We start from the raw sequence: 130,830 nt of genomic DNA, 5'->3' as shown, positions 1-130,830 counted from the left end.
AGCAAACCCAAAGGAAAGTCAGTGACTTCCAAAGTTGACAGCAAAATAAGAAACGGTTGGTATTCAAAAGACCAAGCAGCTGAGGACAGCAAAGACCTCCATGACCTGTCCCCTGCTGCCTCATCCCGTTTTGTGATCCACATGGATGTCCTCTGTTCACATGACGGCAAGACCCCAGTACTTCCCACAGAGCACGATTGCTGTTTCAAGCCCCTGGGTTGTGCTGTCAACCTGAAAACACTCTTCCACACCATGGCTTTGCTAAATATTGCCCTTCCGGTTTCATCTCAAATGTATGCACTAAGATCCCTTTCCCAATTACTAACAGTGGGTTAGTGACCTCCTCACTGTGCTCTCATAGCGTCCTAAAAATAATGTCTACCAAGACACTTAACAGCCAACATCGAAACTGACAGTCTATCAATCAAGGTATTACTTAACATTAATATGTAATCTATTGGTCAATGTATTCTCTCCTATTTCTTGTGTGACTGAGATAATTCTTACAAATCTGTGCTTACGCTCAATATCACAGGATGTCCCCAAGTGGAATATAATCTTTGTAATAATTCTAAATACCCAGCGGGGATAGGGAATTTATGGAAGGAATCTACGAAAATGTCATTAGTCTTTCTGTAATACCTTTCTGTGGTCATAGCAGCGTTTCATCTTTTCTCCTTCTCTCTTTGCTTTCTCACACTCTCCCCTTTTCTTCTTCCCTGCCTAACATCAGCCAGTAGCATTCACTGAATTCAACATTAAACATTAAAACCATGACTGATCACAGCTAAGTCTGCCTCCAAAGCCAGGGAATCCAAGATGGAGGACCTGTCCAGAAGGTGAGTTCTACTCAAGCCACATGTGCATTCTGAGCAACATATGTGTTTTACATAAAAACACAATCTTAAAATGTGGATGGGACCCCTCCCTTTTTTTGTCTTTAATTTTTCTTACTGAGGCAAAGTATACAGAAGATTAAAACTGGTTTGCATAATATTTTGCATTCCCATTCATCTGAGGGGGAAAAAAACTTCAAAAGTCTTCTCAAATTTGTGTATCTGAACCTGTTGCCTGTGAATCCAATGCCTCGATCACTCTTTTCTTAAAATTTCAGTAGTTTTCTGAGAGAAATGATTCCTAGACTCATAGACCAAAGTCCACACTATGATTGTTGCTGAGTCTGAGCAACTCCTCGTAAGAACGCATGGCTTCATGTTATCTATTTTCATGCCTATAAGTGAATCCAGTCATTTTCATCACCCGTGTTTTTATCATCTAAAAAAAAAAATCCTGAAAGCTTCACAAAGTCTTTGTTCAACAAGTAAGCCCAGTATCCAGCCCGGCAGTGTTTACCTAAAAAGTCTCAGGAGCTGCATGGAGACCCTGAGGCACAGGTGCACAAGTCAAACGCAGACCTGGCTGACTGGGGCAGGGGGCTGGGGCGCCACATCCTTTGGCATGGGTCCAGCTAAGGCAGGTCTGCTTATGGTCATGACACTGTGCACTCAGATTTCTAGGTGACTGATGTTAAAGATGCTGTTGAACACCTTTAACTTTTAGTCTTGATGTGCTTTTAACTTTTGATCTTCTAATTCTCCTTAGGATTAGTGTAACTGCTCCTGAGTATAAACAAGAGTCTGGTCAACTTCTTGAGAATGTGGGCCATTGTGGGTAACCTCGCTGTGACACTCGCTCTGTCTACACAGCCAGGGAAATGTGATTTTGACATTTATCCTATTAGATAAATTACTCATCAACACTACTGGATTATTTCACTGAAAAATTTAACCATTTTAGTAGGCTGTAGCCACTAATTTCACAAAATAATTGTCATTATTCCTATTCACTCTGTCCTATGCACAGTCATAATTTAGCAGGAAAAGGAAAAGTTTATTATAATTATTCATTATTACAGACTAATTTTAACTATAGTTAGCATTTGTTGAGCACAGGCTAGGCACAGGATTCCTTGTATGTATTATCTCAATTCAAAAAAATAAAAGGTAGATATTATTACTCCCATTTAAAACAGAACAAAAACCCTACAGCTCAGAAAGGTAAAGCTGTGTATCTCAGATCACACAGCTTGTAAACTAGGGTATAAGGATTAGATAAGAACGTTAAACATTTAATAATTTCCAAATTTCTAATGCCTTTTGCAGAACAATCTTCAACAAAATGGGTTGGTCAAAAAGAGTCTCGGTGTTGCATATTGCCCTGGAAATACTCACGTCAACTTTTAGCATTTAAATAAAATGCTGTATTTCCAAATTCCATATGCTACAGACATTATCCTAGTCCAAAAGGAATGACTGATAAAAGACTACCACCAATACATTTCACACCCTTGTGGGAATTGTGTCTTTTGGTGAAGAAGAGGTTTGTGTATGATCTCCCTTCTCGATGCGTCCCCTCTCCAGTCTCCCTTCACTATCCTAGGGAGCCACGGATGGCCCATTCCGTTCTCATGGTCCCTGGGACGTCTCTCTCACACAGCACTCTCACTGTACGTGTGAACTTGCTGTCTGAGTGTAGCATGAACTATCTTTTCATCAGTGATTCCAGAGTTTTACCTCAGGGCCAGGCACATAGTAGACACATTCAGTACTGAGCAAGGCAGATCACAGGTCCAAAGTCTTATTTTCTATACATCGGTAATTTGAGGACAAATTGTAGGTAGGGATATTACCATATCATAGAAAATCTGCAGCACTGTCACACCATTACAAATTCCTGTGGATTTTTCTATTTCCTTTAGCAAATTTATTTATTCTCCCTTTCCTCCTCTCTACTCCCCTCTCTCTACCTCCCCCTTCTTTCTCTCTCTCCCTCTTTCTCCCTCTCTCTCTTTTTCTCTCCACCCCTCCCCCCCAGGACGCAGCTCACAGCAATGTCTTTTTAAACTCTTACATTCTCTTTATTTACAGTCAAAATTGTTTGCAATACTCCACACCTTCTGGCTTCCAGCTGGTACTTGTATTCAGGTGCAAACAAAAGCAAGACAAACACATATTGCATCTGTACCTTGAACCAGCCTCCATTCCAGGTGGTTGAAAGGACTCCCCGGGGCACCTGAAAATTCAGGTGGGGTGTCAGCAGTGTTTCAAGTCCAGCCCGCCTGTAATTCCCCTTTCGTCTTTGCTGCGGGGCAGTAAAGAGCTAGGTGCCCAGAACTGATCGCTCGGGTTCTGTCAGGTGTGCAGCGACGAGGGGCAGGCTGATTTCCCGAAATACGTTCAGCCTTGGCTTCACCGAGGTCACAGCCAGAGGACTTCATGTGTCTAACACCGGTTCCCAAAGGGTAGTTTCCTTCGGGACTGAAAGGGAAAATCCAACCTCCTATGGCTTTTCTCGTGAACTGTGCCATGGACAATCCATGGGGCCAGCCCTTTGGGAACCAGGGCACTCATCCACTCTCGGCCAGGTTGGGGGTGCCTGCTCGTTGGGTTCCGATTCTCCCTGCCACTCGCTGCTCGTGGTTAGTTACCGTGTAGCCCCCATGGATCTCAGGGTGCGTCCACACTTCCATTACAACTTTCTGACCATGGGTTCGTAACGTTAGCACCAATAATCACCTGGCAGGAAGAAAAAGATGCGGATGGCACAGTTAACAAGAAGGTAACGTGTGCAAGTAGTTATGTATTAGCTAATTATTTTGTGACTAGGAGAACCAGACACACCGTGGCAACACTTTTTCTAACCCCACAGCTTTAAAAGTTTCCTAAGTGGAAAATGGATGTGAATCAGCAAGGAGGGTCAGTGAACTACCTACAACGTGAAGTGGGCTTAAAAAAGAAAGCTGTCCACTTTGGGTGTTTTAGTTGAGTTCCTTTCTGCCAAGAGATGAAGAAACTCCATAACACCTTACACAACACTTCCCGTTTTCTTAATTCTTCTAAAATTCTTTTATTTAAAGTTCAGTTTTAAAAATTGGCAAATCAAATAAGAAGGAAGTCCGTTTCCTTATGGCACAGCTTAATAAGAGACCCAGGATAAAGACTCGGGCTCTTCATTCCCAGCACGATGGGGGGGAAAACTTTACAAGATTTATGCAAAACTTCAAAGGAAGCCCCTCCCTACACACCCCTCCCCTTTGCGTGGGTGTTTCCTTCATCCCACTACCACCAGTGTTGGTTTTTATGTGAGCATAATTGTGCTTTTGTCTCAGAGTTGGCTCACCTCACCACACTCCAGCCTGAGATCCCCTGGCCCAAAGCCCAGGGTGGGGCTTTGCCCTCAGAACTGTAAATAATGGTAATTACCTTTACAAACTTAAAAAAAAAAAAAAAAATCATTTTCCCAAGGCCAAGAATATCCAAAGTCTAGAGCATTCTATATAACCCCTGGTTCGAAAATCTGTTAGAATGAGTATGGTGATTAAAGAGTATCTCCCTCATGGAGAGACCAAAACCACAAGAAAATCCTGGGCGCTCAGCTGCCCCATGGGTCGATCCGGGCCTGTGAGTTTTCTGCTTCCACTCTCGTGGTGACATAAGTCCAAATACAAGGGGTAAATATTGAAGCAGAATTTAGGATTTGTTCTCACCACTCCCACAGAAGATTTTGTGAATTGGGCTGAAGGAAAAACATATTCCAGACGCCTGCTAGAAACTCCCAGGGAGAAGAGTTTTGCCGCCGAACTCCAGACCGTGTTATTTCTGAGACATTACTTCCTACAGTATCTCTGTCTGGTTGACAGCACCTATTGTTCTGATTAAGTTGACATACATCCAAGCTTTTGCCTCATTAGATTATCACCATGGTGCTGAGGCTGTAATTTCTGCATAATCTTGGTATTTTATTTCATGCACAATCACTAGCAGCTGCTATCCATGTTTAAGATCAAAACAATTATTGGAAATTCAGAATTTTACAATTCAATAGCTTTTGGCCACATGGCCATACCAAGACTCATACAAAAGTTTTGATATATGAATGAGGGAGATTGGTTTCCAGGCCACAGAGTTCCTTTGATTATTTTACTTCCAGATTAACTGGTTTGAGTGTGGAGACCTGAACATCTGGACAGATGCCCTGAACCTAGCATGGACTCATTTCCAAGCCCATGTCGAGGCCAAAGACCCAGACTAGGAAGCCTCTTGGGCATGTGTGACAGCTGGAAATTTGCTAAAACTCTTGAAGTGTCAGAGTTATCTGCATGTCATTTTTTCCATTCAGAAGTTAAACCATCGCTCCATGGCTGTGAGGGTTAAGGAGGTCATGCTCTGTGCTCATACTATGGTGCATTCCGGGCATTTAAATTATTTAAAAATGTTCATCTGTGACGTCTCTGGTGCTGAGAGGAACTGATTTATAATACACCTACCAGAACGTGAAGCCCTCTGACCCACAATACTGTCTCTTCATTAACATCCTTGGCTCAGGACTCTGCTCCGGGGTGGGAGTTCAGGAGAACTTGTAATCAGCAGTAACAAACTTTTCTTCTCACTAGGAGGGTTCACGATTTAGGAGATAATTCCTCCGTTGCACTTGGCCTTGTTCCAAATGTTCAACTCTTGTGGAGGTTCTGAGAGCTATTCATGCCACCCTCACAATGTTTGTTCATGCGTTTGTTAAAAATTGCCCTCGTCCCTCTGTGATCCCTCAGTTCATCCCCCACGAAAGCTCCGAAGACTGCCATTATGCAGATGACCTATCTGTCTGGACTCTACACAAATTCAGCTCCTCCAAGGGGACTCCCCAAATGGCTAACGTCCTTGTGCACAACTATGAAAAGTAACCCCATGTGAGATGCGGTGGGAGTTGTCATGGGGGAAAGAAACAAACCAGCTCAACACCAGCGAGGCAAGGCTGTCCCGTTCGCCATCTTGGGAAGTTTGAAAACTAGGCTGCATGCCCGTGTCTCCTCTCTGCCGCTTACCCTCTAAGACAGCTCGTTTGATGGTGAAGGAAAAAAGTTGAGGGCAAACAGGAATTGGTTCTCTAGGTCAGGCACAAGACATAGGACACACCTAGAGAATCCGGCGCATGACATCACTCCCATTCCGGAAAAGCATCCACCTCTATCTGGGTGTCTGTCAGCACAAAAGGAGTACCTCAGCCCTGGCAACAAAGCTGGAGAGGCCTAGCGATAGTTTTCCGAAACTTTTGTCTAAAAGTGTTTAGTTCCTTCTTTCCCTGAAGGGAACACTGGTTTGAAGTAACGTTGCCATCCATTTCGGTTGGATTTCTTTCGAATGGACGGCGGGGTAGGAGTTATTTTCTAAACCACGGTCCTTGACTCTGGTTCATGTAGGAGAAAAAAGGGTTAAGTCCTCTGAGTAAAACATTGTCAATCACTAGTGACTGCCACCGAGATGAAAAACAAGCTGCACCTGTACATGGGCAATTTAAGAGATTCTGGTCAGCTATTTTTCTCTGGTGCTTTGTTCTGCCAGCTGCCTCTGTGCTTTGGATGCAGGTGGAAGCATGGACTTTGCTATCTATAAAAAAATTTAATGGTGAAGATCAACTTCCGCTTCGCCTCCCCAGGGATCAAAGTTTTGGGGCTTTTTTTTTTTTCCTCCCTTGCCCTGAAAGACTAGTCGAGCAAAGCGCAGCTCAGACAATGGGTATGTTGTCGAGATGCCCATTCTCCCCCAGAAAAGTAGCAGGAGATCTCTTCGTGGGTTAGGACTTCTCTTCCCAGTGTGAAGGAAATAACAGAAACTGGGAGATGCATGCCTCCACAGGGTGAGGTCAAGCATCTGTTGAAAGGAGGGCTAGAGTTGACAGACAGCTGGGGAACCTCATTATTGCCACTGCATTTCCCGCCAGCCGCCATCAGGAGCCTGATGGGGAGCCGGTGGAGACGCCGTGGAAGTGACAGGCTCTGTGCCTGGGGGCGGGAAGGATGCTCCGACATACATGCGGCCTAATCTCTGTGGAAGCAGGGTGTCCAAATCTAATATCCTGTCAGATTACTTGCTGTCACACAATCAATGGCAAATAACATGTGTCGGTAGAAAAGCTTAAAAATCACACACTCTGGATGAGCTACTGCAAGAAACTCAGTGGCTTGTCTCACCAATGACGTTATCAAAGTTTTTGTATTCAGCATTTATTGCGTACCAGGTGCCAGGCACAGAATTAGTTATTGGACAGTGGTTCTTATGGGCTGAACTGTGTCTCCCCAAAATTCATGTGTTTAATTCCTAATCCCTAATACATTGGAATGTGACTGTATTTGGAGATAGGACCTTCAAAGAGGTAATGCAATTAAAATGAGGCTATTCGGGTGAGTGCTCATCCAGTCTGACTAGTGTCTTCATAAGAAGAAGAAATCTGAACTCACAAAGAAGCACCAAGGTCCATGCACGGAGGAAAGACCAACGGGGCCACAGCAAGAAGGCAGCTGTCTATATGCCAAGGAGAAAGGCCTCAGAAGAAACCAAATCTGAATATCCCGTCTCCAGAACTGTGAGAAAATAAATACCTGTTGTTTAAGCCACCGCTGTCCCCATCAGTGGTGTTTTGTTATGGCAGCCTGAGTCGGCCATGACAGCAGCGAACAAGACAGGCTTCCAACCTGTTGAAGAACGCACAGTCTCATGCCCACATAAGCAAAGGAAAAAGGGAGGTGACTACAGGCACTTTTAAACATTGCCTAGATAGCCAGGGTCAGTAAAAGGACCAGGACTAGGAATTCCAGCTAATATTTAGACAGATATTGTTATGGCTCATGTGGCCATTACACTTTATGTTTGAATTAAGAGTTAAACAGTATTACCACTCTGCTTCAACCTGAGGAGGCAAGAGGTCTCACACTAATCGTGCAGTGGGGGAGGGAGAAAGTCTAACACATCTGATCTAAAAGGTTCAGTGCAAAAGAACCACGCGGCTAAGTGCACGTTACGTGCAGACAACCTAAGTACGTGGACTTCGGCATTACCAGTAGAAGCAAAGGAAATCTGTATATTTTTATGTTCGCTACACAGTTGGCTTATTTTAGATTGTTTTCTTGAAAGTTGTTAGTTATTTCTTTCTAACCTGACTGCCCCATACTTATTGCCTCAAAGGAAGCATAACATAAGATAAAAATACACAAGTTGCTATCCGGAGTTCAACAGGTTAAAACAGAGCTGAAAATAGCTCCTAGGCATGTCATATGGTTGGCTGACTATTTTAATCCTCTGATATGTAAGAGCAATGGAAATGCTCTAGACTGAATATCTACCAACTGTCCAAGAAGCTTTACTGTCCTCAAGATTTTCGAGCACGGTCACTAGGGGACTGAGTTTAGTTATTCCCAAAGGAAAACACAAAGTTGTTGTGTACTGACTGCATAAAACGATGACAGATGCATACTTTCTGTTGTGTGGATAATATGCTCGTTTTATGTTCAGATATTATGATTCTGTCCAAACAGGCAAGAACCCCTGTTGTATAGAAATGGAAGTAGGTAGGGTCTTAAATAAAGGAAGAAGTCACAACTTACAACTGGGACAGCTGTAATAGCTCTACCCACCCCTGAGGGAGGTGTGGAGACCCAGCACTGGAACCCAGAATGAGGATTAGGTGAAAAGGCCAGGTGCAGGTGACAAGTTAAAATCTCTTTCTTGAGCTTAAGTACAACTGCCAGGTAAAATTGGAGCCTCCCAGCCAAATCTGAATTTTAGATAAACAACAGACTGGTTTTAGTTATAAATATACCTCATGCAACATTTGGAACATGCGATGTTTGGGATATACTTATACTAAAAAAGTCTTTGTTATGTATCTGAAATCCAAATTTAACTGGGTGTCCTGTATTTTTATTTGCTAGATCTGGCCATGAGATCTTAATGGCAGACACAAGCTTCGTTGTAGAAAGGAAGATTTGTTCCCTGTTCGTGGTGATGGGCCTAGAGCTGAGTCATGTCATCTGTGAAACTGCACCCATCTTTTGGGGTTAGACCTGAACAATTTCTCTACATGGAATGTGGTACCAGAGCCTGCAGGTCTAAAAAGATCAGAAAACCATACAACGTAAATCTGATAGATTACCCTTCTTGAGTTCTTTGGCATACTAGTCTTTTTTACTTCCTTAGCATTTAATGAAGTCTTCTAGAATTCCAGGCTGTCTCAGCTGCTAAGGGGACAAACCTAAGGAAAGGATTTGGAGCCACACTATGGCAGAAGTGTTAAAAGCAAATCCTAGTCCCCCCCAAGAGGACAGCAACTGCTGCTATCAAGGAAACAGAATTGGAGCCATAGGGCCAGCTCCCCATCCCCACCTGGAAAGCTGTGGGGGCTTGTTTCATAGAGGGAAGCAAATGCTTCCCCAAGTGTGAAGAAATCACACAGAATGCAAAGGCTCCCTGGTTCTGTTGTGGCTGCTCCTTCCATCTTCAGGCAGGGGATTTCTTAATTTGTCAACTGACATTTCGAGAGAAACCAGCGTGTGCCAAGCACTGTGTCAGTCTGGAGATTTAACAGCCCCAGGCATCGCCTGCACCTCAGAGAGCCTCCATCGCACCGGGATCCCCACGCTGCTCTTAGACTCAGCCCTGGGCCAGGGCCTTGCTGTACAGTTTGCCGTCTGCATTGCCCCATGGAGGCCCATTCAATTCCCACCTACTCGCCTTCAGTATGGGGAACCAAGGGGTGCATTACAAGTGCTCCTATTGTGCTTGGGTTCCCTTTCATAATTCACATAAGCCTGGATTTCATTACTTTGATTCCAGCTTGTTCACACACACAGCAACTCAGCCGGCCCCTCACCCCATGGCCATCCGGTCGGTTCCCACATTCTCATGGGTTCTAGGTATATTTGAGTTGAAGAACCATGTCCAGGGTAGCCCCCACTACCTGTCACTCTTTATCACGTTGCCCAATTTCATGGTCCTCACTGCACATATTACTATCTGGAATTATTTTATCTGTGTGTGTATGCATGTGTGTGTGTTTGTTATATCTTCCTAAATAAGAATAAAAACATGGAGGAAGTGAATTGATCTTTCATTCACCATTGGACGTCCAAAGCCATTGAACAGTATGTGACTCATAGGCACTTAACAACCATTTATTTAATGGATGAGTGAGGGAACAAGCAAATTGCCTATTCTAGGCAACCTGTGACACATATAGGGTGGCTTTCATGCACTGAAACATGGCTGCACTTGAGAGATGTTAGCTGTCTTCTAAGGATGATGAACGTGTGCTCTGTTTTCTCATGGGCATATCTGGCACTGTATTTGTCTTCCTTATTGAGACCAGAGGCACCAGCTGGATATCCACACTAGGAGCCTGGGAATCAGCCTAGTCCCCTCCTTTTCTTCTTGCCTCCCTCTACCTTGAAACTATAAACCAATACTGTTTCTTCTACTCAGTCAATAGACCCTGGCAAACTGCCTCTCTATTGTCATCCCTTTGGATAAGGTTAACCTTAGCCAAGGTTCTCCAGAGAAACAAAACTAATAAGGTCAATAGGATGTATGTGTATATAAGTGAGCCTGCTTCTCTTGCCCGCCCAAGAAGTTTGAGAGAACCCAATTCCCTACATTATGTCCCTTTCTAGTTGAAATACCTAAAGAGGTCACCACCACCACCACCCCCAGTTTTATTGACATATAACTGGCATGTAGCACTGTGTAAGTTTAAGGTATACAGCATAATTAATCGACTTACATACATTGTGAAATGATCACCACAATAAGTTTAGTTAACATATATCGCTTCATATAGATAAGAAAGTGAAAGAAAGAAAGAAAAAGAAAGAAAGAAAACAAGAAAAGAAAAGAAAAGGAAAGAAAAGAAGAAAGAAAAGAAAAGGAAGGAAAAGTGTTTTCCTTAAGAACTTTGGGGATTTACTTTCACAGCCACTTACAAATATATCACACAGCAATGTTAACTGTAATGATTGTGTTGTGTGCCTTACATTCCCAGGACTTACTTATCTTATAACTGGAAGTTTGTAATTTTGACCCCCTTCACTGGGGACCTCAGTCTTTTCTCTTAAAGCCTCCTACTGATTGAATGAGGCCATCCTCCACATCATGGAGGGTAATCTGCTTTAGTCAAAGATTTAAATGTCAATCACATCTAAAAAGTACCTCCACAGCAACATCTAAACTGGTGTTTGACCAAACATTGGCTCCATAGCCCAGCCAAGCCCAAGCATAGCCCAGACATAAAATGAACTGTCACGGATGCCTCTCTACCTCCATGCTAACATCCTCCAGTGTGCCCTCATTACTGCAATGGATGGAAAGCTATAAAATATATTTCTAAGACTCCCTTGCAACTAGAGTTCCTAACAGGGCTTGGGCTAGGAGGAGGGAGGTAAGGGCACCTAAGGCACAAAATTTAAGGGGACATCAAAAACTCAAGAATCCAGACAATGAATGCTAATGCAATATTTTTAAAAAATTAAAATGTAATGCAGTATTGCATTATGTATTACAACATTTTAATGTTCCTTTTTTCTTTGGCTCCAATATAGCTTGGCATGTCACTAGCTTCTTAATGTAATTCGGTGCCACCAATAAGATGCACTGATATGAAATCTGGAGAGCAGAAATGAGATGGAAGAGATCTTTCTATGCTGGTTTCTGTTGGCAAGCACAATTGTGCTCTAACACCCAGGCACCTGCTGCAATAAAGTCTGCAAGGTGTGGACTGAGGCATGAATGTTTTGCTGTTGCAGATGGAGTGGGCACAGCGTAGCTCTAGAGCCCCTACTTGTGATGGCAACTCCTCTTATAGCGAGGGTAGGCTCTTCCTGAAATTGACAGTGCTGAACATGCCCTCCTAATTACCCCCTTTTCTTATCAAGAGGGGGGGTCCAATTCCCAGGTGGGCCGTTTTGCAATGTTGTTCATCCCAAGCCTGGAGTCTACTTCTTCTGCCTTTCCAGAAATATTAGAAAGAACCCAATTCCCTACATCATGATCCTTTCTGGTTAAAATACCTAGAAAGGCTGCTGTTTCCTGTGCCTGGAACCCAACTGGTGCCATCACCTCTCTGAGATTCATCCCATCCTTTCCAGCCCCACCATTCTGCCCTTATTCAGGTCCCCTTCTTAATCACCCCACACTCTCTAATATGGTTTTCATTTGACCTTCAATTTACCCTCTTTATATATTTCTTTTTCTGCATTCTCTACTCCCTACCCACATAGAATTGTTCTTCTCCCTGTGGGCTCACACTTTACCATGTAGATTCACCCTGTTGCTAAAGATTTAGGTAACATCAGCATATCTTGTGGGAAGTCCAATGTCAAAAATCCAATATGGAAAGTCTATAGAATTTCTTTAGATTCTCAGGGAACTTACATTAATTTCTTACTTTCTGTCTCCATTGAATTCTTCATTTCTTGATTTCATACATTCATATATTCTCACAAAGCTTTTTATGCATAGAAGATATTACTGAACACTTACATGCAAAGCAAACTCTTTTTTTAAGTTTATTTATTTTGGTGAGAGAAAGCAAATCGGGGGGTGGGGGCAGAGAGAGGGAGAATCCCAATGTGGGGCTCCAACTCAGGAACCATGAGACCATGGCCTGAGCTGAAGTCGAACACTTAACTGATTGAGCTACCCAAGTGCCCCACAAAGCAAAGTCTTAAAAAAAAGTCCTATATCTTCTCTGCCATGCTGCTCAGTAATCACTGATTTCATCCTTTCTTGTCTATTTGCTGCATCCCCCCAAGAAAGAAAGGGAAATTCTTCATTTTTCTAATGTTGTAAAACACTTTATTTCTTCCATCCTCTCCATATAGATTTTGTCCTATCATTCTACATTCACCTGGCCAATCAAGGTTTTATTCCTATAATATGACATTATTTCTCAAAGAACACTTCTTGTAGAGCTTAGTTTGGGAATATGAGCTGATAAGAGCTAAATTACTCTGGATAATTGTATCAAGGTACTAGGAGTTCATGGGAGCAATCTGGGAGAAGTAAGAAAGACACAGGTGAGGAGAGCACCAGGAAAATAGTGAGAAGCCAGGACACTTTGGAAGGTGGTCTGGCCAGTGAGAATGGGAAAGGAAGGTGGGAAAGGACTTTCAAAAACAAAAAAGTCTAGTGTTCAATTAAAGCACCACAGATGGAGATTGGGTGGTTTTTAGGAGCACCGGCTTCTTGGGTTGCTGACAGTTCTCCAAATTCAACTCGACCACCAACTAGCTCTGTGACTGGAAAATTCCTCAATCTCTTTCATTTCATTTCTTTTTTTTTTTTTTTTGTAATATAAAATGTGGTAACAATTTTTTAAATCTATTTCCAATGACTACTAAAAGATTAAATAAGATAATATATGAAAAGCATCTGACAAAACAAACCAGTTGTCTGGAAATGTTGGCTATGGTGATGACATAAACAATGGTGAGCAAATGCCATTACTGCTGCCATGTAAATTGACATCATCTCCCTAAATCTTCAATTGCAAGTCTGTGAGTTGGTTAAAAAATACTAAAACAACCAACTTCCCCCATTCTGGTTGAAGCAATCATGAAAACAAGGACAGGTGAATTTATAAACTGACCTAATGCAGCAGAAACAATTGCTCCTGGACACAAGCAGGCAAGCTCCTTGGGAAATAACTGAAACCTTGGAGTCTGACTTTCTAAGGCTGGGGATGGAGGCTCAGCCAGTTGCACCAGATCTGAAAGGGCAGGTACAACCCAGTTGTCATCTGAGTTGACTGTCCTTTGAGTAGTCCCTACAGAGATGCCACACATCGCAGGCCAGGCTGTCCTTTGTCGCTTCTTATGGTTGTCACTGGCAGCGCTCCTGTGTTGAGAAGAATTCTCAAGTGATGGCCAACCTCAGCTTGAGCTGGTAGGGCCTTGACTGATCAAGGACATTTGTCTTGACCTGGAAATGTTCTATCCACGTCCAGAGTCAGCAAACTAAAGCCCATGGGTCAAGTCCAGCACACCACCTGTTTTTGTACGACCCATGAACTGAGAACACTTTTTACATTTCCAAATGGTTGAGAAACTTCATAAAAGAAATTTCATTGCTCATGAAAATGACATGAAATTCAAATTTTACTCCGAAGTGTTGAACTTGGTTAATTTAAAAAGTTGTAGAAAAATATTCCTTCTCTTTTGTTATGAGAGAGCCTACGTCATATTCTAGATTTTATCGCTTGGCTCAGAAAAACGAGTAAAATATTTACTGTCTGACCCTTTACAGAAAAAGTCTGTCACCCCTGTTTTACATAATCCAGAGGATTCCAAGACACTGCCACACTGTGCCTTCTTCCTCTCCGCCTCAAGGCAATGCTTGTTGTTTTTCACTCGATTTTATCACATACAAGTTGTGGGTGGGAACCCAAGAGGCCTATGGATTGATTTCCTTTCTTTTGGTAGAAAATTTCTTCCTTAAATTATCCCCTAGTGACAAGCACATGGTACGTCAAATAATGCAAGCCTGAGTGATTTTTCTTCCTTTCATCAAATACTAAAAATGAGTTAGTAGTTCTCATCATCCTCTGCTTTAATGACTAAAATATAAGGTAGGCCCATGTCGTTGCCATGATGCAAGGTTCTTAGTATTTCTTCTGTTTTCAAGGTGACTGCCAAATCTGCTCTCCCTAACTTTTATTCTTTTCTTTCAAAAAATAAACACACAAAAAAAGAGATTTCTTATCTACTCACTACCACCCACCTCTCCACTTTACTTTCAGACACCTGAAAAGGATTTGCTTTCTCAGTAAGATCTAGGACCTGGGTACAGTATCTTCCCGGTGGGTGCAGTGTTCTCAGGTTGATGGCCTGGCACCTCTTCCCCAAACCCCAGGAAGGCAGGCACCTTCCCCTTCTCCCGGAAATACCGGGTGCCCTTTCTCCAGAAAAACTGTGTGAACTTTGAATTTTTTCAGTGCAATAATTTCCCTGATAATTACATTATAATATTAATGGAGCTTATCTTTGTTTCTGATAGCTCTTCAATTGGCATGGACTCCTGAAACTTTCTCTCTCTTGGCCCTGCCTACCCCCCATCAAATACGTAGTTAATCATCTGTTAACAAATACATAAGAGCTTGAATGGAGTTGCCTTTTTAAAAAGAAGCCTGTGGAGATTCTTTCAGAGGAGAGAAAAATCCTTTACAAAGTGAATAATAATACCCTAATTATATGTTCTGGGGATTTTGACTTTCTTCTTCAGATTTTCTTAGGGTTTGCACCACGGTAACAATATTCCTTCTTTCTGAGCACTTCTTTGCTGAAGCCTATTTACTCATTCACCAACCACTTACTTCATTTTTCTTAATTGATTTTACAAAAACAACAGAAGCTCTTTTTGACAAGTCCAACAATAGAGTTATATAAGTTATAAGTTTTAAAGAAAATCACTCTTCCCTCCTTCCTCCAATCTTGCTCACGGCTTAACAGAAGATTGAATTTAGGATCTCTTCCATCCACTTGGCTATATTTAGACAAAAACAAATGTAAAGAGTTATTTTCTCTACCTTTTTCAAAAAAATAGATACATATCACTCTGAGGTTATAATCGTGTGGGTCTAACTGATTCTTCTTAGTAGTTGACGTTATTCCATTGGAGAGCTGTTGATGTTTTTGTGGAAAGACTTTCAATTCAACATTTACCTTGCACAAAATAAATGCCAGACCCTTCAATAAATTCTGGAGAGAGAAAAATGAACAACACCTCACATTCGATGTGAAAGCCAAGGACCTATAGGGGAAATTAAACAAATGACTGTATGTCAACATGATGTGCCACAACAGAGGAGTGGACAGTCATACAGAAAATGAACAGAGAACTTGGAGGGGGATTCAGAATATTCTGGAGATAAAAGTGACAGATAAGGGGGGAAGGCCCAGGCTTAGGGAAGAGCATGTGCAAAGTCAAGGAAGCTTGAAGGGGCATGGCACTCTCAGGAAACAGGCTAATGCACAGTGTGGAGCAGCTGGAAAAGGGCAGAATGGTAGGTTGGCACCAAAGTGAACGGACTTGTATACCAAGCTAGTGTGGACTCAGCCAATGGGCTGAGAGTAAAGGGGGAATGTTGTAAGGGTTTTAAGCAGGAGACTGGATCCTGTCTTTAGAAAGATGTCTGGAGAGCATCTGGAGGATGAATTTGTGAGGGAAGACCAACTGTAATAGGAAGTCACAGGAAGCAGTTGACATGGGGCACCTGGGTGGCTCAGCTGATTAAGCGTCTGACTCTTGATCTCAGCTCAGGTCATGATCTCGTGGGTCATGAGATGAAGTCCTCCGACTCGGGTTCTGGGCTGACAGAAGGAGCCTGCTTGGGATTCTCTCTCTGCATCTCTGCATCTCTCTCCCTCTTTATCTCTCTCTCTCTCTCTCTCAAAACAAATAAATTAACTTACATTTTTTTTAAAAAAGCAATTGACATAATCTAGTCAGAAGGGGTGATGGTCTGAGGCAGGGCGGTGGCCAGAGAACAGAAGGGAGAGGATGGGAATTAGCTCTTTGAGGTGAACCCAGTAGGACCTGTGGGTAGACTGAAGGCATGACAGGGCAGGAGGGCTTTTAGCTGGGCAGTCAGATGTACCCATGGAAAGAAACACAGGGAGGCAGGCCTGCCCAGGAGAGGTGATGGCTTCAGTTTTGCACAGTTGAGTTTGAGGGGCCTGTGGAAACATCTTGGGCTTTTTGAACATTTTTCAAATACGTGGCAATGATGGCCCTCCTGAAGTACTTCATTTAACTCTGTGATAGGTTTTCCCCTTTCACAGAGAGAAACGAATGAAATGACTCAGTAGGGTTCCAAGCAAGACTCCAGTCCAGGAGGTGGGAGCTATACAGCAGCAGGGACTCTTCTAGCACACTCAGTGCCTCTGAGGTAATTCACAAAGGGCCTCTTCTAGCTGACACACTGAAAACATGTGGCCCTCTGGGTAGATCAGTAAGTACATGGTATCCTTCCACTAGGCTGAGGTACACATGCCAGAAGGCATGGCCAGGATGATGGACTGTGGGTAAGATCCCACTGTGCCACCCTCATCAGTCAAGCACTTGTGTGCAGGTCCCAGTCTGCCCATTTATAGGAGAAGCCCCAAAGGCAGCCTGTCCCTAATGAGTATTTCCTCTGGAGTGCCATGATCACCAATTACCTCCTAATTGCCAAATCCAACCAATGTTTGTCATTCCACATCTTACCTCACTCGGTAAGCACACAACACTCCACAAAATGACAAGTACATTGGATGTCAAAGACACCATAATGAGCAAGACTTGCTCTCAAGATACTCTTGGACCAGGGGCACCCGGGTGGCTCAATCAGTTAAGCGGCCGACTTCAGGTCAGGTCATGATCTCGTGGTCCGTGAGTTCGAGCCCCGCATTGGGCTCTGTGCTGACAGCTCAGAGCCTGGAGCCTGCTTTGGATTCTGTGTCTCCCTCTCTTTCGGCCCCTCCCCTACTCATGCTCTGTCTCTCTCTCTGTGTCAAAAATAAACATTAAAAATTAAAAAACAAAAAACTCTTGGACCACTATGGAAGTCTGAAGTGACAACCCCCAAATCCCATTTACCACAAGGTGAATGCTTCCATGCCGATAGGTACAAAGTATAGCAGTGTGACAAAAACAAAAGCTCCTTTGGGTGGGGTTACAGAAAGCTTCAGGGGGCAAACTGCAGAGACTTTTCTGGGGTAAGCAGGAATCTCCAAGAGGGACAGGCTTCCTAGAAGGATCTTCCACTGAAGGGGAAGCCTACGGTTGCCAGATACAGCCAGGAAATTGGCTCCATCAGAACCATCTGTGAAGCTTTTTAGGGTCCCAACAAGGTGAATCTTTGCAACTTAAAACATCTGACGGCGTCAGGAAAATTACAGAATTTATCCTGGGGGAAGAGCACTCTTTCTTTTGGGGACATTCACTAATATTGTTTTTGAAGTATAAGGCCCGGGAGCTTAGCTGGAGGAAGAGACTAATGCAAAAGGGCTAAGCTGCCCTGCAAGATGAGAGGGGGTGCAGAGGAAGACACCTTCAATTTTTGCACCTTCTGGATTGTGCCCAGAGGAAGATCTTCAATAGAAGATGATTTTGGAGAGTTGGAGAGGAGGGAAATGTCTTATCAGCTTGGGCTGCTATAACAAATCAGCACAGAGTGGGGGGCTTAAACAACAAACATTTCTCTCTCACAGTTCTGGAGGTTGGTAAGTCTAAGATTAAGGTGCTGGTGGATTCAGTTCCTGGCAAGGGCCTGCTTCCTGTGTGTAGATAGCAGCCTTCTTGCTGTGTCCTCACATGGCACTTGTAAGGGACGAATCCCACCATGAGGCTTCATTCTCCTGACCTCATCTAAACCTAATCAGCTCCCAAGACTCTACCTCCAAATATATATTCGCCATATTAGGGGTTAGGGCTTCAACGCAAGAATTTGAGGGAAAACACAAACATCCCATTGATAACAGGAAGGAGCTTGAAACCGAGGAAGAGAAAGCCAGAGAAGACGGGAAGAAGGCCCTCTGGGGCAGGACATGGGTAAGGTCAGGGAATAAAGACAGTGATAACCATCCAGTTACTTCTCTAATAATAAGAAAGGCCACGTCATTTGGGGAGCAATGCTGTCTGATATTAAACACTACTTCGTTTCGTATTTTGCACTGTCATTAGTCTTGCTGTTAGTTAAGATTTATTAACCGCTAATGAAGCATCAGCTGGTGGCGGTGAGGCCCTGGGAAAAGGAGGAGGAGGAGGGTCAGTCGGAACAAAGAAGGGATAGGGAGACACCAAACAGTTGGAGGGAAAGGTTGAAGGCAGGAGCTCTGAGTTGAGGTAATGAGAAAAGGAAAAAAAAAAAAAAAAAAGTAAAATCTCAGAATCTCCTTCCCTTCAACCCAGGAACCCTCAGAGGCATTTGGGAGGGAAATTAAATTCCTATTATTATATCAAATAATAATATATTATTTGGAAATAATATATAATAATATATCATGAAGGTTGGAGTCCTTTCACGTGGTTGTAGTTCTTTCTCTGAATCCAAAAAGCTGGAGGACTTGAAAAGTGAAATATAGGGGCACCTGGGTGGCTCAGTTGGTTGAGCGGCCGACTTCAGCTCGGGTCATGATCCCACGGTCCGTGAGTTCGAGCCCCATGTCGGGCTCTGTGCTGACAGCTCAGAGCCTGGAGCCTGTTTCGGATTCTGCGTCTCCCTCTCTCTCTGACCCTCCCCCGTTCATGCTCTGTCTCTCTCTGTCTCAAAAATAAACATTAAAAAAATTAAAAAAAAAAATAAAAGTGAAACATAAATACCGATTTCCTTTCTGTGTCTGTCTGCTCTAGAGAATTCTGATTCCCAAGGTTTGTGGTAGGGTTAGGTGCCCGGATGGCTCTGATGGGTCACTAAGGCCCCCGGGGCCACTGCCATTGGCTGTGGAGGCCAGCAGAGTTTCAAGGAGGTGGGTTTGCTTTAGAAAACTCATCTTGGTTGCCCGGGTGATGGTGGGAAGGTGGGGCAAAGCTTGGTTCTATCAGGAGAACTGCGATCACCTGACTCTGGACCTTCCCCAGGCCTCCTGTGGCACACAGGCTCTCAGGGCACCTGTCATGCGTCCTGTCATTCTGTGTTACCACTTTCTTAGAGGGAGCCCTCTCCTTGACAGCAGAGTGTCTTTCATTTGTAATTCCCGTTGATTGTTGTCGAAGGAAAACAAAAACCAGCATGTTTGTCTTTCATTAGCCTGCGCGCCCCACCCCCCACCACCCCGGAAGACAGGGACAGAGCCAAGGCCACGTGGACCTAGTATTTGACTACCGTCTTTGGAATCCTGCTAGCTTCTAGCTTTTATATCTTATCAGAAAGCCAGGAAATTGCTAAAGCAAACACCCCCTTTTTGCATTAGGCTAGGCCCAGCTCGAGTTTCAAAAGCAGAGCCTGGCTCCTTCCCCAGGAATGTGCTCCAGTGTTTCCCCACTTTCCAGTAAAATGCAGAAAACAATTGGGGATGCTGCTGTGCTAACACAATGGCATTAGAAATGTGTACTTAGTTAAAGCTGAGAATACTAGGTACCCTCCTTTAGGGGGTTTTCTCCCCTTAAAAATGTGTCTTGTGCTCTAAATTTAAGGGACAGAACGTAACAATTAATGAGCACAATACAAGGAACCGTCTTCTAGAGCCATGCAGCCCCCACCCCGTGCACCTCCCTTTTGAATGTAAATGTGGGCAATACCAGGAACCCAGCCGGGCACTGTGTTTGTGCTGTCTGGGTATCTCCACTCTGTCTGTTTGGAGTCTTAGGTAAACACGCCCCCAGCCACAGAGCGTGGCCACGTGTCAGCGCTGCGGCCTCTTCCACCAAAGCGCCTCCTCTGTAAATTCTGATTAGCATCTCTCGAACCCACTGTAAGCTTGCAGAGTCCAAGAACAAAAGACGCTGTACCGGAACTCAAAACAGTAAGTGCGTTTACCCAGGAGCAGCTTTTGGTACATCATTCTTTTCCAAACATCAGCAGAAAACCTGTACGGGGGCGCCTGGGTGGCGCAGTCGGTTGAGCGTCCGACTTCAGCCAGGTCACGATCTCGCCGTCTGTGAGTTCGAGCCCCGCGTCGGGCTCTGGGCTGATGGCTCAGAGCCTGGAGCCTGTTTCCGATTCTGTGTCTCCCTCTCTCTCTGCCCCTCCCCCGTTCATGCTCTGTCTCTCTCTGTCCCAAAAATAAATAAAAAACGTTGAAAAAAAAATCAAAAAAAAAAAAAAAGAAAAGAAAACCTGTACGTAAAGGTCCATCTCACTTCATGATATGAAACTCTGTACAGGATAGGTTGGGCGTCTGTAAATGGGGTGTTGTCAATCGTATCTCATCCTTCTGCCCCAGTGGGAAGTAATACACGTATTACACATAAACACACGCCTCGTTATACGAGTGTGACACAACATGCTAACATTTGTACTATTAATAACGAGCACTCAAAATGCTAATTGTCATTTTTCAGGGTCCGGAGCATTTGTTTCAGGAGAACAAGGCCACAGCTCACATTGTTCTCACAGTATGGCCAGCAGCTGGCTTCACCACAATGGGGCCCATTGTTGGGTAAATGGAGTCCCTCAGGTGAATGTAATTATGCAAATCCTTCCAGAACCACCAGCACTCTCTTGGCCCTCTCCCCGGTGGCCTCCCACCACTGGGAACACTGTCACTTTTCATTACGGGAGGCCTCGGAGGCCTCGCTTGTGTGCTGGGAGTGTCCACCCCACCGGGCCCACTAAGGAGCTCCCCAGAAGACCAAATCCTTTCCACTGACACATTTCTCCACATGTGTCAAACATTAAAAAACATACCTTTAATTCCCTAAAGTGCACACAGGTAATTCTAATGCCAGAGGCGAGAAAGGTAGGATAACGTCCTTTGCGAAATGTGATGCAAGTTATATAGACCCATGGTCAAGTGCTATACACGCCGTGCGCGCGCGTGCGCACACGCACGCACGCACACACACACACTCTTCATTCGCTCTAGGACACTAGCATCCCCAATCCACAGACATAAGAAAACTGAGCTATCTTTTGTAATTGTCTTAACATTTATTAATTTTTGAGAGACAGAGACAGAGGTGAGCGGGGGAGAGGCAGAGAGAGAGAGGGAGACACAGAATCCGAAGCGGGCTCCAGGCTCTAGGCTGTCAGTGCAGAGCCCCACGCAGGGCTGGAACCCTGAGATCATGACCTGAGCCAAAGTCAGACAGTTAACCCACTGAGCCACCCAGGTGCCCCTATTATTGCTTATTTATTAACACAACTATACACATACCTAGAAATAGGGAACCTGGACAAAAAGATCTCTTGAAAGTCCCCACCCGTTTAAATTTACATGAGTCACTTCGTGTGCAGGGGTCAGTTTTTCCACATTTTTGGTGATTTCCCACAGTCACCAAAATAGAACTCTGCCTGCAAGTGGGTCCCACACAAATGTTGAGGGAACACAAACTCAAAGTAACCTCTGTTTACTTTTGAGAACTAGCTCAATGAAATAAGAACATTAGTTTAATTATCATATATTATTAATGAATAACTCTTTATTTCTCAACAAGGAAATACATCCATCAGAGACGGGCCCTAATGTGGAGCAGATCCAGGGGACTCCTGTCGTTCATGACCTCTTCTCTGATTCTCCCTCGTGGAGAGAGCTTGGCCACAGTGACTACAGGCCCAGGAGTTTGGAGCCGGTGAAGCCGGAATATCAATCATCAGATTCTAATGAAGAATCCTTGGCTGAAAAAGCCACCGGTAAAAGCTACCAACACATCATGTCACGGCACATCCTGTAGTCACCCCTAGAAGTACCTGGTGTGTTGTGAAATGTTTACATGTGAGATAGGAAAACAACTAAACTAGTGAAAAAAACTACTTTTACCCAGGAGACAGCCTCCGTGATGCAGACAAGGAATTAGATCCAATATTCTACATATAAAACACAATTTCTCATCTTTGTGACTAATTATATACATGGATTTTAAACAATCGTGGCCACAAAACTGTCCTGACAGTCAGGATTCTTGCCCTGTTCTGGTCTATTGTTCCTATCAGTGTCTGTAAGATAGTGAATTCTTGACCAAGAACCAAATCACATCAGCTATACAACATAGAATAGCTATACAATATACAATATAGAATAGCAAATGAGCCAGATCTGCACTAAAAGTATTTAAAAAAATTTTTTTTAAGGTTTACTCATTTTTCAGAGACAGAGCATGAGTGGGGGAGGGGCAGAGAGAGAGGGAGACAGAATCTGAAACAGGCTCTATCTAGGCTCAGAGCTGTCAGCACAGAGCCTGATGCGGGGCCAAAACTCACGGGGTGGGGGGCCTGAACTCACAGAGGACGAGATCATGACCTGAGCGGAAGCTGGACGCTTAACCGACTGAGCCACCCAGGCGCCCCTGCACTAGAAGTATTTTTAAGGCCCATATTTAGTTATGTATATAACATTCTTATTGTAGTAACGCCTTGCTAACCAACAACCACTGCTTTCTCCAGGGCTCCTTTCCAGGGCCGGTGGCATTGCGTTCTGGGAGACCAAGGCTGAGCTAAGGCAATCGAATGCTGACCCCAGAAAGCTAAATCACACCTCGCCTTTCAAGATACTCTAAAACCATCAACGTGAGTGCTTAAAAAAAAACCCAGCTCCCCCCATCTCAACGTTAAAAATTTTAATAACCTGTCAAAAAGACAGTTTTGTAACTATAGGAGTAGGAGGCAGGAAATAGAAATCTTTTTCTTTTGTTGTAGTTTGAGGCTTAAGTATTGAAAGGAAACAGGCACTTGTAGCTTTTCACAGCTGAGGAGGCCAAAGCGGGCATGGTTGTAAATCTGACATCTCTTCCGCCTGAAGGTGTCAGCTCAGAAACACTGCTGCCCATTGATCCCAGGGCAGAGCAGTGGTTTCTTGGGTTGTTGGAGGGGTTTTTTTGGCTGCCAGGATGACAGCAATAGAAAGCCTACAAATGACAACCGAACAATAGAAAAATTCCACCATGTTGTTATTAATCATTAAAAAGGAAAGCCTGTTCCCTGACACTCGTAGGAAAAACCAGCAGCCGGGAGTCAATCCTTTCGCTTCCCTCCCCTCTGACCAAACCCAGGAACCAAAGCAATCAGACAAGTGTAAGATGGATGTGAAGGGGGAGAAAGCCAGTCCAAAGGCCAGATCTTCCCATTTTCTTAGAAAAAGTATCTTTGTAAGTAGGGTGGGGTACACCCCTAACAGATAGAGGCTAGTGGAGCAGAAGGTTCAATGGAGTGACCATTAAATAGTTTATTATTTGATGGTGGTGATTAATACAACAAAGTGCCAGTAAGTAACTCAATACTCAAACCCAGTTCCGGAGATTTTATCAAGTGCTTTTTTTGAAGCTTGCGTGAAAATATGAACATTTACCTGAATAGTCTTTCCTCGTGTGTATATGGAAAGTGGATGATCTTGGGTATCCCCTGGCTTAAAATAAATGAGCAAATAAAGCAGTTTAGTTCACTTTCTCCTATTCTTTTCTTTGTTATTCCTATTCCAGAAACTTCCAGGGTCAATTCAAAGCTGCTCTCTCCTCTGTATGAACAATGAAGAATGTGGCTACCTGCCAGCCTGGGCGCATTCATGACTGAAAGCATCATGTGTCTCCTGAGCATTAGCTATGCTTTATTATTAGTGTTAAGGACAGTAGGAACATGTGGAAGATGGAAACTAAATCCCAACTATTTTCCCTTTTGAAATTTCTCTTCTAATCCTAATGGTGTACATGCTCATTTTTGCTTGGTAACCCACCGTGTGCAAAAGGACACGTCCTGCTTTCTTTTACTGAACATTAGTTACATAGCAAGTGTTTTCCTTGCTTTTTGTAGGGTACACTTTGTTTCAAATGGCTGCATTGTGCCATAATTTAATTAATGCCTTATTTTTTCTTCCTTCCTTTCTTCATTCCAATTTCTTAACTTCCTTCCCACCTTCTTTCTTTCCTTTCTTATCATAAATCCTATGGCTTCTTATTTATTTTGGCTTTTTTTTTTTGACCAAGTTATCCGATGTGGGATTACCGTCTCAAGGCAAACAATGCTCTTATTATTCTTTATATGTGATGCTAATTTGTTTTCCAAAATAGTTGCAGCCATTCACACTGTCAGCGAGGGAATAGGAGTACATCCAATCCCCTAAACCTTTTCTAACAGTGTGAGGGATGTCTGAATTGCCAAAAACATCCTTGTTGCTATTTTTATGTATATTTTTATTTTTAGCAAGGTTGCTAATTTTAAATTATTGTTAACTATGTTTCCTGTTATTCAGCTAATTCATTTATCTACTGCATTTTTTAATGAATTCTTTAAAAAATAAAAAAATTTGCTATATTTGGGGCACCTGGCTGGCTCAGTCAATAGAGCATGTGACTCTTGATCTCAGGGTTGTGAGTTTGGGCCCCATATTGGATGTGAAGACTGCTTAAAAAAAAAAAAAAAAAGAATTTGCTGTATTTATCATATTTGCTGTATACATCTTTTCACAGCCTTTGTATGCCTTTCTACTTTAGTTGAAGAAGACTCTTTCTTTCTTTTTTTTTCTTTTGCAGATGTAAATGTTTTCAAAGTCTCTTTACCTAAATCTGTTGACTTTTGGTTTTGTGAGTCAATCCTTTACTTCTAAGGTTAATAAAACAATCCAGAATTTAGATATTGGATATTCAATTCTTACTCTATAAAATATTTAGTTTTTTAAATTATATTATCTAGTGTGTGACACAGGTATAGATGGATTTTCTGCACCAATCTCTAACCACTAACCACTGTCCCTTTCCTTCCTGGTCATTTTAAGAGACCTCCTTTGTGATAGATTAAGTTCTTATCACTATGAAGCTATCCCAACCCAGTGCTACAGGATTATTGCTGGCTCTCCTTCCTACTTTTTTTCCTTTCCCGAATATTCCTTGATATTTTTTTTACTTATTCCTTCTTTGAAATAAAATTTAAAATGGTATTATCAGGTTTAAATACATCATGTTGGGATTTGACGGTATTTCTTTAAACCGGAGAAATTATTTCTTTTATTACTTGGGATAAGATGACATATGGTGACTGGGATATTTTAGCAACAGTTGTCTGGAGCCGAACTGGGTTACATGACTTTTTCTCAGAACAGCCTGCCAGCATAAATTATAGCCAAGGAAAGGATTCCAGATCCATATTTGGGGGAAATGTCAACAATCAGGTCCAAAGGGAGAGAGTTAGTCTTGAGAGACAGAAAGGATATTGAGACATCAAGAACCAGAGTTCCTGGGTGGCTCAATCAGTGGAGTCTGACTTTGGCTCAGGTCATGATCTCACGTTTCATGAGTTTGAGCCCTGAGTTGGGCTGTCTGCTGTCAGCACAGAGCCCACTTCAGATCCTCGGTGCCCCCCTCTCTCTGTCCCACCCCCACTCTCTCTCTCTCTCTCTCTCTCTCTCTCTCTCTCTCTCTCTCAAATAAATAAACATTAAAAAAAGAAAAGAAAAGAAATCTAGAATCCAGGAAAGCAATAATAAAGCAGGAAAGAAATCATTATATGGCCACTGATGTATAACCAAACTCTTGGTTTTCTATAAATGCATTGCATTTTCCTTTATGTTAGCAGGGTCATCTGTGTCTGGCCATGAATTTTATAAACTAGAAAGAGGCTTTTATAACCCTGTGAAAACTGTGTCAATGACATCCAAGCATCTGTCGGATTTGCATAGTGTCTGATGTGTTGTGCAGGAATTGGCCACAAATTGTCAGATTGCATCACAATTGCCTCATTACAGATTTTTGAATAAGCTGAGGAAACATTTACTTTGTGATATCCTGCAGTGTTTTGTTTTGGAAATGTGTATTCGTGGAATCAACTATAAGTCATAATATTTACCTTTAACTATTTTCCAACTTAAAAACACTTTTTAAATTTATTTTTTCTTTTAGAGAGAGAGCACAAGTGGGGGAAAGAGGCAGAGAGAGAGAGAGAGAGAGAGAATTTTAAGCAGACCCCATGCTCAGCATGGAGCCTGATGCAGGGCTTGATCTCATGGACCATGAGATCATGACCTGAGCTGAAATCAAGAGTCAGACACTTAACCAACTGAGCCACCCAGGAATCCCTAAAATTGTTTTTAATCAGAAAGACCCGTGATTCTCTAACTATAAACACCATTTTTCAGGAAATAAGATACTTCCAATAAGAAATTTCAGGTAGGGGCGCATGGGTGGCTCAGTGTGCTGAGCGTCCGACTTCAGCTCAGGTCATGATCTCACGGTTTGTGAGTTCAAGCCCTGTGTCAGACTCTGTGCTGATAGCTCACAGCCTTGAACCTTCTATGGATTCTGTGTCTCCCTCTCTCTTTACTGCTCCCCTGCTCACACTCTGTCTCTCTCTCAAAATAAATAAACATTAAAAAAATTTAATAAAAATAAATTTAAAAAATAACAAATTTCAGGTAAAGTCTATTTTCTGAAATTTAGATGAAGGTAACAGATAATAAGATGCCAGATCAGTTCCCCATAAATCTATCTTTATTCAAACATTGCTATGAGTTGAAATATATTTTGTTTACGAATGTTCTCTGAAATTTGAACAATAATAAATCAGAAAAGAAACATTATATGGCCATTGATGCATAACCAAACTCTTAGTTCTTCCTCCTGGTGTTTTTCTTGATTTCAGGTTGGGTCCTGATCTCACAGTTCCTGGGTTCGGGCCCCACATCGGGTTCTGCCCTGACAGCGCTGAGCCTGCTTGGGATTCTCTCTCTCTCCCTCTCCCTCTCTGCCCTTCCCCAACTTGCTCTCTCTCTCTCAAAATAAATAACGTAAAAAAAAAAAAAAAAAAAAAAAAAAAAAAGCTGAGTCTGCAGCTGTTGTTGGCTGGAGAGAATGCAGCTGATGCACCAGAAAACTGAAGAGACCCACCCAAAGTGTTGCGTTATTACCTCCGGCTGTCAGGACCCCCACAAGGTGTGCGGGAGATACAAAATGTGGGTTCTGATGGTTAAATTCAGTTCCTGTCATTTGCATCCAAACAACTCCCAACGAATATTGCTGAGACAGGAGCTTTCTCAAGCACTGAACACCCTCTCCATGGAAAACAGCACCGTTACTCAAAACTTTGTGCTTAATTTCAGAGGTTCACATTCAGGGATCCTTTACGGTTTCTATGCTTAGATAGAATCTATTCATACACTTCTGATTGTTCGAGGAGGACACGTTCACAGGCTGTCTACTACTCTTCCTGGCAAGAGTGCGGGCCTCGCTGAGTAATCTCTGGGTAATATTTGAGAAAAACGGTAGCTAGGACTTTTGTTTTGGACTTTTTCCACCAGATAAACACAGGTATCAATATAGAAATCACAGCTGATCAAGTCAATAAATAAGGAAGTAAAAAAAAAAAATATGTGCCAAGCAGGGTACATACTCGGAGCTGTGCAAATGTCCGCATGGACAGAAAGTTCAGGAAAACAAGCAGACGGCACCGGGCAAGATGGTATCATTCAGCTACCAACTTACCGTGAGAAATACCTAAGTGATGGTAGTATTTCCTCGACTAGGGAAAAATATTTAGACTGTCGCAGGAGCAATAGAATCGTGACGTAGGTTCCACAACTCAGCTACCTGATTTTATGTATTTTTAGTCCTCTTCTGACTAAATGTGTGTCCAAATGAAAAAAAAAAAATTCCTCTCAGGCCCCCCGGGGGAGTTTCCGACTTCTCACTGTCCTGCACATACACTGTCCTCCCTACACACAGTACATTATGTCCAAAAGATGAAGTGGCCTAATCCCACCAGACCCATATTGGCAGCACCATGTACAGAGCCCACGTTTATTGCTTTAGTCCTAGATGTGTCCACTTTTCTCTGAGCCCTCTGACAACGCCCCCCCCCCATCAAGGTAGCCCTGTGTCTGTGTGGGCCTCGGGCCAGCGTGAAGCAGGACCCGCTGAGAGGTGCTTATGGGACATGGCCTTCACATCCCTTCATCTCACAGCAAACACTCCAGAATGTTCTGGGACTGTGTCGCGCCAGTTCCTTGCCCCTGGTAAACACGCAGGAAGGCAGGGTTTCCAGTGTCAAGCAGGAGAGGGTGCCAGGAGGGAACAGAGGAGTTCTTCATGCCTGGCAGCATCCTTGCTCCAAGATGGCAGTAGCTTCCATGTTGTAGCTGTTTGTCCTTTGAGGAACTATTGGGGGCCTAGGAAGCTTTACCTCCCCCTGTGTTGTTATCTTTTGCTTTGTGAAAAGCTCTCTTTATGAAATGTAAACATATTTGCATATCCCTTGGTTTTCTGAAAGAAAGAGAAGGAAGAAAGAAAGAAGAAATAAGGAAAGGAGGAAGGATGGAAGGGAAGAAAGAAAGAAAGAAGAAAAGAAAGAAAGAAAGAGAAAGAAAAGAAAGAAAGGAAGGAAAGAAGGAAGGAAAGGGAAGGAAGGAAGAGAAATAGCCCCTGCCTGGATATTTGTAATGGCCCCTGGTATTTGTCAGGATCTTTCTATTATTCCTATCATCTTCTCATTTTGACAGGCACATGATAAACTTGAATGCTGCCTCCATTTCAGTGAATGCCTTAATTTGAAACTCAATTTTGCCTGATGACAGTTTTCCTTCTAGCCAGTTCTCAAGAATAGATTGCTTATATTTCCTCCCTTCTTTAAAACATCACACCTTTAAAACTGCATAGTCTTAATGCTGCTGTATAACACACTACCACAAACATGGAAACTTCAAACAACTCCCATTTATTAGCTCACAGGTAGGCAGCCAGGAGTCCAGGAGGGCCTGACGGCATTCTTTGCTTAGTGCTCGGCAAGCTGAAGTCAAGTTGTCGGCTGGACTGAGCCCTTACCCGGAGAGTCTGGGGAAGAATCTGCTTTCAAGCTCACCTAAGCTGTAGGTGGAATTCAGATCCTTACAACTGGTTAGGACTGAGGTCCTCATTTCTTTGTTGGTTGTCAGATGGGGAAGATTCTCAGCTTCTAGAGGCTTCTCTCTGGTCCTTGTGTGAGCCACCCCCCCCCCCCCTGCATTTTCAAAGCCACCAATGGTCTAAATCCCTCTCACACTTTGAATCTCTCTGACTCCCTCTTTTGCTACTTTTTGGAGAAACTTCTCTGCTTTTAAAGGGTGTATCTACCCGGGTGAAGCCTGCAGTAGAATATTTATTAAGCCCACTGACTTGGGACTTTACTTACATCTGGAAAATTCTTTCATGGCAGCACTTACATTAGTGATTGATTGAATACCCAGGGCACAGGAATCTTGGGGGTGGGGGCCATCTTTCGAGTTCTGCCCTTCACGACTACCAGGTTAGAAGCACTTGAGTCCCCTTCCGGGGGCCTTGGATTAATGTGGAAGCCTCCACATGTTACGGCCGATATGAGTATTTTTGCTAGGACAACTTCAACTTTTGGAATTATTTGCTGTTTATTGTTTGGATTTCATCTGCTATGCTTCCTTGTTGTCTTCCTTGAGTTGAGGTGGGGGCATGGGGATTCCTTCTACTTCTTTGCGAGGCTAAAACAGTCTTTAAAAACTCCATTTTGAGGGGCGCCTGTGTGGGTCAGTCAGTTAAGTGTCTGACTTTTGATTTTGGCTCAGGTCATGATCTGCTGCTGCTTGTGAGTTCAAGCCCCACATCAGGCTCTGCGCTGATAGAGACTGGGATTCTTTCTCTTCCTCTCTCTGCCTCTCCCTTGCTCACACTCTCTTTCTCAAAATACATAAACTCTAGAAAAGCATGTTTTGTAATATATATAAAATCGAGTTACAATAGGAGAATATTTCAGAGTATATAATCCCCTATAATAATGGATTCAGTGTCCACAGATTCTTGTGTGTGTTTACCAATGACACAGCATAGCTACTAAGCAATCAGAATGGACACCAACCATGAGGTACTTTATAACATGCTAACGGAGACACAAAAATGACAATAAAAGTCAGGTGTGACACACAAAACAATCTTGTGCGGAAGATGAGCTATGTATGTAATGTAATGTTAAGTCATTTATAGGTGTCAAAAGAGAGATAAAAATAGAATGCTCTGTGTGGTCAGAGGGGAGAAATCTGATTTCCACCTAAAGAATCTGGAACATTCGCTGGGAATACAGCTCAGGAGGTAAGCCTGTGGAGACCAACTATCCCAGGGCTTTCACACTTTCACCTAGAGAAAAGCCTTTTATCCAGATTCTCTTGGAGTGCCCTCTATACCCTGCATGTTAACGTGCACAGAAACGGTAGAAAATGCTTTCGTGTTAATGGAGGCATAACTGTTTTCTGAGCTAGATCTATTTTTGATTAAAGATAAACCATGACATCAAGAGACTCAGAGACTAACCAACAGATTATTGCTATTTTATCCTCTGTCCAAAATAAAATTATAAAATATTCAGATAGTATTGCATTTGTTTTCACAGTTCACAGGACCTCTTTGTTTCTGGCCTCTCACCTTTTTTTTTTTTTTTTTTTTAAATTTTTTTTTTTTTTAATTTTTTTTTTTCAACGTTTTCCATTTATTTTGGGGACAGAGAGAGACAGAGCATGAACGGGGGAGGGGCAGAGAGAGAGGGAGACACAGAATCGGAAACAGGCTCCAGGCTCCGAGCCATCAGCCCAGAGCCTGACGCGGGGCTCAAACTCACGGACCGCGAGATCGTGACCTGGCTGAAGTCGGACGCTTAACCGACTGCGCCACCCAGGCGCCCCTGGCCTCTCACCTTTTAATGGGCATTCCTGAAACAGAGGATTTGGTCCACAACTACACATCTGCTTTAAAGGGGAAGATGTACTGACCCTTTTAGTAGCATCTTCCAGAGTAAAAGTGATCCAGGCCGTGATTGCTTTGATAGACTGTTCTCAGACATGGCTACAATCATTCCTCTCCCTTTGCAATGTGACTTTGTAGCTCTTCCCATCAAGAGGCGGAGCCTATTTCCCTTCCCCTTGACTCTAGGCTGTAACTTGCTTTGACCAACAGAATGTGAAAGAGGTGACATCATGCCTGTTCTGAGCCCTGGTCTCCAGAGGCTGTGCCCACCTACAGGCTCTTTTGGGACTCTGCTGAGCCACGATGTGAACAAGCCCAGCAGCCCGTGGGGCCAAATCCAGAAGCAGAGCTGGATTTCAGGTGCTTGAGGAAACCCAGCTGAGATCAGCAGAAGTGCAGGTTCACAAATAATTTACGGCTGTTACTTTAAGACACTGAGTTTTGTGTTGCTTTGTCGTATTATCCTAGTTCCATTTCTCTCTGAGGCAGGTTGGAAGGGCCGGTCCCACTCTGATCTTTGGTAGCAACATAAACAGTGACCTGGGACAAGGATTTCTCATAGGGATTTTGTAAGCATGACATTTCATTTGTTTCGATAATGTGCAAATTATGTCTCTGTGGCAGGTACATACAGATTTTGTGTAATTTGCTTAAGAACTACAGGTAAAGGTCACAATATTTTATTTCCATTTTTTTCCCCCTCTAAGAGTGAAAAGTCTGAGTTTCAGGTGCTTCAGAAGAAAAATGGTGAGTTTAATTGAGAGTCTCCTGGACCTTCAACCTTTCAAAATGCTCCAGTGGTACTATTCCCATAACATTGGCCAAATTTGGGGTGGGGGGGGGGCTTGTCTGAAACATTGGGATAACATATTCTGTCTTAATTCTCATAGTTGGTTTCTTTTTATAAGTAGCATTTACAGGGTACTTTATCCTTTACAGAGCAGTTAATTCTTTACAGAGCATTTGAACCTTGTAACTTTAAGATGTGTATATCCTCACCACCACCGCCACCCCTGGTCCATTTTATACTTGAGAAAACTAAGGCTCAAAGAGATTAAATAATTTGGTGTAATGTATGTTCCCATTATCATCTGACATCAAAACCCTTGCTTTTATCCATGGCTTAATAAATGATTAGTGGTTTGGAATTTGATAGCAGGTTACATGTAAGGTATTCAAAGTGTTCATCCCTTCTTTCTTGTATGATATCTATGTCTTTAATTTGAAAAATATTCAGGACGGAATAATTAACTAGCAATAAGTCATTTAATTAAAAAAAAGTATACAAAGATCTACAGTCTTACTTGCAAGCTCAGGTTTCAAGTGTCCATAATCTACTACTAACCTCACTGCTGATGTTGTTGTATTCCTTTCCCCCAAACATTTTATTTGTGACTATTGAAATGGCCAGGAAAGTTGAAAGAGTTTTAAAGTAATACCCATACACTTGCTGCCCAGATTCTATAATTCATAATACTTGCTCTATCATATCCATCTCCCTATGCCTATCCATCCACAATCAATTCTTCTGTGTTCAGTTTTAACAGGACAGTTTGGTAGCCCAGAGTAAAATGCTGTTAAGAATATTGCTTTGTGAGCAAAGTTTGTCACTTCACCTTGGCACCAGGGTCTACAGACAAAACCACTGATGATCTGAAAGTCAACTTCAAAGGAAGGATGCCAATAAAAGCACCAACTGCAATTAGTTTCAAAGTGACTCACATGGTCTGAATGGAGGCATTGCTTGCCTGCTGATAGGAAGGGTTGGCAAGAATGCAACTCCTGCCTGCTGGCCCAGAGAATGTTCCTTTACTGCAGCTCTAATTCTGAGTCATATTTTGAGCCTTCTTTCTTTATTTTTTTTCCTCCTGAGACTTCCCTCTCAATAGTGATATAAACAAAAATAAAAGACATGGGAAGGAATCATGGAATCATGGGATATAGAAGGACAGGAGACCACCTTGTGCCTCTGCCAAAGAGCCCAGATGTCCAAGATGAAGGGTAAAGCCTCTTGAGCATAGAAAACTGAAAAATATGTACAGTGATGGAAGGAAGAGACAAGGCAACTCCAAAAGAGTGATACAGCTAGATATTAGGAGTAAGAGAAGTCAATATGAGCTTTGGAGGACTGGAAAAGAGGCCCTGGAAATACTCTTCTATTGTTTTAAAACCACAATGTCCACGTAGGCCAATAGCTGATTTTCTGTCCACCGGGAACATAGTACTTCATACCTTGTTCCACTCACTTGATACAAGTATTGAACCAAAGGAAAACATTCTTGTCAATGGATTGGGAATTTATGGTGTTGGGAACCCCACGAACTCCAATGTACACTGTTAGCTTTCGTAAATTGGGTGGGGGAAATTCTATGGCTGCTTGACTGGCTGCTGGGAGTTTCTCCAGTAAGTAAAACCCCAGTGACTCTTCCTCTCATTGCTAAAACCACAACCACTGTGTTTGGGGATTAGCAGATGTTTACGCTATGTTACCACTTACCCAGAGAGCAGTAAAAGGGGAGAAATTAGAGGCACGGAAAGAGAGAATTTTGGAGGAATTTAGGCAATTGTCTTGCTGTATGAAGAGCAAGGAAAAATTCTGCTCCACCCAAGTCTCTTATTGGTGTAGCACATTATTTTTTAAAAGTAAACTCTACCCCCCATGTGGGGCTCAAAGTCACAACCCCGAAATCAAGAGCCAGGCGCACTGGTGTAGTCCATTATTCATGGATTTCGTTAAAAATGCAGCTTGAAAAATGCGGGGCAGCTCCAAGTGTCACCGATTAACAGACAAAACAGTCATTGGATGCAGCGGATTTCATGGAGACTGTCTTACAAAGATTTTGTCTTACAAAGATTACTGAAGTAAGACTAAAGATGTATAAGCATTCCAGTAACAAGACCATGACTACAGGGGCGATTGCTGCAATGCTGTCTACAATCCTCTATTCAAGTCGCTTCTTTCCATATTATGTTTACAACATCATCGGGGGACTGGATGAAGACGGGAAAGGAGCTGTGTACAGCTTTGGCCGAGTAGGGTCCTACCAGAGGGACTCGTTCAAGGCTGGAGGCCTTGCTACAGCCCCTGCTTGACAACCAGGTTGGTTTAGAGAACATGCAGAATGTGGAGCATGACATGTACACTGGGGATGCACTCAGAATCTGCACTGCGACCAATGAGGGCACCAGGGAGGAGACTGTTCCCCTGAGGAAGGATTGCTTTGTGTGCTGTTTTCATTCATAACTGGTTAATTTTGTATCTTGGAACTATTGGACTGATTTGTTTTATTAAATAAAACTTGAAGTAATTATTCTAAGCAAAAAAAAAAAAAAAAAAAAGAAAAGAAAAAAGGATTGTAGATGTAGGAAAGGATTAAAACATTAAGCCCAGGATGAAAACACTCGTGTCATCCTAACTGGTTATGGAGATGATATAAGGCTATAACCATTGTAGGAGATGTGAACAAGGGGCTTGCGGAGAACCCATGTTGTGGGAAGCACTGTAGAACCAGAGTGGCTGGAGAAGAATAGCAACTGAGCCATTGGGATGGAAAACTACTTGGAGTAGTTGGGCCATCACAACTGCCATGATATTCCAGATAGATGTCTGGTCTTCCACGAGGCCCGAATCTAGATGCGCCCTTGGTGTTTGCAGCCTTCACAGCTCAAGTAACTGAAAATGGAGACCTGCCCTTATTCTGAGGTGTCCCAGCATTCCAAAAGCTATGTGCGTGTGAGAGGAGAAGAATGAGCCACAAAATCTTCAATCACTCCTCCGTGTCCTTCCTGCTAGTGAATGTTAGGATCTTAGATATATTAGCGGCAATGTAATTTTTAGTTGATTAAGTAAGCCTACGTTTATAAGCAGTGGTTTCTATGAACTGGATTATGTCCCCTCAAATTTCCTATATTGAAGCCCTAACCCCCAGTGTGACTGTATTTGGAGACAGGGTTTTTAGGAGGTAATGAAGGTTAAATGAGGTCATAAGGATGGGGTCCTGATCTGACAGAATTGGTGGCCTTATGAGAAGAGGCAGAGGTAGATGAATTTCTTGCCACCACAGAAAGGCCATGTAAGGACACAGTGAGAAGGTGGCCATTTACAGGCTAGGAAGAGAACATTCATTAGCGCCTGACCAAGGTGTCACCTTAATCTCAGACTTCTCATCTCCAGACTGTGAGAAAATAAAGTTCTGTTAGGTTGTCTAGTCTGTGGTATTTTGTTATGGAAGCCCAAGCTGACTAATACAGGTGGTAATACAACCAAAGTAGGAACACAGTTCTGACTTCTGGTCAAACACACTTTTTGCTTTTCTATCTATCAACCAGCTTTCTTCTACTCTAATTCTTTCTCTATCTCTCTGTCTCTGTCTCTCCCTCCCTCCCTCCCCTCCCCTTCCCTGTCTCTCTCCGCCTTTTCCTTCACCCTTCTCTTTCTCTCCCTCCCTGCCTCCCTCTCTCTCTCCCCTCATCATCTATGTATTATCCAAAATGAGTATTCTATTCTTAGATTCCAGATAACCTAGTGATGATAAAATTTAGCAACATCGAATTTAAAAGGGGCTTCTCAGAGGATCAGGAACCATGAGAATAGGGGAGTTCTATGTGCTGTAATAGTATTCTATGTTTCTCTTTTGTAATAGTTATATTTACCCTTGAAGCTGTTTTGTTGTGGTTTTTTTTTTCAGGCATTTTTTTTCCCACCTATTTCATTCATCCCACACCCACCTCCCCTCTGGTAACCATCAACTTGTTCTCTATATTTAAGAGTCTGTTTGTTTCATTCGTATCTTTTTTTTTCTTTGTTTATTTGTTTTGTTTCTTAAATTCCACATATAAGTGAATAATACTATATATGGTATTTGTCTTTCTCTGACTGACTTATTTTGGTTAGCATTATACTCTCTAGATCCCTCCATGTTGTTGCCAATGGCAAGATTTCATTCTTTATATGGCTAAGTAATATTCCATTGTACATATAACAACATCTTTAGCCATTCATCTGTCGATGGACACTTGAGTTGCTTCCACAATTTGGCTATTGTAAATAATACTGCAATAAACATAGGGTTGCATATATCTTTTCAAATTACTGTTTTCATATTTTTTGTCATCCCTGAAGTGTTGTGTTTTTCCCTAGAACATAAGTTCCATGAAGACAGAGGCTGCTTATCTCATTCACTACCATACGGTTAGCTTCTAGCAAAAAGAAGTCACTAGGTTTCCCTTTTGCAACAATTCTCTCACTTCTGTTCAACAAACACTCATGAAAGCCTTACTCTGAGTGAGGCACTGTGCCCATGGAAGATACTAATAGAACAATGGTTCTCAAAGTGCAAATACTGAGCCAGTATCATCAACATCAACTGGGACCTTGTTAGAAATGCAAATTCTTGGACCCTATCCCAGGCCTACAGAATCAGAAACTCTCGAGGTGAGCCCTTCCATCTGGGATTTCACAAGCTCTTCAGCTGACTGATGCAGACTTAGGTTTGCAGTAGTGGCTATGCCAATCATTTATTACAATTGCCCACATTCTTCTGTCTAGGTAGAAGGAGTCCATGACACCCAGCACTGAGATATTGTCAAAGCTCTTTGTAGCTCAGGGATGCTCAAGCCTGACTGCTCATTAGAATCACCTGGGGCACATCCAAAATACCAAATGCTGGGCTCCTCCCCCAGAGTCTGCTTCAACTGGTTCCGTGTATGGCCTAGGCATTAATGTTTTAAAAGCTCTCCAGGTGAATCGAGCATGTAGCCAAGGTTGACAACCATTGAGGGAGTTGGAAGTCTACAAAGGGAATGGGGAATGGAAAGTGAGAATGCTGGAGGAGGCTGAAGTCTTGGGCTGAGTCACATGAAGCTGCCATATTAGTAGGTCAAAATCTGTCAAATGTTGGCAGTTGTATACGGTTTAAACTACTAGATGTTCTCAGCTCCCAAACAAAAGCAGTCACGGCATGTAGCCAACAAAAGGGCCCAGGAAATGGAGAAATCAGAAACTCAATTAGTCTAACTAAAGCACAATCCATTATCTTCACCACTAGAAATAGAACTGCTATTGCGACTTTCGGTTACTTTTCCTCAAGGACTAGGGTCACAGACTTTTCCTGTAAAGGGCCTGGTAATAAATATTTTAGATTTTGCAGGCCATGTGGCCTTTCTTGCCACTGTTCAACTCTGCCACGGTAGTGGGAAATCAGCCACAATGTGCAAACGAAAAGGCGTGGCTATGTTCTTGTATGTATTAAAACAGGCAGTGGGCCAGATTTGGCCAGGGGTCATAATTTGCCACCCCCTGCTCTATGATATGCATTTTTAGTAAGAGTGCTAGAGAGTAGACTTAAGATTTTTGCATGATGATACAGCTGGTTAGCTGACTCTAGTGAAGTTATACGAATTAGCTATAAGACACAAAGAGGGCTTCCCTATATCAAGAGGCTTTTAGGTGACACAACAGAGCATTGCTGAGTTCCTTGGAATAGAAGGGCTCCCATTTAAGCAGCAGTTGGGAGGTTTGGGAACAGAGATGGGAGAAGCCCCAAACTGTAGAAACTTTTTTCTCTTCTTGTAGAACTGGTGATTAGCCAATGTTATTGTACAGTTTGCTAAGGCTATCATATCAAAGTACCATTCTGGGTGTCTTAACCAACATCAATTTATTTTCTCATAATTTTGGAGGCTAGAAGCCTGAGATCCAGCTGTTGGCAGCATTTGTTTCTTTTAAGACCTCTGTCCTTGATTTGTAGATGGCATCTTCTTCCTATGTCTTCACATGGTCACTCTGTGCATCTGTGTCCTAATCTCCCTTTCTTAGAAGGATACAAGGACATCACAGTTATATATATGACCCCATTTTTACCTTATGCACCCATTTATAGGTCCTTATTCCACATATAGTCGCATTTTGAAGTGTTGAGGGTTAGGACTTCAACATATGCGTTAGGAGGAGACATAATCCAGACAGCAGTTATCAAGTACATTGCTTTCATGAACAATACACTTGTCAAATAAATCCTCTAAAACCACTGTAGTTTCCCATGTGCAGCAGCTTAATGACTTCACTTACTTGGAGATGGCTAGAGCAGGAAGGAGTCTGTCCATAGCTGAGCTCATCCAAACTCATTTTATTTTTTTAAGCTTTTTAAAAATTTTATTTTAGAGACAGAGTGTGTGTAAGTTGGGGGAGGGGGTAATGGGAGAGAGAGAGCGAGAGAGGGAGAGAGCGAGAGTGAGAGAGAGAAAGAATCTTAAACAGGCTCCACACTGAGTGTGGAGCCCAATGTGGGGCTCGATCCCACAATCCTGAGATCATGACAGGAGCTGAAATCAAGAGTCGGATGTTTAACCAACTGAGCCACCTGGGCACCCCATCCAAACTCACTTTATAGCTAAGCAAACACAGACCTAGAGAGATGAAGTGTTTGATCACTGTCACAGGTAGGTCATGAATAATGATGCAGGGATGCTAACTCATATTCTTTCATGGACTTTCCAAATATGTATTAAGCACCTTCCACACATTGGGTATTGGGTTAGAGACCAAAAGTAAAAGAACATTCCCACCCCGGAATGGTTTAGACATGCATCAACCCATGAGCCACGGTTAAGCATGTGGCTCTGATCTGCCTGGGAAAAGTGGTCAAAATTTGTGAAGGCTGAACCCCTGTGGGTTTCAGAAAAAATTCATAAGTAAAAAGTTAGGGAGTCTTTTTTTTTTAAAGTAAGCTCTATGTCCAACATGGTGCTTGAGTTCACGACCCACAAGATCAAAAGTCACATGCTCCACTGACTGAAGCAGCCAAGTGCCCCTAAAACATTAGGGAGTCTTTTCAGATATTTCTGATTTTATTTTTTTTTTATTTAAAAAAAAAAAATTTTTTTTTTCAACGTTTATTTATTTTTGGGACAGAGAGAGACAGAGCATGAACGGGGGAGGGGCAGAGAGAGAGGGAGACACAGAATCGGAAACAGGCTCCAGGCTCTGAGCCATCAGCCCAGAGCCTGACGCGGGGCTCGAACTCCCGGACCGCGAGATCGTGACCTGGCTGAAGTCGGACGCTTAACCGACTGCGCCACCCAGGCGCCCCCAGATATTTCTGATTTTAAGTTTCAAGCTCTTCCTTTATTTTATGGTGTCATCAAGTACAGGGCTCTATGGACTTAATACCAATTTTCAAAGAAAGAAAAATCAAACTATGTTAAAGACACACCTGATGTCAGAAATGTTAAAACATGAATAAAGACATTTAGTCTTAAAGAAATATGGCTAATAAAATAGGAAATCTGAAACCATTCTCTTGGTACTTTTGGGGGGCATCCAACACAATATTGCTCTGTAATTTGAAAATTATATCAGATTTGTAGAATTTTGAATTCTGCCTGGCATGGGAAGTGCTCAATAAATATTTGTAGAATACGTGAATAATTTAGGTTCTTGCCAAAAAAGTAATAGTACCTGGTCTTTTCTATTCTCTTTGACTTTTATATTTGTGCTCCTTACTTCCCCCTTCATTGTCATTTGGTACAATTTCCCGATGGAGTGGCATTAATTCATGTCCTCCATTCACTACGTTTAACCAGTATACATGTTTCTAATGTCTTCTCATTTGGGCAGATTTGCAACTGGGGAGGGGAATGGATCTGGTATGATCCAAGTGAAGTCATGTGGCTACTGCCCAAGCCAACGTGTACCATCCCAGTGTGTGGCAGGCTATACACTTGGTCACTGCTTCACTGACTTGGAAACTAACCAAAGGAGGGAAGGTGAGGAGTCTGCCCATAATTAGGTATCTGGGACCACTAAATTATAGGTGGATGGATTTACATTCTTTAGCGAAGTGACTGACTGAAAACCAACACCAGCTCTGTCCTTTACATCTGCCCCCAAACACAGTCAAGGATAATTTGTCAATTTACAAATTCATTTCAGAGGATGCTTTCCAGCAGGAAAACCTCACTATTCTGTCCTTAGGATTTCAATGTCTTTGAGCTACTGAAGCTTTCTTTGAATTTTATTTGTCTTTGATCTGAGAACCTCTGTGTGCTTTGTAACTATATACAAGATTAAACACTTCCTCCATTTAAATAGAAATTCCAAAGTAGAGAGGTGTAAAGTGACTTGAACAAGCATTTGGCAAGTTGATTAAAGACTGGTTTAGAACAAGGGACTTCTGGATGGAAATGGTAGTTTTGTATTTTGTAAATGAACTAAACTTTTTGAGCTATTAATTCCCTTTTGATAGGTCATATGCAATAGAGCCATATGTTTAAAGAGATTTGGACATATTGTGAGTAAAATTATGCTTTGCCACATATTGTAAAACTTAAACAAAAGATGGATCTGACAGCCAAGTTCAGCCTTAATTACCAATATCTGTAATACAATGATTCCCTGGATTTAAGAAACTCTATTTATAGTTATGGGCTTAATATTTTTCGAATATTCTATAGACCAATGTACATTTTAATGAAGAATTATGTGCTCCACAGGAATTGAAATCCATGGGGATTGTAATAAAGAAGGCACAGGGTTTGGGAGACTAAAAAAGTTTGTCCTAAGACAGGGTTTCTAGTGTGGTCCCCTTAGACCACCTGCATTAGAATTACCTGGAAGCTTGTGAAAATATTCCTAGGTCAGCACCTGACTTATGAATCAGAATCCCCAAGAGTAAGGTCAAGAATCACACAAGTTCACAGTGTGTTTCTGATGCCCAAAAAAGTGTGAAAATCACTGGACTACGTGAATGTATTCTAGATTACAGATTAAAATACAATAACTATAAAGTAAGCCGAGAACACCTTCCAGAACAAATATTGTCAGGGTTCCTTACTGGGCAAGAATTACACCATATGTTAAAAATTCAATGGAAGATTTGGCTTTTGAAGATGACAAGGAAAATGACAATAATTTAGATAAATTATTGATCATTGGTTGAAAAGATACTGCTTTTAAAGGAAAAAAGTGTTTTATGTAAATTTTCCTGTACTAGTTTCTTTATATACTATAAAATGTGAAAATAGCCTTTATGAAAATAAAAAAAAAAAAAGAAATTAGTCTTTGTTAACTTCAGAGCAAAAGGTATTTCTCAATAGGATTTTCTGGGATTAAAGCACATTCCTTTGAAATTAAGACACAGTAGGAAATGTACTATGTAAAACCCAACTGGCTGAGTATAAAATTTAGTCCCTGCGATCAATTGGCTCTGCTAAACTGAAGTTTCATTTTATCCTATCTGTAAAAAAGGGATTTGAACAGAATTATTTATGTAAGCCAGGTATAAATGAATCATCTTATTTCCCTGTCTAAAGCCACTCAACATGCAATGATTCCCTTTATCTCTAAGGACACAACTCAAACTCTTGAAGAGTGGTTACAGGCTTCTCTCTCTGGCCACATATCTTTCCTGGTCCCCCAGGTTTCCCTTTCATTTTTTCCTCACTCTGACCTCTCAGACATCACTATTTTTCCCTCTGCTAGGACCCTTCCCTCCCTCTCCCTTCTACCGTGAGCACTTAACATGCATTGTGGCATTACTAACAATGTCATTACTGACAATGAAGAAATGTGGCACATTTAAGGTGGCATAATTTCAAGGTATAGAACTCAGGTCACTGTGAGCAATTGGGTGTAAGGAGGGGTGACAAGGTAAAGGGAGAAATCAAGGATGACGCTCAAATTTTTAGCCTGAGGCGTGCCTGGATGGCTTAGTCGGTTAAGCGTCCAACTCTTGATTTTTGCCCAGGTTATGATCTCACGGTTTGTGAGTTTGAGCCCCATGTTGGGCCTTGCAAGGTGGAGCCTGCTTGGGATTTTCTTTCTCTGCCCCTCCCCTGCTTGCATTCTCTCTTGCTCTCTGTCTCTCAAAAAAAATAAACATTTAAAAACGTTTTTTTGGCTTGAGAAATGGAAGAAATGAGGGCTAATTACTACAAATGAGAATGATTTCAAATGAGAAAAATAGAAGCAATGAGTGATTATGAGCTTCATTTTGTTCATACTAAATTTAAGAAGTTTATGTAGGGAGGATGTTAATATGGAATAGAATACAGGAATCTGGAATTCTGGAAGGGGGTCAGGGCTAAAGATAAAGATGATACTTAGAGCAACAGAGGTAACAAAGTCCCTTGGGAAGAATGATGGAGAGGAAGGAGGAAAGGACCACTTGGAGGCCAAGAGGAGGAAAGTATCAAACTGTGTTAAAAAGAAACGGGCTCGAGGAGCCTGGGTGGCTCAGTTGGTTAAGCATCCGACTTCGGCTCAGGTCATGATCTCACTTGTGTCCTCAGGCTCTGTACTGACAGCTCAGAGCCTGAAGCCTGCCTCACATTCTGTGTCTCCCTCTTTCTCTGCTCCTCCCCTGCTTGTGCTCTCTCTGTCTCTCTCTCAAAAATAAAAAAAAATAATAAAAAAAAAAGAAAAGAAACAATAGGCCTAAAATGAGTCACTTATGCTAAGCCCGATCAAGACTTAATAACCTAATTGCCGTTTCAACCTCTCCCAGGAGTGGAATTTTAAACCATTCAGTCTGGGATTTCTTGATCAACACCAGTAAGGTCATCTGCATTATCTGTCTGAGGAGACCTCCTGCCTCTCCCCCTGAGGGAAGATGACCTTGCCTGAAACGTTTGCTAATAACTTCTTTGTCTTGCAGCTGCCACCCCTCAACCTGCCCCTGCCCCCTGCACCCATTTCTGCCTATAGAAGCTTTCTACTTTCCATAACTCCTTGGAGCTCCCTTCTATTTGTTTGAATAAAGCCAGTTAGATTTTTAAACTTAGTTGACTTTTTGGTCTTTAACTAGAGGAAACCAGTGAGGAAGGAGGGAAACCGGGAGAGTGGTACCCTAGAGCCAAGAAAGGAAAGTGGCTCAAGAAAGTGGGAGTGTCAATTCTGTAGAAGGCTGCCAATAGCTGAAGTGAAATGGGGCCTGTAAGTGACCAAAGGATTTGGAAACATGGAGGCCATTGGTGACCCTGACAAGGGCAAACATGGTGGAACAGGGGCAATGAAAGTTCATACCGTGTGGACCACTGGAGAAGACAACATGAGGAAGTGGTGCCCATGACCATAGAAGATCCCTTAAGTAGTTTTGCTGAGATGAAGAACAGATAAATGGGGCTGTATCATGGTGATATTACTGCTGGGAGATGTAGACCATGTTAATGTGATAAGAGTGATTCAGGAGAGAGGAAGACATTATGATATAGGAGAAAGATCCTATCTGCAGGATGAGGCCCTGGAGGGCACAAAGTACAAGAATACAAGCTTGCAGAGGCCAAATGGAAGGGCTGGCCCCTGATTGCAGCTGGGAGTGCTCATCCATGTTAAGGCGGAAGGAAAGGACTTTGGCATGTGCTGGTCTGTGGACGGCTTTGACGTGGGGAGATGACATGCTTCTCTTTTCTCACTGATGTTCTGAGCTGAGAAAAAGACTTTACCAGAGAATATCCTCAGGTAGTAGAATTGCCTGAGTCCCCTTTTGCAGTTTGCCATCATGAATTTAAAGTAAGACAAGTCATTTTATTTGGGTCTTTTTCCTCCAGGAAATGTCAGATGCTGCCTTCACCTTGACGCCCCCTCCAATTCCTACCCAGCTTTATCTTGGTGTTATCAGTCCTGCTCGATGCCAGTTCTGTGGGAAGCTGTGCTGCTCCTCCAAGTCTAGATTTAGTGCTCTCTTGTCTCTTTTACTCTTGTTACAACCCCACCGTAATTATTACTGACTCCTGTCTCCCTCCAGAATGTAAGCTCCCATTGTCCAGGGATTTTCAGCTGTGTTCTGAACTCTAACCCCAACTCAAATACGCAATAGGTACTAACTGAATAAATATGGTCTATACGGCAAATATCAATCTCCCCAATTTCCACGTCAGCAGCAAGAATATTTACATTAAATGTCAATTAAAAAGAATTCTTGCCTATTTATTACCAGAATACAGTTTCCTTAAAATATATAGTTCAGTTTCATCTTGCTGCAGTTCCCAAAGTTACTACATATAATTATATATAAGGCAACTTTATTTTTAAAAAGGGATTTGCATTTTATTTTTTTAAAGATTTTATTTTGGGGGCGCCTGGGTGGCTCAGTCAGTTAAGCGTCTGACTTCAGCTCGGGTCATGATCTCACGGCTGAGTTAGAGCCCTGTATTGGGCTCTGTGCTGACAGCTCGGAGCATGGAGCCTGCTTCATATTCTGTCTCTCCCTCTCTCTCTCTTTGTCCCTCCCCAGCTCATGCTCAGTCTCTCTCTGTCTCTCAAAAATAAATAAACATTAAAAAAATTTGAAAAAAATGCCTTTGTTTTTAAGTAATCCATATACCCAACATGGGGCTTGAACTCACAACCCTGAGATCAAGAGTTGCATGCTCTACTGACTGAGCCAGCCAGGTGCCCCTAAAAAGAGCTTTGCATTTAGTTGACTTCCTTTTAACTCTGCTCTCTAAAAAATGGAGAATGAGGGGGAAAAAAATTATAATGGCAAAGGTTAGAGAAAAAAAAAGCAACAAGCAACAAACGTGTATTTTAAGTGCAGTGTAAGAGACCTGCACATCATATTTTATCTATTGGTTTTCTTTTTCAGATTAGAAACGAACAAGTTTGAGGAAAAATATGCCCCCATATTTCCCACAAACATTTGTACAGGAAGGGGAAACACATTTTTAGTGGCATCTCAGAATGGTTAGGAATATTTTGAGAGGATATAACTTAGATTTAAAGTTAGTTTTAATATGAAGACTAGATTTAACACAGAGACATGGGCCTCAGTGGTTTTCCCTTCTCCATTGCTAGGTAATCAACATGTTTTTTTCTCTGATTGATCATAAGTCATTACAGTGACTTACCCAATCATTAGGCACTGCAACATTTTACAAAGATGCAAGAACGCATTTACTCTGTCATGCAATCATCTTCGTAATACCTAACAACATTGAGATGTATCAGCTGGTGCACTAAATATTAACACAAGAAAGTCCTATATAAGTAAAACATACAATGAATAATATGAAGCTTGGGGTGATAAAGTAAAACTTACATAAAGTCATAGAGCTGGTAAAAGGCAGAGTTTGAATTCAATTCAGATCAGTTGGTTGGCCTCTAAGTGTGACAGACAGGGGAAGCCCCTTAAGATGTCTAAGGTCCCTTCCAGTTCTAGCATTTTATAATTTCTAAAGAAACAAAGAAAATTTTCCCTGCACTTCTGGCTCATCTTGAACGATTAATCCCATTATCAGCTGGGAGACAAATCAGAATTTTCTCAGCATCTCTCCTGTTCTCCAGATGTACACATGGGGACACAAGCTTTACACACAGGAACTCAAAAGAACAACCTTTCCTTTGAGAAGTAAGAAATGTTATTTCCATATATTTTACTGCCTGAATCTCTGCTTTAGAAAGGAGGATGATTAAAAACAAAAAGCCCGGACAAATAAATGTCTTAGAGATGCTGATGAAATGGGTGTTATACGAGTGTGAGTATTTGTACATAAAACCTAAATCTGCACTATTTTTTGTTAGTTCAAGTTTTAAGTTTCTAGTTACTAGGTCATGTACTTGTCGGAAAGGTAAATTTTTTTTTTTTAATGTTTATTTATTTTAGAGACAGAGAGGCGGAGCACAAGCAGGGGAAGGGCAGAGAGAGAGAGAGGGAGACGGAACCTGAAACAGGCTCCAGGCTCTGAACTGTCAGCACAGAGCTCGACACAGGGCTCGAACCCACGAATCATGAGATCAGGACCTGAGCCAAGGTTGAACCGACTGAGCTACCCAGGTGCCCCTCAGAATGGTAAATATTTGTTTCAGTTCTGCATAATGCTGAATTCACTCTTGCCATTAATTTAATAGTTACAATATGACCTCTGCATTTAACTCTGTAATCAGCAATGCACATCACCAGTCAGATGAACATTTGACACACTAGATGGCATGCATTACTTAATTACAGAAAGCATATGTAACAACAAATATTTGTATAGCGTGTTACGCAACAAGACTTCATTGTAGGAATGAACTCATCTCACAGGTGAATAAAAGAGTCTCAGAAAGGTCAGTGACCTGTCCAACTTTGAACTGCCAGTAAGGGGCAGAGTAGCACTTGGAACATACTCGGAGAGGTCATGAATATAAAAACACTGTGTTAGGGATGATGTGTTATTACCTCTCGGAAAGACAAAGGGGGCGGCTGGCTGGCTCAGTCAGTTAAGCCTAAGCACCTGATTTCAAGTCAGGTCAGGATTTCGTGTTCTTGAGTTCGAGCCCCGCGTCTGGCTTGCTGCTGTCAGTGCAGAGCCCACTTTGGCTCCTCTGTCCCTCGCTCTCTGCCCCTCCCCCGCTTGCATGCCCTTTCTCTCAAAAATATTTATTTTTTAAATTTTTTAAATTAAAAAATGTTTTTTAAATGTTTATTCGTTTTCGAGAATGAGAGAGCGCGCGCGCGCGTGCGCACGAATGGGGGAGGGGCAGAGAAAGAGAGAAATACAGAATCTGAAGCAGGCTCCCCAGAATCTGAAGCAGCACAGAGCCTGATGCAGGACTTGAACTCATGGACCACAAGATCATGACCTGAGCCGAAGTCGGACGTTCCACTGACTTAGCCACCCAGGCGCCTTCCCAAAAAATAAACATTAAAAAAAAGACAATTGGAGAATACTAAACAGTCTTTTTACTCTGTCTTTTTTTTTCCTAAATAGTCCTAAAGACTGGTATTGGGATAACAAATCCTTGGCTCTAGAACACCAAGTGCATCGTGCAGGTGAGAATGCAAAGTCTAAGTTGGACAAGAGTGACTAGAGGAGACTGTAAGACGTCCAGGTGAGAGGGCTATTGTAGCACAGGAAAAAGAAGGGTGAGCAGAGAGGGAGGCCAGCAGAGGTTCATCTGTAACACAGGGAGGTGAAACGAATGGGTGACTCGGCTGGAATGCCCTACCCTTGCCCCAGCAGGTTAATGTTCTCGGGCTCTGTCCTCAGAGGCTGACTGACCTTACATCCAAGTGCTCCCTTGCCTTCTAGCTTCTGGTTGGTTCTGTGGACGAGGACCCTTGAGAGAGATGGAAGGGATGGAAGTAAAGTCAAGCACTGCCCTCGGCACTCTCCCTGTGAGGTCTTCAAAGGTCATGACTCTTCTCTAGGGCTCCTGCTTTCCGTGACTGCCCCTCTCCAGGTGACAGTGTCCTTCAGGCCTCTACCCACCCAGGTGCATGCACCAACCCCGTGGTCCTCCTATCCCCACCCACATCTGTGGTATCAGTCCTCATTATCCCAGTGCACATGCTGCTGGAACCCTGACTAGTACATTCTGCAAGATTCCTCCCAGCTGTCACTCTGCACGTGATGATTTTCTAAACTACTGAACTTGGTTTGCTTGTTCTTCTTTCTTGGCTTCTTCACATGAGGTTCAGATGGTGCACAAATTATTAACCTAAGAAAGTGCTTCGGGTTCACTCCATTTCCTTAAAAGTATAACTATCGCCCACAATCACAAGAGAGAAGCCAGAAGTAAGTAAAATAAGGGCACAGCTTTATTTCTCTACAAGGCAGTAAGTACACTGTCATATCAAAGTTCAGTGCCGGCCATCTTGCACCAAATGTTCTTAAGGCAGCAACTGGCTATAGACCCCAGGCTCTCGACCCCAGCTGCAAACACAGGTTCTGTGCGGCAGGTCTGAGACCTTACACTTGGAAACCATGGGGGACGCTGATCAAACACATAACCCCTGAATTAAAGAACAGTTAGGCTGAACTCAAAACAAAACACAGAACATCAACAACACAGATCTCCCAAAAAAGAAGTAAAGAAGTGCAATGCGAGTTCTTCTAAACCAACAATAACCAAAAATAAAAAAAAAAACAAAAAACCAAAAAAAAAAAAAAAAAAACAAAAACCAATGACATCAACAAATGCAAAATCTCCCAAACCAGTTTTCCAAGGTATTACAAAAGGAAAAAAAAGTACATATACATATATAAAAAATTAACAAGTCTGACATACTAGTGCATAGTCAATTACCTAACACCAGGTTTCTTTTCTTTCCGTCCGAAGCTCTACTGCCCCTCTGATACTAGCAGCACGTCTACAGGCTAAGACCATAGCAGCAAAACACATTTTTCATTTGGCATTTACAAAATTAAATTACTGAATAAAAATATAATTTTTTATAAAACTATTTCACACAGTAATAATTTTTAAAGCAAGCTGACAACAACAACAACAAAAACTCATAAAATGGCTTAGTACAATAAATGTACCTCCAATGTTATTAACCATAAATGAGCATTTACAATCTTGATTAATAATCCCATGGTATTAAGTCAACATTTATAGTAATGCATTGTGTTTAGTGATTGAGAAAAGTGAAATATTGGAGTACCTTTTTTTTTGTGTAAAAATTTCAAAAACCCCATCACAGGAAAAAAATACTGGTCTGTGGGATCCTCTAAAATACAGATAAATCATTTTATGTTTAAAAAAATCTGCATTAAGATATTAACAACTGACTACAATTCATTACCTAATAATTTAGGTAAGACTGTTATTTATTTATTTATTTATTTATTTATTTATTTATTTTAAAAAATCCTTTTAGTTGGGTGAAATCCCATAAGATTTCATCCACCTAAATGCACTTGGTGCTGCTCTCAACTGTTGTACCACAACAAAAATAGGTTCTTCTCCCATTCATGAAAAGTTTCATGTGAAGGAATGATATATCATCCCAAGTCAACTTTTGAAGTGTTCTGAAAACCATAATGCTTGTCTGGAAACGTCTCACATGACCAGAGTCCGGGTTGAGAAGGCATTCACATATTTACGAGCTTGACCAGAAGCCGTCATCTGATCTTCTGTCTTTCCACAGGATGCGGTCTCCCAGGCACCGCTACAAGGCTAATGGGGGGAAAAGAGGCCAATGGCAAGGTCAGACAGGAAGCCCATACTTGAGCCCACAAAGGAATCCCGATCCCAGCAGAATCAGCGTAGAGAATTCTGACCTCGGGATGGCAAGAGCAGTTACCAGGGAGCCTTTGTCAGATAAAATCTTAACCCTCTGCCCCCCAGCACTCGGACGTGCTATCAAGGGCCAGAAATCATTTATTGCTAAGAGAAAACCCCACTTCAAACGATACCATAAGCTACGGCTGCACACTTCCCACTTTTGTCTCTTGGGTGATTTTACAACGCTGGAGACAGAAAGGAGCATAATTCCCCCAGGTACCTAATGTGTCTCATGAAGCAAACTGGTGAGTGCTTCAGTCCTCTGAGTGAAGAAGCTCCTGGAGGTGCTGGAATCAATTAACACCTACTAAACATGGTATCTATTTTGTAGATACCAATTAAGTATCAATTAATTTAGAAATATCTGTTCACCAGGATAGACACACTGGAAGATACCGATGGAACTAGTATCTAATAGGCAGCCAGTGTTTGGCACTTCACGGTCATGATCTCATTTACACAGCACCACCCCCCTGAGGGGGAGGTACGTTCTGTCTTCAGTCAGGCAGGAAATGGAAACCCAGGGTGGAGATAACCCTCCAAAGCCTCACTGAGGGTGAGGAGTGGAGAGGCTCTGCACCCAGGTTTGTCTTCTGCACAGCCCTGGCTCTTGCCTTCCCTCCATACTGCTTCCCACTGAAATATGTGCTATTTATGCTCTACGTAGTTCCCAAAAGGATTTAGAATAACTACAATATAAATATAAGATAACAGGGTTTAAACAGTGGGCAAGGCAGGGTCACAGGGAAACGGGGAAAAAATAAATAACATGATGATCTGGGTGAGATTTGTACGTAAAACACTTGTCATGAAGTACAGCGCACCAGCTGGGTGTAAGCCTCAAGCTGGTCTCTGAGCTGTCCAGCCGTCAACGCAGAGGTAAACAGAAACTCAAGCAGATGTAAGATTTGGGGTCCCTAAGCTCAAAACTAAACCAGCGGTTTAGTCAAAGCGCAACTCTTCCTGGAATTGACATCTAAGAGCGATTCTTCCATGGGACAAAAGAAGACAGGAAAGGCCTCTCTGCTCTCTAGAGTGTCCTTTAGGGGACAGAGTGAACAGGTGTGGAACAGGAGGAGTAGTAATGGGCAGGGTAAGACGTTGGCGGTGCCCCGCCCAGGTGAAGAGAGGTGGCACCACGAGGAATTGCCTGGGAAATGGCAAGAAAAGGCAGATTCATTTATTCATGTTTTAAAGTTTATTTATTTATTTTGAGCAAGCGAGAGAGAGAACGCCAGCTGGGGAGGGACAGAGAGAGAGAGGGAAAGAGAGAATCCCAAGCAGGCTCCGTGCTGTCAGTGCAGAGCCCGACGTGGGGCTCGATCCCAGGAACCGTGAGATCACGACCTGAGCTCAGATCAAGAGTCGGATGCTTAACTGACTGAGTCACCCAGGCGCCCTGAGAAAAGGCGGATTTATATGGACCAGTGAGAAAGAAGGAGGGTACCTGGGTGGAGAGAGAGCACAAAAGAACCAGGAAGCTGCAATTTGTACGTTGCTTGTGGGAGGGACCGCGAGACAGAAAGAGATATAGTGGGTCAAGTGCAACATTTAGCAAGTGCCACCCATGCTGCCCAGTGTCTCACAGGTTTTATCTCATTTAATTCTTACACAAAATACCTGGGGCACAGGTGGGAGTCAGTGCACCTGTTCTACACACCGGCCAATTTTAAAGGAAGAGAGAATTTAGGCAACATCCTCAAGGACACCCAGCTAAGAAGTGATGAAGCAAGTCCCTACTGAGGGTAAGATGCTGCTTCCATGAGCATCCTCCACAGTGGAAAACAGTGGGGGCGGCTCAGTGGACGTGGGATTGCAGGAAGAAGCATTTAGATGGGCAGGGGGAGTCGAAGTCATCAGACTTTGTAGCAAACAGGAGTAATTCTGAATGAATGTGGTATTTTTCTGGTGATGGGGTTTTCCAGCCTAGTGGCTGGAACAAAGTTGCAGTGACATAAGGCTTACGGTGCCACGATTCTAAATTGTGAGCTTTCAGAGGACGCAAACCGGCTTTCCCGGCTTCTGCCCAGTCTGCCATGCTGTCTCACCACCAAGGCAAAGTTGTCCAAGTTTACATATGTTTGCTCTGAAGGCCCAGAGGTTCAACACATAACTTGAAATACTACATAGCAAGATGGATTATTATAATATTTTCCTGGAGCTGTGTATCACAAAGATGACAGGTGTTTTTTTTGGAGCAGACTTCTGCCACTGGGTCACATTTAATCTTTTCCTAGACAAAATCACCAGGGTCTTTGAAATAGTTCTGAATAAATGATGTTTCTCTAGGTTCAAGCAAGTGGACTAAAGGTACATATTTCTCTAGTGTATATCTGCCCATACAGAGTTCATATTTCAGTTGAGTTGGCTGCCTACGTGTTTTTGCTAAATTTTTGGTGCAGCACTGAAACACCCAATTGACACATGACACCCAATTAAAAAAAGGAAAAAGCTGATGCTACCGTTTCAATTACTGAGCTTGCATCTGGAGTCCCTGTAGCACTGTGACATATCACTACTCAAGAGTGAACAGGTAAATATGGCAGATGTCTACATGAAGTACTGTGCAGTGCTCAGAACCGATGATGCACACAGAACAAAGTGCATGGATCTAAAAAAACAGGTGAGTAAAGGGGCACCTGGGTGGCTCAGTCGGTTGAGCATCCAACTCTTGATTTCAGCTCGGGTCATGATCCCAGGGTTGTGAGATCAAGCTCTGTGTTGGGCCCCGTACTGAGCGTGGAGCCTGCTTGGGATTCTCTCTCTCCCTCTGCCCCTACCCCCCACCTCAAGTAAAAAAATAAATTAAAAAACAAGTAAAGAAACAGCAGAAGGAAGTATCCTCGTATACTAATATCTTATATGCGAATCCAAATTACATAAAGATACATACAAAACCCAAAAATACATATTTTGAGAGAACACATGCGAATGAATGGAGTGGAAAGGAGAATGTAAGTTGAGGTTGGAGAAAAAAATGAGAAGAAAGGACAAACGTTTCTATTTTCCTCTGGTTAAGAATTCTTCTACTTTAGTGGTGCTTCAATTAATGCAAACTTAATTTTCGAAATGCGTAAATCAAGTATCTTAAAATACTATGTGAAAACAATCTCGTGTGAATACAATACCATGTCTCTTGGTAAAAGTCAAATTCTGATCCTTGGCCATACAGTACTTAAGTTAATGCAGGATTTCCAGAATCTGTTCAGGAGAACCGAATACTGAGTATTATCAGTTTCATATATTCTCAACTTGAAATTTGACCGTGTTCTTACTGGATGGCCCACATGGCCCACCACTTTATTCATGTTTGCCTCTTTCTCCAGGGCCAGATATTCAACACAAGATCAGTATTTTTTTTTAAATCATACATTTTTAATTAGTCTTTTGAGGAAACTTTTCAAACAGTCAACTTTTCCTCAGCCAAGAATGGATTTTTCCAAGAAACACATTGAATTCCAGAAAATGGACCATCCCGGGGGCATATGAGCCTTGGAGCTCAGAGTCTCAGGAGGGCAAGCCCCTTGGAAGACCTGAACCTCCCAGCGTGGACAAATGCCAGGACCCAGTAGTCATTGTGTGCCAGCTCCTTTTCTGCACTCTGTGAGTACTCCTTGCAACAATGAAGAAAAATCCAGTCAGAACAGACACAGACCTATAGGGTGAGAGTTGAGGCAGAGCAGAAGGTCAAGGACTCAGGTATGAAAAGAAGTGTTCAGGTCCAACAGCTGAAATGACAGCGGCCTCCTCTTTTGCTCTTTCCTTCTCTCTCTTTACCTTGAAACCCTGGGGCCATTGGCCAACTTTTCAAGCAGACAGAATAGTTTTGACAAAGGGGGATTAAATGTCTCTGTGCTAGAGGAATATTTTTTAATACTGTCATCTGTTATCTTTGTGCCTCTCTATTCCTTCCTAAATTTTAGTTTCATTTACACTAAAGAACTGATAAGAATTAAGGATTTCTGTCCATGAATTCTTATGTGAATGCAGACCTGTCACTCTACCCTAATTCATTTCAACATTAATAATCCTAGGGAACATTCTCCTTCTCTCACCTGACAGTCACCTTGTTTATCCTGTAATGTGCCTTTAATTGCTCCCGGGCAGAAGTGAACTGCAAACAGACTGTCAAAGCTTTAAAGGGGATATCCTGCTAGGGCACTTTAAACAAATACTGGGATCCTTTGTGGAAAACAGAAGAAATAAAATGAGTCAAGACCATGTCCACAGGTGGTGTTCTGTCAGAATTAGATTATCTTCACATTTTCATTTGGAATATAGTTGTTTTTTTTTTTTTATCATGCTGAACAACTGCTGTTATTATTATATTATATTGCAGCTTCACACAATAGCTGCTCATGTCAAAAACCTTGGCAAGGTATGCGTTTTACAATTTGCAGACCTAATAAAAAATTTGCATAAGTCATAAAAAATGATTTTGTAAAACCAAAGCAACTCGTGAGATGGCATTGGATTTTTCTTTTGGTCTGTTTTTATATAATAAACAGATACGAATGGTGTCCTAAAGAATAAGGATAAAAATTATCTGATTATTCTATTTAACTCACCGGAAGAAAATGCTTACTCTGGACTAAAATTCTAAAAGTCAGAATTCATTCCCCAAAGAGCATCTTCTAAAGAGGTATCAATTATAAGAGATAATGCAAAAATCTTGAAAGCTGCTGTATCTTAAAAGTCAGAGATAAACCTGAGAAGAAATGTAAGGCAAGGTCTATGGCTACCCAACTTTTCTCATGCACGACTGCTTCCCTATGTCTGCACAAAACAGTGGAATGCCCCCAATTTCGGGATTTTCAACTTGTCATAGAAAAGAGCCTTAAAAACTAGAGAATTAAAGGTCCAGACGGTGATTGGAGGTTACCCTATCCACCAGCGCCTCTACCTCCCACCCAAGCCTAAGTTAACTATTGCTAATGTGGACAGACTTTTCCCCAGTCCGGAGTTTGTCTTAGATGTCTCCGAGGGTCTCTTCATCTCACATGTTTACAGACTTTACACACAGTTTATGTCGCATAACCTAGGGTGTCACAATTTTTGAAGAAAATAGTTCCTTAGTGATACATTAGTTCAGACTATTAAGATTAAGACGAGTGCCAAATTTCTCTAAAGCAATTCTATCTTTGCTGTCCCATGGAAGAGTCAGTATCATAGTGTTTTCCAAGGCGAACCAAACAAAAAATCTACATCTTGTAATGTCTGGGGCAGGGCACTCTGAATTTGACCTTGATATATTTTCTTCCCTCATTCGGCCTTTCCTATTACGACCCAAAAGCTGTACACAGCAAACTTGCTTAATTTATAACATATATTGAAAGCAGGTCGCTGAAATACTACCAACGGCTACGTGAATTCTTGCTGGGGGAGGTGGAAAAAAGTGGCCCAAAGGGAGAACCAAATGAGTCCAGGGGTATCCAGGAAAGCAGGTCAACAACAGCACACTACATTAAGAAATGCCCAGAAAGACAGATGTCACATGTAGACAGATGGTTTCCATGTCTGTTGACATGCCAACACAAGTAGCAGAAAAATAGAGAAAACCAATCAACCAGATGTTTCATCTCCATCAGAGATCTGACTACCTTTATTTCAGGCATCAGTTGAGTCAGCTATCCCTTCGGGTGACCCACTGACACACTTCTGTGAGAGTGGAACAAGGAATGAGAAAGAACGTGCTAGAGGAAATAGCACACCACAGGGCAAGAAGACTTGGCCAAAGATGAGGCCTCCTTTCTGAGAGACTGCGCACAGCTTTTGCCTAATAATAGATACCACCAATGTACATGGACAACTGTGCTGCCATTTTGAAACCAATATTATATCCATTTCCGCTTCCTACCAGCCTTGTATGATGAGAGGAGGACATACTATACTACAGTCCTCAATTTATAGATGAGAACATGTTGTCCTGAAGAGGTTAATGAATTAAGATCATGCAATCTGAAAATGGTGGACTCTAGAGTAGAACCCAGATTTCTCTTGCCTGCGTGTTAGTTTATTGTGCTCTTCAGCAATGCTGATCATACCAAAAGGGTTTGCCCTATTTAAAAAAATTTTTTCATTAACAATTCACATAAAGATAGGAGCAATCAAAACCACATGGAATTGAAAAAGTGAGTTTCGTTTGCTTGCAATCATATTTTAAGATTCTTTGATGTTGTGCAAATGTGTTTAAACAATAATAGCTTAAGAAATTCACTTAAATTAAACTCACTGTTTTACAAAAGTAAGGCCATGACAAGCCAAGCCAGGAAATTAAAATTTAAGGCTGTCATTCTGTGGTTACAAAAAAGAGGAAAGTGAGTGAGTAAAGAGAGCATATGAATACATCTTTTACACTTGGGTCTTAAATAGGAATAAAAGGAAATTATAATTTAAGAGAAAAATACAGAAGTTCAGTAGGCTTATAACTTAAGTACAGTTTCGAATCTGCCAATGGAAATGTCTACCTCAAGAAATGTTTATTAGCATAATGTATTTATTTCAAAATGGAAAGCAAATGGAAAGCATGCTGAAGAAAATAGGCAGTGCTTTTTTCCTTGCAGAGGAGGGAGCTTTGTGTGGGTGTGTGTGGATGTGTGCGTCTGCCTCAGGCTCTCTCAGGGTAACTTCAGAATCGTGTTCCACCATGAATCTCTTTCCTGTCCCAGACTGCAAGTTTTCTAAGCTGGATTTTACTTCCCTACACTTGATAATCTGATAATTTTCTAGACTCCATCCTCTACCCCTACACAACATAGGAAAAATGGTACAATGGCCCAATGTGAAAATCTCAACATATTTTGAGCTACATGAAAGACACAAATATCAAAAATGTCTCAGAACATTTTTATTATAAGAATCCCTGTTTACTGTTACAATTTAAAATTAAAGCACCTTTGAAACAAGAAGAAGACATCCAACAATTATAAGATTGTGCAGCTGCTACAAATTCCTTTTGGAAAGAGATTAGCATAAATCATTTTAAAAACAAATAGAACATTATTTGTGCATAATGGCTAATATAGCCTCTATGTAAGCCTTATAATTTAACTGTAACTCAGAGTTCTGAGTTACTAAAATTCATTATTTCTCAAAGAAAACCCACATAACACATGGATGTATTTAGCACCCTGATTTTGGTCTCTATGTACCGTTTCCCACGGAAAGGATCAGAACTCTTTGGGGAAATGGTTAATTCCAGGAAAAGAGGAAGGAAATGTGCCTATTAAGTAAAAACAGAATAAATTAAATAAAACTGAAAATTCTGGCTATCACATTGGACAGGAGCATACTGGGCATTTAAATCACTGCAGAAGTTCTACTGGACAGCATTGGTCTGAGATTAAAAGAGATTTAAGAGACAAAAAGCAATGTGAATGGGGCGCCTGGGTGGGGTCAGTTATTAAGTGTCCAAGTCTTGATTTTGGCTCAGGTCATGATCTCACGGTTTGTAAGACTGAGCTGACAGCATGCAGTCTGCTTGGGATTCTCTCTTCCTCTCTCTTTCTGCCCTCTCTCCCCCCAGAATAAATAGACATTTTTAAAAAATGCAATATGTGAAATTGTTTCAATCTGACCAGATAAAAGGATTCTTTTTTGAATTAATGGGGAAACTTAAATACAGACTGAGAATTAGAATATTAAAGAATTATTATAAATAACAATGTGTGATGACAGTTATATATGAAAACAACTTTATTTTTGGAGATGCATTTGGAAGTAGATATGTGAATAAATGTCATACTGTCTGGAATTTTAACATGCCTCATAAAAATAGATGAAGTAAATATGGCAAAATGTAAATAATTGTTAAATCTAAATCACAGAATATTTTCTATACTTCTATGTATGTTTGAAATTTGTCAAAATAAAATGCCAATTCATAGCTTCTTGCATTTGTAGTTTTAAAATATTAAATGTAATTTACACATATTTATGTATAAGCATGTGCATTTCTACGTACATCAGAAGCTAGAATTGTGCAGCTCCAGTATATTGGCCTCAAAAATAGTAATTGCTCTGTCTAAAGCGTGATTGTCATAACTAAGCCAGGGATGATTAACACTGAAATGACAGAACACAGAATTACTAGTCTTCAATAAACTGTTCTTATACCTAAGTTATTTAGACTATTGGATGGATAGACAATCCAACTGCCCTATACAAGTGGCAGGTATTTTATATTTTAGAAGTATCAAAATTTGGGGGCACCTGGGTGGCTCAGTCAGTTAAGTGTTCAACTCCTGATTTCAGCTCAGGTCATAATCTCATAGTTCATGAGTTTGAGCCCCAGGTTGGGCTCTGTGCTGACAGTGCAGAGCCTGCTTGGGATTTTCTCTCTCTCTCTCTCTCTCTCTCTCTCTGCCCCTCCCCTACTCTCTAAATAAATAAATAAATAAATAAATAAATAAACATTTAAAAAAAGAAGTATCAAAATTTAAAAATATTTTATGAATTACATTTAGTTGTTTTAATTAAAAGCACTATGATAAAAATATCTAGAATGGCTAAAATCCCATTCAACATTTAAGTACGAAGTACAAAAGTGATACGTTACTTAAGTACTCTTAAGTCGAATAGCCAGATCATGTAAGAAATGCATCTGTTCAATAATACTGTTCGTGAGAGTATGAGAAATTTCATGAGAAATGAGAAATCTGCCTGATTAGGCCAAATTGAATTACCAATGGAAATATATGATAAAGCAAAACTTCTAAACAAAATTAACAAATCACATAAACACCTATGTAAATATTGTTGAATCAGGATTATATGAAATATAAACAGCATCTGTTTAAATATTTAGATTCACTTGATCAATTTTCCAATATTTATCACAGAATTTAAAACATTTTAGAAATCACATACTTCTATGACCTAAGAAGCTAGATCTCCATGACATAAAACAATGGAAATATGTGGTGTGTGTATACTATTAACTCATTTAATGAGGATTTCTTAAAATGAATTAGTTATCTATTGTAGCAGATTAGTAAGATATATTTAAGCAGTGTAAATCAATAAGCCCTATAGTACAGACAGAAGCACTGACTCTAAAATTAATTTTTGGATCTCAATTACTCCATTTAATGGAATTGACGAGTATTGCCTTCATAGCATGATGTATGTGAATGGCTTAATCCCAATATACAGATATTAGAATCTGTAGAGTACCAAATATGACTCCTTTATATGGTAGAAAATACAGATTAATAAAACAGGGCTACTACTTAATTTTGAGTTTCAAAGATAACTACTATTTCCATTAAGTAATATATAAATATGCTGAGAATAAAGTTCCATACTGATCATTTTTATGAAATGCAATAGCACTAAAAACCTTAAGATAAAAAATTAGACAACTTACATAGGTTGAATCCCAAACTAGGTTATAAAATATATGTAAGGTTTACTCTAGCTTACTGTACTAACAGCAATAATCAAATTCTGTGTTCTGGAAACCAAGGGCCAAGTTTTTAGGAAAGGAAGAAGGAAAGAAAAACAAAGAAAGCATGGCCTTTTTGGAGCCAGGATCAATGCAAGGTAAAATTTTGAAGGAGCTGACCCTTGCCCTGACATGCTTCTAATCTGCTTTCTGTGTCTCCCTTCGGCCTTGGTGGAATTAGTTCTCTTCCTCCTGTCCCAATTCTTGGTGATACTCTGAGTCTTTCCACAGGTGGCCTACCCAACCCTGACTAACTCAAGAACACTCCAGAATCCCCCACCCCAGGCACTGGCTTTCCCTCTTCTGTGTCCTCCACTCCAGTCAACCATCACCTCTCACCAAAGTAGCTGGACCAGAGAGAAGCAACAGGAAAGCAACCTCATTGAATTAAGAAACAAGATGTGCCTGCCTATAGCCCTTCCAGCTACATTTGCATTAGTTAAAAACTATAATGCCAGATATCAAAAATACTTAAAATGGGGAAGTTTTAAGATTCTCACAATTTGCAGAGAGAAAGCCTACCACAATGATGGGGAAGCCCTTAAAAGAGAAAAGAAAAAGAAAAAAAAAGAAAAGAAAAGAGAGCAAGTTCTCAAAGCAAGCCAACCTAGTTCAGTGCCTTTAACTCTTAGTACAAACAGCACTTTCCCCTTCAGACTCCAGGTTCTCTTTATGCTCCAGGGTTTATGAAGTTTCTCTGGGTGTAGCTCAAAGGGGTGGTGGGGGAGGTGAGCTCTGCAGGTGGCTGGATATCGGGCTATTTAATGTTGGGAACCGCTTTAAATAATTTAGGGGAGTAAATTTGCATTCTTATTTACATTTGGCTCAGGATTAATCTGGAATTTGCTATATTTCATCAACACACACGTACTTCAGAGTTACAAGGGAAATCTCTTTTGATATTAAAACCCAGCAGCAGATGGTCAACTGCAGATTAGCCACACAACATTGGCAGCTGACTTTCTTATTCTGATAGTCAAATACATTGTAATTCTTTTCCAACCAGCTAATTTCAAACTTCATTCAAAATTCGAACAGTGCCTGAGTTTTGATGGCTTACTAATTGAGTGTAAAAAATAAAAAGTTGGAAATAAAAAGAAAACTATACCAATAAACTTTGTATAAACTATTTAAGAGAGAAGAGAGAAATATTGACAGACATGTAACCCATGATCTTGCCCTCAGTCACAGTAAGAAATGTGTCACTTCATCATGCTTTGGAAACCTGCTCTAATAAAATGTTCTAGTATGTCTCAGATGAGTGGCAACAGCAAATTTTAGGAGATTTTTAGACATCAAGAGTTGTTTAAAAGCTATATCTATATCTGTATCTAAAGTCTTAAAAAAAAAAACCCTCAAGATGACAGTGTTTCAGTGAATGGCTTTTAAGACACCAATGTTGGAATAGTAATTACCTGCAAGGGACTCGCCAGGGACCTGTTTTTAGGTACTGTAAATGCTTTGAGAACATTGTCTTCGTCTTCTGATACTGGCGTCATTAAAACGGAACTTGTAAGAATATTCTAAAGGGAAAGAACAATTTGAAATTTAAATGAGAGTGGAGAATATGAGAGCCGACACATTCTGACACCATAGACAGGAGATTATTATGAAGTGATACGTATGAGCAGGAACAAAGGCAGGGATCTGCCAGAAATTCTCTTCTCACCGAGCTCCGAGAAGGCCTTAGCTAGTACTCACCCTAATCCCATTGTGGCAAACACCACTACAACAAAAAGCTTTGGGTCCTAATATAGTTCTAGGTGGGAGATGGGCACTCAGAAAATACCTACTAAAGGAATCGGTAAATCCATACTTTTGAAAATGAAAGATCTACTAAGCTCTAGTTAGAGAGCTATTTATTTTATACATTGGTATGGAAATATTTTAGAGTTATCAATTAATGGCAGTATAGTATGATGGTTAAAAGTGTGGAGTTTAGGGGTGCCTGGGTGGCTCAGTCGGTTAAGCGTCTGACTCTTGGTTTCAGGTCGGGTCACAATCTCACAGTTTGTGAGTTTTACCCCTGCATTCGGCTCCTCCCTGGCAGTGCGCGGCCTACATTGGATCCTCTCTCCCTCTCTCTCTTCCCCTCCCCCACTCATGCACCTGCTCTCTCTATTTCAAAGCATAAATAATTAAATAATTTTTTTTAAACTATGCAATTTAGAACTAGACTTTCTGAGTTCTAACTCTGAACCATCACTTATTAGCTATGTAGTCTTAAGTAAGTGACTAAGCCTTCCCGTGCCTGTTTCCCAGTTGGTATAACAGTAATGATAATGTTACCAACCTTGCAGGACTGTTGTGGGGCTTAAATGAAGTAATGCATCTAAAGCGTTTAGAAGTGTACCTACCACTTAGTATATTCTGAATAAATATCATCAATTGTTATTAGCTCTGATTCTCCATGAAGGACAGCCGTGCATTATTTAAAAATTTTTAAAAAGTTTACCGCTTAAAAAAAAATTACTTAGTGGTAACTAAGTGCTAAAAAGAAAGGAGCTCTCAAGCCACGACAAGACATGGAGGAAACTGCGTATTACTAAATGAAAGAAGCCAATGTGAAAAGGCTCCACACTGTTTGATTTTAACTATATGAAGTCTTGGAAAAGGCAAGACTATAGAGATAGTAAAAAGATCAGTGGCTTCCAGGGGTTGGCGAGGGAGTGGGGGAGTGATGGAGGGATGAATACGTGGACCACAGAGAAATTTTAGGACAGTGAAGCTACTCTGTACGAAACCATAATGGTGGATACATGGCATAAATTTGTCCGAACCCACAGAATGTACAGCACCAACAGCAAACCCTAATATAAACTATGAACTTTGGGAGACAAAGGGTCAGCAGTGCTGGTTCATCAAGTGTAACAAACGTACCACTCTAGCGGAGAATGTTGATAATGGAGAAGGTTATGCACGTGTGGGGACAGGGGTATGTGGAAAATCTCTATCTTCTGCTCAACTTTGCCATGAACCCAAAACTGCTCTAAAAAATAAAGTTTATCTTAAAAAATGGTGGCAACCAAAGTAATGCAATAATAGGAACAATAAAGGGCATCTACTATAGATGCTGACGGGCATTATGTTAGATGCTGCACAAAACCAAACAGGAGACTATGTAACAAGGAGAAAATACTACATTTGGGAGACAGATAAACAAAGGAGAAGAAAATGCAAAGATTAACATTCTGTTTTCACGGAAATACATATTTTCATGCCACGGATTTTTTTAAGTGGCAAAGACTCTCAAATCATAAGAAAATAAATAATGAAAACAATCTGCGATGAAAAAGAATTTCCAACACAGAAACAAAATTTCCACATTCAACATTAATGATCATGAGGAATCATAAGGAAATAAACATGTAATGGAGAATGTTCAGAAATATGATGCATTAAATAGTGCTAAAACCACAGTAGCCTCACATGCCACATGGAGAATTCTGCGAGGCACCAACATCTCATAACGTGGGCGTGTACTTACTGGCACATCCACCACAGGCGATGCCTGTGTGAACAGCTGAGTGTTCAGACTCTCCCCTTCCCAGTGGTTGGAGCAGAAGAAGTTTCCTGCTTTATCCGTTGGAGATTCCACCTGAAAGCAAACAGGAAGTGCTTTGTTGTTTCTAGAACTAGAACTTCCCATGGAACATTGGCACTCGTTGGTAAATTTCTGTAAGATGAGCAATATCTGAGGATCTAATGTGTAACATGGGAACTGTCATGGCTAATATTGTACCGCAGAACTGAAATTTGCTAAGAGAGCAGAAGTTAAAGATAAACATGTGAGGTGATGGATATGTCCATTGACTCAGGGATCCTTCCACAATGTATACATATATCAAATCATCATGTTGTATACTTTAAATGTCTTACAATTTTGTCAATTATATCTCAATAAAGGTAAAAAAAAAAAAGAGTAAATTTCTGGCCAGTCTCTTAAATATTAATCCTAATATGAAAATAAATTCAAGAGGCACGGTATCTACCTGCTGGAAATGCTTCTTGCCACCAAGCTAAGACTTGGATCCCTGCAAGTTACAGCATTTTTCTTTTATGCTGGAAGTTAGATACTATTGTTTTAATATAAATTTCAATTCTCCATGACATCTGAAAATTAAAAGTCGGTGTATTATTTATCTATCCATCTGTGTATCAGTGATAAAACAGTACGGTAAAAAGCTGCTTCCCTCTCTCTCCTTTATCCTCTCTAACATGTTTTCTGCTCACACATGAAGTAGACAGAAGTGGCTTGGCTTCCCAAATGAAAGGTTGCGTGCCCACAGTCTAGCAGTACCTCTTAGCCGCATCTTGCAGGCAAACCTTGTATGAAAAGCAGTGCTGCTACCCAGTACTGATGCCAGACGTATAAAGGAACGTTCCGTGCCCACAAGGAACAGAGGGAGCAGGATTCACATCTTGTTCCTTCTTGATCCCAAGGATCTCATGTTTACCTCTTGTTTGATCTTCTTCAGTAAAGGTGGCCCGTTTTCTTGAAACTCAGCCACAATTCCAGATTCATCAGATTCCTGCTTGATCACATCCTGTAGGTCTTCTACTAGATGAGATGGTGTCTGAGGCTGCAAGGAAGAGCGGGTATGTTTGCATCAGAGGCAAATTTCTGTCTGTAATTAATACACCAGCTAACCTCAAGCACTTGGCCAAAACTTACTAGCATCTTCAGAGGACCATATTTAATTTCTTGAGCTGCAAGTGCATGTTTGAACGGTGTAGGAGTTCTTGGAGAGCTTTCTAGGATTGACCTTTTGATAGCTGGAGTTCTAAAACTTTAAAGGGAAAACAAGGGTTGGTTCAATATGAAAGAACATAAGCCCTTTTACATCATTCTACCTGTTAAATATAATATTTTTACACTGAATAAGCCCTATAATTGATATGCAATTGGATATGTGAATTAATCATACGTGTACTGTTAACAAAAAGATAACATATACATCACATATTTCCAAATATTTAAAAGTATTATATTCCCAAGACTAAGAGCATTAAAATATTCTTCATCTTTCTTTAGTGGTTCTGAAGATACACAGAGTGCCTCTAGGTCTTTCTAATAGTCATAAACATGGTAAAGGTTTGATGTCATTTACAAATAAATTTTATCTATTCATTAAAATAGGCTCATCACAGAAGACATAGAAAACCACCTTTTAAAAAGTACTTATTGTAACAGGAAATAGTAAGACTGAATTTTTTTATTGATGTTCTCTGCCATTTCTTTGAATTGGTTAAGCCTTTTATTGAATATGTGGGAGGCATCACTCCTTGGCTTCTGATCATATAATATCCCTGGGGATTTTAGAAGCAGTCCTACCGACAGATAAATTTCAAAAAGGAAACATAAGATTAAAAAAATATGAACTAAGTACAGAACCATACCACTGTTACTCTGAATTTTGTAATCAGAGAGCAAAGGAGGTTGAAAATCTTGTCTTCGGTGAAGAAAGAAAAGCCTTACTGAGCAAACAGAAAAACTGAACAGAAAAATTATAAGGACTACCTCTGTATGTATAGAACATTTTGAAGTGAGATTACAAAAAGTAATCTAGTTTATCCTCTGACTCGCCACCTCTAGGTAGTTGTAACATGTGCAAGACAGATATACTCAATGTGGGAATATACATGATTATGTACATTACAGGTAGATCAGTAAAATTATGTACATGCAAATGGATCAGACATTGGGGACTGTATTCCATTAATTAAATATAGGTAAATAAGGGGAAATAATTTTATTCTTGAACCAAGGACTTACATAGTATTTTCCTTTTGAGTTTTCACAGTCTGGTCTCTATGAAATGGTGTTGTAACAGTCAATTTGTGACCATTGAGAGGGGTAGAAGTTAAAGAAGGCATTTCCAAGTCTAAGTTTTCATGGTTACCAGAAGTGTTTAAGAACTAAATACGGGAAGAAAGGGAAAAAAATTACTTAGATTAAACAGTGATTCTTTATTCAGCCCAACTTAAAAACCACACCATGAAAACTAGCAAGTATGTTTTACTGACCCACTGATGTAAAATAATAAAGATGTTAACAAGCACATAGCATTGGACAGGGTATTGTTTTATTTCATTTGAGCACCCGAGGTTCAGAATGAAATTTCCAAGAAATAAAATCTAGGGTCATTGCTGAAAAACTTGCAAAATCCTAAGAAAAAATTTTCAATAAGTGCCACTTGCCATTAAAGAGAATGAGATGCACTCTTTATTAAGATTATAAGCATTAAGGTGATTTTTGGAAAGTAATTCTTGTTTTTCTTTCATGCTATTTTTTCTCTTTAATGATCCATGAATTATGATAGAAGATTTGCATTACGTGGAAAATTCTTGGATAGTAAGCTGTGTTTCTCAGAACACCATCATTCTGGGAAAATAGCAGGTGTTCCTCAAAAAGTTCCAAGATACAATAAATTTGGGATACATCATATATCATAATCTCCTCCTGAAATTCATAATGCACACCAATTCATTAAAAATTCTGAGAGGTCCTGTAGTAAAGAGACCAATTTTAACTCTGACTTAGTGTTTCCCAAACTTATATATTTCAATTTTTTCTGGACCATCTATTAAAGTCTTGTAGAACTAATATTCTTCAGAACACAATTTGGAAGATACAAGCAAAAAACAAGATAATTATTTTGGTGGGTGCTTCATTTGTTCATATTTAGAGCTCTCCTTAAAATAAATTCAACAGACATAATTGGAAAAATGTTTGAAAGTGCCAAATTAACTATTAACTTCAATTATTCTCATAATTAAGGAATACAAGTCTCTGATAAGAATTATAATTTCCATGCCTTAAAAAAAATTCTATGAAAGGATATTTATGGCAAATACTGGGTTGATAACAAATTATGGCACAACTCAAAAAGCCAATGTGGAGAAATTCAAATTAAAACGGAAGTTGCTTTCCTTAAGCATTTGTTCCTTATGCTTTTCCAAAACTTTTCCACATAAGGATGGATTGGAACCTTTAAAGTTTCGGGTTGCGACTCAAACAAATGCTCTCCAAATATAGTTTGGTTCCCTCCTCCCCTGGGTCAGTGAATCACAAAGTAATAAGTGAACAAATAGGAAGAAAATCTACTAAAGTTTTTAAGGAGAGGGAAGGGAGGGGAGAAAAGGAAGGGACCGAAATGTTAAACTCTAGTGTTGAAGGAAATAAACACACGTCCCATGCAGCTAACCATGTTTCAAACCACCAAAAGAAAGAGCGAGAATTATGACAAAATGATCAGTCAGCCTACAGACAGCTCAAACTTTGGGAAGCAGTATGACTTAGCAACAGCTAGATTCAACGATGGAACGAGATCAGTGAGGGCAACAGTAATTAGTCATTTGTTCCAAAGGATTAGTTTCTAGATTATGAAGGCTTGAGTATCTGTTGAAAATTAGTAATAGCTGTGTAGAAATCATGCTCTACCTGTGAAGGGGAGAAGGGTAGGCTTTTGACAGGGGAACGCTTGGGAGTTGAGCTGCTGACGCCAGCAAATAGGAAGGAGCTAGAGCCTCCAGTGGCTAAGGGGCTTGCCTGGCCGCGCTTTTTTCGAAGGATGACCAGTGGAACTGTGCCGTGCCTCGAAGGAGGTAAGGGCTTGAGCGGGTCAAGTGAACCCTCACTCAACTTGAGAGCGTTCACCCTTGTGCTAGGCTCTCCTGCAGGTCTATTCAGACTGCCCTCTCTTTGCTGAAGCTTTAGGGCTCTGCCTGCATGATGTTGGCTAGGTGAAAACTCTGCTTCTTCAAAGAATTCAAAACTGCTGAGATCACACCATGATGAAGAATCCTGAAACAATGTGGGAGGCACAGAACTCTGAGACGGTGTGTGCATGATATGTGCCATCACCTGAAACACAGCACTGAGAAAGAACACCGAATGCAGAGAAAACACCTGGCCCTCTTGAGAAATAGCGTCAGGATTAACAACCGTTCCAGCACACCGCACGGCAGGTCTACCATGCGGCCTCCAGGCTGGTCCTACGTGTGTGCTGCGGGGACCTCCAGGTATTCTCTCATTTGCATGCAGTCCGAAGCAAAGAGAAAACCTCTTCTAGATGGCACATTTTGGCAACGTTCGTCCCGTTTGATGGATATGCAGGTAAGTGCTTTTTAACCAACTGGGCAACAAAGGAAATGAACTGAACATTTGCTTTTTAGGTGCTAACCTCACGTTTGTTTCACTAAAGACGGTTTATCTCAGTGAACCAGTTGGGGCTGGTAATCAATCATCAATGTTTTGTGAAGAGAGCCATGTACCAGCAATGAACTCGTTACCACTCAAATACACGGAACGACTGCTTAAAGGTCTAAGTAAACATAATTCTTAAGGTGCGATCCAAAAGCAAAGCACAATTCTAGGGGCGCCTGGGTGGCTCATTCGGTTAAGCATCCGACTCTTGGTTTTGGCTCAGGTCATGATCTCATGGTTCGTGAGTTCAAGCCCTGCATCGGGTTCTGTGCTGACAGCATGGAGTCTGCTTGGGACTCTCTCTCTTCCTCTCTCTCTCTGCCCCTCCCCTGCTCTCTCTCTCTCTCTCTCTCAAAATAAACAAATCAACTTCAAAAAATTAGAAAACAAAACTTAAAAACAAAAGCAAAGCACAATTCTAGGGGCGCCTGGGTGGCTCATTCGGTTAAGCATCCGACTCTTGGTTTTGGCTCAGGTCATGATCTCATGGTTCGTGAGTTCAAGCCCTGCATCGGGTTCTGTGCTGACAGCATGGAGTCTGCTTGGGACTCTCTCTCTTCCTCTCTCTCTCTGCCCCTCCCCTGCTCTCTCTCTCTCTCTCAAAATAAACAAATCAACTTCAAAAAATTAGAAAACAAAACTTAAAAACAAAAGCAAAGCACAATTCTAAAGAAACACAAAAAAGGAACAAAGTAAATACGTTAAAAATAACTCAAACAGTACTCCATAACCCGAGATCTACTTATAGGTCATCAACTTTACTATTTTAAAAAGTATGCATTTTGAAGGAAATGCGTGAAAAGCCACCTTTTATCTGCATAGCCTATGAAATCAGATCTTTGAAAAAACAGACACAAAGGCTAAAATCATACTTTTACATTCATACATGCTAATAACATGTTATTTGCCATAGAAAATGGTAATAATTTGAGAACTGGGTTTCCTAATTCACCATCAAAAACATTCACTTGCCTTAACAATTCTACTTACAGAATCTATAAATTGAAGTGTTTCTGCAAATTCTAAGAGGTTCTTAACATTATCCAGAATGGTGCCTTGGTGGACGATCATGCACCTTGCTGGAGAGGCACTTTCTTCAGGTAGGGAGCCAGGATCCACAGGCAGAGAGGGAGTGGAGTGGTGTTCTTCCAAACAGGAAACAGGTGCACTGTCTCCATGAGGTCTGGTGTGGTCAGCGATGGTGGTGCTGTGCCACCCGGGGTAGCTGCATGTGTGGTTCTGCGTCTAAGGAGGGGGGGGGGCGGTGGGGGAATAAAGAAAGAGTAGGGAGAAGAAAGGGAGAAGGAACTTAGCAATGAAGTTGCACAAGGTATCAGATGCTGTTGGAGGAAAGATAAAAGTAGTTGCATCATCCAAAACTTGCGCCTATGAAACAGTCGTCAAGATGTTTCCTTTTATCGATGCAAGACCCTGCTTTTTAATAGTGGCATAGTCTGTCACCTATATGAACACCCTCACTGTCATCATTTTGCTAAAACTGCCAACAGAGAGACTGTGTCCTCAAGTGCCACTCTCCCATGGTCCATCTTAAAAGTCTACTTTAACATCATCTCCAAAAGGACCACGCATGGTTGCTGTGAACTAAGAATTGTCCTGTTCTCATTCTAACCTACAAAAAGGTCAGAGGACTCGAGAGTTAGAGTTGCTTTTCTCTGCATATGTTCTCATTGCTTCTATCCCTTTTTAATGTTACGGATTGCACTGATGCAGTGAAGGGCTGTCAAATCAACGTGGTTAGGAAAGCAGAAGGGCAAATTAACAGAAGTCTCCTTTCGGCATGACCATGCAACAAGAGAAATTGCAAAACATGAACTAGAGTTAAAAAGTGGTCGAACTAACATATGCACATAATCATCTTATGATTTAACCCCAAAGACATGTATTCCTAAGAATACCCACTGGGTATCACATCTCTTTTATTCTCTTTGTTGCTGAACTAAATCTGTCACAAAGTACACGCTGATTTCTCAGTTTGCGGCCAATCACCAAACAGATGTCAAAATTCAGTAATGGTCCACACGGCTTTCATGCATGCAAACAGAAGAGAGCAGCCGTGTTATTGACAGAGAGAGGATGTGTATCTTTTTCACAGGTATATACTGAACATGCTTCAAATCATATGTGAAATTAGAAAGTATGAAAATGTAGGTTAAGAAAAATAATAAAAGAAAAAATCAAATGAGTAGGTATCATACAGATACATAACTTTGTAAATAAAAGCAGATTTTCATTCATTTATATCTGTTAGTCAGTCTTTGAATTAGTAACAGTCCTGGAAAAACAGGAAGATTGATGGTGACAATCACAAGTGGATATTGTGTTTCTATTGCCACTCAAAAGGGCTACTTTTAATTTAGTCAACACACATGGTGATACCGACTGCATTTTATTACAAGCAACTTCTGTGCAAACAGTGTTAATGAATGGGCATCTAGGCAGCTCAGTGGGTTAAGCCTCTGACTTCAGCTCAGGTCATGATCTAGCGGTTCGTGAGTTCCAGCCCCATGTTGGGTTCTGTGTTGACAACTCAGAACCTGGAGCCTGCTTCAGGTTCTGTGTCTCTTTCTTTCTCCCTGCCCCTCCTCCACTCTCTGTCTCTCTCTCAAAAATAAATAAAATTTTTTTTTGAAACACTATTAATGGATCTACAGTCTTGATTAGTGTAACACTCAGAAGAGAAGGGAAAAGAGACAGGAGGGCACCGGGGTGAAGTTCTCCCCACATTCAAGCACCTGGTTGCCTTCTTACCGGTAGCGCCTGCTGTCCTTTGAGCTCATTCTCAGTCGACATTAGGAGCAATTCTAATTCCTTTATTCGCTTTTCTTTCTCAGGGTCTTCATCATTATAGTGTCTCTGAAATTAAAAGTAAAGGAAGAAAAACAGAGAAGGGCCTGATTGAAGCTACTGCAGATACAATGGCTGTGGCCCGCAGTCATAAGGGGCCATACAGCCCAATGAGCCTCAGCGGGAGACTGGCACCAAAGAAATGTGGCACAAAGCTCTGTGAGTGTCATTCCACACCTAAGGGAGCGATGTGAAATCTGAGGCTCAAGTGGGTGCTGACTGATGAGCTGGTTCAATTTATGACATCAGAGAATCAGAGAATTCCTGAGCAGGTTTAACTCTAGAAGCGAAGATTGGTAGCTTGCTGGCCAGAACTCTACCCACCCCTCTGCTACTCCCCTTTTTTTTTTTTTTACATCAATCAGTCAAGCGAAAATAAGTATTTACATGAAAGAAATAAAGCATGTCTTGAAAAAGTTGCTTTGAACAGCCAAAGGGTTTCTTTACGAAATGGTCTTCACATGATCTTACCTGAATGGCTGCAGCAGCTGGCTGAGGGACATTGACTATATTTACATGTAACGCTACAGGATATGGGACATGACTGGAGACCTAGATCAAAAAGGCAGACAAACAAAGGCCGAGTCATTCATGGTCACATACGCTTTAGGGGAATTGGCTTCCTCTAGGATTGAGAAAAAAAATACTGTACTAATAAAATTCACACATGCACAGAGGAAAAAAGAAACACAACAAAAAACCCTCTAGTTTGAAATTTTAGCCGGGCCTTTAAAAATAGCCAAATAAATAGCTTACGCAACGTAAAGAGATTTGGAGTGCTCGTTGATCTTGACAAAAAGTATCCCTTAATTAGAGAATAACACAATGAAAAATATAACCTAAAATATATTCATGAATGTATGAAAGAAGCTGTAATGGGAAAAACTGATGACTTAGTTGTTTATAATAGAAATATTTTTCTTGGAATAACTATTAGTTATAGTAAAGAGCACAGAACTGCCTATGATGGTTCACTCATCTGAGACTTTTCTGGAAAGTCTGTAGTCAAATGAATGATAGAACAGACAGAGAAGAATAAAAACTATTCAGGAATATGATTTGAATATAACTTGCACACGGGCTCCATATTCTTGGCTAAGTTTCACCATCTATTACCGTTAGTTGTAAGATTCAAGTTCACTGATTTTATTCTCTATGCTTCGTATTTTTCTTTCCCCACCCATTCTGGACATTTCTTTCCCTAAATATAAATGTCTGGCAATCAGGAAGGCATCACACTGATCCAGAGGAGGACGAAAGAAGACATCAGAGAGTGGTGTCACAGAACTGCACCTGACTCAGAGTGAGAAGGTAAACACACGTGGAAGGAGCAAATTACGACTTTTCTCCTAGATAGATCACTACCAGAATCAAACTTTACAGAATCAAACTTGCCGCATTTCAGTGTCAAAGGAGCTCTGCTTTAAATTTAATATGACATTCACTTTTCATTTTGGAAGAGAAAAACAAAAGCCCACAAATGCATCTTCATGACCCCATTCTTCTCCGGCAGGAACCTGTTAAGTGGATTTACATTCAAAAGCTAATCTGATCTGAAGCACTTCAGTTGGAATCCAAAAGCCTGGACTGCAGTCTGCTCTACGCGCTGTGCGCCTCTGCAGATTACTTAACATCCTGGCTTCCCAGCATACACCAGGGGTAACGATACCTCCCCCTATCTACCTCGAGGCTCTGAAGCGGGGTGATCACCTTTGTGGAAGGTCTTTGAAAAGTCAGCGACTGCGAGGTATTACTGTTACCTGGGGCTAACATAACCATCTCTTTCAGTAAACTAAATTCTCAGAAGTGGCTTACGTTTTGCGCTTCAGAAATGTGGTAATAGGAATAATCATTGTTAACTGAAGTCTGGCCAGCTGGAGGGAGATGAGCCGAAGGTGGGGCATGAGCAAAACCCATCAAATGACTGTTCTTCTGAAAACTTGTGGCCACTGTTGGCGGGCTGGCTTTAGAAGACTCTTGCAGATAACCTTCCTGCTCGACCTTCCGACGCATTGTAGAATTCCAGTGGTTCTTGATAGCATTATCAGTTCTGCACAGAAATATATCATGTAAGAATTTTACAAAAAAACATTTTAATTCAGATTAGAGTTAATTGACAGAAAACTGTTTCCCACAGAGACGTCTTCTTTGGGTCTTTTGTTTTTTTGTGTTTTCTTTTAAATTGTTTTAGTCTTCCCGACCTCTGAAAGTCATGCTGCCTCTATTATCTAATTGAAAATCCATAGATTTTCCTTCATTACACAAGATGGAATAAATGTGGCTTTCGAGAAATCTTTAAATTTTGTAACTATTTTGTTTCCTTGATAAAAGAGAATTTTCGATACAAACCCTTCCTGTTTATTCTGAGGGTTCACGGTACAAGACTCTAATACAACTTAAAGATCCAACTCTTCTGGAAAATTACCGGCTTAGTAGGGCCTACACACGCCAACAGGCACACAGTAAAGTTTGGTGAATGATAATGATGTCGCCACTGCCTCACTGTCCATTCTTTGTCTCGAATAGCACTAGCCAGAAATTTTGAGTAAAAAAAAAAAAAAAAGGGAAAAAGAAAAAAAGAAACTCCCACCTTTTGACGGCCATCTCAAATTGTTCTATAACCAGAGGTGACAATGGAAAATGGGATCCAGAAGGGGAAAGATGCTACGTCCCCATATCAGTTCAAACTGAAAAGCATTTTCACTAAAGTCTTACAGTTCTCAGGAAAAGTTTCTCAATTCAAAAAAAAAACAAAAAACAAAAACGTTTTAGGCCTCCCTTTTACTATTTTGATGGGGGTGGGGGCATGTATGCTAAAGAAAGAGGAAGTTCAGTTGCCCCTTAAATTTTTACAAGAATCAACAGCATATTCTCAGGCCAGATGGGAGAAAAGGCCTTCTTTCCTCAATATCTTGGATCCTGTAAGCTGATAGGGAGCCATGAGGGAGGCGGTGCTCTGGACCATCACCCAAGAATGCTACATAAACCATCAGAGCCATGGCCTTCTTTGAAGGGCCCTTTCTCCAATTCTGCTGCGTAAGAATATAATTTATTAAATATTTTCTTACATTGTTTATATAAGATTTATAATGAAGAGTATCTTCCAAATTAAAGAAAATGTGTCATAAACTGTTCAAGTGGGGAGAGTGCGACAAAAATGAGCTTCTAGAGATATCCTTCACGATGAGGTCATTTTTTGTGCCTTGTTCATTAAAAGAAAGCATAACACTGACATTATTTAAAAACCTGGAAGCAGTAGGATAATTCTAGAAATACTCTTATTTCTTTCTTTAAAAGAAAAAAACTAAAACAAGTGGTATAATGAAATGAATGCTGGTATCAGGAAAATGATAGCTGAGATCCTTCTGGTCACTTAACCAGCTGTATGAACTCAGACCAGAGACAAAATGTCTACCCTCAGTTTGCTTCTCTGTGTTTAGAGTTCTATAGTTTACAAAGTGCTTTGACAATCATTTTATTCGATGCAAACATTGGCCCTGTGAAGTAGGCTATTATTTATTTTGCAAATGGGGCAACTGAAGCTGAGGAGAGTTCAATGACTCGGCCCAAAGTTCACTGTTGGATGGATTCTGGAAGTCCCCAACCAGATAAACTCTAAGAGCTCCTCCAGTTTTAAAACCTATGGATCTGGCATATCTAATGAAACACTTACAATCATGGGAATGTAATTCACTCGCTATACATTTAAAACAAAATGTTCAATACCCACTCCCTCATTCTTCCCAATCAATATATTTTTTGACATATTATTACCGTCCAGGCAGTAGCTTTGCGATTTCTGCCCATCTGTTCCCCAGTCTCTTGTGTGCCTGGTAAATAATTCTGTCTTCCTCTTCTGTCCAGGAGGTTTTCTTAACTTCTGGATTCAAATGGTTATGCCACCTCTCCCTACATTGTTTTCCAATTCTCCCTTTTAAGTGCTTGGCAATAACAGACCAACGTTTCGGACCGTATTTCTGTACAAGCTCTATCACCTTCAGATAAACACACAAAAATAACCTATGTTTTAATGTTATGTAATGACTCAGTGTAATCATTCTTCAGTGTTACAAGATCTTTAGAAAGGGTCTAAAACTCTGCTTTCATTCATTGGAAATATGGGAATAGAGTCCTCTGCTTCCTGTTTGTACACTTTACCTGTTTCTTCAAGTTGGGAAACATTTAATTAAGATGTCTGGGGAATATTCTTAACTGTGATTCACACACCAATGAGGAAAGAACTTACTCTCTGATCTTCTTCTTTGGTCCAAGGCCCCTTGATGAGCTCAGGGTTTAGTACTTTCTGCCATCGGTGCTGGCACTGCACATCTGTTCGATTCTAGACAAATAATAAAGGATGCACTGTCATATAGATATGATGCGATAAGCACATGAAGACTTGGTTATTATATGAATCATACACAGACAATATACAGGAAACACGTTCAGGAACATTTTAGGGCATGTTTGGAGAGCCTACCTATCCCTCATTGCTTACAGCTAACAAACATACAAAGAATATATCAAAATTGGATCTAAAATTAGAAGCTCTACCTGTTCAGTGAAATAATCCTGCCATGCGAACTGAAGGACCCTCATATTGTACACATGGCTGTCGATTTAACTCAACCTTAACTTCAGCATGTGGAAGTGCCTCTATGAACTAAGACTTGTTAGCGATTCCACATGAAGGTTGGGCTTCCATGGAAACCTACTCTAAATGATTAAAGTTTGCCTCCCATTCAGCCTAAGAGATGCACTTCAGTTTAGGGCCTCAAGTATTAATACTGCAGAATAAAAATCAATAAAGATAGGATGAGAGAGTATAATCTTATAAGAGAGTATAATCTTACAAGAAAAAAAAAAGACAGATATGTAACTAATAGAAGGCAGAATTTGATTCATATGCAAGAAGAAACCAAAGCAAAATTATATTGGGCTGAGAGCAGAAGCTTTTCCTCAGGAGCAGAAATTATGTTTCCTTAGGAGGTGTCTGCAAAAGGTCTTGATAGGGACTTTGAAGGATGGGTGGAACATTCTAGGAGGTGGCATCACCAAGGACAAAAGCCCAAAGGAGGTAAAGCAGAAATTAATTCAACCAAACCTGCTGACAGAGAGGAAGTAGGAAAGTGAACCGGAGCTGTATGCTGGAGCCGTGTGGAAGGGTCCCTATGTGCCAGGTCTAGGCAGTGTACTTAATTTGTGAGACTATATATGTTACTGCTGTTGATTTTCAAAGGATACAGCTGCATCTTAGGAGGCTCCATCTGCCAACAGTGGTTGGGATGGATGATAAAAGTGGAAAGCTACAAATAGAAAAGCCAGTTAGGAAGCCACCAGAATTGTCCAGAGAAGAGGGAAGGGGGCAATTCTGTAGAGCAACAAGGAGGATGGAGACAAGGGACTGACTGACAAAGGAATTTCAGATTCCTCAGTCACTGCTTAGACGTAGGGGATGGGAAGTGGAATAAATCAAAATGGAGTCCAAAATTTTCAGCCAGGGTACCAAAAGTATGGCTACTGAAATAAACAGGAAATTCAAAAAAGCTAACTTGGAAATACCATGAGTTCAGTCATCCTAATGTACACAAGTCATCAAAATGCTAATTTATATCACCCAAATAAATAAAAAGATTAAAATATAAACCATAAGTTATGGTTGAGGCAGTTCTCCCCCTGATTCTTGTATATGAGCAAATGTGTAATGTCTTAATACCCTCTCTCCGAATATCTTATTTAAATCATGGGGAGAAGATTTCCTTTCATAGAAGAAAAAATTACGAACTCACCGGGAGATAATTGGCAATAACTTTCCAGTCATCCGTTCCATTCTGTTCCACCAGCTTCTTCAGTTTTTCATCCTAAGACATTTAAAGTTAATCCTAGGATATCATTCATTTACTGTATAACTTTGCTCTAATTAGAGTAAAAGGGAACCAATCCAATAATCCAATCCAGGAAAAAAAAAAACTCAAAAATATCCAAATACAACAGATATTAATCTAATATACTGGTTTAGAGCATAGATTTATTTAGAGTCAAACAGACCAAAGTTTAAAACTTGACTTTAAGCTACTGACTAGTTACATACACTTGGGGATATCATTTGACTTTTTTTGGGCCTCAATACTGTCATCTACGCAGTAGCAATGCTGATGTCGAGGTAGTTATTTGGGGATTACGTGAAGTAGCTACGCGAAACATTTAGTACAATGCCTGGCTCGCTGAATGTCTAGTATATGATAACTGTTCAAAGTTTTACTTGATAGGAAAAAGTTATGAACCCAAATGTTAGAGTCAATAGATATTCAACTATGGCAACAAATAGGATCTTGAGTAAGAACCAGTTCAATTTCTATTTTAACATCTCCTTAGTTCAACCTCTTTCACGCAAACAACAGAAGGTCACTTTTTAATTACATTTGAAGGTATTTATAATGTAAGAAAGTAATTGCATTTTTGTATCAACATAGTCATAATTTAAATGAGGCCAAACTTATTAGAACACAGAAGACACCACACGTCAGGGAGAAATCTTTCAGTTCACAAGTGTCTTCCTAAGCATGTTCCTTCAGGTAAAAAAGAACCCCCACCTTTCTGCAAAGGTAACTTTCACACACACTGTGAGTCCCAAGAAGGACACAGACACAGGGATTAGGAAACCAGTGTTAACAACAGAACTTCTATAGCTCTCAGGATCATCTGAGAGCACAACCTCCATAGGTAAACTATGCATTTCCTAGGGACCTCCCTAGCAATCCTGCCAGAGCCTCTCAACTGGGGCTCTGGTGAGTGAAGTGGGGTGGAATGAAACTGAAGAAGAATCAATACCATTTAATCTAACATAAAATCCTCTGCAATCAGTCGCAAAAGTTTTTGAAAACTTTAAAGAAAAAGTAACTTTCCCCATACATTAATAATTGTGCTCCTTGAGTATTTTCCCATTTCTACAAAGATCAAGCTTTTGATAAGCTAGCGGAAAGAGAAAGGTGGAAAGAAGACACATCTCCATCCATCATTGCACACTGTTAGAACAGACATTCATGTGTAATCCATTATGACAAGATAGGAGTATTATGTTTCATACTTTTGTTTTGTTTTTGGACATAGCAATTCATTCACTTGTACAGAGAATACTTACTACCATCCCACTTTGCATCAAGCAATTCTGGGCTCAGGGAACACGGAAACGAACAGACGTTTAGCCCTGCCCTCGGTAGGTTTGTAGTCAGCCTACTGGGGGAGGCACACGTTACAGCAGCAGTGAGGACGAATGTGTAGCCAATGCCTGGAGGATGCATCTAACCTGCCTGGGGAAGCCAGGGATGGCCTCACTGAAGAGGTGATGTCTTCACAGATGATGAAGAAGGAGTAAGGAGTTGTGCAGAAGGGCAAGAGCAGAAAAGGTAGAGAGAAACACAGATGAAACATACACTGAGGACGGGAAATTCAAAGAACTACAAAGAGTTTGGAAGAGGATTGTATGGCGCACGCGTGGGGGAGTGCTGTGAGTTCAGCATGGTGCATAGGCTCATGCTAATGAGTTTGAGCACCTGTAGTTTAGCTGTAACATTTTCTTCATAAATTGACACACTCTAGGTTTATCCCATGTTTTGATAACATGATTATTTACCTCTTCCCTGGTCCACCTAGTTTTCCCCAAGTGACGCTTTCCAGACTTGGGAAGCAGTCCATCATAGTCATGATCACACATCTCAATGTCTTCGTCATCCTCGTCACTGCTGTATATGCTGCAGAAATAAAAAATGGGCAGACGGGGACTGAAACCAGAAGACTTAAAACTATTGGATTACAAAACTTACACAAAAACTCAATCTTTTCAAAGGTTACGAAGATAAAAGTTTGAAAACTCGCACAACAAGATTGCTTTCTTCATTCTGTTGCTCTAGTATTGTAAACTGGTTCTGCTGTTATTGGTATCCACAGATACGGCAAAGGACCTGGAACTTTCTTATTGCTCTGCATGTTTAAACCTGCTGTGACTGTCAGCCCAGTGACAAGTTACACATTTGGCAACCTTCCAACCAATGGAGGTTTAAGTTTAAAACTTAATGTTAAGGACAATCAAAGAAACAAGAGCCTATGTCCTTCACGTAAGTACACACTCAAAATCTTTGGCATGCACCACATCACTTAAATAATATTTCTCCAATAAAATAAACAACTCAATCATGCTACTCCAGTGGTACTGGTGTTTTATTGGGAGAAAAAAAAATTCAAGAAGTAATACACCCAACAATACAACTATAGTCATCCCTTAAAGATTAGAAGATTAAGAGAATGTAAGAGGAAAGGATTTAAAAAACCTGAGGAAGGATAAGGCCATCAAGTGATCAGCCGGTTTCATAAAATTAAAATATCCATTAAAATATTAAAATATCCAAAAAGCATTAAAATATCCAACAGCCCCAAACTCCAGCACAGTTGATCCAACCTGTGGCCGTGATTACAGTATTGTTTCCTAAGTAAGTAAATGAATAATTAGGCCACTTGGTAGTCAGACTCTTACTGACTTTTTTGTTTTGTTTTGTTTTTTTTCTATTTCTGACTGAACGGTATTTGAAACCTCTTAAGATGTACCTGATTCAAAACTGAGGGATTCCCCCAGATGGCTTTAAAAAGAATGCATTAGTGTTTTGAAGAGAGCTTTTCTTTTACCTAGTAGACAAAATTATGAATTTTGATGACTTTTGAAATAATTCTACACTTCAGGTTTATTAATCATATACTAAGTAGATGGCAGTAATGTTACAGCCAGTAAAAGTTAGTTTACTTTTACCTATAATTTTACTTATACGACGTATGACATGCCATCTTAAATTGTATCTTAAGAAATTAATGTAATACAAACATATCCTAAATATCTTAAATTATACTATCCTAGAAACTTCAGTAAAATTTTCCATTGTAAAATTGAGAAATCCACCAAACTGAGAACAATAAAAATGCTGATATAAAGCAGCATGATGATGCAAATTATTATTTTTAAAAAGGAAATTTATATTTATATCAGGTTTTGTCTTCGCAAACTAACTTACAAGTATGGATATAATACAAGTGCACGATATATACACAATATGTATAATTCATACATATAGAATACAGGTATATAATATATACAAATATATATACCCTTACAAGTCAAGCAAAAGTGCTTTCCAAAAATCCTGAATGTGAGGTTCTCATAATTTAAAACTATCATTTTGAGAAACAATCTGAAAGTCTAGGATGCATGGTGACAAGTAGGCTGTGATCCAAACTCCAAATGCCACTACAAAAGAGAGCTGTGTTTATAATCTATAGTCAATTTTTATTTAGTGTCTATTCTTTTAAACAAGAGTCTACTCCTGTTCCCCACTGTCAACAAGAGGCTCTAAACAGTCTCTGATTAATAAATGCAATAGTTTCCCTTTAAAATATCCCACCAGCAGCAGAAGATGAAAAAAAAATTTTTTTTTCCCAGAGCTGTAGGTCAGCATCTTTCAAAAGGGTCATAGGGAACTCCTTGAAAAGCCCCCAAATGAAGTGGCCCCCTTATAAAATATCAGGAATACCAGGAAAACCAGGGTAGTCTGAACAAGGAGTCACCGATTCCATCTAATTTAAAGTGTTAGGTTTGGTTAAATCTGGAGATCACATTTTCAGAGGTGAGAACTACATTTTCCAAACTAGTAATTGGGCATCTTTCTCTTGGAAACAGCTCACCTCTCGGGAACAAGCAACAAATACCGCCGCCCATAGGGGGCAGCCAATGTCAGGTGAGAGCGGGTAGGCATCAAACAGGACCAGGGGTCTGGAGGCAACGGTGCCAGTCCCAGTTCTGCCTCCACCTCCCTGCATGACTCGGACAAATCACTTCCTCTCTCTCAGGACCTCAGTTCCTCACCTATACCTAAGGACTTGGGTTCTATTAGGAAGGTACTTTCCAGTGCTAATAAATGATGATTTCAGATATTCCCTGCTTCTTACAAATTCAGCACAGAGGCAGAGATGTGCAAAACCCAAGTCCTGGGGGGAAATGTGGTGTGGAACTTCCGTAGGTCCTGAAGAGGCCACAAGGGCAGCAGGGAGAACCCAGGGCGGCCCACAGTCCGCTCCTGGGTCCATCAGCAGGTTGGGAACCCGGGCTGGCTTTTAAGCTCTGCATGCGATGTCCTTGCTCTAAGGTGTCCTGGTAGGCTAAGTAGCACGGTTAATTTCTACTAAGGACTTGAAATAACTTTTCCTTTATCTGCTCAGACCCAACAGTCAGAGGGCTTTCAAAGGCTGATTTCAGGCTTGATGCACTTGACTCCCCACCTGCTAGACCTGGTGTGGTTACAAGAGTACAACTATGAATATTACATTCTGTCAAGGAAACAAACCGTGCAAAGAAACGAAAAAGAAAAGAAGTGTTGGGGGTTGGGAAGAGGGAGGGGAGTGGGAGGAAGTGCCTTGTGGCCGCTACTGTGATTCTAGAAAAGGGGTTCAGACTCATTTCGCTGACCTGGTTAATAATCCCTGCCGAGTTGACGCTCGCCCTGCAAGAAACGGCTTCGAGCCCGCAGCCGGGTTTCTCTTCCCCCTGAGGCAGGTTCAAGGCTCCCTCCCCTCCAGGCCACCACCCTTCGCCGCTACCTGGGAGCTGCAAGGAACCTGCGCGGCCCCGCCCCACCCGCCCAGCCGAGATCGCGGGGCGCGGAGCCTCCACCGCGCCTCCTCCCAGCACCCCTTCCCAGCTTCCTTCTTCTCCTACTCCTAGTTTCTGCTCTCAGAAAGAAAAAAAGAAAAGAAAAAACATAGGTGCCTTGGCTGTTCTGCTGTTAAGTCCCAAAGGCGAAGGTGAAACCACTTCAAGGGCAGCACCCCCGCCCCGCGTGGCGGGGCCTTAGGCGAGGCGTAGGGAGCCCAGGGGCCCTCCAGGTGGCCTCCCATTTTCTCCCGCGCCCAGCCCTGCCTAGGCGCTGCTTCCCGCCTGGCCAGACTCGACCCGAGGGTGCTGGGGCAGGGCCCACACCCACGCTGTTTGCAACTTCCCAGCGCTGCGCGGGGACGAGCGACAGCCGGTTCAAAAACAAATAAGTACCAGAAAAACAACCCGAAGGAAAAGAGGTTGGATTTGCTTTGCCCCCAGGGGCTAACACCAAGAAGCTCAGAGCGAGGGTCGGCCCATCACCCCTCTTCTGCCCGGGAGACCCAAGACGGCGGGAGCAGGGCGTGGGGAGGCGCGGCAACCTCAGCCGCGTCCACGTGTGCGCGCCGCGCCCGGACCTCTAGCCCCAGCGAAGAGGCCGCGGGGATTGCGTCCCGGTTGCGCGGCAGCGGCCTTGGGTGCTGCCCGCCTCTGTCCTTCCCCGTTGAGTGGCAACCGCGACGGCCGCTGAGCTTGTCCGCGCACCCGGCGGCTCGCAGGGAGCTCCGGCGCGTCCAGTCCCCCTAGAGACCAGGGGAAGCGGGAGTGCCGGCGACTGACAGTTCGGACGCGTATTTCCCTCCTCCTCCTCTCCCTCTTCCCCTCCGCGCGGCCGCACTGTTAGCGGACTTCACCCATCGTCCCGGCGAGCCTCCCCAAGTGCGGGGACATGTGCGGCGCGGACGCGTGTGCGTGTAAAGTGTTTGCATAAGAAGAAGTAAAAGCCTGCCAGAGTACAATGATCAGAGGCTTCAAAACCTTGGCTTAAAGCAGTTTGCAAATGTAGCGACCCTTTTCCTCCCCAAAATCTTTCCAGCCGCCTGTCAGCTGCCGCTCTGCTTCGCCTCCATAAAGAATGAATGAAATTTAAAGGAACTACCTGCAGCTACCAAACAATCCGGCATCTTCCCTATATCTGCCATATGCTCTGCACTTCCAAGTCCAAACATAACGCAATGCATCAAGCAATTACGCAGCGACTCCCTCGCCGACGCCCGCGGCATCAAGCCAGGGACCTAGTGGGCTCCCCGGGGTTGGGTGGGCACCGCTCTGCCCCAGGCTGGAACGTGCTGCTCTTTTGCCCCCTAGAGAGAAATGGGTCCCCGTGCAACTTGCAAAATGAGCCTCAGGGCATGCTTCCTGACGCCCTGACATATTTCCCGAATAGGTTCTCCCATTCATCAGTTGCACGAGCGGCTTCTGCCGAGGCAGAGGTTCTAGGTCCTCGCAGGATCTGACAGCCCCGCAGGAGATCCGGGAACTCATTCCCACCTGCTCTCCGAGCACCGGGTGCGCCGCGCGCCCCCGCCCGCGGCCGCCCGCCCGGGCTCCCCGTTACCTGTGTCGGGGTCTCCGGGCCATGGCGCGGCGGGCGCGGGGCGCAGCTGGGAGCCGCGGGAACCGCACGGGGCTGCCGCCTCCCGCTGCCCGCCGCCTGCCTGCGTCCCTCCCCGGCTGCGCAGCGGCGTTCCGCACCGCCGGGGCGAAGTTTCTCGGGAGAGAGAGGAGGAGGAGGAGGAGGAGGTCGCGGAGGAGGAGGAGGAGAAGGAGGAGGAGGAAACAGGTTGATATTAAAATGTAAACTCTGTAAACAGAGATGCCATCAAACAAAGAGCTTTGGACACTCCCCCTCCCGCCAAATCTGGCGCCCCTGCAGTGCGCACGCGCCCTGCCCGCCGCCTCCGCGGTCGCCTTGGCTGCCGCCCGCCGGGCTGCTGGGCCGGCGGGGCTGCCGCTTCCCCTCGGCTCTCGCGCCGTCGCGCTGCGCCTGGCGCGCCGCGAGGCCGGGGAGGCGCGCGGGCGGGGAGCCCGGGGCCGGGGAGGGGCGGCCGGGGGCCGCCGAGGCGCCTTTTCTTGCGCAAACCCCGCTCCCGGGCCCCGGCCGCGCGGGCCCGAGCTACGTCCCGCTCCTGCCGCCTTCCCTCCTCGGCTGCCGCGCCACCGTCGCCCCACTCGGCGTGCTCCGGGCGCCAGCGCCCGAGCTCGCCGGGCTCTGACTCACTGCCGTGGGGGCGGCGAGGGCCGGGGGGAGGGAGACGCTCCCGCATTCGGGATTGGATTTGGGGCAGGGTGTAAAACTCAGTTCTTTGCAGATGGGGGAATGGGGGGGGGGGCGTAGTAGGGGACACGAGCATGTATTTTCATAGGACGTTTGGCTGTGTGCGTGTGTGTGGTTTGTAAGATAACATCTCTAATTTAACTTGTTAGTGACAAAGGACACTTAAATACGAGCGGGGCTGCGGCTATCACCCCTCCATATGGGGCATCCGGGCGGAGCTTTTACTTCTTTCCCAGCTCTGGAGCCCACACGCCACCTCCGTATTGTCACTAGCACTTCACTCTCACCCGGGCACACGCCCGGCCCCACCCACCCTGCCCGGCCCCGGCGGCGCCCACCACACACCTCTGCCCGCACCCCCCCCCCCGCACCACCTGTACAGCGCGCCCTGGATTACACACCTGCAAAATCCACGGGGTTCCAAACCGCCCAACCCTAGCAGAACTCAGGAAGCCCCACGTGTGCTTGCGTGGTTTTAAAAGTTAAGCGGTTTGGGACACGGAGGTCGGCAGCCATGCTTAGCGTAGTTTGGGGACTCTGTTTTCCGAGATCAAAATCACTGAGGACTTTTGTGTGCATTTCACTAGGGACTCCTGAAGAAATCAAGGGAGAAGATGAGTGCTGAATTTATAAGGATTGATGGTTGGGGGATTTTAGGGGAGTTTTAGTTTTACTTCCGTTTATAGACTCGTACCATTGGGGATTTTTTTTTTTTCATTCTCTGTACACACTAATTTATTTTTCCTTTAATCTTATAGAAGTTTGAGACTTCTGCTGACTGGGTTTGTGGGTGTCCCATGTGCCCCGGCAGTTTAAACTTAGCTCAGAAAGCATTTTTCTTACTAAAAAAGCAGTTTTTTACAGAAATGAGTCATAATTTTATTAAATGGTGAAGCATGCTAGGTTTCAATACTTTATCTGGTGTTTTAAACTTTGTTTCTTAAAAATTGTAATATAGTTTAAATCCTTATCAGAAAATGTTAGTTCCTAGCAAGGTTTTAACATTACTTTCTTCGTGAGAAAAATAAATAACAATGAAACAATATTATTGTGAGATAGCTCACAATTCTGAAAGACAAATCAGGTGCAAGTTAATATATTTTTAAAGCGAATATTTATTTGTAGATTCTATAGTAAAGTTTCTACACATCAAAAATAAAAATAAAAAATTAGAACAAACATATGGAAATCATTCGGAAAGGAATTGCATTGTGTCTTTGGGATTACTTTATGAATCTGATTCCCAAAAGCTGAGCCTCTTTGGCACAGAGTAAAAGAACACTTCTCCAAATGAGTTCATAACCTGTTTCCCAAGATTCTGAGGAGGTGCAATTGCTCTGTGATTCTTAAACTCCTTTTAGGAGAAAGGTAGCAAATTCAATTTTATTCCGTTTGTTCACTTTGTGCATCATTTTCCTTTTCAAAAAATTTTTATTTATGTATTTATTTATTTATTTATTTTAACATTTACTTCTCTTCGAGAGACAGAGAAAAGACAGAGCATGAGCTGGGGAGGGGCAGAGGGAGGAAGCCGCAGAATCCAAAGCAGGCTCCAGGCTCTGAGCTGTCAGCACAGAGCCAGAAAGGAGGGGGTGGGGCTCGAACCCAGGAACTGTGAGATCGTGACCTGACCCGAAGTGGGACGCTTAACCAACTGAGCCACCCAGGCGCCCCTGTGCATCATTTTTCTATGTGTTTTGAGAGTTTATTATATTTTCATTCCCTAGACATTTGGGGACGTACATTTTTTTACTCACAGGTGCACCGTAAGACAAGCGTAGGCCAGTAAAGAGTCTACCTGCAGTGATTCTTAATAGGCTAATTTGGCATATATTGCCACCTGGTAAGTATATGGAAGGCTAGAGTCAAATAGACTTATCATAAACTCTCATATAGATGAAAATATATTTTCAGAGCCATTATGGAATGTTCACTACAGGTATACATTTCCTCTCTCTACTTATAATGATCACAAATGCAGTTTTAGATGAGAACTTTATATATTTCATCACTCTTAATTTTTTTTTTTTTTTTAAGATCTGCTACATCAGTTGTTTTAGCTGTGGCTGAGCTGGGATAGGGCTAAATTCATTTACAGCCTTGTATTTGCATTGCGTTAGACCGAGCTCAGCAAACTTTTCTGCAAAAGACCAGAAAGTAAATATTTTAGACTTTGTGGGCTATGTTGTGTGTTCTTCTTTTCTTTCCCCCTCCTCCTCTTCTTCCTCCTCCTCTTTCTTTTACAATTTTTTGAAAATGTCAAATCGTGTTTAGCTTGAAGGCCATATCCAGCCTGCAGGCCATTCTTGGCCAACACCAGAACAGTGATCTTTAATCTTTAGTGTGTATTAGAAACACTCAGTGTTCCCATGAAAAATGTTCAGTCCTAGGCAGTGCCCCTAGAGGCTAGGTCTGAGGGAGGGCCTAGGAATCTGCACTTTAAACAGGTACCCAAGTGGTTATGAAACCCAAGTGGTTTTCATAAGAGTGGTTTCTTTCTTTTTTTTTTAATTTTTAATGTTTCTTTATTTTTGAGAGAGAGAGAGAGAGAGAGAGAGAGAGAGAGAGAGAGAACAAGCAGGGGAGGGACAGAGAGAGAAGGGGACAGAGGATCCGAAGCAGGCTCTGGGATGACAGCTGATTTGGGGCCCAAACTCACAAACCGTGAGATCATGACCTGAGCTGAAGTCTGACACTTAATGGACTGAGCCACCCAGCACCCCCAGAAGTGGTTTCTAGACTACTCATTGACAGTCTTGGATCAAAATCAAGAGAGAGGACAGGAGGTTCAATACGCCTTTACCTTTGCCTGATGTTTCTCACCACCTTCTTCCACCTCATTCTCTTTCACCTCTCCTGGGCTAAGGATTCAGTCCCTCTCTAACCCAGAATAATTTAAGTCCATGAGAAAGTTGGTGCCAGTGACCGCAGGGCTGTGGCAGCCTATTCTTTCTTCCTTTACTGCTAAACTTCAGCTTCAGATCTGAAACTTGAAAGAATCATTTATCACTTGCTGACCACCATTAGGATTCTCCTCCTCGAGAAAGCAAGCATTTAAAGCATTTTGTTTTACACTAAACATCTGGGAATGGCTGAAGGAAGAAAGATGGGTAATAGGTACACATTTCAGCTTTTTTTTTTTTTTTTGCTTCTGACTGCTGAGAAATCCTGAGCCTGTGGTGGATCTTTAGCAGCTGTGGTCAGTGTCCCAAAGAGGAATGAGGCTTATCAATGGTGGTGACAGACCAGGCTTCTGGAGCTCCATGTCTCCACCTCCCCCCTTTCCTCACGGTCTCAACACGTTTTCCTTTAGAGCACTAAGAGGGAAATAATTACAGCAAACACCAAATGGTTAAAATGCAGACAATTCTTGATCGTTTCACTTAATGAATGACAGCTGCAGCATGTATAATTGAAATCCATTGGTTTGAGAAAAAAACCCTCACGTCTGCTCACAGCAAAGCTTCACGTAATCACGACAGGGGGGTGCTACTTTAGTGCAATTTGTTTCATGGGGCATCTATATTAAATAGTGCCCAAATGCACTTTTATCTTTAAATGACTTCTGGGTTTGGCACTTCCCTGGGCGTCTCCACCCTCCAGATTCTCATAAACTTATATATTCCTCTGACAAACAACCTGCGTACTTTCATTGCCATCTGAACTGAGTCTTGAATAAAAGATACAAGCTTTTCGATGATGAGGGAAGGGCATTCCAGAGGAAGAGAAAACTGTGAGCGAAAGCTCGCAATCAGGAATCACAAGGCATATTCCAAGTACAGGGAACAAGGAGCTGTCCAGGTCACCTGGGGCACTGAGAGCTTTGAAGGTCAGATTAGAGTATGCATGCTTTGAATGGAAGAGCTACATTTTCAGAGCTGTGTCATTGGAGGATTAATCTGGTACTATGATCAGATAGGCTGTACTCAGAAGAAGATGAAGGGGAAGAGTTCAGTTAATTGGTCCGGACTAGGACAGGAACCCTAACTGGAAAGAAAAGGAGGGGGCAGATCAGAAGATCATTGCACAGGCAGAACCTTCAAAACTTAGCAACTGATTTGGTGGCTATTGGAGGCAGCATTCACAGAAATAGGGAAGTCGAGAGGGGAAGAGAAGTGTGCATTATGGAGATTCAAAGAGGAAAGTGAGTTTAGATTTCAGTATGTTAAGTTTGAGGTTTCTCATGGAAGAGATTCAGCTATAATTGTTCAGCAGGTGGCAGAGAGTGTGGGACCAGGGCCTGCCGGCGAGCTCAGGCAAAATTCTGTGAGCCAGCTCTTAGACACAGACATGATTACTAATTAAATTTTATAAACCTACAATTAAATATACTGTATTTCTTTTTTAATTTTTATGTATTCATTTTGAAAGAGAGAGAGAAAGAGAGAGAGAGAAAGCATGAGAAGGAAAAGAGGAGAGAGAGAGAGAGAGAGAGAGAGAGAGAGAGAGAGAGAATCCCAAGGAGGATCCACGCTGTCACTGCAGAGCCTGATGCAGGGCTAGAACCCACAAACTGTGAGATCATGAACTGAGCCAAAATCAAGAACTGGATGCTTCACCGACTGAGCCACCCAGGCGCCCATGAATATATTATATTTCAAAAGGTAATAAATATTCAAAACTAATAATCTCCTAATTATTTTCCTACATTCACTAGCGTGTATGCTCTGGAGGTTAGTTTCTCTATTACGTATGCAGGATGGAAATGCTATGTAACGTATACTAATGTGCATATCTTCCCAATTTTGTGTTCAGCAAAGTCACATGGGAGCTGGGATTGGCTATGGTTGCAGTATTTATACCACAAAAAGAAAATGCTACAAGTAAGGGCTCCTCAACCCCCAGAAAACCTGTTGTTAAACATTTACCAGGGCGACACTGGATACATCCTATATTTAAGAGCTATCTGCATGAAGGCAATAGTTGCACTGTATCATGGATTTGCTCATGTGAATTTGTATAGAGAGATGGCCAAGGGAAAGTCTTTGGAGGAGTTAAAAAATGAGGTTGAGACTGAGTGTAGGGGACTAGATGCAGAGACCTGTTGGAAAATTCCTTATTTTTAGACATGCATCAATAAATGTTTTTGTCTTTTCTTCTTTTGATAGAATTCTGTATTTTGTCAACCGATTATAGAAGGTTTTCGTTTACTTTGAGAAAAAATATTTATTGGGCAGTGGCTTTCAAACGTTTTTGACTTCGACTCACAGAAACCCATTTAACATCCCAACACACACACACACACACACACACACACACACACACACACACGCATTGCCACTTAGAACGAAAAAAGTTTCCTAAAACAATATTCACCTCATCCTACCAACCATGCAATCTGATCTATTCTATTCTATTCTATTCTATTCCATCTCATCCCATCCCATCCTATCCAATTCTAAATACATTTTGGTCATGGACCCTGCCTTGTTTTTGTGCCCTGCTTATGGGAAGTGAACCCGAGTTTGAAAAATGCGGATGAGAGGGATGAAGGCCTTACCTCCCTTCTGCTTTAGGAAATTGGTAACTTTTTCCCCAAGTGATAGTCCTATCTGTTCCAAGCTTTGAGGAAAAGTCCTAAAAACCAGTTTAAAGAAGTCATTTTTCTCCCGTATCTTCTCACAACTGTTTTAGCCAATTCCTCCTCCTTCTCTACACTTCCCCCACATATGTTATAAAAGTAAAACAGCAGATTTCAAAGTCAGTCAACAAAATAGCAAGCTTTTATTAATAGAAATCTTAACAAAAACACCAACAAAACAGTGTAACACCTACAGGCTTACTGGAGTAACTAAGTAACAATGTATCCAAGCCAGGTTCCTTGGATGTACAGGCAGAACACAACCTTTCTGGGCCTCCTATTCCAAACTTCCCAAATGTGGAGATTGAAGTAGCAAGCTTTAAACTATTTCCAGGGGCGCCTGGGTGGCTCAGTTGGTTGAACCATGGACCCTTGATTTCAGCTCCGGTCATGATCCGAGGGTGGCGGGGTCGGTCCCCAAGTGGGCTCTGCGCTGAGTGTGGAACCTGCTTAATATTTTATCTCTCCCTCTGCCCCTCTCCCCAGCTCACGCTCTTTCTGTCTCTGAAATTAAAAAAAAAAAAGTACTTCCAGTCCTTAACACTCTGTTTCTCCCTAAAATACTTGGGCCTCCCATTTTACCTCTATATACTTTACAGTGTTTCCACAGTTCTTTTCTTTTCTTTTGGTAAACACATGGAGAGTATTTACTCGGTGTCGGGCGCTGTGCTAGGCATGGGCTTGCAGACAGAAGAGGGCCTTTGCTCAAGAAATCTTGCACATTCAGGGCCTCATTTCCATGCTGGTTGTCACCACCCCCTTCTAGATTATCATGACTTCAGCATAAACTAGCACGGACACCCCTTCACTTCTCCTCTCTGAGCTCCTTCTCCCCAACAGACCTACTCTCACCTCACTCCCCACAAGCTCACTGTAACCCCTTTTGGCGATTTAGTCATATATTTAAAAATCCCTCACTGGCCCCCGATGTTGGAAAGATAAGATCTGAACTCCTTAACTTGGCATTTTCTGTCTTGAGCTTGCTTTGGCTTCTGTGCCTACACAGCCTCACCCCCAGGGCTGATGGTGTTTAATAATTGGGATGGCTCACAGACCAACCAATCACAGTGCTCGTAGCCACAGGCAACCTGTGTAGCTTGACTGGGGCGCACTGGCTGAATGTCTTTCTGCTTTACAACACAAGCTACCTTCTAGCCTTATCTTCTACCATGCTCTCTGTTCACTCTGCTTCCTCCCCAAAAAGCCATTGGCAATCTCAGGGCCTTTGCTTACACCATGCCTCCTGACTGCAACGCTTTCCTTCCTCCTCTTTGCTTACTTAAGTGCCCCCCATCCTTCAGGCCCCGCTGAAGCCCGGCCTTCCTTCTGAACTTCTCCTAGGCTTCTCTGCTCCGCAATCACTGCTCCCACCTGTGAGTTGTGTTGATGCCCACCTTTCCTGCCTTGTATTGAGCATATGGCCTATATTACCTTCCTTTGTTATTTATTTGCTTTATTTATCGGTCTTTGATTTCTATAATGTGACTCATCTCATCTTGAGTCTTGATTATAAACAAGACCAGAGGGGAGAGACAGTACCTTCTATCTTTCTACATGTTCAGTTCCTACAGCAGGGTCTTGAGCACATGTATGCATATAAATGTTTGCGATGCTCATAACAACTGATGAGGAATTAGTAGGAGCTGGTGTGTGTGTGTGTGTGTGTGTGTGTGTGTGTGTGTGTGTGTCTAAAATATACTTAATGCCTTGCCTTTGGGTTTTAGAGTTTGTAACAAGCTTTGCCATACATTACCTCATTTAATTCTTATGGCAGTTCTTGTCTTTCTGCATGTGTTTTTTTGGGTTTTTTCCCCCCTAGATATTATTTTTTTCCAGTTTTGGGTGAGGGTAGCTGAAGTTGAGAGAGGTGAGGTGATTGACCCAAGGCCACACAGATAATACATTGAAGAGCTGGGATTGTTTAAACCCAGATTTTTATTCCAAATCCTGACTGCTTTCCCCAGCTCTATGGTAGCCTCTGACTTTTCATTCTTACACTTTGATGTTCTTGTAAGTTTTCTCAAGTTGTGAATCCCTCACATGGATTCAATTCTGTCCTCAGGCAAAGGTTGATAACCTTACAAATGATATCAACACCAACATTCTAATCTGAATGGTAGTGCTTTATTTCTTCTTTTAATTTTTTTTAATGTTTATTTTTGAGAGAGACAGATAGACAGAGTATGAGCAGGGGAGGGGCAGAGAGAGAGGGAGACACAGAATCTGAAGCAGGCTCCAGGCTCTGAGCTATCAGCACAGAGTCCCACGCGGGGCTCGAACCCATGAGCCATGAGATCATGATCTGAGCTGGAGTCGGACGCTTAACTGACTGAGCCACCCAGGAGCCCTAGTAGTGCTTTATTTCTAATATTTGTGAACATTATTGTCCTTTTGGCAACTTGCCTCTGGAGCTGTTTTCTTTCAAGGTCTGTTTTTCTTTTTTTTTCCAATATATCATTTTTCTGGATCTTGTTCCTTCTTCTCCTGCTCTATCATTGTAAGTTTATCTCTATTTATTTACTTTAAATAATTTTTTTACAATATTAAATTCTATTTCTTTACCTCAAGTAGCCATCCATTTTGAAACTAGTCATAAAATTAATGACAGCTCAATTCCGGCAAATATGAAAAGCTTTCTTAATCTTTGTAAAAACCATTTGGTAAGAACTGGCATCTTTTCTAATCACTGGTATATCTTTCCTATTTCTTTCTCCCTTTACTTCCTCCTTCCCTCCTCTCTTCCTCACTACCATCCTCCCTCCCTCTCTCTCTTCCTTTCTTCCCCCTCCCTCTTCCTTTCTTTCTTTCCTTTCCTTCTTCCTTCCTTCCTTCCTTCCTCCCTCCCTCTTTTTCTTTCTTTCTTTCTTTCTTTCTTTCTTTCTTTCTTTCTTTCTTTCTTTCTTTCTTTCTTTCTTTCTTTCTTTCTCTCCCTCCCTGTCTTTCTCTCTCTCTGTCATCTGAACCCGCATTCTAAGGAAATGAAGTTCTTAGCTCTACCAGAGCGGGAAGAAAGAAATAGCTTTAGGGTAGTTATTACTTTTCTTTGGCCCTTCACAGCAAGTGGACTACATAATTTAAAATGTCCACCTGTTAGGATGAAATATACCGCGACTCTTCTCTTTCCATTTAAATGTATTGGTAGAAATATAAAAAAGTTTGTAAAAGTGTAAAACCAGTATGACAATGTTGTGACATCTATAAAGATTACAAATTTTCATTTACTTTTCAGTGTTAGTAATAGTTCTAGGAAGCAAACAAAAATAGTTAATTGACTTATGAAAAAATCAGTTCCCAGAATTATTTTAATTTGGTTTAAATATTTGCATTAAGCAAAACATTTTACTTTTTTGTAAAGAAAAGATCCTTTAGAAAAACTATGTCAAATTATTTATAATCCTTTGGATTAAAATTTTGAAAAACTGGGTGGTTCAGTCAGTTGAGAGTCCAACTTCAGCTCAGGTCCTAATCTCAAGGTTCATGGGTTCGAGCCCCACGTCAGGGTCTGTGCTGACAGCTCAGAGCCTGGAGTCTGCATCAGATTCTGTCTCCCCCTCTCTGTCTGCCCCTCTGCCTCAAAAATAAAATAAACATTAAAAAATGATTTTTAAAGACCTTCAAAGTGATAGTTCTGTGGGAACCCCGGGAGGCCTATCTGGTCCTGTTCTAGGGTACAGCCTGACTGAGAGAACTTTTGTAACTGAAAAGCAGTACTTGGTTTGAAAAATATCAGGTACGTCAAAGTTCTCCCATAAAAGTTTTAATTTCTGTTTTTAGTCTAGATTACATACAGTTTCATTTCTGAAAGCCCTGTTGGCGCTTTTTCTTTCTGTTAAATAACAGAGAGTTAATGATATCCTAATAGAACAATTAAAAGGCAATACATATGCAAACTGCTTTGAGAACGAAGATGCTTTTTTATCTTTAGATTATTATACATTCTAATTAGCAATGTGGTATATGAATATATAACAAGTAGGTGTTACTAAGGTTTAAAATGTTTAAAAAATCTCATTGCAATGTTCTTAGAGATGCCTTTAGGTATGTGAATAGCAGAACTTTGGTGATGATAATGTGCATTCAAATCCCCAAAGCATTTCACAGTCAATAGGTTTCTTTGAAAATGTAACACGGGAACAGATTTTTATTGATCCCAAAACCCGATACGGTTCCCGTGTGCTGGTGTATACAGTCTTGTGCCATGTTATGGATTTATTGGATCCTTTTGAAGCCTGTCAACAGGTTTTGCATAGACTGACTCACTCAGAAGAGCATGCCAGGCAAAGTTTTGAAATTAGACAAGTTCGGATGGGTGGTGTTCTCTCTCAGTGAATGGCAGAGCTGTCCTTTCAGCGGGTCAACCAGGGATTTGGAAGTCACCTTAAATTTCCTGTGCCCCAAGATACAATCAAACAATTTCGAGTTTGTGCTGCTAAGTTTACTCTTTGATATTTATCCAGATAATTTCTCTTTTTTAATCCCTTCTACCGCCACTTCAGTTCAGACATTTATCAACTCCCTGATTTGAGTGAACTTCCTTCAAAGCCATTCTCCTCCCAGTGGTCAGGCAGAAAACTTTGTAAATGCAGACCTGGCCATCGTGATCCTTGGCTTAAGATCCTGCTTTGAGCAGCGGCTCTGGACCAGACTATGAGGGTCATCTGCAAACTGTTTTCAGACTACACATGCTTCCCCTACAGCCTCTGCTGATGTCTCCTTTACCCTAAAAACAACCTACCTCCAGGTTAATAATCAAAACCCTTAGCATTATAGGGGCACTTGTACCCCAATGTTTATAGCAGCACTCTCAACAATAGTCAAATTATGGAAAGAGCCTAAATGTCCATCAACTGATGAATGGATAAAGAAATTGTGGTTTATATACACAATGGAGTACTACGTGGCAATGAGAAAGAACGAAATATGGCCCTTTGTAGCAACGTGGATGGAACTGGAGAGTGTGATGCTAAGCGAAATAAGCCATACAGAGAAAGACAGATACCGTATGTTTTCAGTCTTATGTGGATCCTGAGAAACTTAACAGAAACCCATGGGGGAGGGGAAGGAAAAAAAAAAAAAGAGGTTAGAGTGGGAGAGAGCCAAAGCATAAGAGACTCTTAAAAACTGAGAACAAACTGAGGGTTGATGGGGGGTGGGAGGGAGGGGAGGGTGGGGGATGGGTATTGAGGAGGGCACCTGTTGGGATGAGCACTGGGTGTTGTATGGAAACCAATTTGACAATAAATTTCATATATTGAAAACAAAACAAAACAAAACAAAACAAAACCCTTAGCATTGCCTTTGAGACTCTTGGGAGCCTCCTACATGTTTAAGCCCTAGTAGGAGTCCACGGCTCAGATGCTACCACACGTGCCATGAGGCTCTGTTCTCAAGTACCTTTTGCTCATTCTGGTCCTCTCCTTGCTGCTCTCCCTGTTTCCTTCTTTAGTGACTAATTCCTGCTTGTCATTCTAGCCCCAGTTTAGACGCCTTCTGCTTGAGAGAATCTTCCGTGGCACACTGCGGATGTCCCAGTGCCTCTAGCCGAGTGCATCCACTATGTCCAAACTCGCTTCCTGTCTGTCCCGCTCCCCAGAACAGTGGCTCTCATATTTGAGAGGGATAAGAATGCCATTCGATACGCAGACTTCTGAGTCACCATTGTTCAGAGTCTAACTCCATAGGCCTCGCTGGGATCCAGGAATCAGCATTTTTAATAGACGGAATCAGGTGATGCTTGGTTTACGATGGTTTACGATGAAGCGCCCGAGACACCAGAATTTTGGGTTCTATTAACCATCGTGTAACAAGCCCTTTTCATTTCACAGATATTCCATAAGTGTGTGAGGCCCTGATTTAGAGTGAACACGGCTTGTAATTCGATAGTTATGTCAATTTCAGGATGTTTTAGGCCTGTGCTGGCCTCTCTACCAAAAACAAACCATTCTCGCCTTCTGTCTGGCTGTCTCAGAGAAAGTTGCATCCTGAAAGATCTTAGCAGTGAAGAAACAGAGATGCAGGCCAGCCAAAAGTTAAAATTTGTCAGTAAAATGAAATGTGATATTTATCTGTGATTTTCCCCAGTTACACAGATAATTGGGTTTCCTGTAGAACAGTGCCTCCAAATGAAATCTAATGCCAGTCATATATCGACCTTAAAAATTTTTTGTGGCCATGTTTTAAAAAAGTAAACAGAAACTGATATTCCTAATTATAATAATGTGTCTCATCTAACCTAATATATCCAAAATATTATCATTTCAATGCATAATCAGTATTAGAAATTATTAAAAAGATATTTTGCCTTCTGTTTTGACACTAAGTCTTTGAAATCTGGTTTGCATATTATGCTTATGGATGCTACATTTTCATCAGAAATATTTGTTCTGTGTGCAGAATTCATAAAATGTACTATTGAAAAAGTAAACTTATGTATCTAAGCTGTTTCAAACATACTTAAAGGTTTTTTTAGTAACTGAATTTAATATTAAATTAATTAAAAACAACTAAAATATAAAATTCAGTTCCTTGGTCACACAGGCCACAGTTCAATTACTCAATGGCCACATGTAGCTGATGGCCTACTGTAGTAGTCAGTGTAGGTACACAATATGACATTGTTCGAGGTCAGCTACTTATCAATGAGCTATCTTCAAGATACTCATACTCACCCTCATCATTTTCATTCAGGGTCAGATTTGCAGAATTTTGAATAATGAAAATAAGAACATTTTCCCCAATAGGTTCCATTTAATTTTTCAACATTTGAATTTTACATAAATAGTCAACATGTTACCTTGAGTGAATGAACAGTTGGACTGGGTCGGTGATAGTAGGCAGGGTAGCAGGAGGGCAGAAATATATATCTGATGTAGAGTCAGAGACCCCGAGTTGTCCCAACACTCCCAAACAGACTGTGCAACTTCAGGCGATATGCTTAATGTTTAAGCCTGTATCCACATCTGTAGAACAGAGATGGTACCTATTTTATGCATGATTTTACAGAGCCGAAGTGAGAATCGAGTGGATAATATATTTCAAAGTATTTCATAAACTGTGGATAACTTATTGTAAGAACACAAATATGGTTTACAACTATTAAATTGAAACACTAAACTAAGAACTACCATTTATTGAGCATTTGCGGTATGGCAGGCACTTTGCGGACTAACTCTTAATTCTCAGAGCATCTTTGCCAGGTAGGTGATACGCTCTCCATTTGACTGGGAAGGAAACAGAGCCAATGAGAGTTTAAGTACACGTGCAAAGTTACGTGACCTTTAAAGTTCAGAGCTAGAATTTTAACACAGGCCTTTTTGATCCCAAAGCCTATGGGCTTTCCTAGAAACTTTACCCCCACCACCCTCCTCCCCCCCCACCCCCAATAAAAAAAGCTGAAGTTCCTAAATTTCTTTTCAGTTAATGGAATAAGATAATCCAATTATGATTTTTGGAAATTATGAGTGAGCTGAGAATAGAACTCATTTTGAGAAGGGTTATGGAATTCTAGGCCTCTATGAAGGTTAACCCATCGTAGCAAAGAGAACGAAGCATAACTCCACAGAGATTTGTGAATAAGGATTCACTCCAGATAATTTCCCAGAGAAGGAGTACATGACCTTCCAAGGTTGGTAATTACCGGCATTTCTGGCTCTGAGCCAAGCCTGGAGCCATAGGAATTAGTTGGCAGTGATTAGGCATGTGCTCATTAAAGAAAACAACCGGTCTTCAGTCGTATTGCAGTCAGGTTTCATGTAACTCTAAAAGCTTGTCTTTTTATGGAAAACGTAACTTGATGTTCAGAGAAGAAAGGGAATCAACAGTAAACACTCAAACCATCAGGTTTGCTGAAGTCAGCTACTTCCAAACACCAGGAAGGTAAGGCTCTGTATTCACATATTTAGATACCCTCTTGATCCCCTATCTATATCCTAAAGGCAATAAGACAGCCCTAGTAATGTGGCTAACAAAACGTATGTGGCTTTTGTAGAGCAGATATAAATTGTATTTGTCTGTTTTTTCTTCCGGCATTTAGACAAAGATTTTCAAGTTTCCCAGTGAGCATAGTGTCATGCTAGCCATGCCATTTTCACATAAATAGAGCATCCTATCACCTCTTTGGAGGCCAACAAGCATTCAGTCAGGGCTTACTCTGTGATGGTCACAGTAGATGGGGTCACCCTATCAATCACCTCCTCGGAAGAGAGTCTCTCCATTGCCTTGGCTACTAGCTCCAACTCCTGGGTGCCTGGCTGGCCAGGGTCCCTCCTCAGAATGTTCTCTAGGCAGCCAAGGGGGCAGTACAGCTGGAAGGCCTTGAACACCTTCCTCAGTGTCAGCAGGAACAGCAGCAGCAGCAGCCGAGTGACACAGCTGAAGACCAGTGCAGCCACCAACAAGTCCTTCAGCATTGGCGACGAAGATCAATGCGATGAGTTTCTGCCCTGAGAGAGCTCAGTGAGGGGAGGCCAGCGTGTAGTAATTACCATACCATGTGCGTTCAGTTCCTGGGAAAGAGCTTAGGTTATCCATAGTTCCGGAACAACCAGAGAAGTTGTTGGAGAAGACTGGCCCTGTATAGCCCAGTCTGATGTGTTTTCAGTAGACTGACCTGTCCAGGTGCCTTCCCTGTCCACCTGGCACTTGTTGATATCAGACTCCTGTTCAAACAATTGACTTGAATTCAATGAACATACTGATCCATTTATAACTATGAGTTAGTGTGCTTTCATTTTTGAGTTGGGGGTTTGGTGAATAGACCCAGATGAGACACTGGAGTGAAAAACCTCACCCAGTAGGAGAGAAATCCTAGAGAGCACATCCCACTCAGTGGACTTGGGAAGAAATCTAGAGGTAACCTGACTTTTTTAGGTTTGCTTAGGTGCTACTCTGCCTCTAATAAATGCAGCACCCAGAAGGTACACATAACATTCAGCATGTTGTAAAATGTTTAAAAAAACATTTTCTTCAAAGACGTATGGGTTTTTTTTTTTTTTTGGATATCATTGAAATCTTTCAAATTACGTATTAGATTCTTGTTTTCCTTTATGTGAGGTCATGCTGATGACACCTGAGCTACTGTGTGAGAGCAACAACTTACCTAAGTGAGGTGAGTTAATCCATTGATGGTATCAGGGCGTCCGTGTGTAGTCCAGTATCCTGGGATGAACTTCATGGCCAGCCATGTGATCCGAAAGGCTTATTTACTCTGGCTGACCAAGGGATTAGCTTCTGAAATTACTTGCCAGAAGGAGTAAAACTTTGGGTCAGTATGAAAAATGCCATTTTCACATTGCTTTTCCATATCAGTATAGCCCTAAAAGAAACCCTTGATTTTGAAGTTGCACAGCTTAACTGAGGGCTTCAATATGAGATCATGATGCGGCTATCACCAAGTGACAGAGAAATAACCCCAGGAGACCCCGGTCTCATCTCTGGGGTTGGTGTGGTATTTTCGCAAGTTACTGCTTTGGGGACGGTGCTCCTAGGGGTCCAGAAAACTAGTAAGATCTCACCTGTGCTCTTTTCTCTTCACATTCGCCACCCCCAGTCTTTTGACTGGGGTTTATTTGGAAAGGACGCTGCCCTCAGGGCCATGCTTCCCCTTGAGAAAACCAGATTGATCTGAAGGTAGGTGAATCCTGAGGTGAAGACAGAAGCTGTCAACCCGGAGCCAACTGAGAAACCTGTGGAGGCTGCTTCTCTTTGGGGTCCAGACATGACAACAGTGCATGATGGGGAAGACAATGTTACCTTAGGAACACGGTGGAAAATAGTTTATCTGTATAAAGTATTCCAAGCCTATGTGAAAATTTATCAGAGGAGGGATCAGGGAGTGCGACTAGTGGTATTTGTAATGTGTGTGTACTAAAAGTTGATCTAATTTCCTGACCAGTGTTTATAAAAGTATATTAAAATCTGCATTACACATTGTTATCAGTCATGATTTTCTTTCATTAAAGGTTTTTGGTTGATTTTTCTGTTTACTCCAAAGTTCCTAACAGGGAACACTCCCAATCCAATAAATACTAAAGCTTCAAAGTCTACTCTAGGGGTTCCCAACCTGCGTCTGGGGGTAGGCTTTAGGGGACACTTTACACTACATGTAAATTATAATGAATATATTCATTTCATTTTTTAAGGGGAGAATTTCTGCAGTCATTTGATTCATGAAGTCATTGGTAGACCCAAAAGTGAGGTATGTTATTATGTGCCACTTTACAGAGTGAATTTAATTCTGTCTCAGGGTATGAAATGGAAAACAGGTAGAAATCCAAATCCAAATCTAGTTTTTAAATAACTCTTCAGTCCATAAGTGTGAGTTTGACGGAAGTATGGTCAAGTATGTTATCTGCTACACACAAAGAATAGAGACAAATTGAAGTTTGTGGGTTTTTTGTTTTTGTGTATTTTTAGATAGAGAGAGAGCAAGCTGGGGAGAGGGGCAGAGGGACAGAGAGAGAGAATCCCAAGCAGTCTCCACCCTCAGCTCAGCCCCTCTGTGGGGCAGATCTCATGATCCTGGGATCACGACCTGAACCAAAATCAAGAGTCAGATGCTTAACTGACTGAGCCACCCAGGTGCCCCTGAAGTATCATTTCTATAATCATTCAAAATAAAATCATGTGTTTTCTTCCAAAACTTAGAAGCTTCTTTTTCAAAGAATTAGACTTTTTTGCATTTCCAAAAAAGATGAAAACTCGCATAACATTTTGGTATAAGAACAAAGTTAACCTTTTCCTCTCCCCAGAAATAAACATTAAACTAAAGAGAATCAGAATTCTAGTCATAAGCTTTTATTTTTTGCACTTGAAGAACTGAAAGCTTTCTCTGTTTGTTATTTTCTGAGGGAGGGGGTTTCCTGTGTGTCTTTCTGAAGCTCTGGGGATCCCCTCATCGTTTTAGTCCTGGCTGCATTTTCCTTTACAGCAAGCATCCTTTGAACCAAGAAGGGCTCCTGTGACCACCATTTGCCAACCCGCTGGCAGAGCTATCTGCATTTGTTTCTTCACCGAAGAAGGGTACTGTCTCCCTGGTGTAGGGCTTACTGACTGCAGGGGCCTGCTTGAGGAGGAGGCAGAAGCTGTCTGATTTGAAGGAATAAAAAAAAAAAAAAGGCTGGATTCTCAGCTTCACAGTTGATGCACACAATGTCTGAAGTTTTACCTTGAGAGTTGAGATTTTCAGTCTTCTGATGTTTGTGTCCTTTCTTTCTTTGTTTATTTTTAATGTTTTATTTATTTTTGAGAGAGAGAGAGATGGGCGAGGGGCAGAGAGAAAAGGAGACACAGAATCCGAAGCAGGCTCCAGGCTCCCGATGCGGGGCTAGAACCCGGGAACCCCCAGATCATGACCCGAGCCAAAGTCGGAAGCTTCACCCACTGAGTCACCCAGGCGCCCCTGTTTATGTCCTTTAAAATACAGTCTTACCTGGGTATCCTACTATTACTAATCAAATATTTGGGCTTGGGGCATTGGGACAGCTATTTATACATAAACACTAAGGAAAGAGGTTGGTGGGTAGGTTCATGAGAACCCCAGAAGGAACAATTGGGGGCCCGGTCCAGTGTGGGAGACAGCCTGGGGGTCAGGGGTTTTGGCTGGGCCTCGGCGGGGCCTCTTCCAGGAAAAGACCATACACGCCTCAGAAGCTGCCCACCCCCACTGCAATACCAGGTACGACCACTGGGGAACGGAGCCCTCCTGTCAAGTTGCCTTCTACCCAAGTCGGCAGTAAAGGAAATCTCAAACCTGTATCAATTTTTCAAACTATTCTGGGCATAAAAGATACAGTTTTCTTTTGTGCCTGCTATGTTTAACTCTAAAAATTCACGAGTGGTGTTTTAAATGGATTATTAGTGCAGAACACGTTATTGTAGTTCAATAAAGAATTCTATGTCTCCATTACACAGACTAATAACACCTCCAGACATATTTACAGTAATTTTCTCAGCTGATATAGTTTAATTAATGATATAAGGACATAATTACATGTTTCAGTGATCTTTCACATATTTACAGGAACTGCTGTAACTAGCTTAATTAGTGTAATTATGTAAATAGCTGATAATGCACAACAAATTACAGAAAAAAAGTCTCTTAGAGTCTTAGCATGTTCAGCTTCTAAGCAAGTTTAGAAAAGGAAAACATTTACATCTAATCTGGGGATTAGAGAGAGTTAAGACTACCGGGCCTCTGAATTTTGTTGTTCCTAAATCAGGCAGAACATAACTGTTGGAGGTTTAACAGTTAACTTTTCTTCCTTTTGTAGTTCTGCTGCAGACCTCATGTCCGTTGTTGTTCTATGAAATTGCTCATTCTGCTCGGCTACTGGTTCGAGTTTCACGATGAGTTTTCTGTCATGCTGGGTGGTATACTGCACTCGCTGAGAATGGGAAGGGTACTTAGGGAAAAGGTTGACAAACCTCACACATCTTTTTCATTTCCTTTCTTGTCCTTTCTTTAACTGATATCTTCTGTTTTCATCCATCACACTCATGCACAAAGATCCTTCTTTGGATCAGGCTCTAAGGGCTCTTTCTGTAGTTAAACACATATTGGTAGACGCTGTAATTGATGTTCTGCTGTGCAGTTCTAATTCTGGTTTGCCCACTGCTCAATTCCTTTTGATGTTGCCTTTCCTATTGAAGCGATCAGAGGAGGCAAGAGCCTCCTTTTAAAGTGAAATAATGCCCTCCTTAATCAGCTGGTGTGTGTTTCCTTTGAGTGACATCAGGCACGCTCTCCCCCTGCCTTTACTCTGGCAGGCAGCTGGATCCATGTCCTGGCACTTCTTAGGTAAGAAGACTTAAGGAAATTCAACTGAGCCAAATAGCAACCTTGAGTAGTGTATAGGGTCAAATTATATTCAAATTTGCTCAAATGAGTGACCCGTGAACGCTTTGCACATTCACACTGCCTATTTTCCATCTTTTCCCTGCCCTGCCTTGTTCCCACTGTCCCACCTCAGGAACCCTCTCCTGCGGTCAGGCCAGTCTCTTGAATATCTTGTGAACATATTCTAGAATGTAGGTGTTTGTTTCCTTTTCAGTCTCCTTTTCCACTGGATTTTACCCATTTTCGAGGTCCTTCTCAAGTGCACCTTCTGCATGACGCCCTTCCTTATTAGTCTCAATTTTTTTCTCTACCAAGACACGGTCAATGCCATGTAAATTGATTTAATTCTGTACCGTCGTGCCTCATGCTCCCATCTCTTTTCTCCAGCTAGATGGAAGGCTCTTGAAGGAGGAAGACTTGTGTCCGATACTTCTTTATTGCGCGTCAGTGCCTAACACAGTGTTGGTTACACAGCAGGCATTCAATAAATTCTCATTAATGGATTCAAGTGTAGGAATCAGTGTATATTTACACAGACTATGTATGCACAGCTCTAGTGGGCACCATTGAACATCAACTTTGCAACGCTTTTTACTGTTGTATCAGGTCCTTTCTTCTCAGTGCTGCTTGCTGCCGTCACTGATCTCTACCTTCTACCCTTACCAATTAACCTCACTCAGCTGAAATCTGTAGTCAATTCTTCCCCACAAGAAGATCTGGCGTCCTCCCTTAAGGAAGTCACAGGCTAATAGGAAACACAGACGTGGAAATAAATAACTGCTGAATCTTGCAATGAGCAAAGTATGCAGAATGGATAAAGAAGATGTGGTATGTATATGCAATGGACTATCACTTAGCCATAAAAAATAACGAAATCTTGCCATTTGCAGTGACTTGGGTGGAGCTAGAAAGTGTTATGCTAAGCAAAATGAGTCAGTCAGGAGAAAGACAAATACCATATGATTTCACTCGTATGTGGAATTTAAGAAACAAAACAGATGAATGCGGGGGGAAGGAAGGAAAAAAAAAAAGAGGGAGGCAAACCAAAAAAGAGACTCTAGAGAACAAACGGAGGGTTGCTGGAGGGGAGGGGAGTGGGGGATGGGCTAAATGGTTGATAGGTATTAAGGAGGGCACTAACTGGGTTGAGCACTGGGTGTTGTATGTAAGTGATGAATCACTAAAGTCTATTCCTGAGATTAGCATTACACAATATTTTAACTAACTAGAATTTAAATAAGAACCTGAAACATTAAAATAAATAAACACAACAAAATAAGTATTCCAGTAAAAAAAAAAAAGTATGCAGGAATTAAAGAAGTGGTATAGGAAAGGAAGTAACATTTAAATTGTAGAATTAACAAGACTAACTGGGTGTTGGGCTAAGAAAGGGGTGGCCAAAGGGTATACGTCCTTCCTAGGTTTCTGGCTCCGGAGACTTCATAAATGATGGTGCATCTTGTGAGAGGGGTGGTTCTGGATCAGGAGGACAGAGTTTGTAGAGAAAAGAATAGTGGGGGATATGTGGCCTTTGGAATGCCTATGGAAGATGGGAGATGGCCAGTCAAGTGTTGTTTTCATTGGCTTAGGACTGAGACATCGGCAGCATCTGTCACATGGGTGGTGGTTGTGTGGCGTGATTAGCTTTCAGAGACAGAAAGTGCAGGGCGAGAATGAGACAGGGCAAGAGGAGAGTCACTAGGATGAGGGAGGAAAAGTACCAAAAGCAGAGTATGGGCAGAAGAGGCCCAGGAACTGGAGGCAACACAGGTCAAGTTATGATAACTGAGGATAACCCATTCCAAGATCTTGCTTTAACCAACCATCAAGGATGATTTCTGACAAGCACAGCCAATGTCCCTATAAGCGTGGCATTTTCTTTGCGTATGAAATGTAGAAACCTTTTCTTTTCCAAACATTTTTTTTTACACTATTTTTGTGCAGGGTAAGTCCTTTAGTAAATTGTTACCTGTTTAATAGAAAAATTAGGTTAGGATTAAATAATGAAACAGATGTCCCTGAAATGAATGTTTGAGAGTAGGCTGAGGTGTAAGAACTGACAGTAAGGTGAGATCATCAAGGCCCATCGGTGGGCAAGGAGGAGACAGAATTGCTCATCTTGTTCACAGCCCGGCCCCCACGGCCAGTTTCCTGTTACAGTGATCTGGGCTTGGCCCCCTTGACCCTGAAGCCCCTTGTGGCAAACCCATCCCCTTCCATTTTTATAGGGTTTTTTCCCCCCACGCTATCCTCTGCTCTGCTTGCTCCAAGTCTGTTTTAAGTGTTTATCTCATTGTTGCTTTAGAAATTCTTGCAAATGGGGAGTGCCTGGGTGGCTCAATAGGTTAAGCGTCTGACTTGGGCTCAGGTCATGATCTCACCACTGGGGAGTTTGAGCCCAGCATCAGGCTCTGTGAGGACAGCTCAGAGCCTGGAGCTGCTTTGGATTCTGTGTCTCCCTCTCTCTCTGCCCCTCACTCACGCTCTGTCTCTCTGTCTCTCTCTCTCAAAAATGAATAAAACATTAAAAAGAAAAGCCTTTACAATTTCCCACAAATGGCTTTAAATACTTTCTATATACTTATAATTCTGAAATTTTATCTCCCATCTGGATCTGACTTCTGAATTCCAGATTCATGTAGCTAAGTACCTGGTTCTCATCTCCGGACCTTTCCAAGTCTTTTCTTTCTCAGTAAATGACAACTTCGTTCTTCCAGTTATAAAAGCTGGGTGTTATCATTTGATTTCATCAAAGACCAAGAAATCTTTTTGGTACTGTCTGTATTATTTTATGTTAATGATTTTGAGAGAGTGAGGAGGGGCAGAGAGAAAGGGAGAGAAAGAATCCCAAGCAGGCTCCCTGTTCAGTGCTCAGCGTGGAGCCTGACTCCGGGCTTAAGTCTCACAACTACGAGATGACCACCTGAGCTGATATCAAAAGTCGGACACTTAGCCGAGTGAGCCACCCAGGCACCCTGGCTGTATCTTTAAGACATATTCAAAATGTGACCACATCTCACTATTTCCATTGCTACAGCTCTATTAATGGGCACCATGATGACTCTCTCATCCACACTATTATACTATTCTAGTGGGCCGTCTTCAGTTTGGTTTTAACACAGCAGCCAGAATCCCTTTTTATTTTATTTTTTTTTAGATAATAAGTATTCCTTTAATATATTTCTGTGACTCAGAGAGAGAATTTTTTTACACGTTGCCTAATTGTTAAGTTATAAATCACCTTTTTTAATTTTAATTTTTTATTTAAATTCTAGTCCATTAACGTATATGGTAAATTGGTTCCAGGTGTAGAAGTTAGTGATTCCTTGCTTACATATAACAGCTGGTGCTCATCACAGCAAGTGCTCTCCTTACAACCCATCACCCATTCAGCCCATCCCCTGTCCACCTCCCTCCATCAACCCTCAGTAAGAATTGGCTGAAGGTTTGCTTCCCTCTCTCCTTTCTCCCCTTCCCCTATGTTCTTCTGTTTTGTTTCCTAAATTCCACTTAGGAGTGAAATCATATGGTATTTGTCTTTCCCTGACTTATTTTGCTGAGCATAATACTCTAGCTCCATCCACACTGTTGCCAATGGCAAGATTTCATTCATTTTGATGGCTGAGTAATAGTCCGCTGTGCAGTGTGTGTGTGCACAATGTACATCATCTTCTTTACCCATTCATCAGTCTATGGACATTTGGGCTCTTTCCATAATTTGGCTCTTGTTGAAAAAGCTGCTGTAAACATCAGGGTATATGTTTTAAAAGGGAAATCAGACCTTTTCAGGTCAGCAGAATCAGTCATTCTTCTGCTCAAAACCTGGTGCTTTTCCTATTTAGAGTAAAAGCCCAAGACACTATACTGACATAAATATGATTCGCCACCTTCTTGCCCCCTTACCAACTCTGTGCCCCATATCCTCCCATTGCTCTCACTCAGGGCACTCCGATCACTGTGACGTCTTGGCTGGTCCTGGAACATACTAGGCATGCTCTCACTTCAAGTCCTGCTTTTTCTTCTGTCTGGATGTTCCTTCTTCCGTCCGTACAACTTGCTCCCTCCCTTCCCTTAGGTCTTCATTTAAATTTCCCTTCTCAGTGAGACTTTCCCGTGTACTCTCTCTAATATTTCAGTTCCCCATCCCCACAATTCCGATGCCCCTTCCTTGCTGAATTTTTCTCTTTGGCAATTCAATATCTCTGATATGTTTGGACTTATCTTTGTAATGGTCTCTTTTTGCATTAAAATATAATAACCTCAAGAGGGAAAGACTTGTTTCTTTGGGTTTCTTCACAGCTGTGTGCCCTCTGCCTGGAAGAGTGTGTGGTATATATTTGGCACACAGTAAATATTTAATGAACAAATGAATGAAGAAAGAGGACACAGTAACTTCTGCACAACCTGCCGTAAACTCTCTCTCCCTCCTTCGTACCATTTGAACAGCTTCAAAAATTCTACTTCCTTCCCAACATTTCCTGCATAAAGAATTCACGAATTCTATCTGGTACACATGGGCTGGGTATGGAGTAACCCTAACTATTCTCTTTTCTTTTTTTTTCTTATCATCATAATGATGCCATTGTTTTTGTTGGCATTATCACTTGTTGACCATGCTTTTATGTTCCAGGGACTAGACCAAAAGCTTGCCCTAATCTTTATAGCAACATTGGAATTAAGGTATTATCCTCCTTTTTGAGATGGAGAAGGAAAGAGTTAAAGAGGTCAAGAAACTGCCCAAGTAGAGCCAAAGGTCTCACTCACGTGGCTCTCATGCCTAATTTCCCTAAATGTATATTTTGTATATTTAGTATATACATGTAAAAATGGGTGATTTGCAAATGGTTTGGACCACATGTTAACAGGCATTATAATGAGCCCAAATATAAAATAAAACTACAGAAGCAAGACCAAACATTCTTTTAAAAGCATATGCTCAATTAAGTAATTTGAATTATGGTAGACACTGCTGTATTTGGAAGGCTGTTTATTTCCATGAAAAATGATAGGCAAGATCTCATGCTGACTAATTTATTGAAAAAGAGATAATGAACTTTGCATTTTTCTTAAAAGTCAAAGGTCAGTTTCCCCTAGGGTAAAGAACAGAAGTAGAAGAAAACAGGACTATAACTAATGTCATTTTGTCTTAAGTATCCTGGTGAAATTTAAGTCAGTTTTCCAATGGAAGCAACTTAGCTCCCTAGGATCAAGCAAATGAATTCAAGAAGGCAGTTTTTTTTTTTATATGTTTACAGACTGTGAGGCTGACACATTTTGCCGTTCATTCAACTAAAATAAAACATTTCATTTAAAAAACTGGTGACAGGAAAGGATTTGACCAAGATAATAGATGTTTTAGAGTGATAACGTGGAGGCGTACTTTCTTCCTCCCAGAATCAGACATTTCAATTCTTCCCCTCTTAACATTTCTACCCCTTATTTGCTTATAGAGCAAGGGTTTGGTGGCATGGGATGGAGAACAAACATTCTGACTCCAGGGACTTTCTAACGGCATAAACTGAAGTCAGAGATACTGGACCCAGTGTTTAAAGAGGCTGTTATTTCATCATGGGTTTTGTAACTTCATAGAAGATACTTGAGGAAATTAGTATCTTATACTTAGATGTGGATGTTTTATTTCTTCAACAGGATTTTGTAAGGGAGGGAACACCTATTTAAAAATGAGGAGCACACTGCTAACTTGATGTTATACCAGAAAAATATGAGGTTCCTTGAAGTCATTCAAAATAACACTCCCACATAAACTTGCCACCTTACAGACACGACACTTCCTTTCTTTCATTTAAAAAGTTGACAACTTGTCTTTCTAGGTCAAGTACTACATGCTTCTTTCTTCTTCCTTTTAAAGCAGCTGGTGGAAAAGAAGTAGGAGTAGATGAACACTAGGTAATAGAAAAGATAACTTTAAATGCCCGTAGCACACATTTGTCCGAGTTCTTCAGCTCGAAGCTAAAGGAAGTGCTCTAGAATTTTTCATGAGAGTGTGGGTACCCCTTAGAGTAATAAAGAAGACTCCATTACACAAACCAGATTCTCTTGTTTATTAGCACAGGGTATTAGTCTTCTTATGATGCGTACAAATTGTGTCTATTTTTCACATGCCCCATCCAGTCAACAACTGTTCAAATGTTTCCCTATATTTTTTATTGCTTCCTGGAATTAATTTCAGATGCAAACATAATTTAAGATGCAAGCTCTAATGACCATGTAGAGTGTTGCTTTGGAAAAATAGAGCTGACCTCTTGTCTACCTACCAATCGATCAAACCTTTAACATATTAATGAATTCAGTATTTCCCCCCCGCCTTTCCCTTCATTCGTTTGTGAAAGTTTCAGAAAAACGAGTTACTTTTTGCTTGTTTTTGTCTTTTCTTCCACAGCATACATTTGGGAGTTTAAAGCTCTTATCTCTGTAATGTAGAACAATAGTTTTATAAACGATGCCAGAAATTGTAAGAACGATGTGATCAGAGACTATAAAGTGTGTCTATATATACCCTTTACAGTTTTCCTCAATTACACTTATTAGTACTTCTCACCTGTTTTTGCAATTATGCGTCCTGCTTTCTGAATTTGCTCTTAAGTAAAGATTTTGCTTGCGTTCTTAACTTTCTTGCTACCCTACTTTTTCGCCCCACTTTCAGCCACTGTTAGCACAACCGATGCCTGACTCAGAAAAAAGTCACTCTTAACTCCAATGTCAAGGAAGTTAGTTCACTCTTTTCTATGTCATGTCATGACTCTCTTGGATATTTTTCCTTCATTGGCACCTATGCTAAATACTGGCAATAAAAAAAGTAAATAAATCCAGATTCTTATACCTGAGGGGACAGGTAGTCAGGGAGTTGTGATCAGTTCTATGATAACAATATGTTTAAGGGATCATAGATGAAAGACTTCACAGTGAAGGAGATATTAAGTTGGGACTGGAAGAGGTCTACCAGAGAGAAACACAGAAGAACATTTCCCAAAGAGGAACCAGGATAAGGGAATAATCTGGAAGTATAAAGTACATGGCTCTGTGGGGACCAGGCAGATAAAGAAAACGAATGACTGGGCTAGGAGTGATTCGGTGGAAAGGGGTGAGGATCGTGGAGAATTAGAGAGTAGGTGCCACATCTAAAGCAGACAGCCATTTTTTCAGTCAGCTGGTTGCTGCCATGCTAGCATGTGGGCCCAGTGTTGGCCAATCCTCCGTTTTTTACAAGAAGATAGAAGGTCTGTGAAATGTCCAAACAAAAAAAATTTAAACACTGTAAGGCCCAAACAAAACATGTCTGTAGGATAGATGGCTCCACAGATCTCCAGCGGACAATCTTGGCAAATACCACGCTCCAAAGATGGTTAGTTCTGGGTAGTAAGAGCAGGGGGGTGTCCTGCAGGATGGGTGAGGTGGTAGAGCGTGCTGAAACGTAAAGAGGGAGAGACAGGTTGGAGATAGTTTATAAAAGGCCTCTAATTCCTTATCTCGACAGCCTGGACTCCATTCCAGAGGCAATAGAGAACGACACGACAATTTTATGTAGAAAAATGCCATGATTCTTGGATTTGTTTTCATTTCCTGAAAATGTTCGTACGGATTTAAGTTTTTAAAAATTTAAAACAAATTCTGAACATAGATCTTCTCACAGAAGTAGTGTGCACAGGAGTAGATCTAGTACTTGTTTGTAGTTGCAATTGGAATTAACCACGTACTCAGGAATTAAATGAACCATAGGACAACTCTATTACCACCACCACCACATGTATTTGCAGATGTAATTGTGTAAATTGGGCGCTGGGCTGGAATTTTCTGCCCTGTTAAAAAGGGTTGTCACCGGCTTCCCATTCTGAGCATTAAGTAGAAAGCAGCCTGGCTAAAAATAACTTGACATGCACAGGTAGAATAAACAAATCAGAATACATCCTTAGACCTTTACCTGTTGTATGCAGAGCTGGGCCAAGGTTGGGATGACCTCGTGCCAGAAGGATGTGGTTAAGCTGTAACTCACTGTTTGCCTGCCTTTGCAGCCGTGGCTAATGGCACTGCTTTAGCCACAGCTGTCTACCTTAAGCCACCCCCACAACACGCTTCTCTCTGCTCACTGAGACCTAGTGATGAATGGGCTGGAAGGAAAAATATCTCTGCTTTCTATCAGCCCTGCAGGGCAAGGTCAGTGCATTGCATACAATAGTTGCACACAGGGCCAGATTGTGGACCTAGATTGAAGTTCGATGCTTTTTTAGGTATACCGAAATGGGACTCTTGATGATGTATGGTCATGAGTACAGAGGAATCTGTTGGTGTGGTTTAGGGTTCCTGGCATCAAGCCCTGGCTTGGGTTAGAAGTACTGCGAGAAAGATGTGTTTTCTTGCCGCCCTCCCCCCACTGAGGCTTGTAGCAGGGTCTCTGGTTTACACGGGCCCAGAGTGAGTTTGGGGTCCCAAGTTGAAACTAATGACTAATGTTGGGCTCTGAGCGTTTAGTCATGAGAGGTCCTAGAACTAGGATACAATTTTCCTCAACAGTGAAAATGTAACATCAAACCTCTAGAAGCCCAGAGGTACTAAAAGTTTGAAGAGCCATTCAAGAGGAGAACTCTGGACTGGGAGAGATGAAATTAGTTTCACTGGAAGATGTTTGTCACATCACTTTTGTTTCCTATCTCCCAGTTGGTCCAGTTATATAACGGAGATACTAATCTGTTCTTTTCTATTGGATGGAAATGCGTGTCCCTTGAGTATGTACTGAATTCTGCAGGAGAAAAGTTCTCGAAAGAGTATATTATTATTTCATTAGCTAAAAATTACGCTCGTATAAAAAAGAGAAGAGACTCCATTTCAATGATAGCAAATACTTTGTATTAGAAGACTAACCCATGTAGAAGTCAGCCTTACATGCAACTTTAATTCTCATTAATTTCTAAGGGGTATGTTTGCTTTGTGTCTCTGAAGTGTAATATAAACGGCAGAGGGAAAATAAAAATAATTTTAAGAATAGATGATGCAATGGAAAAGTCATGGCTTTTTTGGCATGTTTGTATGGTACATATTGACAGTCAAAGGAAAGACAGAACCAAGTTCCCTCACAGATGTGGTCCATTATAAAGCCAAATCTTCCATTCTCACTTTCACCAAAAAAGGGGAAAAAGATACCCAAGAATAGGGGGAACTTTGGGACTCAACTTTTCTGGTTTGCCAACTTCCCTGTGCACACTTTCACTACTTTCGTTATCAGCATCAGAGACTGGAGTCATTTTTGCTCATTTCTATCCCTAGAGTTTCTGTGCATGTGATTCTTTTAGCCCGCCCTTCAATTATTCGCGAAAAGACTCTGAATTCCTATTTTCCTCATCATGTTTTTACCTTCCTCCCCCGCCCTACCTCAAGCTAATTTGCAAGGTTAAGTTTGGGCTCTTCATTTAGGATCCAAGGTCGGTTCTTTGATCATTCTTTCTGAGAGAGGTGGGCCATCTACTGTTGCCTTTTGGTATGACTTTTGAAGCTAGAAAATTCTGGTAGCAGAAATTAGATAAGTTTATAAATTGCAATTACAAGCAGTTGCATACATTTACAAATTAGACCTATTAACGAAAGAACTTAAGAACATCAAAATTTGTTGCCGTTGTCTTCATTACTCAATGAATTTTTTTTTTCTACCTCCAAGGGGTGGAGGCGGTAGAGAAGGCAGATGCAGGGCTTAGGAAGCATTTAAAACTCACCATGGCCCAGGCCCCACCCCTAAGAAATTCTGATTTTTTTTTTCCTTTAAGTAGGCTCTATGCCAATGTGGGGCTTGAACTCACAACCCCGAGATCAAGAGTTGCATGCTCCGCTGACTGATCCAGCCAGGCGCCCTAAGAAGTTCTGATTTAATTGGTCTGGGATGGGCCCAAGCAACAGAATTTTTTTTTTTTTTTCAAAACTGCTCAGATGATTTGAAAATGTCAGAGTTGGAAGCTACTGCTAGGATTTGGGGGCCGCTTATTTCTTGATGCTGGGTTTTTTGTTTTGTTTTGTTTTGTTTTGTTTTGTTTTGTTTTGCCTTTTTTGTTTTGTTTTGTTTTTTTCCAAGAAGCAAAGGGGCTGCTTTGTCAGGCTTCTTATAAAGCAGAACCTCCTTCATGGAATATGTTTCTAAAAGGTTTCCAGAAAGAAACTGTCATGAATTAACAGGCCCAATGATCAGATCCCATGAATGGCCATTCAGAGCTTTGAAGTGAACATTTCCTTTTTAACTTCTTGTATTTTTCGATGGAATGTGTACAGTGAATGAGACAGAAGCAATTTTGCTCAGAGTTCTGCTCCCCCCCTTCACTGAATTTGTTAACTTGGGCATATTATTTAAACTTTCAACTCCAAAATGAGGATAATCGTAGTAGGTAGATCCCAGGGGTGTCTGAGAGGTAAATGAAATACTGTATGGCCCACCAAAGCACGGAGCCTGGAGTCGGCACAAATGAAGTTCTCAGTGAAAGTTGGAACTACTGATAAAGGGAATTGTACTGTAGTGAGTGATGTACTTTGGTATCTAAGTGTCTTCTTAAACTTTTACTTAAGCCTGCCTTTAGGCCCCAATGGATTCTTTACAGAAAGTATATTAAACTTCATATAGGCAACTCTTGACTTTTGATGCATAGCTAAGCAGTTCACCTAAATTTAACTATGATTTTACTGCCAAAATATGTTCCTACTACTATGACTAGGTGAGGGCAAAACTCACAAGGCTACAGAGGAATAAACTGAAATCTACTTTTTTTCCTCCTAGAATCCTTAGCAGGATACTAAGGACAGTGTGTGGGTATGTCCCATCGGTCAAAAAGATGCAAGCTGGCTTTTGTCTCTGAAAAACTGCTTTACAGCAATCTTAAAATGAAAGTTTAGAAGTTAAAAAAAAAAAAGTATGCCTATTATTCTCTCCTTTTACCCTAGCATGGTTGTTAAAATTTCTTCTTGCCTTCTTTCAATCTATTTGCATGTATTTATTCCTATCGTGCCTTCTCTGACTGAAGGGTCACTGTATCTATTTTGCATTTGATCTGTTCCCCTTGGGCTACAGAGCTTAGTAATCTGAAGTGTGGGCTCCAGTGTCAGAGTCCTTACCTTCCAAGTCCCCACCATACTGGCTGTATGACCTTGAGTACTTTAATTTCTCTGCCTCCTAAAGTTGGTATGGAGTTAGTCCATTGGTACTCCATAAATTTTAGCTATTGCTTAACAGTTGTTTGGTAAACCCTTTCAACTTGCTACACGACTTAAATATTTCCATTATTTACAGGCTCGTGTAATCTTTCAATGATGAAACATTATTATTTTGAGGACTGGGAACTACATAGATCCTTAAAAGTCTCAGTTTCTCTTCTTCATATTTTCCACCTGACATTAATTTAAATTGAATATATCCAAGTGTATTGAGCAGGTATGTGTAGATAGGAAAGAATGGAACAATATGGCTATGTGATGAGGGCATTATCAGGCAACCACACCAGACATGGTTATTTATCTCAAGATGACACAAAATGATTTCTAAACCTCTGCCGGTTTACTGTGTGGCTCTTCAGATAGGAAGACGTTGCTGTGGACTGAAACTCAAGTGAGTCTGATGTAGTGCTTCTTGATCCCAGGCACCTCCAGGAATGGTGTTGATAAGAAGAGATAAGATTACGTCTTTTTGCTCTATGCTTTCTACCTTCAAGAGAGGAGTGACCAGCTGGCGATTACTTGGATTGGAGCAGGATTTGGGATGCTGGGACTCACCAGCTTGTCATCAGACACCTATTACTTGCCATGCTCTGCAATGTGGCCAAAAGCAGATGGGGCCTGACCTCCTGGAGTATACCATCAAGGAGGGGAGACAGACATTAATCAAACGATCAATTGAGTACGTGTAAAATTATACCTGTGATCTGTTCTAGGAGGGAAGGGTGCATGGAGCCATGAAAGGCTAGACTTAATGTACTTGACCTGGGCAGGGAGGTCAGAGAAAGCTTGTCTAGAGAAGCCACAGTTGTGCTGAGAACAGATGAGTGGACATTGATTAGACGAAAAGGAAGGAGAGCATATCCTGGGCAGAAGGAACAGAAAATACAAAGTCCTGTGGCAGGAAGAAGCAGACTAAGTAAAGAGAATTGAAAGAAGACCAGGTGGCTGGTTCTGTGACAGAGTGGAATGAATTACTGTCAAGTGGATTGAGGCAGCAGTCGGCTGGAGCTGGTTCATACCAGCTTCTGGGAGCTGATTCCACATCTCTCCCTGACTCCACATACAGTGATATAAAGTCTGTAGCTGAAAATTGGCCAAAGTGGGCATTTTTACACATACCATAAAAATTGGCCAACTTTTTTTATTCTCCCCAGAGAGCTGGTTTATCAGCACACCATTGGACTAAGTCATGTGGAATGATACCCAGATTTAGAATCCAACTGTTCCATACGGTTCCTAATCTGAGAATATAAGCAGCAAAGGGAAACGTCCTGGGAGAGCGAAGAGATTGTGACTTCTAGTGATTATCACTAGAAGCAAGAGCAAGTTTGCAGCAAGAGCAAACTAATTAGGTATGATTGGCTTTCCTTTCCTCTTTCCTTTCCTTTCTTTCTGTTTTTACAAATAAAATGGCTCAACCATCCATACCAAATACTGTGGGAAGCCTAGTACCTTCCCTGATATTAGTAAGGATCCCAAGCTCAGTGCCTTCTTCCCATGGCCACCTCTCACCTTGAGTTTTTGCTGAATGCTCCCCTTGCTCCCTTCGTCCTTCTGACTCTGCCTGTTAGCACCTGTCTATACTGCTTTGCCTTCACGAGGCTGTTGCTCACCACAGGGCCCTCACCCACCTTCTTTCATTCTCCAGAGCGGCACCAAAATCAGGCAGACAAAAGAGACCCCCTTGAACTTCAGGATAGATCTTCCTGCTCTAAAGCTCCTGCCTTGGGTGGTCTTCTCTCAGAGCTCCTAAAGCCCTGGTATGTCTCCTCTTTCTCTCTCCCCTTCCTCTCATTCCTATAATATAACCTGGAAAATCTTAGTTTGCAACCTTTATTACAGATTAGGTTCAATGTGCATCTTTGTATACCCAGAAAACTCATAATATTGTTTGCTGAACCAAAGGGCAGTCAACCAGAGTGACCCTCAGCAGTAAGAATAACTAACAGTATGTTTGAGATGATCACTGTTCTTTACCTTGGGCAATTTTTTTCTTTTTAAATATATTTTTAAATGTTTATTTATTTTGGAGAGAGAGAAGGGGGAAGGGAGACAGAGACAGAGAGAGACATAGCACATGCTGGGGAGCGGCAGAGAGAGAGGGAGACAGGATCTGAAATGGGCTCCATGTTCACAGCAGAGAGCCCCATGTGGGGTTAGAACTTACCAACTGATGAGATCATGACCTGAGCCAAAATTGAGAATCAGATGCTTAACCCACTGAGCCACCCCCCAGGTGCCCCAAGATAATAGTTTAAAGCAGAGTTTACTTCTCCACCAGCCAAGGGTCTTGGATTTCTATTTTTCATTTTACAGAAACACTAATTTTCCTTACCGGTTGCGAGTTTATTGCAGCCGGAAAACCAGAAACACCATGCCTTCTCTAAACTTTGGTAGTTTTGGTTCATTTTAGACTGCAATGTACAACCTTCCGGGGTTATTTTATTTTTTTAGTTTAGACTTTTGGCATAATTAGAACGAAACGTTCTGCACTCCCTCCGCCTCCCTTGGTCTGGAACCCTGGATGCTGGCGTGTTGGTGCAGGCTTTCCCTGCTGTCTCTGCCCGCTCGGATGCTATTAGCAGAAAGCCCTCCTGGGCACACAGGGAAGATGTAGCCCCCCGGGGTCTGTCTCCTCCACCTCTCCATCTTTTTACTCACTTGACACAGAATTCCTGTGTAGACTTTAGAGAAAAGATTCTATGTGCCATTTCTTCAGCCACAGAGGAGAAAAGATGCTATAAAATAGAATGAAGGCAGCATTATTACTCAGAAGATACTTGGCCAGGTAAAATTTGGTGGAATTCGCCCTCAGTTCCTTTAGGCTTTCCTTTCCAGTCTCTTCCCTACACCCACAGAATCTGTTGAATTCATTCACGCTAAAGAATAAATAACTGATAAGACTTTGTATACTGCGGCTTCTAAAGCTGTATGCATTTCATCAGGAGAAAAGCAGCTAGTCAAAGGAAACACGCTGTTATTGGATGTATAAAATTATTTTGCAAAAGGGTTTCTTTTTGACACTTTCGAAATTATTTCCCTCAGTTTAAAGGTTACTCTTTGAGACTAAATATGAGCAGATATGGAAGGTTTATGGGTTTTTTTTTGGATGGGGAGGTCTTTGTTATAATTAAGTCAGGCCCCTCTTTTTAGATCAGATTGAATGGCCCCCTCTTTTTTAAGGCCAAAACTCTTAGGTTGACAGAGTTGGCGGCTTCTATTCAATTTCTTATAAAAAATGTATTGTGTATCAACCCTGGCCCCAGTGCTCCTTTTAATAAACTACAGAATACACCTAGAAAAGAGAACACTTACAGTCTGTATCAGTCTTGCCCTGGGAATAAGGGGTTCCTAGTACTTTAAACTCTTGCCTTTCAACAGATCTAACTCAAACAATAAATATAAATATCATCTTTTAATTGCTCTGGTGTTCCTTATGCTGGTTACTTACATTTTGAGGCTTTGGTAGAACATTGAGGCAAAGTCAAATGAACGTCATGAGGTCATGACTGGGTTGGTCGATCTACTAATTCCAGAAATGAGGACTAGAGATGTGTGCAGATGGAAATGAAGGCCAATTAGACATGATTAACATGTAGATTCAAAAATAAGATAGCACAGCATTTTACTCTGAGACTTTGCCAGTATAGTTTAATAAATTAAAATGAAATGCAGTCAAGTTGAGACATTAGAAAATGAGGTTAGGCAATATTATGCAAACATCAAGACCTGGTTAGTGGATCCGAACATTTTTGGGAAGATGGATTCCCTAAAGCCAAACAGTGGGCTCTTTTGTGGTTTGATGGCCTTATCCACTTTCCGAAGGAAAGAACGGACCTGCCCAACAAGGAGGAGAGAAGATAGTACTTTTGGTTCAGGCAAATATTAAACCTAGAGATTCATATAAAGTTTTAGAGTTGCCCAAAGCTCCTAAAGTTACTGCCGTTTAGGAGTATTTGTTCCCCTTTCTGGTTGCATGGGGTCTCCCACCACAAGATCTGCCTGCCATGGTACTACTTAGCTGCTGCGAATGGAAAATGAAAGAGTTAAATAAAAATTGTCTTTTGTGGATATAGAGAGTAGGCAGCTAGAAAAACAGACCTAAGCATCCTAATTCCTGAATTATTTTTTTAAGCATCGCCTTTGCTCCTCCTAAGAATTTATTTCCATAAAGCTTTAGGCTGTTACAGTGCAAATTGCACCTTGCTTAAGGGCAGCAAGATTTACTTAATGACTATCTGCAAATCGTCTTAGAATCTTAAGGGAGGAATGTTATTAGGGTGTAGAGCAGTAAATGCTCTCTGTAGAGGGGAAAGCTTCCCCAGCTCATGGCTGCAGGCTTTGATCTCATCAGTCCTCATAATGAATTTCTGCCTTGAGTTTTATAGGGACTTTCTTCTAAGGAGAGCAAAACTCAGGGCAGACATTATCTAATTCTTCCTCATAACATTCATGGAAGTTTGGGTGGGGCAGGTGTTATTATTACCCAACCCATTCTGCAGATGGGGAAAGAAAATAGAAAGTTACATGACTCTCCCAAGGTCAAAAAAGAAGCTGAACAGGAGCCAGAAGGATTTCATTTGGGATTTCCCAATTGTCAGCCTAGAACTTTCACTCACTGACTCTGGTATCACCAGGCAGCTGTGAGGACACTGGCAGGTCATGCCGGGCTATGACAGGAGTGCAGGATTCCAGGTCAGAGTGCCTGCGTTTGTCCCTTTCTGCACTTACTGTGTGATATGGGACAAGTCATTGGTTCTTCTGAATTAGTTCTTCTTCTTTAAAGTGGGGCTATTGAGGGGCGCCTGGGTGGAGCAGTCGGTTAAGCGTCCGACTTCAGCCAGGTCACGATCTCGTGGTCCGTGAGTTCGAGCCCCGCGTCAGGTTCTGGGCTGATGGCTCGGAGCCTGGAGCCTGGAGCCTGTTTCCGATTCTGTGTCTCCCTCTCTCTCTGCCCCTCCCCCGTTCATGCTCTGTCTCTCTCTGTCCCAAAATAAATTAAAAAAAGTTGAAAAAAAAATTTTAAATGGGGCTATTGAAGTATATGCCCCACAGTGGGCTAGCTTGGATGAAATGCATTTTCAAGTTATGGCATATAATGAAATAGTCCAATCACATTAACATCCCAGAGAGTTAACCACGAGGTTGAATTCTATAACACAAATACCAAAGTTGACAAATAAACTTCCTTTATTATCTAGCTTCATTTCACAAAATGTGCAATCCTTCTTATGATCCACCATTAGATTTACTATGGATTTTATACGATTTTAATGCAGGAAAGGTGTGCATACATTCACAAGTCTTTGATTGTTTCACCTATTTTTTTCATGACCCTTACTCAGAAAGTCTCACCTGTGCTCATAACAAAATAGCTACTGCATGGGTCTGTGTTTTCTTCCTTTCCAATCTTCTCTCCTCACCCTTGTGTGTCCCCTGTAGCTCACTGATGGTGCCCCATCAGGCTCAGTAGATGTGCATTGGACATGACCATCAATGTAGAGGTGTGCTGGGTCCCTGTGGAGTCCAAGGGGCCCTGCGTTCTCTGGAGTTTCAACTACAAACAAGCTGTGTCCTGAGCAGGAGTGGGGGCTCTATCCACCTTGGCTTGATTACACCTTTCCCCATGGCTCTTCTACCTGTGCCCTGATGTCAGTTTTTAGGATAACAGCTTGAAGGCCAATACAGCACTTGGGGTCTGCATCAGGGGAGACAATCAGAGGACAATTATGGAGCTGTACTTAGAACACCTTCTCCGCTGACTGCCAAGGCTTTTAAACAAAACAAAACAAAACAAAGCTGGATCATAACCATGACCCTTGTCTGAACCTTTTTTTTTTATTTCCTTAAGGAAGGGTTTTTATCCCAGGAGGCACCTCAGACTTTCATGTAAACATCGGTGGTGGGCAAACAATCTAGAATAATAGACATACCTGAAGAGTGGGTTGAACACAAACATCTTTCTCTACATTCCCATAGAGATATGACTGTAAAGTGAAAAGAAAAATGAAGGCAAAGTTAAATATAAATGTAATTTTAAGGGTAACTTTTTACTCGATATTTCCTATCCATCATATGAACCCCTGGGCTTAATTGACTCTATTTACTATAGTAGTGGTTTTCCAGTTTATAGTACTGTCCTTTACGTTTCAAACAAATGAGAGTGAAGGCAAAAAAAGAAATATTCACTGACCACACGCTTCAACTTTCAGAGATTATAGAATTTCTTAGGCCAAACAATGTCTCGTTTATATTTAGAACGACTGCATTCTAATGATTTATACGGTCATATTTTCTTGAGGGGGGAAATTATCCTAAGTATTTCTTTCCTCTTCCTTCTCATCCACTCCATCTGTTCTATATCCAGCCTCACATCTGGAGATAGAAAATTTACAGATTCTAAAATGAGATTAATTGACAATTTGTTGTTGTTTTTACAGCATGAAAAACTTTTCCCCTGGGGATAAAAAGGGGCTAATGACAGTACTCAAAACTGAATTGTTCTGTTTCTTCCAGGTACATGGCATCTGAAGAATGATTTCACTTTTCTCTCTGGCTTGGAATAGCTAGAAAATTACTTATTATATACACAGTGTCATTTTTTTGTTTCGTTTTGTTAAATCATATTTGAGACTTTGCCCAGAGCAGAACTTTCATGGAGCTTGAACACACAGCGTAGCTCTCGCTCCGGAGGCAGAAGCTTGGCTCAAGTATAAATTCCAAAAGAGCCTCCGTGTGCAAACCAGACGCATGAAGAAGTAGAGAGAGACCTTATGGTATATCTAGACTGAGCTTTTGAAATAACCTCATTCGAGTATTAAGATTTGTTATGGTGTTTTGGGCATCATTCTGTTTCAGGATACCGAAAGTATTGGCTCAAAAGCTTAATTTTGCTTCCAAAGTTTTTCAGGGGCAAAAAAAAAAAAATCTGCAAGTTTACAACTAAATCAATGCTTGTGAAATTTCGAGTCCATTCTCCTCAGACTGAGAACATTAGACTAAAAATTAGAAGGTTATTCTAAATTTTTTTGATGTTTATTATTAAAAAAATTTTTTTAATGTTTTATTTATTCTTGAGAGAAAGAGGGACAGAGCATGAGTGAGGGAGGGGCACAGCGAGAGAGGGACACTGAATCCAAAGCAGACTCCAGGCTCTGAGCTGTCAGCACAGAGCCTGACTTGGGGCTCGAACTCATAAACCGTGAGATCATGACCTGAGCCGAAGTCGCGCGTTCAACCGACTGAGCCACGAGGCGCCCCTCATGTTTATTTATATTTGAGAAAGAGACACAGCAGGGGAGGGGCAGAGAGAGAGAGAGAGAGAGAGAGAGAGAGAGACAGAATCCAAAACAGGCTCCAGGCTCCGAGCTGTCAGCAAAGAGCCAGACACGGGGCTTGACCTCCCGAACCATGAGATCATGACCTGAGCCGAAGTCGGACGCTTAACTGACTGAGCCACCCAGGCGCCCCTAGAACGTTTTTCTAAATTGAAATTTGAAGATTTTCTTGAACCTGAAAAATGTGTGTGTGTGTGTGTGTGTGTGTGTATGTATGTGTGTGCACTGGCTATTACCTAAGGAAATGGTTACACTGACTAACTCCTAATTAAAGACAAAATAGCTAAAAGCACTGAAGGTCATTTTGTGTGTGTGTGTGTGTGTGTGTGTGTGCGCGTGCGCGTGTGCGCGCGCTATAGACTTTTGACTAGCAAACCTTTATAATATGCACATAGGAACCCAATGATAGAAAGTTTACTACTTAACTCATTTTGAATGATCATTAAGAAGCGCTTTCCCCCTAACCATTATTAATGCTGGAGAAGGGTTTATCTTTGTGGTGCATTCAAGACTCCTATCAGCCACATGGCATGTGAAATACGAATAAATACGTGGCAAAGAACTTCCAGAATGACTATGGGCTGCAGGAATCATAAGAAAGTAGTACCAATGTGGCATATTTATAGTTACTGGCCACCAGAACCAAAGCTGGGAGGGATGGAAAGAGTAGCCGCCTTCTCTCCATTTATCCCAGTACAAAAGCAGTTAAATCAAGTTATGGCCTGACCCTACTGGGAAAGTACGGGTGAGCAGCCTCACAATAATCACCGCTGTTCAGTTGTAAAAGAAAGAAGGGTTTTCTGTTGTTGTTGCTATGTTTTGTTTTGATTTTAAGAAGTGTTTCGGCAAGTTTAGGAAGAGGAAGTTAACTCTATGCCAAGTTGTCATTGATTCTCGTGGGTATTCCCTTTTGCTCTCCTCCAGAGCTGGGACTTTCCCTGCCCTTCTCCACGCTGGCCTCTACGCCCCCCACCCCCCGCTTCAGGGAAGCAGCTTGTACAGAAGTCTTTTCCCAGATCTAGCCCCCTTTACGAAATCCACACCTAAACAGAAAGTTTTTGATGTATTTGAGTACAGTACAAACAATTCAGGTGGAGTTTTATTCTCTAAAGAATCTTCTTTCTCACAACCCAGAAGATAATTCTTCCTAGGCACAGAAGAACATCTCTTCACTCTATGACCTCAAAGCTCGCGTATATAAGACATACCATTTTATAATTTTAAGATAAGAATTTGTAGTTCTGTACATTTAAATTAATTTTGTCATCTCATGACTATCATTTGTTATGATAGAATAGAATAAAAATATGAAAATTATAAAGTAGGCTTATAATCTTCTATTTTCAGTTTCCCCATTTACTGAACATTATTGAATATTAACTGAATATTGACATTGTCACCCGCTCTCATATTTCTTTTTTATTTAATGTTTATTTATTTATTTTGAGAGAGAGAGAGAAAGAGCTTGAGCAGGGGAGGAGCAGAGAGAAGGAGAGAGAGAATCACCATGTGTCTGGCTGCCAGCGCAGATCCTGATTGACCTTACAGAGCATGACATCATGACCTGAGCCTAAATCAAGAGTTGGACACTTAACTGACTGAGCCACCCAGGCACCCCTTCAATCATATTTCTTATTTAACTCTAAGATTTAAAAAAAAATCATCAGTAAGAACAGGGTGATTTTTTTTTCATTTTCAAAGGTAGAGATCATTAAAGGTACCTTCAATTCTGAATAATTTAATTTAATATTATTTAATGCCCCTGGGTTGGGTATAGGAGAGGATAATGCTGGGCACAGACTGTAACTGTTTATCCAAATGTGTGTGTTAGGTAGGTCTGTACACTGAAGCTGTTAAAACAGTCTTCATTCTACTCTGGGACTGAGTATGGCCCTGAAGGCCAAGGCAATATGCACCTTGAATTATTTATTCTTCTCTACAGGGTGGGACTAAGGAGAAAGATTAGTATTACTGATTATGCCTTTTGTCGAAGGCTCCAATATGGCCCGGTGGGGCACTTGGTAGAGCATTTGATATTTTTGGGGCGCCTGGGTAGATCAGGCAGTTAAGCGTCTGATGTTGGCTCAGGTCATGATCTCACGGTTTATGCGTTCGAGCCCCGAGGTGGTCTCTGTGCTGACAGCCCAGAGCCTGGAGCCTGCTTGGGATTCTGTGTGTGTGTGTGTGTGTGTGTGTGTGTGTGTGTCTGCCCCTCCCCCTCTCATGCTATGTCAGTCTCTCTTTCTCTCTCAAAAATAAATAAACGTTAAAATTTTTAAAAATATTTTGCTCATCATGACAGTTTTTGCATTAATTTGCATTTTGCATTGAAATGTGGTTTCTCCAGATTACTGGGTATTTGGGACCTCCTTAAATTTTGTGCCTGAGGGGAGTGCTTAACTTGCCTTATTCTGGTCCCTGCCCTGCTTTTGTCTTTGCTCTGTTTTCCCAGCTCTCTAGAATGAGTACCTGGAATAGGGATCAGCACAGAACAGATGTTTGATAAGTGGTTAATGCTCTTTTTTTCTTTAAAATTTTTTTCAAATGTTTATTCATTTTGAGAGAGAGAAGGTGTGTGTACGAGTGAGGGAGGGAGAGAGAGAATCCCAAGCAGGCTCCACACTATCAGCACAGAGCCCTACGTGGGACTCGATCCAACGAGCCGGGAGATCATGACCTGAGCTGAAATCAAGAGTCAGACGGTTAACCAACTGAGCCACCCAGACGCCCCGGTTAACGCTATTTCCGATGAAGGCTAGCTAATTGTGCGGGCCGGTCTCTTTCAATACAATGAGCCTAGCCACGTGGGCCAAGGGACCCTAATAATATGCTTCATGACCTCTCCTAGGAGATGGGAAAAGAGGGATAGTACTCGCCGAGAACAGGCTCATTCACTGTGTATGAGCCTTTGCAAGCCCACTTTGAATGCAGTCCCTACCCCATGAACACAGCCAGTGTGTCCATAATATAGAGGTTGTGGAACCAGATCCCCTGGCTTTACAGGCCAGCTGGCCCACTCCTAAGGCTGCACAACTCTGGGCACGTTACGTAATTCTGTGCTCAGTTTCTTTATCTACATCATAGGGATATTAATCATACCTGCCTCATGAGATTTCTGTGAGGATTAAATTAATGAATACATACACATTAGAGTAAGTTCTCTAGAAAACTGCCTGAAGCAAAAGCTTATGTGTTATCTCTATCATAGAGGGCAATCCCAGGAAACAGGAGTGAGAGGAAAAGGAATTTAGTAAGGCAGGAAAGGAGTGAGAATGAATGTTAAGTGGGGGGTGCTACTGGGCTGCCCCCAGTTTGCTAGTTGCATGGTCTCATAGGGCCTTGCCTAGAGGCTGTATAAAAACATTTAGAGACAGGCCCTCAGAGAGGAGGGTCAGCAACCAACCGGCTTATCTGCTGGCCACTTCCTATCTCCCATCTTTCATTGGTCAAAGTCGACCCGTGGGGTTGGAACTCCTTCATGTGTCTGAATTTTATTAGCTGGTCCTCCAGACAACTGAGAGGAAAGCAAGAATCTCCATGGTTCCTGTCCAGTCAGTGTGCAGGTCTAGCGGTCTCTTTATGTCAGTCAGAGCCTTACACGGAAGCTTCCCATCTTTAGTGGCCGCTGTGGCTCTGGCTTTAAAGCCACAAAGACTATATGAGCCATATTATTGGACTCGGGGATCTTCCCGGTATCCCTAACCCTGGAAAGTAGCTCCTTCTCCTTTAGCAAAGTAACCTTTTTTTTTTTTTAAGCTTATTTATTTATTTATTTATTTTGAGAGAGGCAGAGAGAGCAAGGGAGGAGCAGAGAGAGAATCCCGAGCAGGATCGGCACCAGGGTGAGTCACCGAGACGCCCCAGCAAAGTAATCTTTTGTACTTTTGAAGCAAGCACTTGTTTTTTGATTGGTCCTTCTGCCTTGTAAGCTGTTCTCGTGATCTTCAAGTATCAGGATTATTTTGTTCATTTGGAGCTTAGCTCAAATGTAACTTCCTCAGAAAGGCCTTCCAGTGACCAGCACGGCTTTCTTCATTCTCAGATAAAGAGATACGCTGATATCCTTCTCTTCTTATGTCCCTACTTTTAAAAAGCATGTACGTTGGCTTCAAAAATGAAGGACTTTTTATGTTATAAAAGGGCGTGAATCTGGGCCCTCAGCACTCTCTCACACCCTGCAGCCTAACAGTTCACACAGCCAAACCACAAATGGAACTAATGTCTCATTATTGGCTTCCCATCACATCTGCCCTATTATGAATCAGCCCCCTTTCCCTACCAATTTCAAAATTGGCTTGTTCAGGAAGTGAAAAGATATCATTTCTCCTCCTGCTTCTCTTTCATTATTTTTATTTAAAAAAATTTTAATGTTTATTTATTTTTGAAAGAGAGACAGAGACAGAGGGTACGCAGGAGAGGGGCAGAGAGAGAGGAAGACACAGAATCTGAAGCAGGCTCCAGGATCCGTGCTGTCGTCACAGAGCCCGACGCGGGGCTCGACCTCACAAACCGTGAGATCATGATATGAGCCAAAGTTGATCACCCACCCAACTGAGCCACCCAGGTGCCCCTCTTTCATTCTTTTTAGAACAATTAACTTTGACTTTGAACTTTTGGCTTGTAGTAAATTTAAGGCTGACAACCGAAATGGGGGGAGGGGGGCTGGGAAATCAGTGAAATACAAATATAAAAGATACTTTTTACATTTTTTCCCTTTTCTCTTCATCTCTCTGTTCCCCGCACCCTATAGAACATGAGTCTGGTGGATGGATCCCTTGCTACGATATTCTTTACTCCAAATACTTGTGTCACTCGTGGTGTCTTATCATATTTGGTCAACACATGGTAAGTTACTCACAAGGCTCAAGAATTCATCTTGTCGCAAAAAATAATGCAGGAGAAAATAAAATATTCTAATATTTCCCCTGTAATCATAGTTCACTTTAGGATCCTCCAAGGAAAAAAGTTAATTGACCAATTATTGTCCTTGTTTCAAAATTAACAGAAGTCTGTACAGTCTCTGTTTTTTTATCTGTCCCACTATCAAGTAACTTCTGTATAAAAGATAATGATCAGAACCGACATCTTTATTTAACAAATCTGGAAATAAACACTCTTATTAGCGATTGAATCCCTTGGCTTCCATGCAGCACAACCATCTGCTTGGTGAACACTCATTTCTATGACATCTTGACTGTGGTCACCCAGGTTCCGGTTGGAATTTATCAATAATAGGAATGTATAAGATAAGTCTTTCCATTTTAGAGAAGCTTTAATCATGATGGACCCTTTCTTTCTTTCTTTCTTTCTTTCTTATTTTGCATATTGAGCTATAATTTATTCTTTGTGACATTGGCCCACTGATTCCTGTTCACCCTACAAAGAGGGTTTGACACAGTGTACTCTGTGGACCCCCCACATCACAGTCAACAGTGGTTCCTGCTGAAACTCAACTCTCCTTCACATAGGGCCATTTTATTTTATTTTTAATTTTTTTTAACGTTTATTTATTTTTGAGACAGAGAGAGACAGAGCATGAACGGGGGAGGGTCAGAGAGAGGGAGACACGAAATCTGAAACAGACTCCAGGCTCTGAGCTGTCAGCACAGAGCCCGACATGGGGCTCGAACTCACGGACCGTGAGATCATGACCTGAGCCGAAGTCGGCTGCTCAACCAACTGAGCCACCCAGGCACCCCCACATAGGGCCATTTTAAATGGCAGTTGGTGCCTCTGGAGCCCAGATCCCTGCTTCCATAAGCTTTTTTTTTTTTTTAATGCTTATTTATTTTTTTGAGAGACAGAGAGTGAGCGGGGGGAAGGACAGAGAGAGAGGGAGTCATAGGATCTGAAGCAGGCTCCAGGCTCTGGGCTGTCAGTGCAGAGCCCAACGTGGGGCTAGAACTGACGAGCTGCGAGATCATGACCTGAGCTGAAGTTGGACACTGAACCTGCTGAGGCACCCAGGCGTCCCTTTCACAAGCTTTAATAACCTCCCCCTGCATCCTGTGTTTGAAGATCACTGTTCTGAAGCCAAAGAGAAGAGCAAGGTCAATGCCTCGTACATGTGTGGCACTTCAGACAGCTGGAGACAGGTATTATTTTCTGTTTCTCCATGTCATCTGTTCTCTGGACCAGGTGTCCCAGTTTTTTCAGTTGTCCCTCATAGGAAATGGTTCCAGGTCTCATTCTCTTTGAGCTGGGTTTCATTTTCTTAGAGTTTGCACTAAAATGTGATGCCCAGAATGGAATATAAGAACTGAATAGAATGCTCTAGCTGTGCTCTGACAGGGGCAGGAGGTGGGGCAAAACGAAGGGATCAAATCCTTAGCCCAGGCTACTGTATTTGTTATGAGAAACCATATATTAAACATACTTATTTCATTCAAGAACTTCAGTTGCCCATTGAGAATTTGATCTAGAAAAAGACAGCTTAGGGGCGCCTGGGTGGCGCAGTCGGTTAAGCGTCCGACTTCAGCCAGGTCACGATCTCGCGGTCCGTGAGTTCGAGCCCCGCGTCAGGCTCTGAGCTGATGGCTCAGAGCCTGGAGCCTGTTTCCGATTCTGTGTCTCCCTCTCTCTCTGCCCCTCCCCCGTTCATGCTCTGTCTCTCTCTGTCCCAAAAATAAATAAATGTTGAAAAAAAAAAAGACAGCTTAAACGTAACTGCACGTTTTCAACGAGAAGAATATTCATAGGTTCATTTGAATGTATGGTAAAATGTCATTACTACGGGGATTTTTGGTAGTTGGCATGGGATTAAGATAGAGATGGCTTTTGGTCTAATTAAGCTAAGTGGATTCAGTAAACAAACAAAAAAAATGGTATGAGAGATGGCAAGGATATAATTAACCTACTCGAGAGAACACATTTTTCAAGTACAGGTCTCCCCCGCTATCTAAAAGCAGAGCATTCCTATGAAAACTTTCTTAAGCCGAAACGGTGTAAAGTGAAAAAGCAATTACCATGAACTTATATGTAACATTCGGGAGCATCCCCAACCCCCCAAAATAACCTCTTGTAGGCTTTTCTCATACCTTAGGACACATCTTGTTAATGGAAGTACAAAATACCTCAAGGGAAAGCCCAGACGCTCAGACACAGTCCAAAGCTCTGGCAGCTTGGTGCTGAGATGCTGAGTATAGTTCCTGGCGAGGGAGCTTGGCAACCCCCTTCTTGCTACCGGGGGTGCACTGCCTCTAGAAGGTTCGCTGCAACAAATGCTGAATGCTGTTTTCACTCTTTGCCTTTTTTCTTAAAGGCAAAATTCCTCGGATTTCCTTTGCTTTGTGAAAATAGGTGCTAACGTAGGTCTTCCATAAAAGTGAAGTGGCATAACATGAGCTTTCAAGAAGCAGAGGACACCTGTATGTGGTCTGATATTGTCTGTTTGTGTGCTGTCAATTTGCATATTAATAATTTCGGTCATTTATGAAAAAAATATAAAATACTTTCATAAAGTACCTACGTACCAGTACTGTCTTTGGCCTAACAGGACATCATTGTATAGGTACGACACAATAAAATTGGGTTTACTTAAAGAATATAATTCATAGTTTTCAACAGCTTAGACTGGTCTCCTTCCCAGTTTGAGTTGAATAATAGTCGACTAAATGCAACCCTTGGTAGACCCGCTCAGCGTTGATAATTTTCTTGATGTCATTTAAGACGTTGACATCTCTGTCCTTCATACTGTAACCTGGTGGCTATTACTGTCTGTGTGAACAGGTATTTATAAAAATAAGACACACGCCAGACAATTTGTAAATCCTTCCCATGAAGTCATTTAATATCTAGTAACAGTAGAACCTAGTTTTTCAGTCCCCCTCTTACAAGTTCTTAGTCGCCTTCCTGTGGCTCCTCTTTTCCCCTCCCCCTTTACTTAAGAGCTGGTGCCTACCTCTCTCTCTCTTTTGGAGATTTCCTTCACTTTTGTGGCCTTATCTCCACTTCTCCTCTACCAGCGACTTCCTGATCTGTAGTCCTCTGGGCCAACTGTTGCCATTTAACTTCAAAAACAAAGTAAATGTTTATCAGGCATCTCCTCTGTGGTCCTTTCATGACAGTAATCTTATTTTAGCCTCATCACAACCTTGTAGAGTAGGTTGTGTTACTCCTGTTCAGAAATGAAACAATTGAAGCATAGAAAGTTGTATTTAATATTACTTGAAATTCAACATGTGTTTGGGAGGATGGTTTGGTTCCTGACTGTCACCATGGCGTCTCTGTGATGTTCAGAGACCAGATCAGCTTGTGCATAACAATTGTCTATACTTGACCTAACATAGAGTAAGCACTAAATAAACACTTGAGAATGACTGAATGAATGGTCAGGTACGCATTTTAGGTGTATGCTAGGTAACACAGCATACATGTTCTTTCTCTCACCACGCTTTGTTGGAGTCTTGGGTTTCCTCACTCTTTCTGGGCTATTTCATTCTTTCCAGGCTATTTTGTAGCTAGTTGAGTCCTGAGCATCACCTTCCACTGGAATCCAAAGATCTAGAAGGAGCTTCAGTCTGTGACTAGGCTTTCAATGGATTTGCCAACGAAGCTTTACCTACCCTGTGGCCCAGAACGTTCTCAGATGGCCAGTGAAGAAAATCTCAGGAAGGCTCAGCTGCCTTCCAACTACCTCCTAAGTATTAATAAAGAACTTTAGTAGGTTGACTCTTGACCCTAGTATCAAACTCCCTTCCCCTCTACCAGAATATCCACCCCAACAGCAGGACAGAGAGAAGAAACCACAGGGGCTTGTGGACCGAATACTCAGGAACAGGAGGAAGGGTGGAGTAAGGACTTTGTTAACTGCTCCAGAAGAAAGGATGGGAAGGCTGATGTGGTTTATTTTATCTTATTTAAAAAAACTTTTTTTAACGTTTATTCATTTTTGAGAGACAGAGCATGAGTGGGGAAGGGACAGAGAGGGCGTCACAGAATCTGAAGCAGGCTCCAGGCTCCGAGCTGTCAGCACAGAGCCCGACGTGGGGCTCGAACTCGCAAACTGTGAGATCACGATCTGGGCAGAAGTCGGACGCTCAACCGACCGAGCCACCCAGGCGCCCCAGCTGATGTGGTTTATTAAAAAACATTGCTACTTCAACCAGCATTCCACAGATGAATCAAGAGTGAAAAGATTTAGAGGTAGATGTCATTATTGCCTGTATCATAGAGATCCTTCTGAGGATCCCAGCATGGAGAATGATGACATGGAGTCAGTGTAAACATAAACCTTAAGATACTGTTTTTTTCTCACTAGTAATTTTAGGATCAGTATGCCGCAGGTTGGGAAAGCTGCTCTGTTGAGACCAACTGTGTAATATTTTGATAATCTATGATGTAAACTCTGTCCTGTCTTTTCTACCTAGATACCAGTAATTTGTGAGGAGTCCTGCTAGTTTGCATTTGAATGACTTCAATATACTTTACTTCCACTTTTTGATGTGACCCAAGGAAGTAGGTTTTGAGTGTTGCCTGTGTGTTTGAGAAGCCTGAAGTTGTTAAGATAGGTTAACCTAACATGGGGCTCCTGGGTGGCTCAGTTGGGTTAAGCATCTGACTAGAGCTCTGTAGAGTAGGGCTCTGTGCTGGCAGCTGGGAGCCTGGAGCCTGCTTCGGATTTTGTGTGTGTGTGTGTGTGTGTGTGTCTCTCTCTCTGCCCCTCCCCCACTCACACTCTGTCTCAAAAATAAACACATTTAAAAAAAAAGAGAGAAGGGCGCCTGGGTGGCTCAGTCGGTTAAGCGGCCGACTTCGGCTCAGGTCGTGATCTTGCGGTCCGTGAGTTCGAGTCCTGCGTCAGGCTCTGTGCTGACAGCTCAGAGCCTGGAGCCTGTTTCAGATTCTGAGTCTCCCTCTCTCTGACCCTCCCCCGTTCATGCTCTGTCTCTCTCTGTCTCAAAAATAAATAAACGTTTAAAAAAAAAAAGAGAGAGAGAGAGAGAAAACCTAACATCAAATTGGAAGCCAAGTAATTTGTGCAGGAGGTATATACAGAGAATATTGGGTGGTTTGGCTAGAGCATAATTATCATTAGGGCAGGGTGCAACAGGCTAGATTTTCTGGTTTTCAAAAATTGGAACTGTAATAAATGTTTTGATGTGCTAGTTCAATTTTCAGCAGCAAATGTGTACGTAGAGGATCTTACTAAAATTGAGACTTATTTGAAAAAAAGGTAATTAGTCTGATTTGAGGAGTTCAAAAGCAGCAGGGTGACTAGGAAGCCATTATAATGGCACAGCTAAGAGATGAGTAGCTTAGTGATGGTGGTGATGGTTGTGGGGGAGAGGGAGAAGATGGAAAGCCGTGCTCCTAGTTGACGGGAAAGATGGCACTTTGTTCGGTGTGGAAAGTGCCTTTCAACGATCTTTAGGCTCTCATGGTCACAGGATTTGGATATTGACTGGACTCCCAATTTTCTGGCTGAGTGACCAGATGCATGACATTACCACCAACTCAGTCTGGGAATACAGGACAGAAATCTTCAGGTCTTTGAGCATTCTACTACCAGATTATTCTTCCTCAAACACCATTCTCATCATGTATCTCTCCCGATTAAGAATCCATAAGGATCTTCTACTGCACCTCAGAGAAGATAGTGATTTTGATTTTGGTACTCAAATAACTTATTTTGGTATCCAGAAGTTTCATATCTTCTCCTCTCTGGATTCCGGTGGGATCCCTTAAGGGCTGGGAGAATATCATAGTCTTCATTGCTGTTATTGTTGTTACAGTACAGTAACTAGCATAGTGCTGGGTGAATAGTGTATGTGTAATACTAATTTGCTTAAAGGATTTGAAAACAGTTATGTAATGATGCCTTTGAAATTCATGATTATGAGTATGGAGTGATTTAGAAAAATAATAATGTAACTGCCTCTACCTGAATCTATGTTATAACTCATAATAGTTACAAGCACTTATATAGTATATTTTATATAATAGATATTAATTCTCAGTGCTTTCCTTCTATTGACTCATTTAATCCTCACAACAACCCTATAAGATAAACCCCACGAGACAGATACTAGGATTATAGACGAGGACACTGAGGAGGTTAAGGACATTTTTAACAGTTGCACAGTTAGTAAGTAGAGAGTTTGGATTTGGACGTAGGCAAGTCTGGCTTAAATGTATACTTAACAGGAGTGCTTGGGTGCCTGAGTAGGTTGAGCGTCCCAGTCGATTTCAGCCGAGGTCATGATCTCATAGTTTGTGG

The 130,830-nt window shown here is 41.7% G+C and overlaps 1 protein-coding gene and 1 long non-coding RNA gene across 3 annotated transcripts; one reads left to right on the top strand and one right to left on the bottom strand.

Annotated features, from left to right (window-relative positions):
• The first annotated feature begins 10,134 nt into the window (after positions 1–10,134).
• On the top strand, positions 10,135–34,283 carry LOC122490385. The gene is made up of 4 exons (XR_006299150.1): positions 10,135–10,145; positions 12,192–12,197; positions 16,135–16,139; positions 33,972–34,283. It is a non-coding gene; the product is annotated as an uncharacterized LOC122490385 (long non-coding RNA).
• Positions 34,284–47,673: 13,390 nt separating this feature from the next.
• MYB (MYB proto-oncogene, transcription factor) lies at positions 47,674–82,253 on the bottom strand. 2 transcript variants are annotated; one of them, XM_043593071.1, is made up of 16 exons: positions 81,938–82,253; positions 77,320–77,437; positions 75,476–75,547; positions 73,933–74,025; positions 73,461–73,681; positions 71,502–71,736; positions 70,158–70,238; positions 69,591–69,695; positions 67,812–68,066; positions 66,057–66,419; positions 64,389–64,531; positions 63,288–63,402; positions 63,070–63,195; positions 62,100–62,210; positions 60,028–60,135; positions 47,674–49,059 (listed from the first exon to the last, which is right to left on the bottom strand). In XM_043593071.1, the coding sequence occupies exons 1-16, from the start codon at positions 81,958–81,960 to the stop codon at positions 48,943–48,945; spliced, it is 2,286 nt and encodes a 761-aa protein (XP_043449006.1). In that variant the 5' UTR covers positions 81,961–82,253; the 3' UTR covers positions 47,674–48,942. The 2 variants fall into 2 exon arrangements, with proteins under 2 accessions (XP_043449006.1, XP_043449007.1); XM_043593072.1 differs by lacking the exon at positions 66,057–66,419.
• Positions 82,254–130,830: the final 48,577 nt, after the last annotated feature.

This window comes from Prionailurus bengalensis, chromosome B2, assembly GCF_016509475.1.
Source record: "Prionailurus bengalensis isolate Pbe53 chromosome B2, Fcat_Pben_1.1_paternal_pri, whole genome shotgun sequence".
NCBI classification, from domain to species: domain Eukaryota; kingdom Metazoa; phylum Chordata; class Mammalia; order Carnivora; family Felidae; genus Prionailurus; species Prionailurus bengalensis.
Note: the sequence above shows the minus strand (reverse complement) of the source record. Positions and strands in the feature narration are given on the sequence as shown.

What these genes read in the sequence shown, in the direction of transcription:
- MYB (XM_043593071.1), bottom strand. Translation starts at nt 81,960, where the DNA reads ATGGCCCGGAGACCCCGACACAG. An exon ending in GCCCGGAGACCCCGACACAG is followed by an intron (nt 77,438 to 81,937) that starts GTAACGGGGAGC and finishes TTATTTCTGCAG; the next exon opens with CATATACAGCAGTGACGAGG. An exon ending in CACTTCAATTTATAGATTCT is followed by an intron (nt 66,420 to 67,811) that starts GTAAGTAGAATT and finishes ACATTGTTTCAG; the next exon opens with GATTCTTCATCATGGTGTGA.